Genomic DNA, 133,645 nt, shown 5'->3' with positions numbered 1-133,645 from the left:
ATATTTTCTGTCCTGTAGGTGGGTTCCTGCATTTGACATTGTATACAGCCTTTAAAAACCTTCTTGAAAATACTGTGTGAGTACCCTTTATCAAATTGCAAACAGAATCTGACAGCTAACAGGCAAGAACATTTATACTGTTGAAATGGTTCTTCTGTGGAATACAGTTCTGTGGAATACAACCTTTCGTATGCCTCTTTTATGGTGTGTGTGTGTGTGTGTGTGTGTGTGTGTGTGTGTGTGTGTGTGTGTGTGTGTGTGTGTGTGTGCGCGCGCGCGCGCGTGTGTGTGTGTGTGTGTGTGAGAGAGAGAGAGAGAGAGAGAGAGAGTCTTGTCTCTCCCTAAGCTCTTTGTTCAATTTCACATGTGCCAAAAAAGTGCAGGATAGCTGCAGTACAGCCTTCCAAACTTGCTTTGCGTTTTGAAGCTGCCTAAAGAAAAATATTTTGCTTAAGAGCAAACAAGGGGTCAGCGCAGCTATGGAAATATTTCAAACAGTGAGTCATGTGCTGTACAGAGTTGGCTGCTGCTGCACACCCTTACAGGGAATCCTTTCTAAGTCATGACGACAGTTTTCAGACATCACACTGACCTTATAGCAAAGTGGAGTTAAATCACCCTGTGATATTTCCCTGATGCCATCCATTCATTTGCGATTGCTATTCAGATGCCCTTTCAATCTGGTAGTACTTCAAGGAGGATAAGGCTATACATGGCTGCTAGTCAGTTGTACATTACTCCCTGTAGACAAGGCAGTGTGTCTCCCAATACCAGTTCTTAAGGAACTTGAATGAGAGAGCATTGCTGTGCTTATTAGGCATCCTTCAGTCTCAAGAGACTATGGTAATGTGTTCTGTATGGAGGATTTGGAACAGCACCTAGTGTGGCTGAGAAGGCCAATTCAAGAGTGACAATCCCTTCCACACTGAATACAAATGCAATCTGTCCCCTGTCCAGCTCCCTGGTTTTGCTGGTTTTGTGACTTCCTCTTTGCCTCGGCCTGCTGGACAAGTGTTTCTTCAAAGTGGGAGAGCCCATGCTGCACCGCCTGCCTCCAGGCTGAACGCTCAGATGTCAGGGTTTCCCATCTGTTGAGGTCCATTCCTAAGGCCTTCAGATCCCGCTTGCAGATATCCTTGTATTGCAGCTGTAGTCTCCCTCTAGGGTGATGTCCCTGCACTAATTATCCATACAGGAGATCCTTTGGAATCTGATCTCCAGCCATTCTCACGACGTGCCCAAGCCTATGTAGATGTCGCTGTTTCAGTAATGTATGCATGTTAAAAAATTCCAGCTCGTTCTAGGATTACTCTATTTGAAACCTTGGCTTTGGTTTGATCTAGCAGGGCACTTCGTATGTTCTCACATTTTTACCTGGCAATGAGGACTGTGGCTTGGACAGGAGTGGTCTAGTGGTCTACAAAGAAATAAAGATATGGATCTATGGACAGGCATTATGATACTGGCCCCATCTTTGGTGTCCTTCCACAAGTAGGCAAAGACCTTTCTCTTCAGGAAAGTTTTCACTTAATGACCTGCTCCCTGAGTGGGGACTTTAAATGGATGATTGTGCTTTACTGCTATGAATGCATTTTTTTCTGTTGTTGTTTTTTACTGTCTTTTAGTGTGGCACTTGTTTAATCTTCTTAAGCGCTGCATACTTACTGTTTTTACCTTTAAGTACTGTGTTTTAATAGGGACGTGGTGGCGCTGTGGGCTAAACCGCAGAAGCCTGTGCTGCAGGGTCAGAAGACCAGCAGTCGTAAGATCGAATCCACGTGACGGAGTGAGCGCCCGTCATTTGTCCCAGCTCCCGCCAACCTAGCGGTTCGAAAGCATGCAAATGCAAGTAGATCAATAGGGACCACCTCGGTGGGAAGGTAACGGCGTTCTGTGTCTAAGTCGCACTGGCCATGTGACCACGGAAGATTGTCTTTGGACAAAACACTGGCTCTATGGCTTGGAAACGGGGATGAGCACCGCCCCCTAGAGTCGAACACGACTGGACAAAAATTCTCAAGGGGAACCTTTACCTTTACCTTACTGTGTTTTAATAATATAAACCACCTTGGGTTCTTCTTAAAGAAGAAAGGGTAAAAATATTATTAAAAGGGAATAAAGAAATAAGAAAAAACAGAAACACATCTTGGTGTTTTATCAACTAACCTATCATATATTTATCCCAAGGGCTCTTTATAGATTTCCTCACAGAATTATAATCCAGCCTCAGTCCCACCACCCTCACAGGTGCGCTTCATAGGGACATGGGAGAAGGTCTTCTCTCCCGCTGCTCCCAGTCTCTGGAACTCCCTCCCATGGGAAGACAGGCTGGAACCATCTTTGCTGTCCTTCCTCAAGCTTCAAAGACCTGCCTCTTCAGGCAGGCTTTTCCTTAGTGACTGGTTGTCTGGAAGTGGATTGTGAACAGATTGTTGTGCTCTGTTACTTTTAAATATGGTTCTAGTATTGATTTTATTTACCAGTTTTAATATAATATTTGTTTAATTCTTTTAAAATATTTTTATACTTACTGTCTTTAGCTTTTAAATAGAGCCTTTTTAATAATGCAAGCCACCCTGGGTCCTTTTAAGGAGAAAGGTGGAGCAAAAGTATTTAAACAAACAAGCAGACAAACAAGTAATCCCAGGGTTCCCATTCATTTCATTAAATGAAACTATGGAAATTAGTAACTAATTTAAATCTTTTATCAGAATATTCTGTCTTGTTTAACTCTCAGGATAATACCAGCTACTGCACTATGTTGTGCTGTCAAACTGAGCACAATGTGGACACATGCAAATATTAAAACATTAGACTATTGATGCATAGGAGGGAAATGTGCACAAGTAGAACTGAAGTTTCCAGATTACAGTCACACCTATCTATGGAATGATCTTCTGCAGCCTTATCTAAGAGTGGTAGCTGAGAAACAAGGATGGGGAGAAATCTGTACAGTCTGCAGTTCTATGCAAATCTACCTAGGTCCCACTTCCTGAACCTTTGAGCAAACTGAAATACTCCTATATACTACAATTTATAAGTTCCAGGATATGGACAATAAAGTGGAAAAACGGAGGCAAACTAGTGTACATTAGAGCAGGGGTCCCCAACTCCTGGTCCTCAACCCGGCACAGGTCCGTGCCCTAGGCAGGACTGGGCCACAGACACAGATCTCCTGCCCCCCCACGAGCACACCTCACATATGTGCATGAGTGTGCCATGTCCCTGCGCGAACGCACCATAGCCCCTGCAGATGCACGCAAGTGAGCCACGCCACCACACGCACGGACACGCCCCCCCCACTGGTCCATGGTTGGGAAAAGATTGGGGACCACCGGATTAGAGAATTATACACACAAAACATGTATTTTCATGGAAATTACACACCTTCTTCCAAGAATGAGTATATAAGGAAAATGCATATATTCATATATGGAATATACAAATACAGTAAAAATGCATATGAATGTTCATACAAACTTTGTATGGAATCAGGTGAAAATTAAGATCATATATATTGAGCAAAACTGAAACTGACAGATTCACTCAATCATTAATTAATTAACTATGTGCTGTCAAGTTGATTTTGATTGCTGGCAAACCTTCCCAGGGTTTTCTAGGTAGAAAGTATGATTTCCTTCTTCTTGGGGCATTCTGGAACTGTGTAGCTTGTGCAAGGCTGCATGGTGATAGGGTGCATAACCTCATCAGCCACACAATCCAAGGGATCTGGCTGGAATGCCCTACCAAACAGTGAAAACCCTACCAAACTGTACAATGAAATGTTGATCGATTTTCATGATTAACTTAAAAAATGTACAGAAGCAGACCAAAGTAGCCTAAGGACAAAAGAAAATAACCTGAACAAAATTGAAATTGAATAACTCATCTCAGCCTGACTGAGATAAGCGAGCAAATTGGTGAAATTATCAAAATCTCTTATGGTTTCTGCAGTATGAATTTCTGAACGGATACACCTCTTGGTTGGAATGCAAAGGATGATCCAGCCTACCTATGAAAACAACCATTAATTTACTTCTCATGGACTTCTGAATGTTAGCAGTCAGATTTGTCAGGTAAGATTTTCCTTGTTCCTGAAAAATCTTGCAGACAAAAGGTTGAAGTCAGGGTGAGGGTTGTTATTATTGTATTAAATATATACTTACATTGACACCTCCTGAGGAGAATTCTTCCTCGGAAGCTAACTCTGCATCAAGATGGGAAGGGAAATTATGTTTCTGAGGATGGATCAGGACCACAGCAGGGAAGAAAATAATAAATTCCCCTCTAGATTTCCTAAAACCAAAATAACTATCTGTTGCCTTTCCAAGTGCATATTATTTGCATTTTTAAGCATGATAAATGGAAAGACACATTTGATGTCACATCTAATTTCTACCTTTCCATCCAGATTTCTGCAGAATTCGCCTGTTAATTTCAGCTACAAAGTAAACAAAATGGAGTGTGTGGGATACTTTAAATACACTTCTAGGAAGATGACAAACATTTCCACTCTTTTACATCTTCCTTCTGTCCAACTAATGTAGATCCTCCAAATACCTCCCAGGCCCTTTAGCCTTTAGCACTCAATTCTATCAAAAGCCCAGGAGTTATGTAACAGGATCAATAGGACAAAAATAGTAATTGTCAATGTCTAGGTGTAGACCAATACTGGAGTCAACAAACACATATTTCAAAAATGAACTATACATTTTTAGTCTCAGTTATGGTTTTAGATGTAGGCCTAAATATAAGTAATTATCACATATGGTTAACGAACAGCCTGAATTACGTAAGTAACAAATTTAAGAGCCACAGATAACCTTTTGTACTGTGTTGAAAGGAGAAATGCCTGTATCCGGGTGACATTTAGGAGATGGTCAGCCATGAATTAAGGACACTGATCCTGGTGGAAATTATCATTGTAAAAACCATCAAACATTCCATCAAGGCTGCTAGAATCCACAAACAGGCAGCATTTTCTTTATTTTTCAGTTACATCACTAAAGCTGTAACCCTACTCACAAATGAGTATGTCCCACCGAACCCAGTGGGACTTACTTATGAGTAGATAACTATGGGGTTATGCTGTTAGTCACTGAAAGTTCAACAAATAACTCTGAACTGAGGAAAAGGAAAGTGACCTAACAAACCAACTGTTTCCTTTAATGAGCCTCTCACTCTCTTACCCTACAGGAAACACTGGCCTATATATGTCATTCACAAAGCTATCATCAAAGGCTTTTTTATCACGTAGTTTAGGGTAATGGAGTACACTTGAACTCTGTTCAGTAAAGTGAAACTTCTTACACTGACAGTGAAGGCTTGGCCTGTTGTTCTTGGCAAATTGCCCCAAAGGAAATGACTTGAGGAGAAATGTTTGCTTCTTAGATAAGGAGATGGGGCACCTTTTATGTTCATTTTTTTAAAAAACAGTCCACAGAAAAAAAGGAAGGAGAGGTTAGCTCTCTAACATATTGATTGTCCTGGAGAATAGTTTTCTTTTGCTCTAGAATAAGAGTTTTTAACTCTGCTTTTCACAGTGTTTATTGATGGACTGATAAATATAATCGGTAATACAACAACAGAGGTGAAAGGACATCTGGGGCTAAAGTTTGTACCAGCACTACCTAATAAAACAGTATCAAGCCACATTCATATCCGCATATATTTTACAGACAGATACTAGAAGCAAGCACTAGTTATAGTTATCCCACAGTGAAAAACAGGCAGATGTATATGATCTGCAGTATTTTCCTGTTCACTCAACCTCAGTCTCTTAATTATCTACTCAATCAGACTGTATATAAACCACTTCTGAATATTCTCCACCTGGAGGGTTGCCATAGGTCAGAAGTGACTTGGTGGAACATGATTATTATTATTTATTATTATTAATAACACTAGTCAAACTCTGGATACTTGAAGGCATCTATTCTGCATTTTCCATATTAATTGTGAATCCCAATTCTCACCTCCTTTCCTCACAAAATTTCACTCACTCTCCCTGGGCAAGAGAAATAATGGATATAAATCTGACTTCAGAAATGGCAACATACGTACAAAAAACTCTTTCAAAACATTTGTTTCTGCCCAGACACTCTTGAATGACCTGAAAGTGACTCTCATAGGGAAAGGGGAGTGGGGGGTGGGAACTGCTACAAAACAAGACTTGAAAGGCAGAAAGCTGAGATAAAATATATACGTAGATTAGTGCAGTACAATTTGTCCTTAGACCAGTCATACGGGGGGGGGGGGGGGAGATAGACTTTTACAGTTTCCAAAATTCCAACTTTGTAAAAACATTTGGACTAAAACACAATTTAAAATCTAGTATCTAATTATCTTAAAATTTCCAAAGAAATTCCAAGTACTTCGTAAAAACATTAGGCATTAAAGACAAATTAAAATCTAACATCTAGTTACCTTAACATTTCCAAACTTCCAGGTACTTCATAAAAACATCTGACATTAAAAGAACATTTAAAATCTAGTACTGTATCTAGTTACCATAAAATTTTAGAATTTCAGATACTTTGTAAAAAAAAAAACATTTAGCATTTAAAAGCAATTTAAAATCTAGTATTCTAGTTACGATGAAATTTCCGAGACTGTGTCACCATACAAAAGCTGGCTACTTGATAAGTGATCTTGGAGTCTATATCAGAAGAAGAAATTCAAGTCTATTTTTTTCTGAATGGCCAGGAATTTTTTTGGTCAATGGAATGATGATCTCCTTATGTGCCACCTTGTAACGTGGGCAGATGAAGAACATGTACTCTACAGTCTCAACCTCCCTTAGGGGACAGGTACAAAGCCTGTCAGTGAAAGGAATATTCTTGTACTTCCCTTCCAGTGCAGCGGAAGGGACGGCAGAGCACTTTGCCAAGGTGAAGGCTCTTCAAAACACGTTTACATCCAGAGATCTTAAATAATTTGCTGGTTCCCCAGAGTTTTTTGATGTAGGTCCTCACCATAGTATTTTGTGTGCTAAAGGTCAGTTTGATGTTCTTTATACTTAGTTCTGTGCTTGACTACTTTTTTGTTTTTGTTTTTGCCTGATCTGTTCCATAAGAGCACCTGAGGTGAAAGGCCAATTTTGCACAAGTAGCTCTAGATAGATCTGATCCAGCTGAACTGGAAGTTATCATAAAATATTAGAGGAAATAGACCTTGTGGATTTAGATGTCCGTTAGCCACTTGTACATAGACAGGATGCTGACCCAGGCTTCAACTTTTAGGCAACCTGTCTCCAATCTTATCCTGGCATTTGACACACATTGAGGGACCTGCAAGATAGTTCTTAAGAATTTAGATTAGATTATTTACTGTGGCACAAAGTGGAAGCATGGTAGCCCCAGGAATGAACCATATATCAGTTGGGCACAGTTTTGACATCTGGTCAACAGGATTAAACATCGACCAAGGACTCCTAGGTCATTACCAAGTGTGAGATCCTCTACTGATTACCACAGTTTACCCCTTGTGTCAATAATGCTATCGTTACCTTGCAGACTCTTAGCCATATCCCGGACAACCCAGACAATGTAGTTGCTGACCTTGAGCCAGACATCCTGGAGAGCGAAGTCAAGTGGGCCTTAGAAAGCCTGGCTAACAACAAGGCCAGTGGAGGTGATGGCATTCCAGTTGAACTATTTAAAATCTTGAAAGATGATGCTGTTAAGGTGCTACATTCAATATGCCAGCAAGTTTGGAAAACTCAACAGTGGCCAGAGGATTGGAAAAGATCAGTCTACATCCCAATCCCAAAGAAAGGCAGTGCCAAAGAATGCTCCAACTACCGTACAATTGCACTCATTTCGCACGCTAGCAAGGTTATGCTCAAAATCCTACAAGGTAGGCTTCAGCAGTATGTGGACCGAGAACTCCCAGAAGTACAAGCTGGATTCCGAAGAGGCAGAGGAACTCGAGACCAAATTGCTAACTTGCGCTGGATTATGGAGAAAGCCAGAGAGTTCCAGAAAAATATCTACTTCTGCTTCATTGACTATGCGAAAGCCTTTGACTGTGTGGACCACAGCAAACTATGGCAAGTTCTTAAAGAAATGGGAGTGCCTGACCACTTTATCTGTCTCCTGAGAAACCTATATGTGGGACAGGAAGCAACAGTTAGAACTGGTCATGGAACAACTGAGTGGTTCAAAATTGGGAAAGGAGTACGGCAAGGCTGTATATTGTCCCCCAGCTTATTTAACTTATATGCAGAATACATCATGCGGAAGGCTGGACTGGAAGAAACCCAAGCCGGAATTAAGATTGCCGGAAGAAATATCAACAACCTCCGATATGCAGATGATACCACTCTGATGGCAGAAAGTGAGGAGGAATTAAAGAACCTTGTAATGAGAGTGAAAGAGGAGAGTGCAAAAAACGGTCTGAAACTCAACATCAAAAAAACTAAGATCATGGCCACTGGTCCCATCACCTCCTGGGAAATAGAAGGGGAAGATATGGAGGCAGTGTCAAATTTTATCTTCCTGGGCTCCATGATCACTGCAGATGGAGACAGCAGCCCTGAAATTAAAAGGCGCCTTCTTCTTGGGAGGAAAGCGATGACAAATCTGCACAGCATCTTGAAAAGCAGAGACATCACCTTGCCAGCAAAAGTCCGAATAGTCAAAGCTATGGTTTTTCCTGTTGTGATGTATGGAAGTGAGAGCTGGACCATAAAGAAAGCAGACCGCCGAAGAACTGATGCCTTTGAATTGTGGTGCTGGAGGAGGCTCTTGAGAATCCCCTGGACTGCAAGGAGAACAAACCTATCAGTTCTAAAGGAAATCAACCCTGAGTGCTCACTGGAAGGACAGATCCTGAAGCTGAGGCTCCAGTACTTTGGCCATCTAATGAGAAGAAAAGACTCCCTGGAAAAGACCCTGATGTTGGGAAAGTGTGATGGCAAGAGGAGAAGGGGACGACCGAGGATGAGATGGCTGGACAGTGTCTGCGAAGCAACCAACATGAATTTGACACAACTCCGGGAGGCAGTAGAAGACAGGAGGGCCTGGCGTGCTCTGGTCCATGGGGTCACGAAGAGTCGGACACGACTAAACGACTAAACACACACACCTTGCAGACTCTTAGCCAGTACCTGCTAATTAAAATCATTTGCAGCTTGACAGTCCTACTGTTGTACTAAGGTAGTATTGCCACTTTGCCCTTGTCTGTATCCTGATCTGGTCATGGAGCTATGTATAAATAGGCCAATCATACAGTCTCACTCTGTTGTCTGAGGAAGGGAACTTGATTCATGAAAGCTCACATTGAAATATAGCAGTTAGTTCCTACTCTCCATGAAAGTCACTCTCTTTAGCCTGAACTGCTTCATAGTTTTTTTTTTCTGAGGATAAACTCAGGAGGAAGAGAGGCATACTGAGCTGACTGGAGGAAAGGCCATTATAAACGTAGTAAAATAATAGTCTAATGTTTTTCTGGATGTTCCATCACACTGAGTTCTAGTAAGCTTCACAGAGAAGTGTGTATGGGGTAGGTCTTGTATAAACCAAAGTAAAAACAAACAGTAAGAATTGAAAACAGACTACAATAGTAAATATTCTTCATCCAGCACTTGGCTTGATCTTGATTGAATTTCTTCCCCTCAGCAAAGTGGATGCCAGTTAATTAGAAAGTGTTGTCAACTGAAAAATAAGGTAAATTGCCAGAAAAATAGATTAAACAAAATTAGACACGGTGTCCCAAAGCCAATGCTTTATTAATTAAAAATATTTTTAAAGGATTCAGAAGTGAGGCAAGCCTGTTCTGTTTTTTGTTGTTGTTTTTCACTCAATAGGAAATACAAAATAAACCACACATTGTTATTGCACACAGTGCCTCAGGTTCCTTGCCTACTTAGCATTATAAACACAGCCACCACAAATCAATATGAAGACGGGAGACAGGGTGTGTAGGAACTGTTTGTTAAGCTTACTCTGCAGACAAGCCATAGTAGTAAACAGGCCATGTTAGGTTTTGCCCCAAAGCAAGTTCTTCTTCCTGAAGTTGTGCATCATTTAAGTATTTTGCTCTCAAATCCAAGCGGAAACTTGCAGAAGCAACATCCATGCTTCAGTACTGGGCAGCTGTTATTCCAGGTCAGGCTGTACTGACTGCACCTATGCTGTTCTAGCCTGCACCAACAGGTGATTTTTTTTTCCAATTTGGCCCGGATGATAACTATTGATGGGCAATGTCATGACTCATGCTTTCTTCCACTCCTATGGTTCTTTAGTTTTAAATGAGACTTGGAGTGGACAACACTTCTTACAGAGGACTGCCTTCATTAAAGAAAATCTGTGAATGAACACAACTTGCCTCCATTTTGGATTTTAGTATATATTTTTCAATTCTGAAAAATACATGTAAGCCTGTATGCAAGCAAGTCAGCTTCGGAGGAAAAGCTGAAGGTTAGAGAGTATGCTTAGGTAACACAAAATTCAGCTGACAAGTGAAAACAAAAGTTTAATGTTTAATCAGAATCTTTTTTTCATACTCTGTCCTAAATTTGTGCACCTGACATTTTCTGCCCAAACTAGAACTTTACATTTATCCCTGTTGAAATTAATTTTGTGTGCTTTGGTCCTGTTCTCCATCTAAGATCATCTTGAATTCTTATCCTGATTTCTAGTATATGAAAAACTTCTCCCAGTTTGCTGATTTGATAAATATCCCCTCTAGCAGCATAGAATCCAGGATAAAGCCCATTCCACTTGTCACTTCTCTCTAGGATGAAGGCAAACAGCTAATGAGGACTCTTTGGATATTGTCTGCTAACTAATTACAAATCCAGCTAACAGGAGCATTGTCTAGCCCCCAGTTTTCCAGCTTCTTCACAAGAGAGTCATTTTGCTGAAACCCTTAACAAAATTGATATATTAAATTTACAGCATTCCCTGGATCTACCACTCTTGGAACATTATAAACAAGGAGAAGGGAAAGGGAAAGGGAAAGATGTCCTACTTCTGTAACATCAGAAAGATTTGACCCTGGCCTCAGGTTCCAGCTTAAAACATTTTTAGCAATGAGAATGCTGCAGATCTACAACCATGTAAGTGAAACACTGGATGAGAGAAAGAACAAAAAAAAAAAGAGAGAGAGAGAGACTAGGAGGAAGAAGTCAAAGTTTCTGGGTCCAGAATAGCAATGGAGAGGACTGGGCCGAGGAAAATAAAATGCTGTTTTTGCCAGCGTATAAGACGACTTTTTTGGCCCCAAAAACATGCCTCCAAGTGAGGTTGTCTTATACGCCGGGTGCTCTTTAGTTGGATCAGGAAGGAGCCGCCGCTGCCACCGTTGAGTGAGTGACACAGGGCCACGCCGGCAGGGGAGGAAGGCAGGCAGGCAGGCAGCTGGTCGGTCCAGATGGAGGGAGGGAAGCAGAGCCGGCCATGCCTGAGCGGCCAGAGCCCGCCACTGGGCTGCCCACCGCCCCGCGCCACTGAGCCAGCTGCCTGCTCACCTGCACGCTGCCGGAAAGCCGCTTCCCCTCTTCCTCCTCCTCTGCCTCTGCCCGCCCAGCCGTTTCCCCTCCTTCTCGTCCTCCTCACAGCTGAGTGTCATGAGTGCTTCCGAAGATCTGGACCCAGAAGGGTTAACTGTGGCTGAGGAGAATGTGGAGAGATCAGAAACAGCTGAGCAGCCTCCAGATTCTCCCTCCACAGCAGACAGGCTTCGGGGCAGGCTTCGGAAAAGACTCAGGGCAAGAAGAGCAGAGGATCGCTCTAAGGCTTTCCACAGGGACCTACGTTCGCCTAGTCCTGAGTACTAGCAGAATAGAGAGCTTTCCAACAGCTCAAGGAGCTGTTTTAGTATAAAATAAGCTTCAGTGAAGCCAGAAACTTCGTGGAAGCAAGGAGTCAAAACCTTGGCTGGCATCCACGTGTCTTGTTCCTGAACTCTGGACCTTGACCCTGGACTGCACTGGTATTGGACTTTGGACCTTGGCCCTGGACTACGTACTCTGAACTCTGGACTCTGTGTATCTGACCCTGGACTTTGACTTTGGACTGCACTCTGTAAGTTTGTTTCGGGACTCTGGCTTTGCATTCTTGGTATCTCTGACTTTGGACTGGTTTATCGGACTTCGGCTATTGTAACCCCCGGGAACGTGACACTGAGGCAGCTGCCTGCTCGCCCGCACACTGCCGGAAAGCCGCTTTGCCTCTTCCTCCTCCTCTTCCTCCTCCTCCTCCGCCAACCCGGCTGCTTGCCCTCCTTCTCACCCTCCTCAAAGCATAGCCAGCTGCCTGTTCACCTGCGCACTGCCGGATAGCGGCTTCCCCTCTTCCTCCTCCTCTTCCTCCTCCTCTTCTGCTGCCACCGCCTACCCAACCACTTCCCCTCCTTGCCCTCCTCGTTGCCAGCCAGGAACTTCCAGGGCGGGCCCAGGCAGAGCCCCGGGCAGCCACCGCTGGCACCGCAGAAGGGCCATCAACTCTATATTTTGAGTGGAAATGTTGGGGGGGGGGTCGTCTTATACGCCCAGTCATCTTGGATGCCGGCAAATATGTTATTGGGTTTTATAAGGGACATGGATAAAATTTGACCCAGTTTGGCTAGCTGAATATGTTCCTTACACTGCAGTTGCTTATTCCAAAGATGTTTTAACAATCCTATTGCTTCTCCTGTGGCATGTGTGGACTGAGATTCTAAAACTATAGCATATGGGCATTTTTCTTCAATAAACTTTAAACTTATTTGAGATGCTGGAATCTTCTTTGCTGTTTGGTGACAACCCTTCATCTAAAAACATTCCCACAAACTGTAAGGGTTTACATCGAAATACCCAAGGCCCAGAGAATTTGGATGCTCCTCCTGGCCAATCAGTGGCTGTTTCACCTTGTAGGGATAGAACTATGTTCAGGTCCCCAGCTGACATCGAAGCTAGGCTGTTGTGTCACCAAGTAAATGGAAGGAAATGCTTGTGTAAGAAATTACTGGTTGTGTAACTCCTTTCACTAGCCAAAAGAAAGTACAGTCATTTGTGCTACTGGGAAATGGTATGTGTAGTCCTCCAACGAGCTCACACTCTTAGCATTTTGGTTTTGCATATGGAGCTGTTCCTTTTAAACTGTTATGTGTGCTATATACCATCATGCTGGAACTGATGTATAGCCAAATAGGTTTTTCTAGGTAAGCAAAATATTTAAGAAGCTGTTTTATCAATTCCACCCCCCTCATGGCCAATCAACAGTGGAAAACCTAGGACTCCTCTGTATTGTAGTCCTACTCCATCATCTATCAACCACATTACCAAGTAATGCTTAAATCCTTGGCTAGGAATTCCCTGGCCAGTAAGCCAGGGGAGCTTAATGGTATCAAACCTTAAATTAGTAGCTGATAATAATAATATAATTTATTGTCATTGTAAGTATATACACAGTATACCATACAACGAAATTCACCTGATACCACCTCCCCTTCCTTTAAACATCCAAGATCAGTGTGCTCCTGCTTACTAACACAAGGGAGGAATCCTTTTGATGGTCTGCCCCCTTCCTTGGATATTTTCCTGAGAAGTAAAATAATCAAGAGTAAAAACAAAAGGGCTTCAAGACTCATAGTTGCTTGCCTCTGCCTTTGCTGAGGAATTTCTCAGGTAATGAACCAAGGTTTTAACATGCTGGATTATTTCTAAGAAGGGACTACATTTTATTACATACTAGAATGTGCAACACATTCTAACAAAAGTTATGCAAGGTGGAAAAGCTAGAGACATGTCTTTGGCCACAAACTTAAAAATTACAAAAATAGTACGAGGAACAAAGAAATACTTGTAGGCATTTATGGATAGCCAGCACTGCCAAAGAAAATCGTAATCCCTGATGTGACTAGTTTATTATAGCCCTGATTCTACCCACAACATCTTGTGGTCTCTCATCTCCTAGTGCCATGGGAACCAGCTGCCACTCACGACCAACTGCAGAAAGGAAGGTCCAATACTTAGCTCTTATGCTACAGGCACAATACCTTTCCTGTACGCCCAACAGTTAGCCTAGCACTGCCATCCTTAATATGTTTACCTGGAAGTCAGATCGCATGCAGATTTCCATTCTATCACATATGCTAGCACACAAGAAAAGTTATTTTAGATAAGCTTATAAAAACATAAAAAGAGCCCTGCTGGATCAGGCCAAGGGCCCATCTAGTCCAGATTCCTGTACCTCACAGTGGCCCCACCAGATGCCTCTTGGAGCATACCTGTTTCCTGATGCCCCTCCCCTGCATCTGGCATTTTGAAGTACTTTCCTTTTAAGCCTTGAGATTGTACATCCCCATCATGGATTGTAACCTGTGATGGACTTTCCCTCCAGAAATCTGTCCAATCCCCTTTTAAAGGCATCTAGGCCAGATGCCATCATCACATTCTGTGACAAGGAATTCCACAGACTAACAACATGCTGGATAAAGAAGTATTTTCTTTTGTCTGTTCTCACTCTCCCAACAATCAATTGAAATGGATGTCCCCTGGTTCTGGTATTGCGTGAGAGGGAAAAGAGCTTCCCTCTATCTACTTTATCCATCCCCTGCATAATTTTATATGTCTCAATCATATCCCCCCTCAGGTTCCTTTTCTCTAAAGAGCCCCAAACGCTGTAGCCTTTCCTCATAAGGGAGGTGCCTCAGCCCAGTCATCATTTTATCTCATGGGTCCATCTGTTATCCTATCTCATTTCACACAGTAACCAGCCAATTGCTTATGGGAAGCCCTTAAGGAAGTCACTTAAGGGCTTGCTACTGCTATCTCCTAGCAACCAGTAGTCAGATCTAAACTTTGAAGTAAATTGAACCAGGCATAGACCTATTCTCAAATTCATCCAATTCTCTTTGAAAGGCATGTATGAATCAGAGCTCAGGAATGTTACTTTTTTAAAAGTTTGTTTTTAATACTGTAAGCCATTTGAGGTCCATTCAGGTGAAAGGTGAGGAATAAATATTAAAAGAAAGAAAGAAAGAAAGAAAGAAAGAAAGAAAGAAAGAAAGAAAGAAAGAAAGAAAGAAAGAAAGAAAGAAAGAAAGAAAGAAAGAAAGAACTTTTTCTAAGACCTTACCACCAGCATATCCTTTGGCAGCTGATTCTGTACACTGATTGAACTCTTCCTAACCACTGAGCAGGGCAATACAAATGACTAAACTGTTCAAGGGCGAGAGCAACTTGGTACTTTTTATCAGAACGATGTTTTAATCAATGGGATGTACTGCCAGTAACTATGATCCTTGCATCTCCAACTAACTAAATTAAATTCAGATTATGTTAACACAAATTTATTTAAAAGATTTGCACATACCACAGCAGACTTTTTTTAAAGGTGGGTGAGGGAATAAACTGCACATAAGGCATAGCAAAGCTCACCCACATGCTGGTATAGACATGCAAGTTTATATTTTACAGGCCTCATCTAAACTTTGCTGGGGATTGATTGGTCATAATATTTACACTCTGAAAGAACAATTATAGAGTTGAGAATAGCTAAATGGAACAAAACAAAAGCAGAATGAGATGACTCATGTTATTTCACCAGACATACTGTATTTTTAACAACCCATCAGACCACACAAGAGTTTTCATTTTGTGTAAATTAAGCAGTGACCCTATTATTTCTAATGCTTTGCCAGTTTTCGAAAATTTAACTGAGCCCACATTGAACTGGGCCATGAGAATGTCAAAACTGAATATATACAAACTGATATAAAAGATATTATCTGCATATAATTGTATTTACTTACACTGTCTACCTTAAAAAGATTTTCCCCCCACTTACAAAGTCTTTTCAAAGTCTCCACTGGCAACTCTGCAAACTTACCCAGACTGTGGGTTTAGTCTTTTGTTTTCTTTCACTTAACTCCATCAATCATCTATGTGTTAAGAAGTTTTGTTCCAGCACAGGTTCTCCTTGCTCTTTCGTGCATGTGTCAAATTAAAAACAGAAAGAGAGAACAAAACAGGTCAATATTTTTTCTTGAAAATATTGCCTTTATTTGGAGTTTGGAATAATAAAGAAGAACAGGATAAAAAATCTACTAAATATTTAACAAGTTTCTGGACTAGCTCATTCTAATGGGCTCTTTCTGCCTTTAGTGGCTATGAAACAATGAAATATTCAAAGGCACTGTTTCTTAAAACAAAACTCTATTATTTGAGAATGCGGAAAAGTCTAGCCATCTCATTTATACTGTTACTAGTGTAGTCCCATAAGAACCAAACTAGACAGCTTTACATTTAACATGCATTGTGTATGTGTCTTTGAAAGAGAGTGAGGAAGGGGGAATACTGCACCTTTTTTATCAGCTCAGTATGCAAAACTGCCCCCCCTTTCCAACAGCAGCTATTTGTATTCTTTAAATTTTGACATTAAATCATAGATCCATAGAAATCATAGAAAAGTGAAGTTGGAAGGGTGCTACAAGGCCATCAAGTCCAACCCCCTGCTCAGTGCAGGAATACAATCAAAGCATATCTGCCAGGTGATTATCTGAGTTTTTCTTGAATGCCTCCAGTGTTGCAGCGCTCACCAACTCATGAGATAATTGGTCCCACTGTCGTACTGCTCTAATGAAAATATACATTTAAGAACATACCTAACTGGGAGCCAAATATACTTCCCAGATGATTGCATGGAAAAGAACAAAAAAAGGCACCAGAATTAGCCAAAAGATTTCAATATTCCAAGGAGAATAAAACACACAGAGAGAGACAAAGAAATAGAGAAAGAGACTAAATTACTCTCCTTGGAATTACATATATATAAAGCTGCCATAGGAATAAGTAAAAGTTTAATGGCTTCAAACAAGCTGCTGTTTCACCAGTTGCCAGTTTACTAACAATGGTGCAAAGGAAAACAGTAAGCAAATCCAGACCCCAGACCAGATGATAACAGAGAAGTCAAGTGTTGGCTGGGGAAATCTAGGAGATGCAGCCCAAAAAAATAAATTGGTCCCTGAACATAAAAAACCTTTTGTGCAGTGCTAAAATCCATAGTTAAGAAAGCCATGATAATGGCCAAGTGGCAGAATCAAGATGTACAATCAAGATGTACAAAACACAATATATAAAACTTGAAGGGAAACCTAATAAATACTGGAATATTGGATCAATAAGAGCTAATGCTTGTTGGGAACTGATAGTAGGGTGCCAATTAGATGGTTATAGCACAAGCCCTGTTAGGTTTAGTGGATCTGCATCTTAGTACATCTATGTAGGACTGCAACTGGTGAACCTCTGCAGTTCGTTATCTGCTGGACAGTTTTTGGCTGGATCAAACAGATCAGCTTGTAGAGTCAACATATTCAACATGTTCAGCACAGCTTTTGTTCTTTTACTGTACCCCTTTGGAGTTTTAAGCAGAGGATCGTTGTATTATAAATGGAAGCAAATGCTTGCTGCAGCTCCTGCTGGTTACAGAGATCACATAACGCCCCATTACAGCAGCTCCACCAGCTGCCATACATCGCTGTTGGAAAAACCATAACTTCGACTATGCATACTTTTGTTGGCAAGGTGATATCTCTGCTTTTTAAGATGCTGTCTAAGTTTGTCATCGCTTTCCTCCCAAGAAACAGGTGTCTTTTAATTTCGTGGCTGCTGTCACCATCTGCAGTGATCATGGAGCACAAGAAAGTAAAATCTGTCACTGCCTCCATATCTTCCCCTTCTATTTGCCAGGAGGTGACGGGACCAGTGGCCATGATCTATGAGCTTGCCTCATGTTAAGGTAATAAGGGAGGCCTTTCTCTTGGTCCCACCTCCTTCACAGGTGCATTTGGTGGGGACACAGGAGAGGGCCTTCTCTGTCACTGCTCCCAGCTTCTTGAATTCCCTCTCACAGAAGTCCAAGCTGGCCCCATTTGTGCTGTCCATCCACAAGCGGATGAAAAGCTTTCTCATCAAGACAAGCTCTCTCCTAGTGACTGGCTGTCTGAGAGGGCTTTTAAATGAAGCATTGTGCCTTGTTGCTTTGTTTTTGATGTTGAATTTGTTGACCATTTTAGTGTGGTTTTTATTTAATTCTTTTTATTATCCAAATGCTAACTGTTTTTAGCTGTTAAATATTGTCTTTTAATGATGTAAACCATATTGGGAGCTTTTTAAGGAAAATTGTGGCGTGAAAATGTTTTAAATAAATAAACTCATGGGAGTAAGACAGAAAGTGGTTAGTATTGTGTTTAATGTCCCTTCTTAAGTTTATCTTGTATTTTACTCAGTCCCAGCAAAGGCAGGAAAAAGGGTAAATTGTATGCTGGGCAAAATACCTTCCAGCACTCAAGGCCCTCTAGCATTCACCCCCAACAGTGGACAGGGATCATCCATTTAGCTCTTTCACCCAGCCCCCTGGTCATTGTTGGCCAAGAGCCTACGTAGTGGCAGCAGCTCTCTCTGAAAAACTCTGTGCCATTTGCAATTTCCCCTACAATACTCAAGGGTGACATTACCTCAGATGTTTGAAGAAACTGCAAGAAAACCAAAATGGTGGATAATTTCCCAGCTGCTACCACCATCCAATTGCCAAGGAAATGGGAAGTCAAGCCAAAGAGAAACACAAGCTATCATTCCTTTGTGCTTGGATTCCATTAGCTGCCCAAGGATATTAGATGATGCTGCCAACCCTGAACCAAGTATTCTGGCGTCAGTTCCTCAATAATAATGATGTTTATGATAATGATGCCTGATTACAAAAATTGTTGCTTCATTCTTTGTTTTAAAAGTGTGCTGCTTAAAAGGAATGACTACTATTACATGCCATTCACTTTAAAAAAAAACATATCCTAATCCTGATCTAGCCATACACACTACCGTATTTCCCTGAAAATAATACAGGGACTTATATTAATTTTTGCTCCAAAAATGCAGTAGTGCTTATTTTCAGGGGAAGTTTTAATTTTTTTTTCATGTACAACAATCTACATTTATTCAAATACAGTCGTGTCATCATCATCTGGTTCCTACACAATGGTGGAGGGCAGGGTTTCACTTAACTGGGGCTTATTTTGGGGGTAGGGCTTATATTATGAACATCCTGAAAAAATCATACTAGGGCTTATTTTCAGGTTAGGTCTTATTTTCAGGAAAACAAGATCTACATATAGCAGTAAGCAGTGACACATAAAATTTCTGATAGCCTGAAACCCCTTGAAGTAGCCTGTGTTTGTGTGGTTGCCATCGCTCCACTTACTGGCATAAGCATCAAACACCTTTTTTTTGAGGGAAATGTAATGGAAATAGGATCAATCTTTCTTCTTCTTCCCACATCCCATTCTACAAACAGATGGTCAGTGATAGTGCTGATAGTCTGACTGAGGATGCAGACAGGTACCCCTAGATGTTGGATGGAGTTTTTGAGATACATTGTTCCTTTTTCAGCAAGGGGCTTAAAGCATTTAAAGCATGCATTTGACCAGGAGGCATAAATTCCTGAGAGCTCCCTTTTTACCTGAAGTCTACAGCAAAGATATTTCAAAAGAAACTTAACCAGAGATCATTAAGAGTTCTCTATATCTTTCAGAATAATTAACTATGATGCAACCTAGAGATCTTTGCATAATAGCATACATGCAGGGTAATTATTTCCAGCACTCCATCATGTTCAATGTTGCTTTTTATTTTTAACTTTCACTCTTGCTCCATGTTACACACACACATACACACAGAGAGAGACTTACAAACACATATACAGATGTTCACACAGTCCCCATATTACATAATGAAACAATTTCAATGAGAACCAAATGTTTATTTGTTTCATTTGAGAAATGTACCCAATCATAAACAGCAGCAATATCACTTCCATATATAACTTCAGCTGTCTAGTCAGAAAGTTCTGTCAAACCACACAGGCTATTCTGCATAAAAAGAGAGTGGGAATGAAACTACATTTTTGCTTTCTTTATCTTTTTGTAAAAAAATTAGTGTTGCAATAGCTATAATATACCAGCATTAGCATGGAATGTAAAGGGAAGGAAGAAACTAATTTTAACATGATTTTTCTATCTCTTAGTAGAGCACCTGTTCACTTGGCTACTCAGTTCTTGGGGATTCCTGACCTTTCACTCATCAAGAGATTTATGCTATGATAACATGGATGGAATTAATTATGTTTACACATCCCAAAATACATACTACACGCAGCATGGCTTACATGACATTAGCTCCATTGCTAAGTTTAATAGCGGCTAGAAAATAAATGCATCTCTCTCCAACAGAGAAGAGATATGCCTTGTCTTGTGTCATCAAGTCAGAACTGACTTATAGCAATCCTAATAGGGCTTTCACGGTAAGTGCGCCATTTAAGGAGTGGCTTTACCAATGCCATTCCCCCAGTGAGTTTCCATGGCTGAGCAAGGATTCGATCTCAGGCTTCCTAATAGTCCATTATTCTATCCACTACACCACACTGGGTTTCTATTAGCAAGCACTAAAAAGTGAAATAAATAGCCTCGACATTGCATGCATAAATAGATAAACAGATAGATTTGGAAACAGATACGAACAGAGATACACAAATACACACACATACACATGTGCAGTGCACTAAAGGCTGTTCATTCTTTGACATATATGTAGGAACTGAACTTCCAAATAGCTATACTTGCAAACATAATTCAACCCATAGTGAATTATGTTAATTTCAGCAGCACTCTGTACACAAGTTTATTATCACCATAATATGAATTCTAAATCTACAGAAGATGGACATTTATTAGTCATAAATGTAAATATGGAGGAGCCAGTGTTAACTTCAGAGGCATAGCAAAAGGAATCACTGAGAAACTTTAAAAAGAGGCAGAGAAGCCTTCATATCCTGATGGGCTGTAACTCCCATCATATTACTGGCCATGCTGGTTGGAACTAATGATAGCTTGGCTTGGTTTAGATATGGAAGGCGATAGAGTTCCCATCTCTAGCTTGTAGTTAGGGCAGATGTGCACCATTATATTTGGATTGGGAATACCCCCTTTGTACCAAATTAAATCTCACAGCAAAACAGAGTTCACATAATCTGCACTGGTCCCATAAACCTGTCCATCATATGTATGTAGGGATGGGCTGAGGCCAGACCAGCTCTGAAGCCATGGTCCTATGTCACAGTATCAGCGTTCCAAATAAATGGTATGTGCACAGACACACCCCTAGTTAGTTAGTTTTCTGTTTCCTTTTGTAAAGCCACACTAGTAGAAGAAGTTAAATAGAAGTAGCAGTAGTAGTAAACACTGTTCTCCAGTGCTTATACATTAACAAGCCTGCTTCCATTTCTGTTGGCCATATTCTAACATTCCAGCAACCCACAAATGCTCCCAAGCAGCTGCCATTCATTAAATATGAACTGCCAAAGGCCAGGGTCCTCCCAGAGAAGCGCACTGTTGGCTTTACAAAGAAAATAAATAATTTCCAGGTCTTGCACATTCACCAGCTATGATGCAAAGTGCTTCTACTATGCCAGAACACATTCTGTGTACTGTATTTATCTGGACTAGACTAAAGCAGCCATACTAGGCGAGTCTACAGTTAGACGTTTGTAGTCCTTGTGGTTCCCTGTAACAATATTTAATATACCAGTTTATAGGTATAAAGATAATCAAGAAGACTACCTCCTTCTTAATAAATCATAATTGTGCAATGTTCACTTTGAGCACCACAAGAACCCAAAGCCTTATGTCTGTAGGGCTCTGGAATTCTTTACATAGTTCCTTCCTTGGGGGAATAAGGAACAGTTAGAATTTGTTTCAATTATCCAACCTACATTGGTTGCAGTTATCTAGATCATTACGATATGTTCATAAATGGGAGACTTAAACTACATTAAGGTTAACTGTTAGTGATTTACTATTGAGACAGGTACTGCACTCACTAATAGTTACATTGAAAACTTACCCTTTTCCAGTAACTTTGTCATCTTTGATTATTTTTAAAACAGCTGCAAAATCTTGAGAAGAGTTTATTTTAGCATTTTCTGGATTGTTTTCAAAAGTTATAAAATATACCATAAGTGAGATCCAGGATAAATTACTTCTACTTCAGTCCCATGGAATTTACTGAGACAAGTTAGTTGTGGCCAGAATGAACACTTGCGTATCACCCAAAGTAGGAGACATATCAGCCAAACAGAAGATGAAAGATTATACAGATTTATGTAAAAAAATTCATGTTTATAAAATCTGCATATGCACATTTTAAAAGATGGACTGCAATTGACAACAAACCTCAAGGCACCCCACCCTATTGGTTCCAATGATTTCACTGAGATTAAATCCGAACCTATTTTGTCTGGATCCATCTGTATAATTTCTCTTTATGATTTTATAAGTATAATATTAACTCTCTGACTAGCAGTGGCATAGAATCCTTGATACATAGAAGGTGGTTAAACACTGAATTTGTGCCATGTGCTCTTGCCCCTGGACAACTTTTGGATTTGACCTAGTGGACAATTACATTAAGCTGCCTAGAGTGGTCTTAACCGACCAGATAGGCGGGATATTAAATAAATAAATAAATAAATAAATAAATAAATAGATAGATAGATAGATAGATAGATAGATAGATAGATAGATAGATAGATAGATAGATAGATAGATAGATAGATAGATAGATAGATAGATAGATAGATAGATAGATAGATAGATAGATAGATAGATAGATAAATAAATAACAATGTGGCAAATGCTCTGGGACTGGGATGATCTGATTCATATTATTTTCTATTGACTACATGATGCACAAATCATTGTAAATCATCTTGGGGCTGTCCCCTTTAAGCCATACTTTTTTCCTCTGCTGCTGGAGCTTCTACTTTTCCCCCAATTGAATGCAGCTTTGTAATTCAAGGTGGGAAGAGAGGAAGAAAAGGGGCACTTGTAGGAGTGTCAGTTCCCCTCAACCAAGCACTTCTCTCCAAACCATTTCCTTATTTTTTTTAAAGCATTAGTATAGGCATCAGTGCACAAGGGCAACTGGAGACCAAAGTGGGGAGAGGGGGAGTAAGGAGTTAGCAGTGAGCAAGGAAGAAATTGCTCTTTTAAGATAGCTGCTTATTTGTAGCTTGTTAAGGTAGCTCTGATTACCCATGACTCTTGCAGATCTGGAGGGACACTGCGGAACTAGCTAAACAAGCTGCAAACAAGGTGGATTGTCAATGTCATTCTTTCTCTCTGCTGACTCCTGTGTGGTCAGGATAAGCAAAATCTCCCAGGAAACCTAACTTCCCAGATGTGACTTCATAATGGATCCACTCACATTTTTCCTGCTGTGTAGCTGGCATTCCACACTCAATTTGAAATGTATCAGTTTTCTTCACAATAGACTGTCTTCACTGCTGTAGTTTTAATTAGTGTGTGTGTGTAGCTTTTTACATTTATGGGAATTATTCACTACGTCTAGGTCTTCTTTGCAGGAAAAAAATGGAAACTATCCCAAAATAATATTTATAAATACAGTATGTATGGCGTCCACCCTAAGGTATGCATTATTCATAAGTTATATGTTAATGTGGTTGTGAGGCGGGGCCAAGAGAGGTGCTCAGGAGGCGGAGCCTGGGAGGGAGGAGTTTCGTCTGAGTCAGAGAGAGCTAGAAAAGATAATAGTTTGGGGATTTGAGGCAGAGTGTGTGTGTTGAAGGAGTGTGATTAGTCAGAGTGTGACCTGTATTAATTAATATAGAAGATATTAAAGTAAAATATTGAAGCTTTAAGAATGTGCTTAAGAATTATTCCTGAAACCATGTGTAATGAATAAACCTGTTCCTGTTAAAAAGTCGGTACTGAATGGATCTTAGTCTTTCATAAGAAAAATAAGTTGATAAAGAGATCAACTGGTGGCAGCGTGTCAAGAGGTGTGTTGGGATACCTTAGAGAGCTCTGGGTTTGGTGAAACAAGCAGGGACCACGGGGTAAATGTTACAATATGTAACAGTGGTGTCAGCATTTAGTCGAAACATGAGGCGGCTACTGTAGTGAACCCTCTATCTTAATAAAGACTGAAGTTCAGGACATGATAATATCTTTGTGAAAAGCTTGCTTTTTTCCAAGATGAACATGCAGGTAGTTTTGCATTACCATAATCAATAAAGCCTAGAACTGGATTAATTTCACATCAGGCTCACTGGGACATCAGAATACATACACATCTGTCTCTAAACTTGGACACATCATGATGATGATGATGATGATGATGACGACGACGACGACGACGACGAAAAAATACCAGGCACAGTCAATCAAAATTATAAAAAACATTGAGTGGCAATATATAACAGATATAAGTTTTAACCAAAAACCTAAGTACCGTATCAGTTGTTGCATGCTGGTTACAGATCCTCTTGAGTTATAGTCAAAAAATGTAATATTTCCAAACTTGGGGGGGGGGGAAGACTCATTTATAACAGGTTTCATCCCCCTTGTGCGTTGGAAATCAGAAGCCTTTCTAGCTCTGCTTTCACAATTATTTCAGTTACAGTTGGGTTGCTATCTATTTTTAGCAGCAAATTGTTTTCCCAAGATGAATCTGTTATTATCTGCTCATTAACATTGGAGAGATTCTCTGGCAGAGCATACTGCAATGCTCTTTTAGCTCCTACCTAGACTCATCAACTAAACAGAAATAAACAAACGCAGGGCTTGTCTGCACAGGCTCTTTTGTAGGGTGCTGGCGATGGCTAAATAGGGTCGCTTGGGTTCGGATATAGGTGTGATACACCATGTGTTGCAGTCCTTGCACCCAAATACCGTATTGGAGCTAAAGGAATTCTGTTCGATACACACACACACACACACACACACACACACACACACACACACACACACAAACTTCCAGTGGTTTAATACGACACACTTCAGGACATTGGCAATTTAAACACTTCCTCAGCTCCTTGGTAGAGGGGGCAGAGGAAGTGACTTTTACAAAAAAAACTTCTGTTAGGGCAGTGAAAATGTGTTGCTTTGCTTATAATATATAATTCCTTGCCTTGTCTTAAAGGGCCAGTTGAGAAACTGGCACAGCCAAATCTACTGCCATGGATTTGGCTATGGGCAGTTTCTTGACTGGCTCTTCAATACAAGACAAAGAAAATATTTTTTTAAAAAAATTAATAGATGACGTAGCCCATTGTACTGCCCTAACAGTATTCTTTTTTTTACTTTTTCTGTCCCTCCATCAAGGAGCAGAAGAAGTGTTTAATTTGCCAATATCATGGAGTGACTCTCTTATTAAGTCACTTAATGTTACTAGAAATTCCAACCAGAAGGAGTCTTGACAGGGAGAATGCTCAATTTTGGTTCATTTACAGTGATTTGGTTCACTCCAGCAATTATGCTGTGTGATTGCTGGAACAAGGAGGAAACCAACCTGTCCCTGCAGTGTTACCAAACAGCAGACTAAATGCTCATCTGACTGCATCCTTAATTTTGATCTTCATTCCACAGAAGAGGTGCAGCCAATATGCCAAGATCAATTTCTAGTCCATCCCATCAGAAGAAATTTTTTGCAAACAAGTGTTGAAATATTCCCCACATTCAGAGTGCCATGAAAGTCTCTGGGGTATAAATTACAGTGGTGCCTCGCTAGACAGTTACCCTGCATGACAGTTTTTTTGCTAGATATTGACTTTTTGCAATCATTATAGCAATTTGCAAAACAGTGGTTCCTATGGGGGAATTTCGCTGGACAATGTTTGGTCCCTGCTTTGCAAACCAATTTTCACTAGACAACGATTTTGACAGCTCCCTCCACGCTCGCGAAATGGGTGTTTTTGGGACCTAAGCTTCGCAAGACAGCTATTTAAACAGCTGATTGGCGGTTTGCAAAGTGGCTTTCCTATGGCCGATCTTCGCTAGACAACAACGATTCTTCCCCATTGCAATGCATTAAACAGGTTTTAATGCATTCCAATAGGGAAATGCTTTTCTCTAGACAATGATTTTGCTAAACAGCGATTTCAGTGGAACGGATTATCATCGTCTAGCGAGGCACCACTGTTATAAGAGTGTATGCAGAGGATTAGGGTTGGTGGAGAAAAAGAACGGCTAGCGAGTCGCAGAAGAAAAAGAAGGGAATCCTAACATTCTTCAGTTGTGCTACCACTATTTGTCATGCTAGTAAGCATGGAGTGATGACAGTCTAGCACATTTGACTAAATGGAGAAAGAAGCTCAAATGGAATCTATTATGATGGTAAAAATAATGGTAGGGCTGCCCATGAACTGCTATTTTACTGGGCATTCGAAATGCACCCATTGGCCTCTTCTATGCAACATTTTAAATAGACGAAAGTCATGGGTCTCATTTAGAGAAATGCAAAACAAATTACATCCTTTACGTGGCAACCCAATTTGTTACAATTCAAATTTTCAGTCCTGAAGTTTGTTGGGTTGAAAATCCATAAACAGTGCTGGCCCAAGAATGAACAGTTTCTATTTCTTCTGTGTATAACAATTTGAATGAACTTTAAAAGACTGAGCACTGGAATACTTTGCTAACCACAACAGCAGTTGGTCTGGGTGTTGTTGTTGTCCCCCCACCCCCAGTTAAGGATAAGGCACAATTTGAAGTGGGAAGAAGCTCATTGGGAAAACATCTCACTTGAAAAGGCCAGTTATGGCCACTTTTCTCCCAGCCTGAACAAACATGCATGGTATCCAGGCTTCCCAGCTAGGAGAAAGCAGCATGGAGAGGTTATTAGGAGAAAAGTTGGAGGGCAAGACACAGGTCAAGCCCTCTTCCATGCCCAGACCTCCCCCATTTCAAGCTCTGTGCTCCCACTATCTTCCCCCCCAACAAGTTGCTGGATTGAGGTTGCTTGCAAAATACCTAGTTTGCCCCTTAAGTCAAATGCTCTCTCTGCTATGGCACAGCTCTTCCAGAATGCCTCACTAGATGCAGAATTAATGGTTTACTATTTGTGATTTAGGAAATAGGACACCCCATCCCTATATCCTTTGATTTTGCCTTCCTCCACCTCTGTTCCACTGAAAATGATAGAAACTCTGTATCTCAGAGAAAAGAAAACATCTTATTATCTTCTAGTCTTTCTTTCCAAAAGCAACCCCTTGATTACAGGGCTGAGGGTTTCGGCAAACACTGCCTGCCAGCCTTCCCACTGGCATGAATAACTCAAGGGATTTTATTACATTTCTGGCAATAAGAGGTACTTGTGTAACAAGCCATTAACACAGAGACCAAAGTAAAGAGAGAATCATTTGGGGGGGGGGGGGAATGAGAGGAAAAAACTCTCTACTTCCAATGTACCCAAAGCTTTAAGATTGGAATGCCTTGTGAAAGAACATCACTTAGCTGCTTCTGTTCCGCTTTTTTAAAAAATATATATATACTAGTAAAGTCAGTTTAAAGGAAAGTTACACTGTTTTGAGCCAATGGGGGAAACTGCAGCTCACCTTAAGGGTTTTGGAACCTGTGAATCAAAAAGTGTGCCAAAGTTGACAATTCAATGCCACATTCTATTGAAGTCTCTCTTTCTCCTTCTCCTCCTTTCTTAAGACTTTTTCTTACACTATTTCCCCTCACAGACTCAATCTGGAAGTCAGTGAACGAATTCCAAATGTACTACAGTTTGTACTCTCACAGACTGCTTAAAAGCCAAAGTATCAGATTTCACAGTGTTGTGAAAAAGCTGCAAAGACTTCAAAGCATGTCTGAAACCTCTATGAATTTATTAGATGGGAACAAGCGTTTCTCAAGAGAAAGAGGAAAGGATCCTACTATTCTCAGCTGGATTGGATATTAATCTATGAATATTCACATGCTCTCAGAATCACCACAATGATATCAAACCATACAATACATTACTGGCAAAAATGCAGTCAAAACAGCAGATTTAGTTTGACTCCCAAGGTGGGGGAGACAGAGAAGAAGGACAAAAATTATTAGGAGAATGAGATAGTTGGAGTAACACTAGTCTAACATCTCACCATGTTGAAGAATTCCTAATTGTGGGTTGTCTCTACATTTAGGTTTAGCTAGTTTGCCTGCTATGAGTTTGACACAGTAGTGATCAGGTACATTTCCATGTATATAATAAAATTCGTATTTTAAAAAAATTCTTATTTCCAAAGTGAATACCTACATAAACAATGACCTAAATCCAATTACAGTTAATGTAGACCCAATGAATCAAGGGGAACTTAGTATGTCAACATTTATGTAAGATTCACTGTGTCAATGAATCTACTCCAGTTGGCACTAAAAGTGTATTTACGTTACTGGCTTTATCATTATGAACCCCAGGTGAGAATAATGATTGACAAAGCCATTCCTTACAGCTTATCATTTTTCATTTAGGCACATGTATATAAGCTAAAATGTTTTACTGAGATGCTAAGAAAGATCACTTATTTATTATAACCTGTCATTTCAATAATATCTTATTACACATATTAATTTACAAAATGTATCACATTCACAATAACTCTTATGACATATTTTTTGGTATAATACTTGTATGTAATAAGAGTTTACCTTTCTTTTCCAGTTTATTAGATACCACAACTATATTACTGGTAACTTGGTTTAGCAGCTTATATTATCTATTGGGTCAAGTCATTGTCAAATATTTGGCAAATGGCTTCTGACAATACATTTATATCTCCTCCTCCTCACCCCAGAACTGCAAATTTGGAAGGGAATCGATGGATCATTGAGTCCAGCCTCTATCAAGGAGGCTTCCAACCTCTCGCTCTGCAGCCAGATATCTAAATCACTAAGCTATCTTGTAACAAACCTGGATAAGTTCACACAAACATTTATAAGAACCTATGAAGTTGAAGCAAAGTATTACTGTTTATTTCTGCAACTGAAAATTTAAATTATTTGTGACATGAGACATCCCATCACCTGGCCACCTCATTTGCCTATAAAACACATTCTACATATTCTCTGACCAATGTCTATTGTTATAGCAGACTATGTATCTTAACATTTAGCACAGGGCTTCTTAACATAATTCAGTAATAATATCTGACATAGGTGTATTCTATTGAGTGTGACAGACTTGATTTCTTTACAAAGACCATGGAGAATTTAAACACATTACTGACTCAAGCAATAATGGTGAGTACTGTGCCACACTTCCCCACCACCTCCTGCTTCCCAGGGACCCACATAAAAACATAAGTCTATATATTGGAACAGTACTAGAGATCTCAAACATTGCTGTGCCAAATTGTAATTCCCAAGATTCTTTATATACACTCTCACAATGAAACCAATATGCATTTGTTGTGCATATATGTACACAGGATATTTTATGGAGCTGTTTCCCTTTGAAGGAAGACTGGTTTCTGCATTTTAGGAACATCTGTCTATCCTAAATCACAGAAACCACACACTGAGAGCCACAGCTAATAAAAGTATCACTAAACCCAACTTAATCTATTATTTTTAAGAGGTAGTGTTGACTGCACAGGTTTCTTTTTCTCCACACATACAAAGCTACTGTTTTATGCATTTCGTTCTGGTATGTTCCATAGACAGAGCCTGAAAGAGCAACTTCCTGTCTAGAAGATTTCTCCATAATTTTAGTAACAGTCAGCTGATCAAAGTCAAAAGACAGTTCATTTTCCATTGATACTCTTCAACTCTGGATACAGTCCTCTCATGATTTATTATTAGAAAATTACAGCAGTAAAGCTATATACCATAGAGCCCTGAAAAATTATCTTTGATTTACTGGGAGAATATAAACCAAGATACTGTACTATCAAACATTTAGAAAGAGTTCTTTTTCTCCGATTCTTGATATTTTCTTTCTACTCATCACCTCAAATAAAACATCCAGAGACAGAAAACACCCACAGGGATAGCCAGTGGCAAGAGTTCAAAGGCTTTTTACAAAGGTATTATTTTAACATCTGGACCAGTCCAGCCACTTAGCAACAAATCTATCAGTGAGAACTGAACAGTGCAATCTTAGATATGTTTATTCAGAAGTAACTCCCACTGAGTTCAATGGGGCCTCCCCACCAGAAACATGTTACAGAATTGTAACCGATTTGAGATGGAGGAAGACATTTGCATTTTTCTCATTTTCTAGAGCATTGGAAAATCAAACCAAGTCCTGCTGGGAGTTCAAATATGCGTAACATTTATACTTAGGACAAAGTAAAGCAAGGCCTTTCCAGATCACAAACCCTTTTCTTCCAAAAGTAACAGTAGTACAGTATGCTAGAACAAGTGATAGGCTCACTTATCCCTGCCCTTGTAAATGTGAAGGATTTGTGACTGGCCTGGCAACAAAGGAAAGAGATTTCTTCACAGAGACACATCCTCTGGTGTTAAAGAGAATCAGTGTCCACTACAGCGTGCAAGAAACAGTGGCTTGTCTCTTTGTTTTTAAAGGTAAAAACGCCAGCAGCTTCTGAGAAAGGGGGGAAAAAAGGAAGTACCATCTAACACTATCAAAACTACATTCTGCACAGCATGAGAGCTCGGTTTTACTTACTAAGACCAAGAACTGGTCTTCACTAGCAACTCAGATTAAGTTGCCAAGTGGTGGTAAGCATCCAATGGGAACATTTCTTGGCATCAGATTGTATGGTTGATTAAGTCACAGCTGCCCAGGAAAATCATCATGGTGGAACGGCCCTGAGTCATTCAAATCAAACCACATTTTGTGTGCTGAAAAGCACCATAGAACTGATGACTAATAAACCCATCCAAAGTGAGAACTGCAACAAAGTGTTGCAGTGTGAAATGTGGCTATGCAGAGTTCCACCCACATTAACCCAAACCTCCATCCTCGGCCATTCCACTTTTCCTTGTAACTAACAGTCACTCAACATTCCTTGCCCACTGGGCATGTCATTCCTCGATTAGCTGTTTTGGAAAGGTTCTCTCTATCCGGTGGTGAAGTGGGACTATAGTTTAGCAAACCTCAAGGTTCAAACTTGTGGATACATCCTGCTGTAGGTGGGGGTGGCAGAGTTAGAAAAGTTATTTTTCAAAATGCAGTTTCTAGAGTTCCCCAGATAGAATGGCCAATGGGAACTGTGATTTTTTATATATATTGTACAAGAGCTGTTCCACTACAGCTGACAGAGTTCATACAAGGATGGCATCCAGTAATAGCTTTGTTGTGCAAGTGTCCCCCAGTGAACTGTGCAAACAGTTATACAATTGCTTGCACAATGTCTTGTGCAACAGTACAATCCAGCAGGTCAGCCATAGGGAGGGGTTTTATTCTGCTACATCTTTTCATGCCAATATGCTAGATTTACATCCATGACATTTATTGCAGGATAAGCTTCCATTGACTTGAATCCATTTTATCAGATGTAGGGAAGGTATATGATGAATTGCCAAGAAAAAGTATTATATATTTTTGTAATCATCTCAAGAAGCAGAACATATTTAAAGATTTCCCAAAGAAATATAAGGTAATTCCTATATTTTGAATTTTTGATAAACTGAGTAAATGTGTAAAAGTGATACAATGACTTTTTTGGCTATTTCTTTTTTTATTTAACACTGGCTGAAATCTTGTTGCTTAATATAGTGAGTTGCACTAGATCAGTGGGGATATGGTGACTCAATTTTTCAGTAGGTTCCATTGATTCAAATGGACCAATTCTAGCTGTGACTTGCTTTAGTGTACTAATTTGCAACTAGAGTGGGCCCATTTGAATCAATGGCACATACAGAGGAATTTCATCAAATCCGCACTGATCCAATGGGCCTTTTCTAATGCAATGCACTATTCAAAGCAACAGGATTTCAGCCACTGAATATACATATTGCTAAGACAGAGAAAAACTGGCAGTCTGTATTCCAGTCAACTCTTAACTAGGCCAATATACACAATAAATAAATTTACATCAGCAGTACTATACTATCTTATAGATCATAAGGATGCAGAGCTTAGAAAATTTCCTTTTTTTGGACAGCAGCTCTCAAAATACCTCAACTTTAATGGTCAGGGATTCTGGGAGAAGTAATACAGTGGTGCCTCGCTTAACGGCAATAATCCGTTCCAGGAAAATCGCCGTTAAGCGAAAAGATCGTAAAGCGGAAAAAAAACATTGAAACGCATTGAAACCCCTTCAATGCATTCCAATAGGGTCAAAACTCACAGTCCAGCAAAGATCCTCCATAGGACAGCTGTTTTCGCTGCCTGTCTTGCGAGGAATCCGTCCCAGAAAACAGCGGGGAGCCATTTTGTTTACCCGGTGGCCATTTTGAAACCGTCGATCAGCTGTTTTAAAATCGTCGTTTTGCGAAGAATCAGTTCCCGAATCAGGGAATCGATCATCGCAAAGCGAAAAAAACCCATTTAGACCATCGTTTTGCGATTGCAAAAAGATCGTCATAATACGGTTTTGCCATAATGCGGGGCAATCGTAAAGTGAGGCACAACTGTATATCATAAGTTATTTAAATAAGTAACTCACCCAAGCTCTTGTTTTAAATACATTTCCATGCATCAGGGCAAATGTTAGGCTTCAACCACATGCCACAAACAGAATAAAAACATGTTAGTAAGTTTATCTTCTTATTCAACAAGGAATAAATAAAACTACTGGATATCTTCAGAAATCTCTCCCCATAAAGATGGCTGTTTGAATATGAGGAGGGAAATCCCACATACCTGAATGAGGTGAGGCTTGTCTTGTCAGTTTCCTGGTTCTTGGAACGTTTGCCTCCCAGCAATGGTAAGACTCACATTTTGGAGGAGAGGCCTAAAGATGCTCTATTTATCAAATTGAGCTGCTGCACATGGTACATATAAAAAAGGAAAAGGTTCCCCTTGACAATTTGTCCAGTAGTGTCCGAATCTAGGGGGCAGTGCTAATCTCCGTTGCCAACCCATAGAGTTAGCATTTGTCCAAAGACAATCTTCCATGGTCACGTGGCCAGCATGACTAGACACGGAACACCGTTACCTTCCCACCCTGGTGGTACCTATTTATCTACTCGCATTTTGCATTTTGCGTGCTTTCAAACTGCTAGGTTGCCGAGGAGCTGGGACAAAGCAACGGGAGCTCACTCCGCTGCGTGGATTCGATCTTACAACTACAGGTCTTCTGACCTTGCAGCACACAAAGGTTTCTGCGGTTTAACCCGCAGCACCACCATGTCTCTACTGTACATATAGACTAATATACATTTCAGTTTCTTGGCTGTTGGCATTAGAGAAGAAGAAAACAAAGAGGCTTGCTGGGTCAGATCTAAAGGCCTATTTTTCCAGAATTTTCCTGAACACAACTGTCATCAAGATGTCTCAGCAAACAAAGCATAGAGATGGTAAAAAGATCCACACAGACTGGTATTAAACGGCAGGCTGCCTGTGAACCTGGAAGTCTCATATGGCCATAATCACTAAAAGCCATTTACAGATTAATTCTATATAAGTTTCTTTATTCAGGTAATCAAGGTTTGTTTGTTTGTTTGTTTATTCATTTATTCATTCATTCATTTTATACCACGCCCATCTGGACCGAAGTTTACTCTAGGTGGCTAACAACAGTCCAATAAAATTAAAAAAAAACAACCTCATTAATACAATTGAAGATGGCAATAAATAAATTAGGTATTGACAGGAGGGAAGGCCTGCCTAAAGAGCCAAGTCTTGAGTTTGCTCTTAAAAGCACCTAGCGAGGGAGCCAGATGAATTTCTGGGGGGAGATTGTTCCAGAGACAAGGGCCCACTGCCAAGAAGGACCAATTTCTTGATCTTTCTCTCCGGGCCTCCCTTGGCGTTTGGTCCCTGAGCCACCTATCCTGGCTAGAACGAGTGGTTCAGGTAGATCTAGGTGGGAGAAGGCATTCTGCTAGATATTGAGGTCCTAAACCGTTAAGGGCTTTATATGTCATCATTAATACTTTGAAATCAATGAGGAAACGAATGCAGGGCAGCCAGAGTAGGGGAGATATGTTGATGTTTTCTCACCCAAGTAAGAATTGTGGTCACCGTGTTCTGCACCATTGAAGTTTTCACATCAATATCAAGGTAGCTCCACATAGAGCGCATTACAGTAGTCTTATCTTGAGACTACAAGCAAATTAACCAAAGTGGTGAGCACCCCAACATCAAGATAGGAACGCAGCTGGGCAATCTGTCGAAGATGGAAGTAGGTGGTCCGGACCACTGATGTTATCTGGGTTTCCATGGTAAGCGCCAGATCCAGATGGACCCCAAGCTGTGAACCTCACTCTTCATGGTCAGAATCACCCCCCAAAAAGTGAGGGAGTTTCCCAAACCACCAATGGCAGGGCCACCCACCCTCAGGACCTCCGTCTTCTCCGGGTTCAGCCTCAGACCATTCACCTGCATCCACTGCAATATGGTCTCCAGACAGCGCTGAAGGGATGGAACGGCATCCACTGTGGTTGGAGAAAAGGAGATGGAGAGCTGGGTGTCATCAGCATACTGGTGACACGAAGCCCCACACCCCCTGATGACCTCATGTAGATATTAAACAGCATTGGGGAGATAATCAAGCCCTGCAGAACCACACAATTGAGATTCCATGGAGCCAATATACTCTCCCCAAGCTGTAATCTCTGAGGACAGTCCTCCAAGAAGGATCGGAGCCAGGCAAGTGCCAGATCACCAATTCCCAGCTTGGAAAGCCTCCCCAGGAGGATACCATGGTCGACGGTATCAAAGGCGGTTATGATATTGAGAAGAACAAACAGAGACATTTTGCCCTAGTTGGTCTCCCTCAGCAGGTAATCAAACAGGGCAACCAATACTGTTTCTGTACTGTAGCGCGGCCTGAAGCCTGACTAAAATGGATCCAGGGCATTGGATCCATTTTAGTCGGGCTTCAGGCCGCGCTAATGGATCTAGCCTTCTCCTATTCTGCTTCATAGCTCACAGCTGCTAGTTAAACCAGGGTGCTGGAAGAGCTCTGCAGTGGAGAGGGCGTTTAGGAGCAGTCGTGTCAACAGCCCTGGCAGCAGCGGCAAGCCAGCCATCAACCAGAGCCTCAACAGGAGTGCCAGTCTGATCAGCCAGAATCCCTTTCATGGAGTCCTGGAATCCTACAGGATCCGGTAACCTTTGACGGCGGACCATTAAAATAGGTCCTTGCCCCCTTCAGGGAGGGAGAGCCACTGAAAGGTTGCATTTAATTAGGTTAGTAGCTTACCAGAGCTTGGAAGAGTGACCATGGTGGTGGAGAGAATCCAGGAGTTACAATCCAGAAACAAATTGAAACCCTTTGAGTCATGTTAACAATCACCCACCCTATGGCAGCAAACTGACTAGTACCATGATTGTTAGCGTGATAGCTCCAAGTATGATGTAAATCAGAGGCACAAACTGGTTTCAGCCCTGTAATAATGATCCTGACTTGGAGGCTAAGGGCCATTTATGTGTACACAGGTATGTGTTTCTGCACACACAGCAATCACTTTTCCTCACAGGGAAATAGAGACCTTTCTGTCAATATTACCCCTTCCCCCATGTTATTAAATCAGCAAGTACCATGTTTCCTCGAACATAAGACAGGGTCTTATATAATTTTTGCTCCAAAAAAACTGATTAGGGCCTATTTTCAGGTGATTCTTTTTCATGTACAACAATCTGCATTTATTCAAATACAATAATGTCATCTTCTTCTGGTAGCTGCACAATGGTGGAGGGCGGGGTTTCACTTAACTGGGGCTTATTTTGGGGGTAGCGTTTATATTACGAGCATCCTGAAAAATCATACAAGGGCTTATTTTCAGGTTAGATCTTATTTTTGGGAAAACAGGGTAATTGTCACACTGGGAGGGATATGTGGCACCAGGGCACCTGCAGGGGTGCACCTAAGGCCCTGCATCCAGACCCCAGGCCATGGGTTTCATACTCTGCTCTAAATGAACCAACTATAATCAACAGAAATTTTCAACTGGGCGGATATGGATCATATGGATCAACAGCAATTCATCAGTAGATTACACATCTATTTTAAAATAGCTTTTAGACATTACCTAATGGAAGAATGTTGGGGCCTGTGGTAAAATTCTCCCACAAGAATCATGTAGACATTGTCATCCAACTGATTACTACTATTTTCTATAGTAAAGATATGTCCCCTGACTTAAAGTTAACATACAAAGAAGAGGAATTAAAACCTTCCAGAGATTCACATTCCACAGAACCAATGGTAAACAGAGACAAAGTGACATAAGAATTTGACAGAATGAATGTGACAGCTGAAAGCAGTTTTGTGCCTCCTATTTTTGCTGTACGTTAATTGAGGGAATAAGCCACTTTTGCTTCCTTTTGCTTCTTGAAATACTGTAGATTTGACCATATCCATCTAAATGAACATCTGGGAGTTGTTTAGATGGAGAAAGGATGAGATCACACTAGACTGATGAATTATGCAGGAACTTAAAATCGCTGATACACAATACTAAACACATTTTGGTATGAATTAACAAAAGGAAATGACTTGGAAAAGACTTGTATTAACTTCTGATCATCTAATTGATTATACTCACTCTGGCTGAAATTTAAGAATAGCTAGAAGTATATAATCTGGAGATATTTAAATTCTATGCAAAGTGTTTCAGGTATTCTTTAAACTAATTTACTGATTTTCTAGCATGCAACGCTCGAATCACTGTCCGCTGACTAATATTATGGAACTTTGACAGGTTAGGTTCAGCATATATGCACAATACAACAATTAAGAAATATGAATCTGAGATTGGGGTCATTTCTTTGAGCACAACCTGACATTGATCCAAAGCAGCCATAGTTTATTACTGCTACATCAAGCAACAAAATAACAGAAACAATCTAATAACATAAAATTAAGTGGTTCCTCAACAGTTCGTGAAAACATTGATCAAACTGGTTGGGACCCTAGCTTGGAGCTAAAGCAAGGCTTTAACTTTTGCCCTTTACTACAGGCTTCTTCCATAATGAGCCTCGTGCCTGAGGTATATTGCAAAATTGTGATCTACAGTGGTGCCTCGCACAACGGGCGCCTCGTAGAGCGATGAATTCGCTCTACGAGGCCGTTTTTGAGATCGCAAATGCAATCGCAAAACGATGCCCGTATAGGCGGGAAATCGCAGAACGAAGGTCGGTAAGCTGCTCGCTTACCGACCTTCGCTTTGTGACCCGACAATCAGCTGTTCCGCGGCTTCAAAATGGCCGCCGGAACAGCCAAAAGGGGCCGGGGTGCATTTTCGCGCCCTTGGCAAGCAAGGGGAGCGCACGAAAACGCTGTGGAAGCCCCAAAATGGCTGTGCGCAACCATTTCGTGGCTTCCGGCAGCGTTTTCGCGCGCTCCCCTTGTTTACCAAGGGTGCGAAAACGCTGCGCCCCGGCCCCTTTCGGCTGTTCCAGCGGCCATTTTGGATCCGCCGGACAGCTGATGGCAGCCATTTTGGCGCCCTCGTTGTGCGAGGGAAGGGCGTGAAAATGGCTGCCGGCCCCTGGGAAACATCGCACAACGGTGAGTATTGTATGGCATTGGAACACATTAAACGCTGTTTAATGCGTTCCAATGCCTTTTTGTGTTCCGTAGTGCAATGTTTCCCACAGCGAAGGTTAATCCGGAACGGATTAACCTCGCTGTGCGGGGCACCACTGTATTTGCTTTAGATCAGTATTGCTCTATAACAATGGCAGGCACATACCTCATGGCTTTAAAAGTGTCCACACACACTACTCTTCATCATGTTTGTCCATAAATGCCTATGAGATGCCTCCAAACAAACCTCTGAGAAAGGGGGTCCAAGTTAAAAAGACATCTAGCTTACTGATATGTGAGTTATAACATTTACACTACAGTTATAGAGGTTATTTGATATGTCTTTAATAGTCATGCAATTATAGGAGGGGATTTTCTCCAGGTACTTTCCCCCAACGTGATACTTTATATTCATAAAACCAATGCATGACAGGCAGGTGTGCATGTTTATGCTCATAGCTGTTTCTAGGTTTTTGGATTAAAGTTACCATGGTTGAAAGGGAAATTACAAATGAAAATAACAGGATTTTCTTCATACTGTTTTGACAGCATTATCACTCACTTGTTTGGGATGTGCAATTATTTAATGTATGACTCCAATGAATAAGAAATATTAAGGCACGTAGAGGAAAGATTTGGTGCCTCCACCTGAATGTGATGATTACATTATATAGTAGAGCGGGTAGCTTCATAACTGACCGTGTCATTGTACTGGATGACAGGTGGGAAGCTTGGGGGCAAGTCCAGCTGTTGACTGTTCTGTGCTGAAAAGGGGATTTTATTCAATTCTATTTTAATATTGCAATCCCCAGGAAATTTTTTTTTCCTTTTCAAATATGGGCAGTATATTTGAACAGGATACAGTGGTGCCTCGCATAGCGACGTTAATCCATGCAGCAAAAATTGCTGCTAAGCGATTTCATTGCTATGCAATTTTAAAAAGCCCATAGAAACGCATTAAAACCTTGTTTAATGCATTCCTATGGGCTTAAAACTCACCTTAAAGCAAAGATCCTTCACACGGTGGCCATTTTTGCTGCCTCTTAAGTGAGGAATCTGTCCCTACACACAGCGGGTGGCCATTTTTTTTATCCAGCGGCCATTTTGGAACCGCCAATCAGCTGTTAAAAAAAAATAATCGCTTTGTGATGATCGGTAAGCGAAACAGGGAACCGATCATCACAAAGTGAAAAAAACCCATTTAAAACATCGCAAAAACTTAATCGCTATGCGGTTTTGTCGCTAAATGGAGCGCCCGTTAAGCGAGGTACCACTGTACAGTGGTACCTTGACTTATGGACATCCCTACTTATGAACATTTCAACTTACGAACAGCTCCGGTTGCAGCTTTTGCTTCGACTTGCGAACGGAACTTCCACTTACGAACAGAAACAGGCAGGAAAAAAAGACGGGCAATTCAAGGTTCTAACTGTAGGTGGCAACAAGGCTGCTTCTTCGTGCTGTAGCTCTTTTGGCAGTTATAGGGTGTGTTGCAGTTGGAGGCTTGGGAGAGCCTCCTGCTTTGGAGTTAGCCTGTGTGTGTGTCTGCAGGGAGGGTTTGTTTCTGTGCTCTGCTTTGGAGTGACTCTGTGTGTGTGCGTGTGTGTGTGTGTCTGTCTGTCTGTATTTTTGGAGGGTTTTTTCCCCTTAAACCTCAGCAACGGAGGTGGCTCTAGTGTCTGTTTTTTGCATTTTTTTCCCTTAAAGCCTCAGCAATGGAGCAACTTCCAACTGGGCTTGCTGTGCTCTTTTAATTTTTTTATTTGTTTGGTTATTTTTTCTGACCAGAGTGAGGGAAGCTCCGGAGGAGCAGGAGGAGGTGGGCAGACAGGCAGGCGAGCACTTCCCGGCCAGGTCTCTGGCCCTGGCCCCGTTCACTTCGGCCAGCCTTGGAGGCTCCCTTTCTCTACAGCGTTTTAAATTTATTTTTTATTTTATTTTATTGCAGCCCCGGTGTGTTCCTATGGGGCTTGCAGTGTTTTGTGTTTTTTGGGTTTTTTTTCCTTTGGCCGGAATGGATTAATTGTTTTTCAGTGCATTCCTATGGGAAATGGTGCTTCGATTTACAAACATTTCGAGTTATGGACACTGTTCCAATACAGATTAAGTTCATAAGTCAATGTACCACTGTATCTTGCAGAAACGCTGGTATTATCCAATGTATTTCTTCAGTTTTCAAAGATATAACAGCAACTGCTAGAAATCTTATTTTGGTGACTTGGCAATATCCACTAATGTATGGTTGAAATTTCACAAAGTTTGTGTGCAAATGTGAGGTTTCCACACTTTGAATTCAGTGCTACAGAGAAAGTGCTGTGGGGTAGAGTATCAAGATACACAGTTTTGTTGTCTGAACTTTACTTGAACTTAATCACCGATACTGATTCCTCCATTCCTACTCATGGTACTAGTGAGAATCTCAGCAGTCACAGTCCTATCCACACCACACAAAACTTACTGTGTCCAGTGGGATTTACACCCATAATAGGTGTATTGCAGTCTTAAATTTGAACTGAGAAAATTATCAAACTATTTGTACAGTAACATGTTTTGCTATCTTGATGCTACCAATACTAGTTCTGAAGTTAGAGCCAAGTTGTAATAATATAGTTAAGGCTCAAATAGGTTACCCTTTCCTTTTTAGGAATAAAACTGGCTACTCATTAAAAAAATTACATACTGTATTCTTGTCCTATGTTTCATCATGATTTTATGATCTATTATTGTTTAAATAAGCAGATGTAAGTCCAATTTTCAGTTCCAGCTAGAGTAGATGCATTGAATTAGTGGGACCTGTTAGAGAACACAATACAGATCCTAATGATTAGACTACCTTGTTGATATTAAAGTCCATATATCTTACAATTCTTCTATATTTCTCCTCAACCAAATCTTATGAGTTCCACTTAAGCTCCAACAACACTTACCAAGTAGCATGAGCAGGACCATAACTGTAATTCCTGCTCCAGATCAAAATGAATCCCATAAAAATCTACCCATGAAAATTTACCTACCTAGCAGTGAATGCCTGAACTAAATGTATCCTCCAATGAAACAGGCAGGATATGCAAGAAACTACATCCGCTGAATTATCCTGCCTCCCAGATGACATATGCTGGTGCCATTCTACCCTGTTAAAATATATAAGGCAAAATAAAAAAGAAAACTCACATTAAAATATAATAGTCTTTAAGGTGTCACAAATTTTTGTCTTGTTTTGTTCCTTTGGATTTTGCCTTATATGCTTGCAGAGGTTAACATGGTTAACTCTTCTACAGCTAGCCTTTTAAATGTGAGAAGACATCTTCCTAATACTGTACTGAATAACTTTGAAATTATTGTTTGTTCGTTCGTTTAGTCGTGCCCAACTCTTCGTGACCCCATGAACCAGAGCACGCCAGGCTCTCCTATCTTCCACTTCCTCCCGGAGTTGTGTCAAATTCATTCTGGTAGCTTCAATGACATTGTCCAACCATCTCATCCTCTGTTGTCCCCGTCTCCTCTTGCCTTCACACTTTCCTAACATCAAGGTCTTTTCCAAGGAGTCTTCTCTTCTCATGAGATGGCCAAAGTATTGGAGCCTCAGCTTCAGGATCTGTCCTTCCAGTGAGCATTCAGGGTTGATTTCCTTATAATGGATAGGTTTGTTCTCCTTGCAGTCCTGGGGACTCTCAAGAGCCTCCTCCAGCACCACAATTCAAAAGCATCAATTCTTCAGCAGTCAGCTTTCTTTATGGTCCAGCTCTCACTTCTATACATCACAACAGGAAAAACCATAGCTTTAACTATGCGGACTTTTGTTGGCAAGGTGATGTCTCTGCTTTTTAGGATGCTGTCAAGGTTTGTCATCGCTTTCTACCCAAGAAGCAGGAGTCTTTTAATTTCGGGGCTGCTATCTCCATCTGCAGTGATCATGGAGCCCAAGAAAGTAAAATCTGTCACTGCCTCCATATCTTCCCCTTCTATTTCCCAGGAGGTGATGGGACCAGTGGCTATGATCTTAGTTTTTTGATGTTGAGCTTCAGACCGTTTTTTGCACTTTCCTCCTTCACCATTACCAGGTTCCTTAATTCCTCCTCACTTTCTGCCATCAGAGTGGTATCATCTGCATATCGGAGGTTGTTGATATTTCTTCCGGCAATCTTGATTCCAGCTTGGGATTCATCCAGTCCAGCCTTTCGCATGATGTATTCTGCATATAAGGTGAATAAGGAGGGGGACAATATACAACCTTGTCATACTCCTTTCCCCATTTTGAACCAATCAGTTGTTCCATATCCAGTTCTAACTGTTGCTTCTTGTCCCACGTATAGGTTTCTCAGGAGATAGATAAGGTGGTAAGGCACTCCCATTTCTTTCAGGACTTGCCATAGTTTGCTGTGGTCCACACAGTCAAAGGCTTTTGCATAGTCAATGAAGCAGAAGTAGATATTTTTCTGGAACTCTCTGGCTTTCTCTATAATCCAGCACATGTTACAATTTGGTCCCTAGTTCCTCTGCCCCTTTGGAATCCAGCTTGCACCTCTTGGAGTTCTCGGTCCACATACTGTTGAAACCTACCTTGTAGGATTTTGAGCATAACCTTGCTAGTGTGTGAAATTAGTGCAATTGTACGGTAGTTGGAGTATTCTTTGACACTGCCCTTCTTTGGGATTGGGATGTAGACTGATCTTTTCCCGTCCTCTGGCCACTGTTGAGTTTTCCAAACTTGCTGGCATATTGAATGTAGCACCTTAACAATGTCATCTTTTAAGATTTTAAAATAGTTCAACTGGAATGCCATCACCTCCACTGGCCTTCTTGTTAGACAAGCTTTCTAAGGCCCACTTGACTTCACTCTCCAGGATGTCTGGCTCAAGGTCAGCAACCACATTATCTGGGTTGTCTGGGATATCCAAATCTTTCTGGTATAACTCCTCTGTGTATTCTTGCCACCTCTTCCTGAAATTACTGTATTAGTATTCTAATGTGAGGGAGAAGGGGTCTAATTTTAACAAGCTGGGAGAAAACAAGGTTTTAAGGTTTCACTGAGCTCCTATAGAGTTGTTTTTTTTTTTCATTACGCCATTACAATTCAAGTATTAATTCTAAAGTAAAAATTTGGAACACATGTAAAGGGACAATTTAAAAAAAACATGATACAATAATTGAAATAGAAGAAATAAAGATAAAACAGTATCTAGTTTATTATGTATAGAAAGAGATTTCAGAATTTACAAACACCCACATATTTCATTCCAGGGATTTTTCTGATTTGAAGACTTTGTCCTTTTTCTTCTGCATCTCTCTTCTGCTTCTTCCTACTTTTTTTCAAATATATATATACAATGGAAGACTTAGATTTTTTTTTCTGATTTTTAAAAAGTTCCTGTGCAACCAACAATTTCAAATTCACACTTGCAAATACCATGCACAGTTAAGTTTGCCTTTAAGCCTAAAGTTTTACAGGAAGAGTACAAAAAATTATTTTCTTTTTGAAAGAACTCAGCTCAACTGCAAGGTTTTCTTACAAATGATGGTATCAGTAAAGATGACTGTACAATCCAGATCCATGGGCCACTGATCCATATTATATTATATTCTGAATTACAATCTTAAAAAAGAATAGTACCCTACTCTATTCTTAAACCAACTTGTTTTAAAAGCAGTTTCCCCCACCCTAACCCTCTCTGTTTACAACAGAATATAGTATACCTCAGTTCCACATCAAAAAAGATGTGTTGTAGGAAATGTTACATTTTTAATTAAAAAAGTACATGTATAAATCAAAAACCTATGTTAAATATTTAATACTCTTCAACCAATATTGACAGTTTGTATGTAATAATTTACACTGATGATTTGTCATACATGTCTTTCAGCAGCAAATTAAATTTTTTTAAAAAAAATTATGTAAATGAGCTAGTAGTACGCCCACTTTCACCATCTTACAGTGGTGGGCAATGAGTTCACTGTAGCCAGCTAAGTCTTTATGGTAGAGGAGGAAGTAATTGTAGACTTGCCGTCCAGGGGTCACAGTGCTTTTGCTTGGCACAAAAAAAATTGGGGAAAAAAAGAATGTGCAGTTCAGTCAACTAACTCCTGAGGTTTGTGTAAAGTAAACAAATTGAATTGGATGCATCGTACCCATCTACTAGGGAAGAAAAAGTGAAGTCCTAGCTTTGACACACAAAGCAGTCTGGATACCCATAAGTTCAAAGTAGGCTTTTTCTGAGGTTGTGTAGGTCATCATTCTGAGAAGAGAAGAAAACAGAAAAATGAATAAATACAAATCTGTTATATACAGTAATTTACTGTATAAAAGTAAAACTATACGTATCTATTTATAATTCCTGCAAAAATGATATGCATGGTAGAAATGAGTATTCTTAGTGTGGTGAATGAAATCTGGATAGATACAATTCAAACCACATAGATATACTTTCAGCGCCATAACAACACACTGTCAATACAAGTTGTCCCAATATTAATACACATTTTTATGCGCTTAGATACTTGCAACAATGATTCTAGTGAAGAAATGAGGATCAACCTGTTACTATTATTCTAGTATTCTTTGTCCTGTGGGCTGTTTGATCAGCTAAAACAGATGAGGCCAGCTGCAAATTGAGCAGAAGACTGGCAGTAGAAGCTATTTAGCAAACCCCAAACAAATGACAGGAGAGGAGCTGTTCTGGTTATAAATAGCCAGCTTTGCATCTTACAGCTTTTATCTATTGTCAAGAGCCGTACTCCAGGGGATGCCAGAGTTGAAAATAAAGAATTGGAAAAACTAACAATGTACAAAGACCTGACCACTGAAACATCTCACTTGCAGTAAATATTGGATCTTTGGGAACAATATCAAGAAATTTCACACAGTATTATAAGCAGTTGCAAACTTCAGAAATAATACCATCAGAGGTACTAAAAACGGCAATATTAGGAACAGCATAATACTGTGCCAATATTTAACAGATACTTAGGTTCTTGGTTAAAACTTGTATCTGTTATACCAGACAATGTTTTTATAATCTCGATTGACTGTGTCTGGTGTTTTTGAACAACAACAACAGCTTGGAAGGGGTGATTTTGAGGAAACAAATTGCTGGGAAAGAAAGATGTCAATATCCCCTTTGTCTTCTCTGTCTACTCCCACTAGTCCTCTACTCAGCCCAAGGTTTAAGCAATATGTAGCACTCAGCTACTCTTTAATGTGAAGTCTGCTCTTCTTTGGACATTTGCATGTACAGTACCCAACTGTAGCATATGTTTAAATTCTCAAACCAGAATCCTGTTGGTTAGCATAGTAAATTGCACTATACTAGGCCCGCTAAATCAACGGAGATTTGTTGAGTCCACTCAGCCCTATATTCCATCAAGTCAAATGGGTGCACTGTACCAATGACTTAATTTAGTATAGTAAGTCACAGTGACAGTAGCCCATTAGAATCAATGGAACCTATGGAAAAGCTCATTCACTAAATTCCCATTGATTCAATAGGCCGACTCTGATGTAGTTTTCTGCATGAAGCAACAGGGTTTTGATCTCTGGGTTATGAATACCATCTTCAACTGGTTAGATGTTTTATCACTTCTGACTTTTTGTTACCCTACAGCATAGCACATACAGTTTATTTAAACAATGTGAAACCGCAATTAAGAGAAGACCTTTTTGCTTAGTAAGTTTCAAAGCCAAAGACTGTGCATAAATTTTGTAACATTCTTACTACTAAAAAGTGCAAGAAAAATCAGCATTATAATGAAATTACAAGTTTGTGTGTCTGTTGGGTATATTTAAATGGTTCGCTGAAATGATAATTGTCAATTAAATTAAACTGCTTACAAATTTTGATATCTAAGAGAACCTGAATATATTTTTCACATTTGAGATGGTTTGCTCCTACAAGATAATTAAATACTATAATATTTTTCCTTTAATAAATTACTGAGACTTTTCTCAGAGACATAAAAAAACTGAAAAGCCTGCCTACCAAAATGTGTGCTCCTTCATGTGATGAGGAAGCCTATCCTAACAAATATGTGGTACAGTGGTGCCCTGCATAGCGAGCGCCTCGGTTAACGACGAATCCGCATAGCAATGCGCTTTTGCGATCGCAAAAGCGATCGCATTACGATGTTCTCAATGGCTAAAAATCGCTTTGTGATGATCGGTAAGCGTTTCGCTTACCGATTTTTGCATAGCGATGTTTTGGGAACAGCTGATCGGCGGTTCCAAAATGGCCACCGGAAAAAATGGCCACCCGCAGCGTTTTTGCACCCTTTACTTGCTTACCGGGCAGCGAAAATGGTGGCCGCATGGAGGATTTCCGCATAGTGGTGAGTTTACAGCCCACAGGAACGCATTAAACGTGTTTTAATGAGTTCCTATGGGGTTTTTTGCCCCGCATAGCGACGAATGTGGATAGCAATGATTTTTTTGGAATGGATTATCATCGCTATGCGGGACACCACTGTATATGGTGTCAATTCCCCAAAGTAGCCTGTCTTTTAAACACTCTTCAACCTCTGAACATATTTAGCTAATCTACAGGAACATTCGGAACATTCTAATCAGAATTGCTAGTGAAAATTAACATAGATACACAGATTTAAAATGTCTTGGGCCTAAAATTACACAGCAGTGCTGTAACTTATTAATAGGGCTAGTGACAATGAAAAAACAAGCCTCATTTAAATCATGAAGGACTGAGGCATACAGGATTTGCTTTGGTTTTTATATTTGGCTCTCTTCCAACATGGCCTAACAAACTCCTCACTGCAGGAACAAACTGAAACACTCAGAAGGGTCACATGCTCTAAGCTGGGAAGCATATACAATCAAAGAAACAGAGGAAAACGTACATTCTTGCTGCATACGTCAAAGCTTGTTGATCTGAGATAACTGGAATAGATGAAAGCAATTTTCCGGTGTCAAGGGGAGCTATCACACTTTAGTTTATGTTTTTGTCATTCATCTTTGCTACTCCAGCAACACTGGGTGAGGAGTGAATGAACTGAGGAAAAGGCAACATCCCTTTAAAACTCTAAATAAAGTTAATATGTTTTTTATTTAGATTTTTTTTTTAAAAAAAGTAGTAATGAAGTGTAAGCAGCCATGTGGCAAGCAAGCAAGTCAGTAAATAAATGAACAAACAATGTTTTAAAATTGTAATAATTTATCTCTAGATTTGTCTCTTTTAATACTGTAAACCACCTTGGATACTTTAGGAGAAAGGCGGCATATAAATGAATGTATGAATAAAACAAGTCTACAATCATTTCTTTAAAAATGTGTCCATTACTCCCTATTCTATTTGAGTTAAATTTTCTTTTGTAGGTAAAAGGGTGGGAGGAGGAAGCAAAAACGTATGACTTTTAGGGTTAATTGTGTTTTATACCATAAATACTCTTCATTGGAAAAAAAAATGATGCAAATAACAATCCTTATGCTAAGAAACTGATGCCAAGTTTATTTCTGCATAAGCATGGGTCCTTTTTAAGAAGAAAGATAGGGTAAAATATTTTAAATCAAAGACATTTTCCTACTGGCAATATAGAATGTTACATGTGAAACCATCATGAACCATCATGCTCTAATCACCATCTGAAACAGTTTACACAGCCCTCTAGAAACCATTAGGAACTAAAGAAAGTATTATTTGAGTAAGATGCTCTCACAATTCACTGCCTTAAAAAGAAGCATAAAACTCAATACTGTTATATTCTCCACACATCATCCCTCAAAATACTGTTATATCCAATACTGTTATATTCTCCACACATCATCCCTCTCTTGCTTTTCCAGGAAGAGACAAAGTGAAAAGTGATACATGTAAGCATACATGTCACAGTAGTCTTCAGATGATGGCCAAAATTCTGTTTCATAAAGTATGCTGGCATAAGGGAGATTATGTCACTAAGAGAGGAAGATTGTCACTAATTATAAAGTTCCTGTTCCAATAATTGGGTTTAGATGCCTTGGTGTGCAATCAGTCTAATTGTGCACAAGTAATCCAAATCCTGGGACAGAAACAGGAAACCTTTAATTAGCCACAATGAGATTTTGGCCAATATATACAATCACATTTTGAACGTGGTGGCACTGTGGGCTAAACCGCAGAAGCCTGTGCTGCAGGGACAGAAGACCAAGCAGTCGTAAGATCGAATCCACGCGACAGAGTGAGCGCCTGTCGCTTGTCCCAGCTCCTGCCAACCTAGCGGTTCGAAAGCATGCAAATGCGAGTAGATAAACAGGGACCACCTCGGTGGGAAGGTAACAGCGTTCCGTGTCTAAGTCGCACTGGCCATGTGACCATGGAAGATTGTCTTCGGACAAAACGCTGGCTCTATGGCTTGGAAACGGGGATGAGCACCGCCCCCTAGAGTCGAACACAACTGGATAAAAATTGTCAAGGGGTACCTTTACCCTTTACCTAGTGCCCCGACTTACAAACGCCCCTACCTACAAACATATCAACTTACGAACAGCTCTGGTCACAAAATTTTGCTTCAACTTGCGACCGGAGCTTCCACTTACGGACACAAAAAGGCAGGGGAAAAGGGCGGGAAATCCAAATAGCTAACTAGGTGGTGACGAGGCTGCTTCTTTGTAGCTCTTTCACCATGGCAGTTAGAGAGTGTGCGGTCCGAGGAGGCTGCCTGCTAAGGTAAGGTGCTGCTTTATACTTTTAAAAAACTGTTCTGGGTATTTTTGCAGTGTTGTTTTCGGCTAGGGGGGTTATGTTTCTGTGCTGTGATGGGTCTTGGGGGATTGTTTGTTTTTTGGTTCCCCTCCTATTTCTGATGGGGGAAGTTGATTGCTTTTTGGAGTGTTTTTCCCCATTTCTGATGGGTCTTGGGGGCTTTGTTTGTTTTTTGGTTTCTACCCCATTTCCGATAGGTCTTGGGGGGTTTGGTTGCTTTTTGGGGTTCTTTTCCCCATTTTCAATGTGTCTTGCATGCTTCCCTTGCTTTTTGCTTTGTTCTCTCTGCATTTCTGATCTGCTCCGTTTGGTTTTTTGTGCTTTTGCAATGGTTCCTGCATGCTTCCCTTGCTTTTTCCTTTGATTACTGGGCATTTCTTACCTTGTCCCTTTGCTCTCTGTGCATTTCTGATCTGCTCCGTTTGTTTTTTGTACAGGGTTTTTGCAGCTTGAATTTGGACTAGGTGTGTGGGGGGGTTATGTTTCTGTGCTCTGATGGGTCTTGCAGACCCTTTCTGCAAGGGTCTGTGTTGGCCAGTTTGCTCTAAAATGGAGTTTAGTCTTTTGATTATAAAATCAGAAATGTTTCTGCAAAGGTCTGTGCTGGCTGGTGGGCTCTAAAATGTTGCTTGGTTTGGTTTAAAATGTGTTGGTGTAAAATGTGTGGGTTTAGCATGTGTGGGTTTAAAATGTGTTTTAGACTCCAAAATCTCTCTCTCCCCCCATTGTCTTCTCTCTCTGTGTCATTTCTCTTTTTGTGCTTTAAAGCAAAAACCTTTGTCTCAGGGGTCTGTGTGGCCCAGTGATGACCTTATTTCTTTCCTCTTTCCTCTTTTCCCCATTGTTCCCTCCTTCCTTTCCTGCCCTACATACAAACAAAAAACAGGCGGAATGGATTAATCGGGTTTCAATGCATTTCAGTGGGAAATGCTGATTCGACTTACGAACATTTCGACTTACGAACATCTTCTGGGACAGATTAAGTTTGTAAATCGAGGCACCACTGTACACAGAAGATGTGTATGCCACCAACAATTTCAGTACTATGTCGTGCGAAATAAAGCAATGCTCTTTTTTTCACATTAAAAATCACAGAATTTATGCAATTAGGAGCAGACCTCTCCGTCTACTGCTAAATATGGAAATTCCCCCTTTGAGCAGTATTTTAACTTGAGCCTGTCAAAACTGCTAGACAGCATAATTTAAGTAACATGTCTGATTCACAGGCAGAATACCATATTCAATTAGTACAATCATGCCTTATGAGTGTTTGATATGATATTGACATGTAGGGTATGCAAGGAAATTTAATATGAGATGATTGCAAGTCCTCCATCTTCCTAAATTTTCTTTCCTCTTTAACAGTAATTATCAGGATAAAAACAAATTGTATTGTAAAACATGGAACAATTTTGGAGACATTTCACAGTTTTAAAGTCAGCATTTGGATACCCCATTGTTTCTTATCAACAAACATCAGTGTGTCCTTAGCAACACATGAAACTGTGCAGAAGAGTTTTAAGAGAGGGTTCTCTGACTTCAGTGTGTTGTGGTAAGGGTCGTTACCATTAATGACATGACTGTTGGCAGCTTCAAAATAGGGAAAACCTAGGTTTAATACATTTCCTACTCACCACAGGCTTCAAGTTCGGTTCCCCAATAATGTGGCTTTGTGGTGATTTTATGGAAGTTACTGGTAATGCAAGAAAAATGTACTTGAACAAAAAATAAAAAGAAATAAAATAAAAGACATCCAACACACTTCTCATGCAAGGTACCTTAAGAAAAATAATCTATGTGAAACATCTGCTCAGACTAAATATGGATAACACTAACGTATGATTCAAGTTGGCAAACCATCTCTATGTTTCAAAGGAGTTCAGAAAAAATGATATAAGGCTTTTATACCACAATTCACACTAATATTGAAAGACTTCAATAGTTAACGTTTGCCAGTATTCCTCTATAAAGACATCACAGGCATCACAACAAAAAATGTATCTGAAATCAATAGAATTCTTTTTTCATAATGGCTGAAAATGTGCTGCCATTTTATTCATCCGTAACTTTTTTTCTATAAATGGTATATTAAAGATACCTGAAATGTAACATTATTTTAATCAAAAATCTGAAAATATAATTCTAATTTTAAAAATATTTATCTGTCCCATCTTCCTTGGAATAAAAAGGAAATATTTCTAGTTATAAGGGACAGAAGACGGAACAACAACAAACTTGCAATAATATGGAATATCCATATAAAAGCAGCTACTGACTGCATTTTCAGCCTCACAGAAGAGATTAGGAAATATTCAATAATAAGTCAAGTGATATTTGCAAAGTGTATAAATGGGCGGAATGCTACTTATAAAAATGGAGGCTGAATAAGACAATTGCTTCTACCAGTAGGGAGAATGAGATGGCTGCCTCAGGTAGCAGATTTTGAGTGTCATGACAGCAAGACATATCACTAGTTATTTACTTTGTTGTACTGTATTTTCACTGCCAGGAAAGCAAAGAGATGCTTGTGGGATCTTTTGTCTCATGTATCAAAAGAATTTGGCTGGTTTGGGGTGCCATGTACCTTGACTTGGGTGGGTGAAGCCCACTATTTTCTCTGCACCAAGCTACAAATTGTTCTTGTTTGTCCTTGACAGGAAACTGTACTGCCAAGAAAGGGGATGGGAAAAATACTGCAGTATGGATTCACATACTGTAGTATAGTCACACAAACACAGAATTATAGAGCTGTAAGTGACATAAACGATCATCAAGTCCCAATCCTGTCAATGCACTAAACCTGCACTTATAGGATCTTTGAGAGATGGCCACTAGAGATGGCGGTATTCGTATTTGTATATGAACATCTCCCCACAGGTGCAGATAACAATGATCCGGCCCCCTGGAGCCAGACCGACCACTCACCATTCCGCCGCTACCGCAGGCTCTACGCTCCCTTCCTATTGCTCCGGAGCTCGCGGTGGATTAGCCATTCCTGGCAGAAGGCAGGATGATGAGCCTCTCTGCCAAGTCAAAGAGTGGCTAATCCACCTCGAGCTCCAGAGCGACAGGAAGGGAATGTGGACCCCCACGGCAGTGGCGGAATGGTGAGTGGTTACCTTCACCTGTGGGGGGGGGGGATATTTGTATTCGTATATGAATACCCCCCCCTCTAATGGCCACCCAACCTTACTTTAAAAATTTCCAATGAAGCAGAGTCTAATAATTTTCAAAGCAGTCCTGTCAAACAAGTTTTGTTTTCAGGAAAGTCTTCCTAATGTTTACTCGAAACCTGCCTTTTCATAATTCGAATCCACTGGTTTGAATCCTATCCTCTGGAAAGAACAAGGAAAAGGCTGTATTGGTCCCAAGACTGAACAAATGTAAGAGTGGGTGATATCTTTTATTGGACTACTAAAACGTTAAATGAATTGCAAGCTTTCATGGAAAAATTCTACTTCATCAGGCTGGGCACCATCCCCTTCATGGATAGTGAAGAAAAATTGCAGACAGGAGTCCAAAAATTGATGGTAGATATCTATGAGAGGTGATCTTAGACTTCAAATGTCTTCTGGAGGTTCTGATCTCAATCTCTATTCCTTGCAGCATGGTTGGAATTTTTAAACACCGTTCTTGAGATCAAAAGGTTGCCAATTATTCTGTGATTCCATGCATGCACACACAAATACTCACAAAGGCTGCTTTGAAATACAAAGTTTCTCTTTGGGCTGGGGGAAAAACAATGCAATATCCTCTGGAGTTTTCAACTACTCTAGAGCTGCTGAAAACAAACTGTTTCCATCTTCCACATGACAGGTCTTCAAATATATGAAGATTTTAAACATAAATCTATTCACCAAGTCTTCTCTTCTCAGGGTGAAACAACACTATTTTCCTTTAATCATTCCACACAAGGGCTTGGTTTCCATACCATTCTGCTTGCCCTCCTCTGGACACCCTACACATCAATATTCTTCGTATGGTGTGAGGTAAACACAGACTGACATTAAGAGCCCTTGGTTCAGCACTTTGGACATGTTACTTATGAACACAGCATGAGAGAGAGACTGGGGGGGGGGAATAAAGGGGCTGAAAATTTCAGGCCTTGTTGCTTCCTGTTAAAAAAAGTCTCAAAAGCCCTATTAGTCAATTGCATTATCTGCAACTGGCCACTGCGTACAGCAGGGCTGTACTGGTATTAAAGGACAAAAACTAAGAGGAAAGGTTCCCCATCTAATGTGATGTAACAATCAGAGTCATTTAATAGGACTCAGGAGACTTGAGTTCAAACGTCCAACAAACACTAAGCTCATTGCCTGACCTTGAGCCATTGCATGACCATGGTCGCAAACTACATCACAGGTTTATAGTGAGGAGGGCATGTGTAGAATCTTTGACAGAAAGGTGAGCTAAAAATGTAATAATTAACATCACTGATAATGCTGTGGCCAAGATCCATCCATATAAGAAATCAAGTGATATAAGTAATCAGGTGAACCTAAGGTTATCCATAGCAGTTTCATTACCCCCGTCTGAGTAAAACAGTCACCTGCGCTCTGCTATCCTCCATCTCATAGAAACATCTCAGTATATCTGTTGCTCTGTAATTGTATTCTCAATGGTCTTGCAACCCCAAACCTTTTCTTCAGACTCCCTGACAGACAAGCTTACATCATGGTATATTGATGAGAACGTTATAGGTCTTAATAAATTGAAAAGAAAATATAAAACAAAAGAAAAGGGCCTGGGTTTCTTTCTTCTGAAACTGGATGAGAGAGAAAACAAACTAAAAATTATTCCCATGAGGGGAAGCTATGTTAGCAGATGAATACTAGCATATGTGTTGGGCAAGACAGTAGGAAGTGTCTGAAAACATAGTGGAGTAGCATAAAAAGGCAGAAAAGTGACAAAAGAACAACTGTGGAGCAACAATCCATCTGCTATTAGGATGGGAATCAATACATATGATGGTTTTAATCAGCTCACTACTAATAACAAGAAAAAGTAAGCAAATACTAGTTTACAAACAAGATGAGTAGCTTCTTTCTGACTTAAGTAAAAAAGCTCTTATGTATAAGCATACTGTCCTCGTGATTTAGCTATCAAGATATTTTAGACTATTTGGGATTAACCTCAAAAGCAGCATAGAATTACTTAATCAGCTCACACAGCAAGGGGTGATCTGGAAGCTGCTTGTTTAGGCTTGTAATTGTATACTTCACTATCTGTTTCTGGATTATTTTATATTTTGAAGTAAACCTAATAGCAAGATAGAAAACACTTTTGTTAATGAATAAATGCAATGAAGTTCCATTTTGCTCAAAAATAAAAACAAAAAGGTTCAATGCATTTTAAATAAAACAGACTATCAGATAGAAAAAAACTAAATATGCGCATAGGCATAGACAAAATTAATATATTTTTTAAATTCTTTATAATTCTGCTCGGTGAAATTCAGTACGTTAAAACTATACAGTTGCCATATCATTCAAAAGCATGAGGACTATAATAAAAATGATATTAATGAGATACAGTGGAACCTCTACTTATGAACGTCCCTACTACGAACAATCCAATGTACGAACAGCTCCATTTGCAAAATTTTGCTCCTACTCCCGAACAGATCTTCAACATATGAATGAAAAAAGGAAGAGGTAAAGGGCGGAAAACTTAAATTTGCTAACCATTGGTGGCAAAGAGGCTGCTTCTTTGTAGCTCTTTTGCCCCAACGGTTAGGAAAAGGGGGGCTCAGCCTCCTGGCTTCCACCGCTGCTGTTACTGCCGCTGGGAGGCGAGCTGCCAGACCATCCTGGCTGGGCTTAGCCTCCTGGACTTTCAGCACTGTCGCCGCAGGCTCTCCCGGAGTTCGCCGCAAGTGCCGCCTTTCTCCGCCACCATCTACTGCACGGCTTCTCCACCGCCATGAGAGGCTTTCCCGGGGTAGACTGGGCCTACCAGGGGAAGGTAGGCGGAGGAAAGCCTGTGTCAGCAGTGTGGAAACCCTGGCCCGGCAGCGGATGGTGGCAGAGAAAGGCAGCACTTGCAGCAAGCCTCGAGAAAGCCTCCCATGCCGGCAGAGAAAGCGTGCAGCAGAGGAGAAAGGCAGTGCTTGCTGCGAACCCCGGGAAAGCCTGCGGTAGTGGCAGAGAAGCCCTGGCCCGGTAGCGGCGGCTGGAGCCTGGGAGGCCTGGCAGCAGTGGTCGTGGCAATGGAGGTAAGGTGCTGGTTTTTGCTTTTTAAAAACTTTTTTTGTCATTTGCAGGGTGGGATTGCGCTGGTGGGTTTATGCTTATGTTTATTTTTGGATTATTATTTTTTTTGCAGCCCCAGAGGCTTGCAGTGTTTTATTTCGGGGAGGGGGGGTTATTTTTTTCTTTGGCTGGAATGAATTAATCAGTTTTCAATGCATTCTTATGGGAAATCGAGCTTCTACTTACGAACGTTTCAACTAACAAACATTGTCTGGGACGGATTAAGTTCGTAAGTAGAGGTTCCACTGTACTTCACTTTTGGTGCACATCAATTCTAAAGATTTGGTGGAAAACTTAAGCTGCAGAATTCATACTTCATTGTCATCTCAAAAGTATTCATTTAATATATTGTCATTTCTCTTTGTCTTTCATTATTTCAGTAGAAGCAAATTATGAATTCTGATATGAAATCTCAAAAACTACACTGAGTTCCCTGATATTTTAAAATGATGCTGATACAATACACAGATTTAAATTATAACATACATACACTATAAAACTAGTCATCAAATATTTCAAACAATTATAAAGTTGATGCATACAACTTACCAATCACAAAAATGTAGCATTTTCCTGCCTTCATCTATATTTTGAACTTCTGAAGAGCTATTACGTAGCGAATGCCATTAATGATTTGTGGACTGAGAACTCCCAGAAGTACAAGCTGAATTTCGAAGGGGCAGAGGAACTAGCGACCAAACTGCTAACATGTGATGGATTATGGAGAAAGCCAGAGAGTTCAAGAAAAACATCTACTTCTACTTCATTGACTATGCAAAAACCTTTGACTATGTGGACCACAGCAAACTATGCCAAGTCCTTAAAGAAATGAGAGTACCTGACCACCTTATCTATCTCCTGAGAAACCTATATGTGGGACAGGAAGCAACAGTTACAACCGGATATGGAACAACTGATTGGTTCAAAATTGGGAAAGGAGTATGACAAGGTTGTATATTGTCCGCTGGCTTATTTAACATATGCAGAATACATCATGCGAAAGGCCAAACTGGAAGAATCCCAAGCCGGAATTAAGATTGCTGAAAGAAATATCAACAACTCCGATATGCAGATGATACCAGTCTGATGGCAGAAAGTGAGGAGGAATTAAAGAACCTCTTAATCAGGGTGAAGGAGGAGAGTGCAAAAAATGGTCTGAAGATCAACATAAAAAAACCCCAAGATCATAGCCACTGGTCCCATCACCTCCTGGGAAATAGAAGGGAGGCAGTGACAGATTTTACTTTCTTGGGCTCCATGATCACTGCAGATGGAGATAGCAGCCCCGAAATTAAAAGACTCCTGCTTCTTGGGTGGAAAGCGATGACAAACCTTGACAGCATCCTAAAAAGCAGAGACATCACCTTGCCAACAAAAGTCTGCATAGTTAAAGCTATGTTTTTTCCTGTTGTGATGTATAGAAGTGAGAGCTGCACCATAAAGAAAGCTGACTGCTGAAGAATTGATGTTTTGGAATTGTGGTGTTGGAGGAGGCCCTTGAGAATCCCCTGAACTGCAAGGAGAACAAACCTATCCATTCTAAAGGAAATCAACCCTGAGTGCTCATTGGAAGGACAGATCCTGAAGTGGAGGCTACAATACTTCGGCCATCTCACAAGAAGAGAAGACTCCCTGGAAAAGACCCTGATGTTGGGAAAGTGTGAAGGCAAGAGGAAAAGGGACAACAGAGGATGATATGGCTGGACTGTGTCATTGAAGCTACCAACATGAATTTGACCCAGCTCCGGGTGGCAGTGGAAGACAGGAGGGCCTGGCGTGCTCTGGTCCATGGGATCACAAAGAGTCGGACATGACTGAACGACTAAACAACAACAAACGACTAAACAACAGCAGTTAAAAGTTAAATGGTTAATAAATTTGTGGCCCTAGTTTTACCCCATATTACTGTATCTCATCTTGTTATTTTGGGTTGGGTGAGCAAAGGGCAATCAAAAGCTGAATTTAATCAGTTCTTCTTCAACTACATCACTTTTAGTCACATTATCAATATCTTCAGGCATGAGACAACAAGTGGACTTTCATGGTGTTCGGATATACTAATTTACCAACCTAGATGGCCACATTGAGACAGATTTTAAATTACAAGCAGCTAGTATCAAAATGTAGTCTGATACTAAATTTGTAATTTCACAAAAATTCTCATTTTAAAATCTGTCATATATTTCAAATTTGTGAAACTGCCGTGGTTAGTGACCCCTGTATGTTACTAGTAGCACTTCAGATATAAAACCTAAAACCCCACACTTCTGTATATATTATTGGCCATCACTATATATGAGTAGGCAAGAATGTGTGAACTATCCTTTAGAAAAATGTAAATATAAAATGACCACAAAAGAACAGACGTGAAGGAGAGATAGGTAATACTATTATTAACATATAGATGCCATCTCATTCATAATCTTGGTATGCATCATGCGTCTGAAGGGGCTCACTGAGTATAAGAGAGCTCACCAAAGGGCACATTGCCTCCACCATATTTGAATATTTTGTCTGTTGCATTCAACAGTTTCATGTGGACACAGACAGAGAAGAACCTTAAATGGAAAGCTTAGAGAAACTGAAGACAAGTCATCAGGCTGTTACCCAGCATGCTGCAGTTTCTACCACATTATCTGGTGAGTGCTGCATACCACTTAAAAATACATTGTAGTGGTGTTCAAGCAGATTCAGAAATACAGCTACTGTCTCTGCCACTGTTTTGTAACTTGAGGGGAAAGCCTATCTCTTGTACTTCCACTTAAGCATTACATTAAAAAATATTTGACTTGGGGTGTGATAACACAGTGGGGAAAATAGGAATTGATATGCTGTAAAGTTCCACCCAGAAGTCAAGTTTCACCAGTGTTAATCTGCTTCAGCTGACATCACAGGAGTCACACAGAGGGGAGGAAATTAACACTCAGCCTTGTTTGCAGCTTGTTAAGGTAACTGCTCTGGCCATTCATATTTGCATTACCTTAACCACCTGGAAACAAGGCTAATAACTTATTCTCCTCTCCTTCCAGATTCTTCTCTCTCTCTCTCTTCCCTTTCCTTTCTCTTTGGTCACCTTGCTGCTCTAGCACAAGAAAAGGATAACCAGTTTTCCCCACTGCCCCGTCTGTCTCACTCCTGCTATAGCTGGCTGGAATGCCTTCAAATAAAATGGTTATAAACCCTTCTACATTAAGTCAAGTGATCATATTGCCCAAACTGATGCAAATGCATTCAGTTCCAAAAAAGTAGGATCCCCAGCAGTGGGGGAAAAAAGCTATAAATGGGGTGTGTGAATTCCAGGCTGATCCACATTGACTTGTACTCATGTGTTCAACATTTTCCACATCATTTCTTAATGTAGTCAGACACACAGTGGTAACATGCAGTTTGTGCTGATAAAAATAGCTTAGGATACAAGCCAGTACATAAAATGGTGAAAGAACGTTGTTTAAGCAATTGCAGGTTTTTTACAAAGTATTATCTACTTTCAAGTCGCATGCATGATCTTGAATTGTGCCCAATATAGAGGCCAGCTTCTGTGTGTCCTGAAATGAAAACCAGTCTCCCTGGGCACTAGCCGAGGTTCCAGAACTTCAAAATCAGTTTTAATCAAGACTGCTGTATAACAAGATAACCTTCATAATGTTAAGCATTAAATATGACTCCACCAGTTGTTAAAAAGGCAAGCTGTGTTTTCATGGAAAGAGCTGTGACCTTCTATCAGAGTATTTATTCCAGACTCACCACTATGGTATCTGACTTTGAGAGGACAAGGGATTCCTTTACCCCTATTGTAATTATCACAAATTCATTCTGTTTGAGTCATTCCCTCTTGAGTCACATGCCGTCCATGTCAATGCTGCCCTGCCCTACTAATCCATCAGGAAACTACAGTATAAGTGAGACCTTCAGCATAAACTAAGAATTAATTTGATTATTACTAACAATTATTCTTGAAAATCTAAAGCTTTGGGACAAATAACTCTATTTTTACCTGTAATTAATATTGGTCCCATTAAGAGCATACAGTGGACACACATAGGAAAAAAATAGAGATGATCAAATTCCAATTCACTCACAGCTGTAGCCTTCAAAATAGAGTGCTCCTGGCATATTACTCTTTTATCAAGCGAGTTAAACCAAGAGAAGTGGCCAATTCCTGACACAGCTAGGAATGTACATGGCAAAAAAAATTTGTATCTCTTTCATTTTGGGTTCTTCCGCGGCCATTTCTTTTGTGTTCAAATTTGTTGTTCATTTTATGCAAAAGGGAAAGCCTTTGGGGGGGCTTTGTATTTGTTTGAGGTTTCTCCATTCACATTTCCTAGCACTCCAGAAGCCCTAAATAACACTTTAAACTTGCTTCAAAAAGAAAAGGCAAGGTAATAAAGAATCGTCCTACTTCAAAAGCAGGCAACAGTACATGAGAAAAGGGGGGTGGGACAATATAGTGGCACCCACCAGCACAACAGCCTCTCTGGGCCTGGGTAACACAACAACAGCAAAGGCAAAGAAGCAACATCTAGGCACATAGAGATACCCACTGACCAAAACAACCAACAACACCACAACATCAAGAACAAAAGAGAAATGTCCAAGCAGTGCCCAATGAACAGCAACAGCCATTCACGCAGCCCAGTGGCACACTAGCACAGTCACAAAGTCCACTCCCAGCCCATACACACCAGGAAAGCAAACAAAACAAAAGCAGCTGTAAAAATGAGCCAGAAAAATAGGGAAAAACTGACTTTGGTATAAATATATAAATTTAGGGTATAAATATTTCAAATAAATAAATAATAATTTGAAATATTACCCAAAAAGTCAAGAGGAAACAAGTAAAAAAGAAACAAGATCCAAGGCAGAGGCACATCACGTGGGCAGTAATCCAAAATGGAAGGCACCAGGAGCTTTGCACAGAATAATGAAGGAAGGAAGCAAAGAGCGCTCCTCATTGGGTTCCAGATCCCTGTACAGATTTTCAATATTCCCATTCCTCCCCAGATGTTTTGATTGGCTCCTGATGCTAACAGGCCTCACAAACGCTATTGGATGAAACATATTTCAGTCAATTTTATAGGACCATAAAATAACAGAGTTGGAAGAGTCCTGCAAGGCCACTGAGCAACTCCCTGATCAGTGCATTAATCCAAATCAAAGCATATTTGACAGATGATGTATATTTTTCTCTTGGGCACCTTGAGCTTTGGAGCACTCACCACGTACCAGGGTAATTGGTCTGTGTCTTACTGTTTTTCAGGACATTCAAGAAAATCTGGCTTCCTATAACATGAGCCCATTATTATGTGCCCTGCATTCTGGAATGATAGAGAACAGATCCTGTCCTTCCCCTGTATCACAATTTTAAAATATTTGAAAAGCGCTATCTATCGCATCTCTCCTCAGTCTTCTCTTCTCGAGGTTAAACATGTCTAGCTCTTTCAGTCTTTCCTCATAGGGCTTGGTTTCCAGTCCTCTAATCATTCTTGTTGCCCTCCTCTGAATTTGCTCCAGTTGGTCAGTGTGGTGTCCAGAACTGGACACAGTACTCAACACAAGGCCTAACCAGTGCTGCATAGACGGGAAGGGATACTTCACAGGATCTGGAGGCTATACTTCTGTTAACGCAGAATAAAACAGCATCTGCCTTGTTTGCAGCCACATTGCACTTTTGGCTCATATGCAGCTTGTGATCTACAAACATACCAAGATCCTTCTTGCTCATAGTATTATTGAGCCATATATCCCCCATCTTGTAACTTTGTGCTTGTTTGTTTTTCTCCCTGGGTGTAGAATTTTGCACTTATCCCTGGTTAATCTCCTTTTCTTGCTTTCAGCCCAGTGCTTGAGCCTATCATGATAATTTTCAATTTTATTTCTGTCTTCTAGCTATTAGCTTATTCCACCCAAATTTGTGTCATCTGCACATTTAATAAGTATTCCCTACACCCACTCATCCAAGTCATTAATAAAAATGTTGAATAACACTGGGCCATGACTGAGCCTTATGGCACTCCACCTCTTACCTCCTCCCAGTTTGGGAAGGAGCCATTGATAAACACTTTCTGAGTACGATTCTGTAAACCAACTGTATATCTACCTGACACTTGTGCTATCCCACCCACATATAGCTAGCTTGCGCATTAGAATACTATGGCACACTTTGTAAAAAGCTTTGCTGAAGTCAAGATATATTACATCTAAAACATTACCACCATCTACTAGGGACACAACCTGATCAGAAAATGAGATAAAATTCGTCTGACTGGATTTATTCTTGACAAATCCATGTTGGGATCTAGTGATTATCGCATTGTTTTTAAGGTGCTTGCAGAGTGACTGCTTTATAATCTGCCCCAGACTTTTCCCAGGAATTGAGGTCAGTCTGTAGTTCCCCGGTTCCTCCTTTTTGAAGATAAGGACATTAGCCTTCCTCCAATCATATGACACTCCACACATCCTTCATGATTTAAATAAAATAATAGAAAGTAGTTCTGAGAGTTTTTCAGCCAGTTCCTTCAATATGCTTGGATAGAGTTCAACTGGCCCTGGAGATCTGAACTTATGCCTTTTCTTTGTCCTCACATAAAAGTTACAGCAATTGTTATTTCTGAACTGTTTATGTGTCTAGACTACTGGTGTGAGAAGAAAAAAGAAATAAGTGATATAAAATGCTGTGTGTAAATCTTTAAATTCCATTTGACTTTTCTTTCTTTTTTTACCGCACCATATTCACATCAGCAGCATATTATAACCTTGAGAACAGACCAAGATTTCAAAATCTGTTGTATTTTCCTTTGGTACTTCCAGCTGATGATTTCTTGGCGAGAGAATGTTTATTATTACTCCCCAATGATAGGCCATTACACTTTGTACTAGTAAATGTCATCCTACTTCTATTTCTCTAGTCCACAGACTTACATTTTCCAACCTAGAGTTTCTTGTCAGACTTTATCAGTTGACAACAAATCTTGAATGACTCTACAAACTGATTCTTTCAGAATGTAGCACAACACTGCTTTCCAACCTGAACTTTCTACATGATCCTTCATCATTTTAATTGTTACATATGGACTTTTTAGTTGTAAAATATATGTCACTAACTCAAAATGTATTATGTGCTAATGCATGTTCAGTATAAGGAGACCTCTGACAATTTTTTTGAAACTCAATTTGATTTTATTCACACATGTTGGTGCGAACTCAGCAGTAATCTATTTGTTGCATTTATATTCCTTTTTTCCCTCCAAGGAACTCAGAACAATTTGTATATCTGCCCTCCATTCTACTCTCAAAACAACCCTGTCAGTTTGTAGGCTGGAACGGAATTGTAGTTTGTACCCAGGATTTTCTGGTTCAGGTCAAAGCGATGCTGCCCTTGTATAAGTGAATCCACCTTAATTGTTGTTTTGCCAATCTAAACATCTAGATCAGTGATGGCAAACCTATGGCACACATGCCACAGCTGGCACGCGGAGACCTCTCCCTCGGCATGCGAGCGTAAAACCATGAGAAAAGGAACCTTTCAAAGTGTTTGTGTGTGTGTATGTGTGTGAGAGAGAAAGACAGACACAGAGAGACTTGACTCAGAAAACCAGAATTAAAAAGGTATCAAAAGCTAATCACAATTGGTGGATTGCATTGCATTCAAAAGTACCCAGTAAAGAATTTTGGTAAGATTGTATTATGGTACACACTTGATTTTTTCTTGCCAGCCTTACAAATTGCTTACTGATCGACAGAGTGGGAGGCAGAAGTAATTTTAAGGCATTTTCCACATAGTTCTATTTTTAACCCAAAATATGGCCCTGCAATGTCTTTCTCTGGTAAGTAGGGAAATTAAGGGGACGCTGCGGGTTAAACTGCAGAAGCCTCTGTGCTGCAACGTCAGAAGACCAGCAGTCATAAGATCAAACCCACGCAATGGAGTGAGCTCCCGTTGCTTGTCCCAATTCCTGCCAACCTAGCAGTTTGAAAGCATGTGAAAATGCGAGTAGATAAATAGGTACCACCTCGGTGGGAAGGTAACAGTGTTCCATGTCTAGTCGCGCTGGCCAGGTGACCATGGAAACTGTCTTCTGACAAACGCTGGCTCTATGGCTTGGAAACGGGGATGAGCACCATGCCCTAGAGTCGGACACAACTGGACTAAATGTCAAAGGGAACCTTTACCTTTAGGGAAATTAACAAAAGAAGCCTAAACATGTTTGTCTTAAAACAGCCTTTGATGAAAAGATTTTTCTGCCCTCTGCACCATTTGATATATTTAAATATCTAATATTTTATTACGTGATTATTTAATTGTCATTATATTTTATGTTGTTTTATATGTTGAATTTATTTTATACTTGTGATTATGTTTTTTGTTTGGTTGTGTTGTGAACCACCCAAAATAGCCTGGCTAGATGGGTAGCATAAGAAAGAAAAGAAAAGAAAGAAACTTTTAACTTGGCAGAAATAGGTCAAAGTTTGAAAAATTATAGTACTATAGAAATATATCAGAAATATATCATTAGACCTTTACCATATGTTATGGGATGGAGCTCGGCAATCCTGGGATGTCACACTTCTAAAATGCAATGCTATCCATGTTTATAAAAGCGTAAGTCCCTTGTAGTCAATGGTCCTTATTCCCAGGGTGTTTACAGGAAGACAGGCTTGATAAATGATTATTCATTAATCTTTCTGGATTTTTAAAGGATGAAGCAACAGTATGAGTACTTAATCCATTCATTGGTTACGTATAACATGCAGAATGCCTCCACCTATCTTTAATTAAATTCAGTTATGCCATTTATCAGGTTCCTTCGTTAAGATACTGGTTAGATCCCGTCATCTGAGGCCTCAGCAAAGTCCCCAGACTCTGTTTTTGATTCCCAAGGTCCCCAAACTGGGAACACTGCGAAACGATGCCAAATAGATGTGGCCAGTCACGGGATACTCTGCAAAACAAACTGGTAAAATGAAAACAAAAGCAGCTTTTCTAAGAAAAGCATACAACAGAGATGGGAGTTGAGCTTTAAAAAACACTACTCTTCAGGGAGGCTTTTCAGTCCAACCCTGTCTGAGTGCCTCCCATCTGGTCCTATTTATTGTGAAAATTGGTTGCTGCCATTGGCTTTTATGGTTTTGATTTGTCATTGTTGTTTCTGTTACATTTTAGTGTCCATAGTTTGTTTGTCCTGATTTGTAATTGTCTGTAAGCTGCCCAGAATGGTGCCTTGGGACTAATGGGGTGGTATATAGATTAAATATAAATAAATATAAATAAAACCTTCCAAATTTCATCTCCACTGCATTTAGCTCTGCAATTTTTGCTGATAACAGCAAGTACAGTATTTCAAGATTCTGTTTAGACTCTAAATTGAACTGGTCAGAACTGGAATATTTAGCAGAGTCTCACTAACAGCAGACACCTAGTAAAAGACAACCAACACACCTGGTACTAGATTTCTGAAGTGTGTAGCAATAAGGTTTCTCTTTTTCTCATCCCCAAAGCAGGCAAAAGTATTATAGTTTATTCCCCAAATCTGAATCCCAGTCTCTCTGCTCCTGGTCCTACTTTGACTGTAACACCAAACAAGAGGTCTTACAAACCAAAGACCGTGGCTTTTATGTATTGAGTCAATCCATCTCATGTGCAGTCTTCCTCTTTTCCTACTGCACTGCATTTTTCCTGAATTGCTGCCTTTTCCTGTAAGCTTGTCTTCTCATGATGCCACTGTAGTGCAATACCCTTTGCTTGGTTATTTTAGCTTCTAGTGAGAGTCCACACTTAATTTGCTTTACTTAACTTTCTGACAAGTCATGATATTTGTAAATCTCTTTTCCAACACTACATTTCAAATAAGTGAAATGTGTATATGTATTTTATGTAGTGTATAAAATATAGGTATACACTTTAAAAATCTGCACTCCTATATATAGCTGCTTTTCTGAGGGTAGCTTACTTTGGAGGAAACAAGTTCAGGATTTCAATGTACTTAATAAGCTTCATAAATAGAGTGCATTTAATTCAGTGTAGCATTTTGCACTTGATTTTTTTCTAAAAGAGCTGTCAGTTGGAGGAATCAATAAGGAACCAGACAGACATAATATGTAAATGACATGAGTTGTTTTTTCTAAACTAAAACCTCAGTATTCAGGTTTAATTGCAGTGTTGGCACTTTGAAATAAATCATTTGGTTTTGTGTTGCCGTTTGGGCACTCGGGCTCAGAAAGGTTCACCATCACTGATTTAGATCCTGTCTGCAAGCCATCATCCCAGACCATACAGTGGATCCTCGACTTACAGACGGCTCGACTTACAGACATTTTGAGTTACAGACTTCTCTGGCCACAAAATTTAGGTTCGACTTGCAGCCGGAGAATCGACCTACAGACCAGAAAAAAAAACGAAATGGAACAAAAACAGAACAAAAACAGCCGGTTACGGGATTAATCGGTTTTCAATGCATTGTAGGTCAATGGAGACTCGACCTACAGACTTTTTGATGTGCAGCCACTGTTTCAATACGAATTAATTCTGTAAGTAGAGGGTCCACTGTACTGCATAAACTCAAGTATTAGCTCAAAAGCCTGTCTTCATTCATACTGTGTCTAACCAGCAGAAATAGACAAGTAGGACGAAAATGCAACAACCCTCCCATACTTGTTGCCTATGGTAAGTGGGACGTACTATTGGTAGCACTGGAAAGAATATGTTCATCCACTATTACCCAGCACTTACAGACCAATCCTCCATTAATTTCTCCAGTTCTCATTCAGATCCATCCACACTGGTGGCCACCCTACAGCATGACCACCTTCATGCCCACGAGTTTCTACCTTCCAGAAGGACTGGCTGGAACCATAGTCTGGACAGAATCTCAATTCTGAAATACTTTCAGCTCACCACAAATGAAATACTGTAATGGTTGTTCTGTGTTTTTTGGGCTCTTTGGCCGTGTTCTGAAGGTTGTTCTTCCTCTGTTCTGAAGGTTCTTCTTCCTCTGAAGATGCCGGCCACAGAGACTGGCGAAACGTCAGAAAGAACAAGCTTCAGAACACGGCCAAAGAGCCTGAAAAACACAGAACAACCATTAGATCCTGGCCGTGAAAGCCTTCGCGAATATATTGAAATACTGTAATGTTTTGAATGCTTAAAGATGCAGAAATAGTATGGTAACTGATGTTCACAATAAAGCCTTTATTTTTTTATTTGGACATTTGCTGATATTAGCACAATTTTCTAGACTTCCGTTTAATTTATTCCCCTCACTCCACATTTGTGTTTTTACCTATTTAAATTATAAAGAACTTAGCAAAGGCACAATATCTTCATTTATATGTGGAGCAAAGCACACTGCTGGCATCTGAGCAAGTCACAAATGCTCCTTAGGCATGTACCAATTTGAGATACACAGATGCACAATGTGGTCATACATCTAGGTAGTTACCTAATTCTGCTATCTCCAAACGTGTTCTTTAACCCAAAAGAATTTAACAACAATAGCAACAACAAAACATTCATGCAAAACATGAGGTACAAATCATAATCATAGTAGTAGAATAAACTTAAAAACCATCTTCAGGATGGTTAATTTTGGCATATACAACTTTTAAAATGTGTATCGACTTTACCCTGAAGCTTACCCAGTTGGAAGTTGAAAGATCTGTCATATGTAACCTGTGGTTTCTTTTTTAAAGTGATATATATCCTTTATAAGGCAATGAGCTGGCTGGATAGCTCAGTGAGTCATGTCTAGCTGCAGAGCCAGAACTTGGGACCCATGCATGTAGGGTCCTTCACTTTAATTGCTGCTCCAGCACTCTTTCAAGCAGGTCAACAGTAGAGTTCTATTGAGCTGCCACATGTTGGATTAGGTGTTGCAATGGCAATTTCAATTTTTCTTGACTCTGCTCTAACAGTTCTCTGCCCTGGACACTGTGATGAAAATGCCCTGCCAGCTTTCCGGCTCAACCAGTTATATTAGGTGCATACAGTATCTGTCTTCCATATCTCATCACATATACCTTTCCAAGCTAGTGTACACTGGGAAATCTGAGTCAGTCACTCCCTCTATGGGATCACTCATCCACATAGACTGTCCCTAGGCCAAGTGATTTCCATACTTCTCTGTTTATGTGGTTCTTCACTCTACAATCTGAGCAAAGGTACTTTTGCAACAATCCTTTTATCCTTACCAAAATAATCTTATTTGTTAAAGATGGGAGATTCTAGAATGCGAAATAGTTCTCCCAAATCTGAAATGCAAACTGGGGAGACAGAGAATACCAAAACACAATGTATTTAGATGGACATCTTATGGTCTTTCCAGGTAGTCCTTCCTATAACAATTAAACCAGAGATTGAGAGAGGTATGCAAATAGATTATTTATTAATTTAAAATATTCCCATCATTCCTTTTCATCACAGAATATCTATGGGGACTAATAAAATCAAAATACTAAAATAAAACAACAAACGTTACATAAATCTTTAAAATAAACTAAAATGAAAATGTTTCAAAATGAAAACAAAATTGCAAATAATTGCAAGAGACACATTATATACTTTCTGATAATGGAAGGCTTTTTGTCATTTTTACTACCTACCAGAAGGCTGGGTGGATAGCTCACTGGCATGGGAGTTCAATTCCCCACTGTGTTTCCTGGGAGAAGAGCCAGTCTGTGTAGTCCTGGGCAAGCTGCACAGCCCCAGGGCAAACCCAGAAGAAGGGAGTACTAAACCACTTCTGAATATTCTCTACCTGGAAAACCCTGAATAGGGTCGTGAAAAAGTAGAATTGACTTAACGACACATGATTATTATTCTTATATCAGAAGGCTATGATGGAGCAAAAAAAACCTATTGCTCAGAGAAGAGAATTCCACAAGTCTAGAACAATTAAAATGAAGGATCCTACATGCATGGGTACCTGATACAGGGACAATACAGAGGATTTTTTGATTAGAAGTTGCTACAAATTATACCCAGCATGATGATTGCTAGGCCAGCTATCATATTCGAAGAGTCCTGAACCTTCGGGCAGTGTGGACGGCATATGATAGATAGATAGATAGATAGATAGATAGATAGATAGATAGATAGATAGATAGATAGATAGATAGATAGATAGAGAGAGAGAGAGAGAGAGAGAGAGAGAGAGAGAGAGAGAGAGAGAGAGAGAGAGACAGAGACAGAGACAGAGACAGAGACAGAGACAGAGACAGACAGACAAAAAAATAGTAACTTTTCCAAGCCTTGCTTTAATTATCTAAGTGCTCAGAAAGGTTCAAACTGAAGGAAATTGCAGTTTGAAATGAATACAGAAAGGAATGGGAAGTCAAAAATGATGGAACACTGGAACAATCCACTCCGTGCAGTAGATCTCTCAGTGAGGATCTTCGCTGCAAATCCAGTATCCCATCTCTTCTAAAATTCAAACAAGCTGATGGGAATAACAAATAAGGAGGAAACCCTACATCCCTGCTGTGTTCTGTTTACCACAAATTGTCAGAGGAGGAGATAAGTTACTTCCTCATTCTTTATGAGCCCTACAAATATGGGGCATAGTAGAAGTTTTGGGGAATATAGCAATATTTGGCACACCACACCCCAATTTTCTTCAACATCTCAACTTTGGAAGGAGGAAGAGAATGACATTATTGGTTAATTCCTATGTATAGAACATAGTTGAAATTCTCCATCTTCCCAAAGGATTTACATTTTGCTATTAAGCTACTACAGAATCATATGCCCATAAACAAAAATAATATAGCATTATTGATGTCATCAACCACTTTTGTTTATTTATTACACAGGAAATAGCCATGATTACAATACGTATTTGGTCTTCTAGCTGGGGCTTTAAGACATATTGTAAATGAATTCATTACAAGCTCTGATCCATATCAAATGTCCTGTTTTGCAGATCGTGTTATAGGATACTTTATGTAAATGATGTCATAGACCACTTGTGTCATCCCAACTGAAAAAGAAACTCCTACACCTGCTCTCTCATCATCAGGGTCAATAAGATATTTCACTATGAAGCTGTAATACGATACTACACACAACATTCACTTTTTAATCTCTGCTAATACTGTTTTCAATCATTAACCACTGACATAAATTATGCTTAAAATTCTGACACAAGCTTATTGGAGGTGTGCAAAGTTGTGTTTTTAGACTACAATTCCCAGAATTCCCATTAAACTTTCTGAGGAGGTTAATGCTTAAAGTTTATGGTTATTTTTGTGCTATTTCCCATGAGTGCCAAAAAAAGAACAGCAGTGTCACCAGTGCTTCCAATCAAAACACAGAACCATGGCCACTACAGTTGAGAGAGATTACCCAGTCTAAAGCACTAGCAATACTAACGCTGGACTTCCGTCAGCCCTTTTATAACCTGACTGGTCTAGTGTTCAACTGACTCGAAACACTGACTCCCTATTGTTGCTCTAGGTCTACAGTGAAAGAGGAAAGAAATAGATGACCACTATAATACCATGACATGGCCTCTCCAAACAATCAAGTTGTCAGAACAACTTCAAGTGAAGCATGTTAACAAACAGGAGTGTTCTCCCAAGGAGAAAAGAGGATAAGGAGAGATATGATAGCCCACAAGAAACAGCTCAGTTTAAAATGGACATAAAAATTTAATGGCTATGCCAGAGTTATAGTTTTTAATGATACAGGTGGAAATATTTAGTTCCATAAACTTGTATGCGTATTTGAATTACTGTATTCAGAAATGTTTGCAACAAAGTTTCTGTCCTGAATGAAATACTGACTGAAATCTGGTTTTCAGAACTAGAGTAGGCCCTCTTGAATCCATGGAACTCACCAAATCCTCACTGATTCAATAAGCCTATTCTACGCTGACTTGTGCTAATTGTATAGAATTTAAGATGGTCAGATTATTATTAGGACAAATGAGGACACATTTTGCAGGAAGCACATGGTTTTCTTTATTTTAAGAGCAAATCCATGTTGGGGGGAATAGTATATATTGTCAGCTCTGCTAAAAAAAAAACTTTAATGGATGTTTTAATTTTTACTGTATGCTGTTGAAGTACTAACATTTCTGAATTAACTGACACACTGTATTGCGCACCAAGGAAATCTTGGATAATGTTGTCGTACTGACATACGTAGTTAGACTTCAAGGCTAAATGTTCAATTGACACATTAGATGTGCAGAGAAACTTTTTATTTTTTAATTCAAACTAGCAGTTCACAAATAAATTTTGCTATCACGTGTTGCAGAAAGTATAAATGAGCAATTTTTCTGAGACCAGTAAAAACCCAGTCATGAAGACCTTGCTGAGGGACAGATTGAGGCCCCGTTAGAGTAACCTAATCTAAGAAACAGATTAATTATTTCCAGAGTCAATGTAAGTAATGTTTTTCCCCTCCAATATATAAATGTTACACCAATGTTACATAGCAGGCTGATTTAAGGGTTTCCATATTGCTGGGGTCTAACCCATGATCGTCGTTTAGTCTTGTCCGACTCTTCGTGACCCCATGGATCAGTCTTACTTTAATACTGGAATAATTGTTTCTTTTAAGAAGGAGAACAAATTAACTAATAATACCTTCATTTTAATTAAAGTCATTCCACAAAACTTTCATGGACCATGGGCCATAATCTGTTTTTTTCCTGCCTATCTTCAGTTAACCACTCCCACAACTTGCTTACTATTACTTCATCTAAGCTTTTCTGTCCTCTGCTTTGAATCAGAAAATAAGGCTTCTTGGTAGACTGGTAATCTGTACATAGAATGTTCTATTCTAGTGTGACTTACCAGATAACCACTGCACGGCCCCAGCAGTCTCATTATATCTGTCAGCTATCTGGTCTTTTAAATCGTTAGGAGTGAGAAAAAGCCTATACCTTCACCTCCCATCTCAAAAGAGCATGCAATACCCACAGAATTCCTATTATTGGAAGTTGCACTTTATACTAGAAGCTTGGTTATCCATCACTCATCTTGCATTGCTCCTTTTCCTCCTCTTGCGGAAAACCTGAACTTTCATTTCTTGCATTAAACTATGTATTATGAGTTCCTTCAAACTAAAACATGCTTAGTAAGAGCCTCTTCATCCATTTCTACATGTTCATGTCTGCACATTCTCAAGACTTGTTTATTTACTATTTGATCCCTTTATTGCTGAATGAATTTAGTTCTTGCACTACAAAGCATTTTTTTCTTGGGAGATTTTGAAGTTCCAAATGTATGATGGCCCATTCACACATGCAAGTGTTCACTTGATCTGCCAGTCATTAGTTGTTGAACTTCAGCTAATTCAAAATGAGACAGAATCAGGTTTTTAAGAGGCCACATAATACTGAAACAATTCCACTGGCATCCCATTTGTTTTCAAGCTCCATTCAGGACTTCAGTTTTGATCTGTAAAACCCTAAATAGCTGGAGGCCAGAATTGCTGAGAATTGCTTCTTCCCTTACATACCTTCTGGGCACCTGAGACACTCAAAAAGCATCTAAGGCATCCCACCATCCAGAAAAGCTACAATGGGAGATACATAAGAAGCAGCAGTTCTTTCTAAGGGAAGTTAGGTTGATTTCATCCCTGTTGGGTGTCCAGCAGGCAGCTTAAACTGTATTGGAAATCATTGTAAACCATTTTCAAATGCACCACCAAATCTACTGGGCTGCTTTCCCCCAGTCAGTGTCAAGCATGGGGTGAAAACACCTCTCATCTTTTTTTTTCAGTGAACCAAAATGATAGAATCAAAGTAATCTGCTTGTAAGTCATTTGCTTCTGCATGAGAAAAAGCTGGCTGGAAAACTGAGTGCTATAGCTATTTGGCTGCTGAACCAAAAATTTGGAATTTGTGATGATTTGAAGGAAACTGGGATTCCCCTCTGTGCCTCCTGGGAGAAGAGTCAGCTTGTGCAGGCTTGGGCAAGCTGCACAGTCCCAAGGAACTCCCAGAAGAAGGGAATGGTAACCCACTTCTGAGCACTCTATACCTACAAAGCCCTAAAAAGGGTCACCATGAGTCAGAAGTGACTGGACAACAGTTTTTTTTTACTTAAGAAAAACTGGAATGTCTTCCAGTGGGAGACACCAGGATTCCCTGAAGTCTGAGAATACAGTAGTGCCTCGCTTAACGATTGCCCCATATTATGACGAATCCGCTTTATGACAAACTTTTTGCGATCGCAATGGCGATCGCAAAACGATGGTCTAAATGGGGGAATTTTGCTTAGCAATTATCGGTCCCCTGCTTCAGGAACCGATTTTTGCTTTACGACTATCAAAAACAGCTGATCATTGGGTTTTCAAAATGGCCACCAGGTGCTTAAAATGGCTCCCTGCTGTGCTTAGGGATGGATTCCTCGCTATACAGGCAGTGAAAATGGACACCTTATGGAAGATCTTTGCTGGACGGTGAGTTTTTACCCCATTGGAACGCACTGAACGGGTTTCAATGCGTTTCAATGGGGTTTTTAATTTCGCTTTACAATGTTTTCGCTTAAAGGCGATTTTCCTGGAACAGATTATCGTCGTTAAAGCGAGGTACCACTGTATCCCAGAAGACAACAATAATGCATTTTAATCTGTTATTATTTTTCCTTTATTTTACCTTCTGGATGTAGTTACACTTGTTTTGTAAATGAAAGCACTACTTTGGAAATGGTGTCCTTTTTTCCCTATATGCTAAAAGCCATCAAGTCAGAACAGAGTTACAGAAACCCTAGTAGGTTTCAAGGTAAGTGAGATGTTTTAGCAGTGGTTTTCCCAGTTCCACATATCCTGCTAGTGAGTTTCCATGGCTAAGCAGGGATTCAAACCTAAGTCTCCTCAATCCTAGTCTGTTCCTCTATCTGCTAAACCTTATTGGCTATCTTTTTCCCATGCAATATGTTCAATTTACCACTGGGATCAGAAAATGACCTGCTACTCCTCCTATGCAAGCTTGTTAATTGCAGTGCATGTAGGTTAAACATATTTTCTATCAAATTAAAAAAAATTCTTTCAAAATAAATTCCAGAATTTTCTAGCATTCATGTTGGCATCCATTAATTTTCCATTGAACTGGTAAAGGATGGGGAACAGAAGCTGGTATCATTTTGTCCCTTATACCCCAAGTGCCTAACAATAATTTCTACAGATATGAATTCAAATGAAGCTTTGAGTAAGGCCATACAGTATCTGTAACTACATTTTATATTCACTGAACAGAAATATTGTCAAGTATATGTTTTTATTGTGCAGATCACCAAAACCATGAAATATATAAACTGATTTCTGTACGCTTTCAGATTTCTGATTTGTGTATGCTTTCAGAATTAACTGCAAGCAACCATAATTTATTTATCGCTAAATTGCACTAATGTCAATTAAGGTCATACTCATAAACATGGCTTCAGTTGTATTGCTAAACTGGCAATGCTTTTAAAGCACAGTCATTGTTTAGCACTTATCCAGGCACAGCATGTTTTGATCTGTATAGGGAATATTTTACAAAGTGGAGGCCTCAGATGAAACATAAACAATCAGGAAGAGAAAGATCAGCTGTTTTCTATTAGTTTTTAATCTTCTATGTCCTCTACTGTCAAGGGATATTTTAGCTGCATATGAGAGACCACAGCTTCCACCATTACAAATATAATGGTAATACCTCCCTCGCCACTTTTTTTAAACAAAAATTACAATGGGTTGGATCCAGACCAGGGTGGAAAACATCAATGATTTTTGTAAATATAAAATTTATTCAAATCATGATTTAAATTTTAAAAAATATTTTTGTTTAAATTGCAAAAAAAAAAAACCTGATTTAATAAATGATCGATTTGATTTAAATCAAATATGCCCTGATCTAAGCTCTACTGTCTTGGACAGAAGTGCTCTACTCATAAAAGATACGTCTTCCTAATTTTTTAGGAAATCACTCCTGCATCATACAGTATGTCACTCCGGATTAACCTTCGCTATACGAAATCTTCGCTAAGCGGGAAGTAAAAAGCCATTGGAACGCATTAAACTTCATTTAATGCGTTCCAAATCGGCCCTAAACTTCCCACTTAGAGAAGTTTCCTGGCCCCGGGCAGCCATTTTCGCGCCTTCCCCTTGCTTGCCGAGGGTGCGAAAACGCCGCGGGGGGCCATTTCGGGTCGTTTTGAAGCCGCAAAACAGCTGTTTTGCGGCTTCAAAACGGACCCGAAATGGCCCCCCGCGGCGTTTTCGCGCCCTTGGCAAGCGAGGGGAGGGCGCGAAAACGCCGCGCGGGGCCATTTCGGGTTGCCCGCGGCCGTTTTGAAGCCGCAAAACAGCTGTTTTGCGGCTTCAAAACGGCCGCGGGCAACCCGAAATGGCCCCGCGCGGCGTTTTCGCGCCCTTGGCAAGCGAGGGGAGGGCGCGAAAACGCGGCGCAGGGCCATTTCGGGTCGTCCGCGGCCATTTTGAAGCCGCCGATCAGCTGATCGGCGGCTTCAAAACGGACCCGAAATGGCCCCGCGCCGCGTTTTCGCGCCCTCCCCTCGCTTGCCGAGGGCGCGAAAACACAGCGCGGGGCCATTTCGGGTCCTCCAGCGCCCATTTTGGAGCCGCCGATCAGCTGATCGGCGGCTCCAAAATGGCCGCGGGACACCCAATCGTCGCAAAGCGAGGTGCGGCGATTGGGTGCTCCGTATAGCGATCCCGAAAAAGGGGATCGCTATACGGATTCGTCGTTGTACGGTGCGCTCGCTAAGCGAGGCACCACTGTACTCTCTGCATAGACCAATGGGAATGTTGGAGGGGCGGAGTCACAAGATATAAGAGACTCAGCAGGAGGGGGGAGTTTAGATAGAGAGAGGGATAGAGAGATAGGGAGTTAAGAGTTGAAGAGAGAGTTTTGGAATTTGTGCAGGAGAGTGGTGGTTGAGAGGGATAAAGGAGAATGTTTGTTTAAGAGTTAACAACATTGCTTATTCTGTCAACACCCATTTCAATAAAACATTTCAATCTGGTTCTTTTAAAATGACATATGGCCTGGACCTCGATTATTAATATTAGGTATTGCAGATGAAATCAACTGGTGGCAGCTGAGGGGCACATAGCGTGCGCTTCTAGTCTGGTGAAAGAAACAGGGGCCACGTGGGAATCGTGACAGTGGCCTTTGTGTTCAGACAGAAGCTTTTATACATTTAATCTCTGAAGAAGCCCTATAAACTCTGGGGCCAGAATTTTATTCAGTAGCTGAACAGGACTCACTAATTTCCCTGATGCTGGGGCTAGGATCTTGACCACTGCACTAGCTGTCTGATTAAACAGGGTCTGACCTGGGACTCTTAACACTGTTACTCAGCTAACATGCCAGAAGTCCAAGTGTGGGAATTTGGACTTTCTTGATTATTACTTTAGTGTCACAGGAAAGTGTCTCCCTGTAGCTCTCCCAAACCTCCCATGACAGTGGAAAAAACTAAAATCTTGCTGATCTGTGACCATAATAAAGAATGATGATGATGATGATGATAAAACTTGAAGGAGATCTGAAAGGAAATATAGGTGCAACACATATATTTTGGGCTGTAGCCTGGAAAAGCTGTGCAAGCAGGACTGTTGCAACTGATGCCAGGTTATCACAGGCATCTGCTGTAAAATGTTCATGACAACTAAAAAACTTCTACTTTTGCTTCGTCCAAAGGTATTCACATTGTTTTGAATTTATTTTTATTGTTTCACAAAAAGAAAACAAAGACAGAAGCATTCATATATCCTCTTCCATTTTTAGTAACCACATCTGTTCTTTCTGTATTTTGCTTTCACTATTTCAAGGACATTTTCTTTTTTTCTTCAGTTAGCACATGGCTACACTTCTGCAAACATCTTTCTGTTTAAAGCCAAGGCTTCCCATCTCTTTCATTGTACATTTCAAGCCACAGAAGCAAGACTGGATATTTTTTTTATTAGGTGAACCACATTTAGGTGTTTGTAAGGTTTGTGTAAATCAGGTGGAACTCCCAGAATGAGGAATTATGGAATTTGTAGTCCAAAAATCCTATCCATCCAGGAGTGATACACAATAGCAGAGTTCCCACTTGGAACTGTTTTGTGAGGGAGTTGCTCAAGCACCCCAGCAGGCTGTCTGATCCCACCCAACAAGCCCAGGGGAGGCCAGGAGAGTGAGATTTCCAGGTGGAAGAGAATGTGATGGCAGGAATAAGAGGGCTGGAGTTGCTGGGCTGAGGGCCGTCATCAACCACATTAGATAAGGGGGAAATCTGGAGAAAGACAGTTGAGAACTGAGACCGCATCTTCTGTGTCCCCAGAGAAGCGCAAACAGTGACAGAGGACAATTAACCGTCTTCTCTTGCCCAGTCTGTTTAGCCAGGGAAAGAGTTGGGGACCTGAGGCTTTGGCCACACACCTCCAGGGCCATCCCAGCCTTGGCATCCTTGCTGCCTGACAGGAGTCACGGCACCTGCCCCAATCCAGATGCAGCTCTGGAGACTCAAGAAGCACAAAGTGTGGCAAAAGGGACTATGGAAGGAGGAGAACTATGCAGTATGGTTCTCATCACCCAGCTTTACCAACCCTTCCTAAAAGGACTGTGGTTCTGGATCGAGACTCATACTTCCCTCCCACTTTTCCAGACCTGGACTTTCAGGGACACTAGTGGAAGTCGACAGGGGCCCCAGCTGGATGGACTGTGCCCTGGAAACCCAACCCCTTGGGAATTCAAGGAAGGGGCAGTTTTGACTTGCAAAGATCAAACATCCTCTTGAACTATCAAACAGATCATTTCCATTAAATGCAGACAGATAGGAGCAGGATTCAGAATGTTTACAGAACCCTTCATACTTTCATTCATGTTGAGCCCCCATAACGGTATAATGGAAAAGCAACACAAGCTTTGGCAGATCATCCCATGGTCCTACCACGTGGAGATCAGGGGAATACTCCATAAACTGAATCTCTCTGCAGTGGGCATTCAATAGAGGGACTGGCTCACAGAACTATCTGGTTTGTCCAAAGGTTGGATTAGGCTCTTCCTCTGCCATCCCAGTACAATGCTGTCCCACAGTGAAATTAGAAATCACAGTAAATGAAAGTGGTGGCAATGCCAGAAATCCAGTCCCAGTTATAATTGGGATGAGCTGCACTGACATTGAACACTGGCAGCAATGCATGGAGCCCCAATGAAAATCTAATACAGAGGAATAAGCTTCAAACCAGTGTTAAATGACACAATTCTTCCCAGCAACTAGGGTGGTTGACATGAAACAATATGCATGATTTCACAGACATCAACACTGCTGCAGCACAAATGCACACTTTTATTCAACTAATCCCACCCTGCAGCCTCTAAAGAGGAAAAACAAAACAAAAAACACCCCAAAACCCAATACTTAAATCCCCACAATCAAACCAAACACCTTCCCACAGGGCTCACTCAGACAACTTCACTTTCCACGTCCTTGGAAAGCTTAAGCTCTTTTATGCTTAATAAAACATCCTTGACAAAGACTAAACAAAGCCACCCCCTTTTTTTGCATGAAAGAATCATAAGCACCCAGAAATGGTTATATGATATTATTCCATATATTTACAACAACCAAGGCAACGGATTGAACAAAGTAGCTTTGCATGACAACACACATTAGTTTTAACATCTAAAGACACAGAGCTGTTCACAACAAGAATCAAGTTTATTTTCAAATCCAAATGAAAGCACTTGGCTATTTTTGAGACTATAGACGAGAGAGGGGGGGAGTGGTGAATGTCTTGTAGCATTAACCACAGCAGAACTGCTGTAGCAAATCATGTTAGGAAACACTGCTGCACCTCCTCTAATATAACACATTATGGGATATTATATTATATATATTATATCAACATGTTTGATTATCTATGACAATATACCATGCTACCAGCACTAAACAGAGATATTATGCCATCTACAGAAAGCAATGAAACTGGGTAATGGATAAAAATATACAAAAAAGGACATAAATTCTACCTCCCAATAGAACTATTGTTGTTGTTTTTTATATGCCACCTTTCTTCCAATAAGGGGATTCAAGACAGCTCACGATATTAAACGGAATAATAATTTAAAGGTTTAAAAACAATCAAGCAATATGCGAACTATAATAAATAGAATAATTAAAAGCAAGTAAATGTTAAAAACTATCTTAACTCTAAGAAGACATTCAGGGATTGAAATATGATTGTTAAAAGCCTGCCTGAAGAGATGGGTCTTCAGCTGTTTGCAGTAGGATAAAAGGGAGGGGGTCAGCCTGATCTCCCAAGGGAGAGTGTTCCATAATCTGGGAGCAGTCACAGAGAAAGCCCTCTCCCGTGTCCCCATCAGCTGTGCCTGCACTGGCAACTTCAAACATCCTACCGGAATCCTTTTCCCCCACCATCGCAATCTGCACTTTGCTTTTTCCCCTAGGTCTGTAGCATGCATGTCACAGGAGTGGGGTTCTGCCTGCCATGCTCTAGCAACATTGAGGCGCCACTGGACCTGTGGAAATAGGTAACCATGGCAAACTTGGTAATGCTGGGAGAAGCTGCAACAAGTGGCCTGGGGCTTCTCATATTATCCATTCTGCACAGAAAGCGTGACCCTGCAGCATTTCCCAGGCTGCAAACATAATGCAAGTAAAGAGAGAGAAAAATAGCAAGGGCAGCAACAGTCACTAAAATATGGCACAATATGTCACCCTTCTTTTAACTGTTGCAAAAAAAAAAAAAAGATATGATTTGGGTCCATTAGCATTGGAGACTTAACTCATGCAAATAATATACCAAATGATGGTATGTGACTGAGCAATAATACATCAAATTAACACTACTCACATCTGATGAAAACTTGACACCTGCTTAAATACGAAAAGAAAACAAATAACTAACATGAACAACAAAAAGATTCCAGCCAGATGTCATTCTTTTGCACAATAATCAGTGTGGAGCTGATGCAAACTTTTTTCAGTATGCATACGTAATAACTGAAGAATATATAACCAGGCAAAGAAGCTAATACACATAAAGTGACTATTATTATTTTTTGTGACAATAATTTTTGATTTTAAAGTCCTCCTCTGTCAAAATAAGAAGAATCACTATCTCACTGAGCAAACTCTCTTTTTCTCTGAAAAAAACAGCAGAGAAACATTATCAATATGGTTAAATTGTTGTTGTTTAGTTAAGTCGTGTCCGACTCTCTGTGACCCCATGGACCAGAGCATGCCAGGCCCTCCTGTCTTCCACTACCTCCTGGAGTTGGTTATACACCTACATTAAATTACATTGGGACTTCATGGCAACTTTATGTGGGTGGAAGGGCTTTTGAAAGAAATAATCTCTCTTTCTCTCCCCCCCCCCCCGCCACACACTTTGATCCTTTGTATAGTTTATACATGCCTATTTCTGCCAAGCTGCATAAGCTGCTGAGGTTTTCCTCACTGGCTCAAGGAAAACTGATACTGCTAAAGTTTAACTGCTTTCTATTTATGTGAACCCAAACTTGGAAAACAGACTGAAGATCATAAAGAAAAAGGCAAATGTGCATAAGCATGACTATAACATACGGAACGACAGTTGATGTTGCAAGTAATGTACACAAAGGTAAACAGCACTGCCCACCCACCTCTTCCCTGCCCACCCACCTCTGAAAATTAGGTGTGTTATATAGACCTAATGTATCAGCAGGAACCTCTGCTCTTCAGACATGTTCTTCTCTAGTGTAGAGGAAGCAGTAACAAAGAAAGAAAGGACTATATGCAGCTTTATTCACATGTTAGAGATGACTACATATCTAATGTGTGAATAGATCTCCAGTTTCAACTTGCATACTATATAAATCCAGTTGGAAATTTTCACAATTACTAATGGCCTCTTTAAAGACTATATTACTTCCCTTAAAATAATGAGGCATGGATGACTAATACTGTACATAGTTGGAACCAATAAATGGTAGATAGGTTTTGGGGGGTGAGGGTAGCAATCACAATCACAAAAGAACAGTAAACCCAGAATGAGGATTATTTTAATAGCTTAATCTTACAGTTAGCTGATATTACTCACAAAGTATTTATGCAACCAGATTTCAATGTACCTATTTCACAAGTGCTTTGAAACACTGAAGATACTTTGTAGACTAATAGAAAAAATATCATGGGACTCCTTCTGTTCTTGTATTTGAAATAAATTCTGTCTTTACTCTGCTGGACAAGTGTGAAATTAAAGTTAGTCCAAAACATATTTGGTACAAAAAAATGCAACAAGTCTCTGCCACATTTTGGTCTATTTTCCTAAAAATATTTATATTAGTAAGACACTTCATTTTTTGCAGTTTTTTCTCACAAGTGATTTAGTCATTTAAACATGCAAAAATGTATTCAGCAATGAACAGCACAAACAGTTGAGGTTTCAAAAGTGCTATTTGTCTAATTATGGGGACCACTTCCTGCCGCATATAAATCCAGATGTTTGCTTACTTCAATCAAAACAAATAGACAAAACTAAACCATTCAATAAAACATCAAAATTTCACTTCAGGCTGTTAAATGACAGTTCTTTGTACAGCTTGCACACATTTAATAAAAGTGTAGTGAAACATAAAATTGGAAGATCAAGTCACCAAAACTTGCCAGTGTATTAAGCTTATTCCATTTATCTTAGCCTCGACCCTTCGTATGAACAGCACAAATTTAACTATGTTTGGGGCCTTTCAATTCTCTTAAACCTTAGTGCTAAGTAGAATTGATGGCCATGAGCCAGTTGATCTGATCCTAGACAAGGTGAAGTTGTGCTGAATCCAAGCCTCCTCCAGCCGAAAGATCCTAGAAATTACTTAGGATTAACTTCACTCGAGGATACCAAGTGTGGTATAGTGCAGTGGTCCCCAGCCTTGGGCCTCCAGATGTTCTTGAACTGCAACTCCCAGAAGCCTTCACCACCATATCTGTTGGCCAGGATTTCTGGGAGTTGAAGTCCAAGAACATCTGGAGGCCCAAGGTTGGGGACCACTGGTATAGTGGACAGAGTGACAGATTAGGATTTAGGAAGTATGGGTTTGAATCCCCACTCAGCCACGGAAACTCACCGGGTATATGTGGAACTGGTATCGTCATTTCTTAAATATTTCGCTTGCCTTAAGAGCCCTATTAGGGTCACTACACATCAGTTCTGACTTGCGCATAACAATGACCCTCTCTAGAGAAAGTAATTTTCTGGGCTGGAGCATGTGGCTCTTCAGGTGGACAGAAGTTGGAATCTATATTGTGCTTTTAACCCAGATCATTCAGAGCATGTTTGCCTGATGAGGTTACATGCTCTGCCACCAGTGCGGCCTTGGGCAACCTGCATGGTTTCAAACCGCACCAGAAAGAGGGTCTAGTGATACTCTTCTGAGTTTTTTTATAACTAGAAAACCCTGGAAAGATAATCATTAAGTCAGAATTGACTTGACAACACAAAATTACTACTGTATTATACCCTCAACCTGACCTTAGTGCCAGCATTATGGATGTGTCTCTGGGCTGGAAGAGATTTAGATCTGGGGTGACTCAGCTCTTTCATAACCCCACCCCTCTTTTGTTCCTTCTGTTGATCTTCTGCTCATAAACCAATCAGTTTTATTCACATACTGCTCTATTGGCAAATTAGTTAAAAGTGTAACTTTCTAATAGCATGCTTCCAAGCTCTGCTTCTGTGTAGATACGTACAGCTTTGCACTGCTAATTCCTGAAAGAATGTTTCATAATTTTTTAACTCCCAGGACTGAAGCATCTGTACTAAAAGGCTAGTTCACTGGTGCACAGTCATCACTTCTTCAACGGTTAAATCACTACACAATGCACAAACAAAAGAATGTGCGAATTACAGATCACTGACTAATCTGTAAAAACAAATAATTGTTTTATGCCATTTTAATGAATTCTTTATGACCTAAGTGCTCATGGATGTGAATCCAACCTGAATTAGATTCTAGCCCACAAAAATCTTTGGCATAATAATTTTGTCTTCATAATCCCATGTTTCTGGAGATGGACATCTTTTATGTAATTTGGAATTCATTATTCAGTGGAAATATCTGAGAGTCATTACATATTAACTGTTTCATTTATTCAGTTGTTTAAATTTTATCCCAACCGTTATAGTCTCAAAGTGGCGTACATAAATATCAACAAAATAGTATGTAGCTATTGTTGTTACACGCTGTCAAGATTGAACCAAACTATAGCGACCCTAACAGGTCTTTCAAAGTAAGTATGTGCTCTGTATGGAGGACTTGGAACAGCGTCTAGTGTTTTGATGCTGTACGCAAAGTTGGAGTATCCTCTCCAGGGCACAAAGCCTGGGTGAAATAATATGGAGGATAGGCAATGTTACACAACCAGCAAATCCATTAACAGTTAAAAACACTAATGTAATACACAGCTTCACTAAATGCAGAAAAGACAATATCATCTCCCATCCATTTTCAAAGACTTCAATATAAAGATGTATCTGGATTTGCCAATAAAAAACATACGAGTGCACTGGACACACCTTAACAGAAACCAGTTTCACCACCTGAAATGAAACACAAGTCTATGATAGTGTAAACATCTTTGAGAACATAGTCCTATCCACAATAACATAGCTTTGACCACTGCAGTCCAAGCGATCCATATTTGTGGGAAAGAAGTCTAACTGTGTTTACTGGGCTTAGTCCTAGACAAGTACTGTAGAGGTCTTTCCTCATAGGGAATCAAAGACCAGATTTCAACTCTTCTACTTACTTGGGGTGGATGTTAAGATTTAAAAACGATGCATGAGTGTGCTCATGTTTTGAGTGAAAATGATTGATCTTTGTTCTGTTCTTTCTATTGGGTGTGGGGTATAACTTCCATCATAACATTTCACTTTAACTAAATTTGTTTTTCTCTTTGGGAATTTTCCTGCTTTTTTAAATGTAGAAATACATCAGTTTAAAAATTGGTGAAAGAAAGGCTCTCTTTACTGAACAACTTAAGGTAAGAGAATGGTGGTCTTTTTTTCCCCCAAAGCCTTTGCATGAATAAGTTGTCAATAGCAACATTACATCTCAGTCTCACCACAGAGAACAAACCAACTCCTCCAAGCCAGTTTTATCTAGAGTATAAGGAAACACAAGGACTCAAAAAGAGATGGAGTTACTATTTAAGCCTGTTTCTTAAAAAGGCAAGTGTTGCCTTTTGTTGTGTACTGGTCATAATTTTCTTGGGAGTTGGTGAGTGCTCCAACACCAGGGGCATTCAAGAAAAACTTAGATAATTACCTGGCCAATATGCTTTGATTGTATTCCTCCACTGAGCAGGAGGTTGGACGTGATGGCCTTGTAGAACCTTTCCAACTTCACTTTTCTATGATTCTATGATTCTTTTCAGAAATACATTTCAAGATCAGATGTGTTACACAGATGTGTTACTAAAAACTAGCCGCCTAGAGTGGTCCTGAGTTGGCTAGATAGGCGGGATATAAATAAAATAAATAAAATAAATAAATAAAAACTAGTTCTAAGCAAGGAAGGAATATTTTTTAAAATCACATTTTTACCCCATAACTGTAACTGTATGAGTAAAAGACACAAGTAGGGACCCACAGCGTTAGCCTGAGGGGCCTAATACTAAGGGAGGCCCAGAAAGAAAGAACGAGGAACTGGGCCTTCTCGGCAGCGGCCCCTCACCTCTGGAACAACTTGCCCGTGGAGATCCGCCTGGCTCCCTGTCTGGGTGTCTTCAAGAGTAAAGTTAAGAGCTAGTTATTTGGGCAGGCTTCCCTCCTGCTGTATCTTAACTTCTAAATTTTTGCCATCTTGGATTTATAGTATATGTTTATTGGTCTAACTGTTTTTTAAATTTGTAATGCCACCAAAAATAGGCCTTTGGTCTAGATAGGCCGGGTAGAAGTCTAATAAAATAAAATAAATAAAATAAAAACAATAAATGCATCAGGACTAAAAACCAGAATTGCAGCATAAGTGAATAAGGACTATAATAAAAAGGTTGACAAAAAGCAAAGAAAACACATGGTCTCCAACCTTTCATTTCTATGGAGAGAATAACATGGCATACAGTGGCTACTACAGACAGGCATGGACTGCTGGTTCAGCGCAGTTCCACTCAGTACACTGTCCCACCTCCTCTGGGCCCTGCCTCCCGGAAATGGACTGCAACAAACTGCCAAACTAGCAGTTTCATCACATCTCTAGTGGCTACAGTTACCGTATAATTCACCAATCAGGCCTCCACAAATTTATTCACCAGTGCATTTGGTGGTCTGGTCTCTTCTTGCCCCATCAAAGCACTCCTGTAGTGCACACGGATTCCTTCCTCTGAATTATCTATGGACTGCAGTGGATTCATAGGGGATTTCTTACGTAATACTGTTCTTTGGATAAGCAGAAAATCACAGGAACCTCAGTCTCCTATCATGTGCAAGGGCCCTAGGAGATACACAGCAGAGGTCTTGTGCCATACAGAACTTTATAAAACATGCAGTGCAAGGCTCATTCTCTTTCTGATTAAATCTGCTCCAGACTCCAGAACAGGAGAAGAGATCTTCCTTGAATTTTATGGCATACAAAAAAAGATTGAAAGGCTGAAAGAACCCAAATCCTATGAATCTGCTAGAGCTGATGGCAACCACAAATGAAGTCCTAGCCACTGAAACAAACCAAAATGTGTGGCTCTCTGGGCCCAATAACTTCTTAATGTTATTATCTTGAAGTTTACAGAAATACAAAGTGCACATCCATACACATTTTGAAAATAGTCCTCTGCACTTGGACAAATTAACATATGCACTGCTTTCTACAGAACATATTTCCAAATAGTCTGAAACTTCTTGATCTGAAATTTTACACCATAAATTTAAAGGTTGGAAAGTAACAGTGCAATTCTCCACTTCGTGAAACACAAATACATTTCTGATGTTTAAAATGTTCTGCCATGATTTCTTCCATCATTCATGAGAGATCACATTTGAGGACCTCTCTGAAATTGATAATCTGTCCTTTGGTACTTGTAGCTAATGAGATGATACAGACCACCAACACACAAGTTCAGAACAACCTCTGTTTGCAAACACAGAAAATTTGGTAAGCACACAAACTAGTTGACGTCTACTTTAAAAATTTTCTACATAGAAACATCACATATGAAAAGTAAGAATACAGTACAGTATTACTTCCAAAATTATTAGAGTGGCTGTTGATCTTTTAACTTTTCCACAAACATAGGTGGTTCTGCTTTTTCCCCTCTCTCCCAAACTATGTTTATATTAATTAGTTTATCAAATTAAACTATATTTGTTTAGTTTAATCATAGCCTGTAATTCCAGTGCACAGAAGAAGGAAGGAAGGAAGGAAGGAAGGAAGGAAGGAAGGAAGGAAGGAAGGAAGGAAGGAAGGAAGGAAGGAAGGAAGGGAGGGAGGGAGGGAGGGAGGGAGGGAGGAAGGAAGGAAGGGAGGGAGGGAGGGAGGGAGGGAGGGAGATAAAAAAAATTTACCTTTCCCTCAGTACATTATCACTTGCTGCTTAGTGAAACTTTGAAATACGATTATCTGAAATCTTTGTGGATGTTGACAGATTCAGAACTTCTTAAGGATTGCTGCTATTGGATTTTATTTTGAGACAAATGTAATATGATTATAAATTATATCATTCCTTTCTTCTTCATAGTCCCTAAAGAGGGGCACAGGATAATCATTTTTACACCTTAAGACTACTGGGGATGTGGAACTGGTGCCAGAAGATCCTACCACTAAATGGTTTGTATTAGTTCTCAGGGAAGGGGTATAATAAGAATTCCTCTATCCCAAATTGAGACTATGCTGTTGTTATTACAAGGTTCTAGTATTTTAGCCATATCACCTGTTGCAGAGGAAATGCACAAAATGTGGCATATGTCTCCTTTTCTTAGCCAAGGTGCAATATGAGGAGAAATGGCTCCTTTTGGTGGAGCAAAATGGCTGAACTTGCTAAGACTGTTTTGGTACTCTGTTTCTAATTTCTGTTTTCCACAGCACTGCTAATAATAAACTGCCAGATGGCAAATGAAAGGAAGAGTGTGCTATGTGACCTTCACTTGCTAAGGCAGAATGAACTTAAGGGAATCCTGTCATAGAGTGACACAGAGAGATTAGAAGGTGCCAAAATAGTTGACACAGCCAGAGTCACATAAGGTAGACGAAAACTACTGCCCAATATGAATCCACTTGCTTCATTCAATTATTTTCAAGCTAACAAGATGAAAAGTTTATAGGCACCCCTCCAAAAGGCTATGTAAAATAAGAATTTTTGAACACTTGTTTCTCAATGTTCACAATTGAAACAATCTGCCAACCCAATAATTATTTCAGCCCTTCTACCAGAACCCGTTTACAGCAAGTGTGGGAAAACATCTTAATAGTTCCACAAATGAAGACATGGAGTCTTCCAATGTTTAGTCTTTCTGTACCAATTAAACCGTGACTCTGATCCCTTTAAGACGAACAATCCCAAATTCTGCCTAGCAATTTCAACAATAACCTCTAATATATTATGTACTGCTGTTGCAACTCTAATCACTTGCACTGCTACAATATTGTTCAAGTAATAATAACATCAAGCAATGTAAAATACACAAGTAATGATGACTACATTCCAATTCTCAGGGTGCACCAATCTTCTTCAAGTGACAAAGTACACTCCACCGCCTACCCACTGTCATTCTGCTTCTCCTGCAGCTCCAGCTGGTGCTTTCCTTGTGCTACCTGAAAGAAAAAGAGCAACCCCTCGGAAAAAAAAACTCAAAGCAAGAGGAGCTAGGCAACAAAGAAAATGTTTGCATTCTAGTTTAGTTGCCATTGCATTTCACTTTACAACTGACAATATTAGGCTCCATTTACACTATCAGTTACTCTGGGTTAATAGCTAATGAAATACATTTTAGAGGTGCGTACATGACATGAGAGAGTGTCAATAACCCCTACTGAGAGCATTTTTCTTCTATTCTAAATGGCCACACAAACGGCACTAGTAATTTGCTTGTTTTTAACCTGCAAAAAATGGAGTTTATATTGCCACAAAGAAGCACAATGACCTCACCTAGCTAAAGGAAGTTAAGGAGGGAGTAGCAAGCTTGGCTGAAATAACCTGGAATCCCCTCTGTTATGCAGAAAGGAGTGTCAATCTGAGAAACCTGCCTGTTTAAACACACCCAGTTGCATATAAAACCAACTAAGCTAGGTGATTCCAAGAGATGTATTTTGAAAAAGAGCTCTTTGCTAGGGAGTGTGAAGGGCTATCACAAACTTCAAGACATCCCAGGAAATTGAGGCGGGGGGGGCGAAACATGTGTTTGTCCTCCTAAGAAAAGCCTATATAAGGCTTCTAGCCATATGCATGCTAGAAGAGATGATAAAAGGTACTCTACCTGAAAACCACATACTGTGTACTTTAGACTCCCAGAATTGAACACAGCTACTGAATTCCCACTGACTTCACCACAGCCCAAGTGTGCACACTGTAGTGGTATTAAAAAAAAAACCCTCCCAACTTCTTCAAAGATCCTAACAGTCTTAAGGATCAACAAATCTAAGACAAGGTGAAAATATAAGTTCAGAACCAGGAAACTAACCTTTCATTAGTGCTCAATCCATTAAGTATAACATGGATAAAGTAAAGGTTCCCTTTGCATTTAGTCCAGTTGTGTCCGGCTCTAGGGCATGGTGCTCATCCCCTCCAAGCCATAGAGCCAGCGTTTGTCTGTAGACAGTTTTTGTGGTCATGTGGCCAGAGTGACTAGACACCGAACACTGTTACCTTCCCACTAAGGTGATACCTATTTATCTACAGTGGTGCCTAGCTTAACGACAAAATCCATTCCAGGAAAATCACCTTTAAGCAAAAACATCGTAAAGCAAAATTAAAAACCCCATTGAAACACATTGAAACCCGTTCAATGCATTCCAATGGGCTAAAAACTCACTGTCCAGCAAAGATCCTCCATACGGCGGCCATGTTCGCTGCCTGTATAGCGAGGAATCCGTCCCTAAGCACAGCAAGGAGCCATTTTAAGCACCCGGTGGCCATTTTGAAAACCCGACTGTCAGCTGTTTTTGATCGCCGTAAAGCGAAAATCGGTTCCCGAAGCAGGGAACCGATAATCGCTAAGCGAAATTCCCCCATTTAGACCATCATTTTGCGATCGCAATTGCGATCACAAAAAGATTGTTGTAAAGCGGATTCATCGTAATGCGGGGCAATAGTTAAGCGAGGCACCACTGTACTCGCATTTACATGCTTTCGAACTGCTAGGTTGGCAGGAGCTGGGACAAGCGTGGATTCGATCTTACGACTGCTGGTCTTCCAACCCTGCAGCACAGAGGCTTCTGCGGTTTAACCCACAGCACCACCACGTCCCTTATAACACGTATACTACCGACCTATATGCAATTGTTATAACATACATCTGAAAGGGACAATTAACTGTACAACAGGTCTTCAGAAGCAAAATAGAACTTGACAAGATATTGTAGCAACTGAAACTACAGTAAAAAATGTACATCAAAACAAAGCTGAGGCCATGCCACTCTTTGAGTGTGTGATTTTTGGGGGAAAAGAACATGTAAGTAGGTATTAGTTGGGCAATTAAAATGTAACCAGAATCTAGTATTAGTATTAAGTTACATAAATGTTCAGTTCATATTCCTAGAACGTGCTATGGGATTCTGAAATGAAAGCACAGCTTAAACCACATTCATAGGAAAGTTAAGATTTCATGAGCCTTCAAATTACATATCCCAGTTGATTACTAATGGAAGCAGAAGGCAGAGAAGGCATATAGGACGACCAGCAAAAGATCAGGAATAAGCAATTATAGCAGATCCAGAAGACACTGCCCATCACTGCTCAGATCAACTTGGCTGCACCAACCCTTTCATTTTTGAGAAACGGAGTAGTTTTCAAATTTTATTATATTTTTTGCTAAAAAGGGGTGTACTCCTCACACAATTTTAGAGATGAATCACACACACTGGAGATGCAATTTTCCCAATTTTGGGAGGAATGTCTCCTGATTGGGATACATACAGTCTGTAGGCCGCTTGATTCTCACCTATGCCATAGATGGCCATTCCTTTCTGCCTCTATCCTGCAAGATGGCTAGGACTTGTTCTGCTATCCACACAGTACCGGATTTTAATAATAGAAATCATTAATTTCTGTCAGCAGAATATTCCATCAATTGACTATCCACTGGTCAGTCCTCTCACGTTTTCAAGTTACTGTAGATTCTTAATCTGTTACATCTTATATCCCACTAATTACAGTACTTAACAAAGAATCCAAGTCCGTCAAAACAGAATTTTTTTTAAAAAACTTCCTTTTTTTGAGAAGCACATTTATGTTTCCAGTAAGCTTTCAGAATATTAAACACACTGTAGTAGTAGTTATGTCTACACAAAAAAACAGAAAAAACAATTTCATCAGTGTTTGAAAATTAAAATAAATACTGTTGAATATTTACTACTATGGTAACAGGAAAACAAAATTACTTTTAAAAAATACATTTGTGTTACTGTTGGTAACTTTTATTAGTGTGATTAAACAAAAACAAAGTCAATTCCTTAATTTCATGTTATGAGCATGCCACATCTTGCCAAGACTAGTTCTACATCCCACCATTATTACACAAACCACTACCTTAAAGTTTGGTATTGTTCCCCCTCAATTACTAAACAGCATGGAATAACAATCCACTGCCTTTCTCTGCCATCTCAGGGTGTTAAATTTTGGAGCAGGATTGCACTGGATTAAAGAGGGAATAATTTAACTGGACACTTGCAAATGAGAGAAACATCGCCCTCATTAAGAGTGATACAGAGGAGATGTGCGTTCCACCACTGACAACAACAGACTGATTTATCTGATCTTGATTATGTAGCCTTACCTCAAATATTTCTGACAACTAAATAACCAAGTAAAAGAATGAAATCAGTTTACTGTGTCCTATCACAATTTGCCCATTGCTGACATTCTTTTTACTCACCATTGAATGGAAGCACTTCAGATCTCCCTCTCTTTCTCATTGTTACTGCAGAGCACTTGATCATAACAAAGACTCTATCCAAGATCTTGCCCAACAAAGACTTGTGTGAAACAGGCTTTGAATGCATAACATTCCTCTTGTGAGTTTCAAGCCCTCAGGCAAAGGCATCATCCAACTATTCATTCTTCCTTGAGAAACATTCCTTACTTAGTTCAAAGGCCTGAGAAACTACATACCCCAGCTACTTGCCCGCACACCTTCCCCCTTGTACAAACTTGCCAAACACAAGAATGGGAGGAAGAAAATATTTATTACAAGTATTTACAGAGAGTTAATTAAGCAAACTTATTATCTAAACATCTTATTTAGATAAACAACTATACTAATTTAATTCACAGGATTACACTATATCAACTTCCACGCATTTGCCAAATGCACCACATAATAGCATTAAGTGATCAGAACCTAAACCTGAAAAGGAGATACAGTACAGGGAATAACTGGAATGCCTGGGGACAGGAGTCTTTCCTGTTCATTACAGTACCGACATATACAAACAGCTTTCCCAAAAAACACAATGCAATGGGAAAATGTCTACACACATGCACACTAAAGCCCGTGTATTAATCTGATTTCTATAATGTCCGCAGCTAAGGGGCAGAAACATTTCTGAATTACGTGTTCAAAACATATGCACCTACAGTTGCTACAGAAGCATTAAAGCCTAATTTAATTTCTTCCACACCTATTCACATTCATTTCTGCTTCCACTGTTGCAACTGTTTGCACATCCACTCCACGCAGCAGTAGCTGCATCACGTAGTATCATAATAATAATGTTCATATGGTGTGAAGTTATTTTCACTATCTTCCAACAAGTATAAATGTGAGAGGAGTGGCGTGTAATGCAAAATATAGTACAGTAGACTTTTTTTTCACCATTGCAAATAAACAAATGTAGGCAGCAGTCTTGCCTGAGGTGGTCTCTACCAAACTACATCATAACTGTAATTATTCTGCCTCCATTCCAGCACAATATGAACACTCTTTTTAAAAAAAGCTAAATTCCCATCAATCAGATGTTTGATGGAGATGGCTGACAGGCAGGACAAAGTCTTTTTTTAAAAGGATGCTGAACATGCCACTAGCTACTGGATCAACAGGGCACCTGCACAGATAGGGCTTGTTCATGTTTATTCTTCAACCAGTTACATGTGAAGAAGCCTTTAGCTAAGCAAGCACCATGTCACTTTTATGTTCTATCAAAATTTACCCAAGAAATAAAATTAAATATTAAATAATTTCCAGAACAGTGGCTGTAGCATGACTGAAGGAAGGAGAGGGGAGGAAGGGCAACACCCTTTTTTATGTCTGCTGTAATCAGAAAGAAGTGTGAACCAAGCAGCCCTTACTAGGGTTGGGTGGGATATTCTTTAAGCATTTAGGGTTAAACATTAACAACAACTTCCACACTCCTCCTTCGTCCAGGATCATTATCTTGCTCTTTAAACCCAAATAACAACATTTGGTAGTTTGTCATTCCCTGTCCCAGCAATCAGTGAAGCTATTAAAAAAATACTGCAAAGTGGATTTCCTCTACAATCTTTTCATGTTCTTTTTAGTGACCTAATATATGCTCTGGGGGCAGCAGCCAAACCGCACTTCATGATCAACTGCTACAGCCAATGCAAACAAACCATCTTTCACCTACCTCACTTTTCATGCCAAACTGATATGGCACAACCCTACACAAGGCGCAACAAGCTATGCATATGTTGATAAGAAATACATTAATAAGCCTACAGTATTGACTTTAATTTTAAAATACAACTGGGTGGGTCAAAAATATGCCATTCATGCATAGATAGGGATGACTGCAAAATGTCCTCTCACTACAGTAGTCACAACTGCATCTCCATACATGTAACTAAAGCTATTACTCATAGTCTCCTAACTCTGGAACTTTTTTCAGGGATGGGCCTAGAATAGTGGTTCCTAACCTTGGGTCCCCAGATGTTTTTGGACTAAAACTCCAAGAAACCTTGACCACTAGCTATGCTGGCCAGGATTTCTGGGAGGTGAAGTCTAAGAATCTATGGGGAGCCAAGGTTGGGAACCACTGCTTTAGAAGATATAGAGAAAACTTAGTTTTTGCTAAACTACGCTGTTAAAAATTCTGGAGTCTTTAAAAAAAATCTTGGTAATGACAAAAGTATTGTTTACCTAACATTTCTGATAAGTGAGAATGACGTAAGTGGTGGTTATTTTTTCCTAAGTCTTACATCAACTCACTTTTTCTTTAACACCCATCAATTACTAAACACTCCAGAAGAAGAGGTGAATTAAACATATTTATGATACTTAAAATACAAGATATTCCAGACAAATAACTTGCTACATATTTCCTCTTCCTACAGAAAACTTAAAAGTTGCTACAGTACTACTTTTTAAGCAGCACGCTTTGCTTTTACTATACTGTATGTAAGATGTTAATAAGGTAAAACTGATGGGAGAAGATATCTGGAAGTTGAGTCATGGCAACTGGACTTCTTTCTTGCTAGTCTGAAACATTTTGCTACTTATCCAACCAGCTTCTTCAGTCTTTATCTTTGTCTTGCTCTTTAAATCCAAATACCTGTAACAATATTTGGTAGTTTGTCATTCCCTGTATCGGCAGTGCTTGGATGAGTAGCAAAATGTTTCAGCCTAACAAGAAAGAATTCCAGTTGCCGTGACTCAGCCTCCAGATAACCACACCTGGATGACTGAGAATTTTCACAGATATATGATGGGAGAAGAGAAACAGACTCAAATACTGGACAAAACATGTGTCTAAGCAAAATAGATACAGAAACATACATTACATAGTGATACAATAAAGTTTCATGTCATAAGAACTTTCAGTTTCAAAAGAGTGTATCTCCTTTTAAGGTTAATGGAAAGCGAGCAAAAAAATTCTTTGTGCTTACAGTAGCCAATCTGGTTTTTGGATTTTCTTTTTAACCAAAATAAATAAATTGTTACAGAATGTACAAAACGTTACTAGCAATTAGGTCGGTATGAGACTGTAAACTTTACTATCTGAAACCCCAGCATTTGCCAAGCTGAGTATTTTAGAACCTTTTCCTACCCCTGAACACAACTCTGGAAAAGTTGTGAATAATGCAGATAACTGCCACCAAATAAAATCACTCTGAAGGTCATCTATTCACTTCTCTCTTGTTATGAATCTCTTTATTTTAAATTTAAATTCCAGAAGCTATTTAATTGTTGTTAATATTAATTAGAACTGGTACTTGGTGAAGTATCTGAAAATTATTCTCTTTTCTATTTCTTGGGTGTTTTTTTTTTAATTTTACAAAGTATGCTGAGGAAGACACATGCCTGATACCTCCACCAACGTGAAACGAAAGTGCCAAAGTTTTATGTGATGAGCAAAAGCTTGAAATGTTTTCCCTTATCATATCATTTTAATCTCTCTTTCCTTCGGTCTGCTATGACTTAAAAGACTAATGTCATAAGGCATCCTTTGGCTACTCAACTATCGAAGGAATCAAAATTAAAGAACCCTGGAGAATGAATAATATCAAAATACTCTAAGATTGGAACATTAACAGGGTTTGGGGGGGGAGCATATCATAATGCCATTAAGTAAAAAAAAACTGGGTGGACTTTGTTTAGAAATTCAGAAAGCTTCTTTATACCAAAGTAGAATGTTTTGTTTTTGTCCAGTCAGTGCCACCTAATCTGACTGTCAGAAACCCAATCATGAACAGATATATTTTACATCAACTTCTGGATTGCCTTATAAGTGGAATGTTGGTTACTGGATCTGGGACTTCTAATCTCCTTGTGAGTACCAGAAGCTAAAGACAAAGACAACAGAACAGCTTTATCCCCTATGTGTGATGTATGTTGGTAAGAGAATTGTTGGTCCAGTCAGACCCTGGACTGGCCGAGAAAAATATTGGAGGCACCAGGACTGCCATAGACATACATCTGAAAGCCTGAAGAACTGAGCTTGGAAAGTTACCTTTTTAGTAATTTTAGTGTCAACAACAAAAAAAATAATCTCAGTTTGTTGCTATAATTACAATTTTTGAAAGGAACCTTTCCTCATTATTCAAAAGTAACTAAATGATTTACTTTTCAGTTTTTAAAAACTCATCTGAACGCAGCTGCATGAGCCACTACATCATCCAGGACTTGAAACACTTGAATTTATTCTCTATCATTTAGTGAGGGTACCTCCCACAACTATAACAGTAATGTGAGTTACACTGCAAAAAAGTGAACATCTCTTGCTGAGTTAAAATGATAATGTAACTTAGTTACAGTTTCATTACTGAGAGAAGAAACTAATGACAATGAACATATATGTGACTAATTGCTTCTAAGCTCTGCTTAGAGACTGAACCATGACACAGGCTGATTATTAGTTGACCCTGGCAGCACTCAGAGCCGAAACAGACATGACACCATGCACACAATTTGCAGTTACATAAATTAGTGGGTTTTGTTTCTTCAGATAAATAGCAGGCACATCAGGTCTGAACCAGATCAATCCCTGTGCATCTGCTGTTTGTAAACCAAAAAAAAAAAGAAGAAGAAGCTTTCACTGGTTTTCTTTCTAACAGAAATAGCAGGAAGAGGGGCCCAATCCAAGTCAAAATGGAAGCAAGAAGGCAAATGATAAAAGCCACCTATTCTTCCCACCATTTACTTCTTGGAACTCCTATTTACTTCTTTATGCAGTTATGGATCACATGAATATTACCAACTTTAATTCTGTTCTGCAGTTATCAGCCAGCTCATTTTTCTCCAACATTTGGATTTCCATTTATTTTGGAAAGTGAAAAAAAGGGACCATAACTTGATTAAGAACAGCTCTGCATGGGAACACTGGTTAAACCCAGATCTTCTAAGCTTCAGCAAGGCTGCTGCATCATGTGCTTGTCTTTCATCGTGTCAGAAGACTCAACTTCATGCATCGCCACCAACAAAACAATGGAGAAATTTTACCCCAGGAAGAAATTTTACCCCCAGGAGAAATTTTACCGTCAGGTCACAAAAATGTCTGGGATGAGATGAAATATGGAATGTATACAGGCTTCAGGACTTTGTTGCACCTTCCAGATATGCTTGACTACAACTCCCATCATCCTCAAATAAATGCCACTGGACATCCTGGGTGAGGATTATGAGAACTGCAGTGCTACATCTCTGGAAGCAAGTCAGTTGGTGAAAACTGAGCTAAACCGAGATGTGTGCTGGGTGACCAGCACTGGACAAATCTATTTGCATGATCTGAGGTCCATTTAAATGTGGCAAGAAGCACAGTTTTTTTTAATGAAATCCTAAAAATCACCTTCACAATGCTGCAATCAATAAAGGCAAGTATCCCTAACATGAATACAAACTTAGATGTTAAAGGCAGACACTTTTACTGTTAGCGGGGGTTCCCCCATCTGCAGATAGTGGGAATGGTTGAGAGTCTCTTTTTTAATGTGTAAAAGAGTAAAATTCTCATCCATTTTACCCTTCCACTGTTCACTGGCTCAAGGCCTTCTCTTCCAGCCTAGCTTTAACACCAGAAGTGAACCAGACCAAGAAAAAGCTCCAAGAACAGGATTACAAGAAGGAGAAAAAGGTATTTCTGTTTCTTCATCTGCATTTTACAATAAGGCCACTGGCCTTGTTTTACTGGTCAATGTGGCAGAGGTATAAAAGAAAGGCAACTGCCTGCCCTTTCATATTATTCATTTTGGCCCTCAGAGATGCTGCAATCTGGAATGTAGAGTGAAGGGGGGGGGAGGAAGAATGACCTTCATTTTAAATCAGAGATTATGCAAATTTGCTGAGATCCCAAGTTTACCTTTCACCTTCCAAATACACTAGGAATATGCAAAAGAACAGAAGAATGTGCTAGCTTATCCCAGTTAACAGAGGTCTCATTTTCAATCATAAAACTTTCTGTTTTCAGCATTTTACACACAGCTGAACTTCCCAGGTCAATATGAAAGATGGCTGAATATCTACAGCCACACTCCAAACATTCTGACAGCATCTTGGCAGGGTTTTTTTTTTGGGGGGGGGAACCATAAATTCTGAATGGGAAAAATGAGGAAGAAAAAAAAGCCCTTATAATGTATCTGAGAGAGGACTTCAGAATTAAAACTACTATTTGGGTAGTAAAGCAACAGTTTAGAATCTAATCTGTGATATGACACATACAAAGCAAACTACACATTTTTCCCTATCTTCCATCTGCATTGTAAAGTTTTATGAAGAAATGAGCAAACAGTTCATTTACAGGTTAAATGTGACCTAGATATGTCAACTGTGATCACAGAGGTACACTTCAAGCCATTTTTAAGTTGTTTTCTTAAACTGTTATATATCTTTGAATCCCCTTTAACTATTTACACTCTGCATCAGTTAAAATCTGTCACACTGGTACATGAGTAAGTAATGAGGTTTACACGAGTATTCCCAACAGAATTTGCACTTGCTGCAGAATTCCCCACATGTTTATAATCCATATCCTATTCTGAATTGACTAAACCCAACCTGAGTTAAGCAAAGGTGTAAATACAGAACACTCCTGAATCAAGATTGCCATTTTAGAACCCTGGCAAACTGGGTGCTGTTGTATTTCAACATGTTCCATAAAATTAGTTCAAAATGAGAGCAACTGGCAATAGTTTTACTTATGTTCCTTATCAATGTTTTCCATTTAAACTTACTACAGTATTCTGTACTCTTCTTAATTCTTCAGCTTAAACATAACTGCTCTTCCTACCCATTCTGAAAAGGTCTTTCAGAATTTATCTTCAAATTGCACAATATACTGTACAAAGATGTCCAGTAACTCATTAGCTTTCACATTTTAAAAATGAATGTCTATTTAATGCAGAGAAGGGTAATCAGTTAAGAGGATGAACTCTCCTCTTTCTCTGCACTACCTTTTTGTGTTCCACTGCTACAGGCACTTTTAGCACAGCCATGGTTTAATGCCAGAAATATGCCAAACTCAGAGATAAGATGATAGCAGAAAACAGGATGTTTTAAGGAGAACGTTTCCAACAGTTTAGTACAGAAGATGCAGTCAGTTTAGCACATGATCAGTTGGGGGGGGGGCAGGAATCAGCTGCACAGAGTTGGTGGCATAGGGTAAAATCCAACAGCTAGACCCAAATAGAGCAGAATTACTGAATTAAAGGGACATTACATAAGTAATGACTTAACAGGTTCCGTTCATGCAATGGTTATATTCTAGCTGGGACTCTCTGCATTTTTCCCGTACTGCTTTGGACATCTACTGCTACAATCATAAGGCCTGTGTATCTATTCACCTCACTGGCAGGTCAAACCCACAAACCTCCTTTCTTGGTGATACTTCACTTTAAATATATATATTGGTTGGTTTACCTGTACTTACACAAGTGTTTTGAAGCTGCATTACAAAATATTAGAAACACCAGTATTGTGCCCACATTGCCAGCAGGAAAAAGGATGCTTTACATAGCAACGGCCAATGTTGGCAACATCAATGACATCAGTCAAGATGATCTAGGTCAGATACCCTCCTGTGTTCACTACCATTCACATTTGCTGAAAAGGAGTCGTGACAGTTACTTTGTGCTTGGGTGAGAAGTGGTTAACTGATGATAAAAGAAGTCAGCTTCTGGGACCTTTCCTTGCTTCGTGTCGTTTTGTGAATGGTGCACACTGGTTCCCATAATGAACAAGCAGGTAGGTACAATACACCATCATCTGGTACCTTTACCAACTAGAAATCATTCTTTTGTTCCAACAATGGTCTTTTGTTCCAACAATGTCCAGAATGCAGGTTATGTATCAGGACAGTCAAAGTTGTGACACACCCTCACTACATATCTTCTTCACAGTCCTTCAGTATATCAGATAATATATGTCTTTGTAGATCCTAACTATAATCCAAACCTTAGTTCTGGTTTAAATTTTCCTTTGATTTCTTGAATCTTATGGAACATATCTCTTTTTTTCTTTTCTTTTCTTTTCTTTTCTTTTCTTTTCTTTTCTTTTCTTTTCTTTCTTTGCAACAATTACAGTAACACTTGTCTTTTCACTATGTACCAGTTACTACATTTTCAAAGTACAGTAAATGAAGATAAACAGCTTCATTTATCAAGCGAGGGGGTATAAGAAGAGAGGAAGACCTAACACAAGGCAGTTTGTCTTAATAAAGGAAGCCACAAATGTTAGTTTGGAGCAGAACATATTGGAAAAGACAATATTGCTGGGGGTGGGGCAGCAGGGAGAAAAAAACCACCTAACACAAGATGCTATTGGTTTGCAAGATCTGAGGAAAGCTGTTAATGATAGGATATGTTGGAAGTCATTAACTCGTATAGTCACCACACATGAGAAGTTACTTGATGGCACAGAACATCTCTGCAGTTTTGTTTTGTAATTGCCAAACAACTGTATAGGGACAAGTGGAAAGGTTGAGACTATGACAGAATATAGGCATCAACACTGTTGATATCAAGTAAGACCATCCTCACCCATAACGCAAAAAAAAAAAAAGTAATTTCAGAGCTTAAATGAGTAAGCTCCTAAATATTTGCTCTCTATTCTTTGTATATATCCTTTTAAATATGTTTACAACAAGACACAGAATTCCTTTGCCAGAATGAATATCTGATTTGGCCACGAAGGAGTTAAAAAGTTCTTTTCTTCAGAGTCAGCTAATTGGGTCCTGACTGACAGGGTCAAAAGTTCAGATTTTTTCCAGACCTGGAGCTGATTGCCCTCTGAGAACTTGTGTCAGGATCCTGGTCTTAGAAATCCTGATACAGTAGAATGTTTACTGAAAGCATTCAGGTAGGACAAATACAACTGCTCTGTGATTTTGTAATGCAGAAACACCTTGAATATACATGGCGAAATGCCCCCTTTCCTGGAAGTCTGTCTCTTCATTACTTTCTTTAAAGCAAGCGTGTGATGTTTTTGACTCCTTTTTTAAAAACTATTCCTGTGATCTTTCATTGCCCTTCAAGGATCTCCCTTCCTGTGCCACAAAGCTACAATAATGTATCTACTTTGGAAAGCTCTTGCTGGTATATCTGCTCCATGCATGCTCAGTTTATAACGCAGCCACTGTTTTCCCCTTTTGAAAAGCCTTTCCTTAAGGATAAATATTTCAGCCCCTGAAACCTGCTTTCTTTCCAAATTTTAAAAAAAGTGGGGCAACCATTCCCTTTTCATATAATCAAGATTTGTCTTTTCAATTTATATGAGTTATTTTAAATATGGGGGACATTTAGGGTTGCCTATTTCTGCACCGGAGTGATCTGAGTTATACATTTTAAAAAATCGTAACTTAAAAAGCCTTTGCCCAAACTTCCCCAAATGTGGCACAATTCAAGAGCACACTGTCTGCTACAATTGTGATGATCTGAAGCCCAGTTTCAAAATAATACTTTTTTCGTTTGGACAATCCCCATTTTTAGAATTGCCTTGTAAAATGTTTATTTGCTCTGCTGCACAATAACATGGCTGCACAGACTATAATACTGTGCATTGTTTCAGGTGAGTATCTCAAAAAACAACAGAAGAAATAAATGGTCACTCATAAAATGTAAAACCCAGGTTATATCAATCATTTTCAAAACAGTGAGCTGCAATCTCATCAGTGCAATTATGATTCACTGGAGTTGGTGCTATGGAAAAGTACTACTTCCAGTGTGGTGTAGTGGACACAGTGATGTACTGGGAATATGGAGAACAGGATTTGAACTCCCACTTGGCCATGGAAACTAACTCTCCTTAAATATCTCACCTTGAAAGCCCTATTAGGATCACTGTAAGTCAGTTCTGACTTGACAGCACAGAACACACACACACACACACACAGCATTTACAGGTCACTAGCTAGCAAATCTTGAGTGGAGACTAATTCTATTGGCTATGTAATGAAATGTTTGGGTGATGTTATGTGTATTTGATTTGTTCGCTGATATCAATAAAATACTTCTTATCAGTAACTGAGAAGCTGAGAAGCAAACTCATGCCTTGGCTCAAAAAACTGACCTTTTATTCTTATAGGCAAAGCAAGCTAACACTACACTACACACAAAAGACCAGCTAATGACACCCATCAATCACAGTGACAGATGATCTCTCCTCCTTATCACAACAATACACCCACAACAAGACACACGAATCACCAATTGCCTGAAAAGGACAAAAGCCTATCTCACAGCCATAAATACTCCACTCCCAAGCAAACTACACCAGAGCACAGAATGCTGTCCTCTGAAGATGCCAGCCACAGAGACTGGCGAAATGTTAGGAAGAACAACCTTCAGAACATGGCCAAAGAGCCCGAAAAACACACAACAACCACAAGCTAACACTCTTACCTATCTAGTAAAAAAAAGCTTCCACCTTCACAGGTTCTTCAATCCATAGTTTGGAAGTTCAAGAACAAGTCATGTGCTTTTACATCTCAAATAGTTTGCAATCCTGATTCAAAGGGATAATTCAAACAACAGTTTGGTGGGATTTGATGCTGAGGCAAATGGTGCTTTGACAAACAAGAAAGGTTCTATTACACTTGGTACAATAGGAAGAAAGGAACAGAAGAGCATACATTACATACACAACAACAACAACAACAGCAGCAGCAGCAGCAGCAGCAAGTCAATTCTAACTTTTCTAGGATTTCCCATGTACAGAGTACTCAGAATGGGTTTTCCATTCCCTTCCTCTGAGAATGTCCTGGAAAAGTGCAGCCTAAGGCTACACTGGTTGGCTCTTCTCCTGGAAGGCAAATTCCCACCCTCTGGCTCACAGAAGTATTAAAGACCACCCTATTAATTATTTGCTGAAACATTTTCTCATGTGAACACGAAAGAAGTGGCCTTTAGTCTTTATTTTTCCCAAGTAATATGTTCATGGCCAGTAAATACGACTATATGCACCAGAGAAACCAGAGCCAAATATTTTGGGACAGCAACACGTGATTCCACTGATCAAGATTTTCCTTGGGAATAAGAGCAGCATGTGAATGCGGAAAGAAAAAAAAGCATGAGCATGGCTTCCTGTACAACTCATACAGAATTATTTCTGTATGCATTCCTGTGAACACTTGAAAAGTGGTCTTTTCCCAGTTCCAATTAAAGCTGCAATGAAAGCCAAAGGGTCCAGTAACAGCTGTTAATGCTTGTGTCAAGGAAACTATATTGGTAAGAAAATTTTACTCCCATTACGGCCAGTACAAAACCTGCTTTTTATCTATGCATGAATGTGGTCAACACACAGAAGTGTGCAATGAGAAATCAAACTTTTTAAAGGATCAGGAGGATTCAAACACAACAGTTTGCAAAGGCCTGACAAAGGTTCATGCTTCAGACAATATCTCCATAATTCCTATTGCTAATATATAGTATATTTCATCATGCATTGGCAGCATAACAGATCCTCTGAAAAAAGAGAAGAGCAATGTAAGAGAAATGAAAAACAAAAATACTCTTGGCTTCAAGCCTTACAAACTCCACTTTTCAGCCCATGGAAGCAGAGGAAAAAGCTACTGAAGAACCACCAAGGCAGTTCAAGCTTCACCATATGCACATGCAAGGGTGGCTCACCTCTGAATTTCAGGGGAAGATATGTTCCTCTACTCCAGTTAAGAAGTCACTGATGCTACATGGCAAGGGGCACTGCTGAAGTCTGTGTCCTTCCCTGGGAGTTATTAATTATTCCCTACAGAAGTCACTTATATCTCTTGCATTTCAATTAACACATTTGTTATAGTAGATGATTTTCATATGTTACCAGCTGATATTGACCCATATTATGGAGCTGCTTTGTTTCATTACACCAGGAGAATGGTGGCACAGAAATAAAATAAACAAAATAAAGAATAAAATATACTATTAAGACTGCAGACTAGGTAGAACAGCTTGCTGGTTGGAAGGGAAGGATTTACAAAAAATGGGACTAATGCAAGTTCTGTATGTTGTTACGATTTTTAATTTGTTAGTCACTTTAGAGTCTAACACAGTATATTACTTTGTATTCATCCATTGTGTTTTGTAGATGGGTATTCATTAGAGTTAGACATATTGACTGAGGCTTGTCTCAACTTACAGTAGTAATTTCTTAGCTTTCTAACAACCTAAACTCAATGCTCAATGTCACTCTCCCTTACTAAACAGAGCATTCTGAATACAAAGATGCTTAGTAAAGAAGAATAGTATAGATGTCCTTTTAAGGCATAGAGAAATGCTCGTTGGCTTTTTTTAAAGGATGCCAAGATCACTAGGACACACGCTCACAAGCTTCCATTCACACTAGAAGGAGGTCTGTAGAACATACTCTCTAGTCCTTATCCTATTCTGAACAATGAGACAGAGACTAACATGAAGATTATAGAAAGCTAAGGCTGGGAGTTACAGTGGGGTCTTGACTTGAGAACTTAATCCGTATTGGAAGGCGGTTCTCAAGTCAAAAAGTTCTCAAGTCAAATCTGCATTTCCCATAGGAATGCATTGAAAACCATTTAATCCGTATCTGCTCTTTTCCGTCCATAGAAACTAATGGGAAGCTGCTATTCCGCCTTCGACCACTAGAGGGGGATATTTTGTTTCTTTTTTTCTTAAGTCAAGAAAGGTTCAGGGAAGGCAGGGAAAATACAGTCCAGGCAGTACAGTACCAGGCAGTCTGAAGACTGTCTCCCAATCCACTCTCTAAACGCTGGGAGGAGTGAGGAAGCAGACAGGCACCCTTTTCACTGGCCAACAGTTAACTGAAAGTTCACATTTTGCACTTTCCCTGCCTCCCACGTGGGTTTTTTTCAGTTCTTAACTCAAATCTAAGTACTTAAGTCAAGTCAATATTTTCCTATGAGAGCAGTTCTTAAGTCAAAATGTTCTTAACTCAAGCCGTTCTTAAGTCAAGACCCCACTGTAACTTCAAAAAATGCCTATAGGAGGGAGAAATCAAACTCGCTCAAGATTTAATTTCCCCACTCTGATTCTCCAAAGGATGTAAATAATGGTTAGTATAAGGAAGAAGCATTTTTCCCTTCTGATGTGGGAAGTTGCATAATAAACTTCCAACGTATTATTTGTTTGGTATTTTACTTGATCCTCTTACAATGACTACAGTGAAACAATCATAAATGATAGTTCACTGCCCACTGCTTCAGAAAAGCATGGCTGATTTGTTAAATACGCACAAGTCTAATGCAACAATAGCTTAGTGAGACCATCAAGGAACAGAGTTGCCTCAGCATCAACAACATTACCAGTCAAACATCCCTACTGATGACTGTACTTCCATGAATAGTTATATAGTCCTATTAACTGTTCTTAAAATCTGTGGTAGCATGAAATAATCTACTAAAAAAAGCAGGAAGACTGAGGACCCTAGTATAGATTCTGCAGTAACAATGCTACAACACTGTTGGCACTGCAGTATCTCCAGAAAGTGTCTCCGATTAAGACCAAACATAAACTGAGACAAGCCTCTTGTTCTTGGTAAAATGGAATCTAGAGAATGGTGCTAGAACAGTATTTAGACTATTCTGACTGGGCAAGGAACCAATGAGACTAGTTACACCAATTCATAGCTGTGTCCTAGACATCATCACTAGGACAAAATTGGTTGTCCAGACTGCATCTGTAAAAAAACATTACATTCATTTTAATAATAACCACCATAAGTAGGATTTGCAGTCATCCGCTCCTTACTATTTAAACTTCTCATGCTAAAGTGTTTTTTTAAATGGCCTGGTACATATACAGAAAAACAACAAACAACTTTTAATATTCCTCATGATAGCTTATGTCTAACTACATATCCGAAAGGAGTAATAAGGTACTTGGTTTGTTTTTCACAGCTTCTGTCATTGCTGTTGCTGATTCAGAATAATCACAGTTTTCTTTCTTAATTCTTACAAGTTAAACTATTCATGGATTTCACACCCACCTTTCAACACTGTTATAGCGCTTGCACCTAGCAAATAAGCAATTAAAACATGCCACAGAAGAAGTGTTTGTTATGACATTTTCAAATCAAAAAGTGTGTTGCTGGATTTGCCTCCATCTGTGCCAATATAAACATATTCTACATCTCCCCAGTGATTACTATGGATCAAAGATAAGGAAAGGGGGTAGGAAGAGGTCAGCTCAGATCATTAGGATCGTGATAATACAAAATGTGGAGGAGGGGCACAGTGTTACAGAATATAAACATTTTGGAAAACGTAACTGATGGAAAAAGAAACACTCTGTAAGAGTGGCAGCCATATTCACATCTGTAGTGCTTACACTTCAGGGGGGAAAGTAGTGGTAAGAAAGCCTATCCAATCACTTTACACTTCCTGATATAGAATGAAACTATAAACAAGCCCCAAACACTCTCTTTGCTACCACACTTATCACAACAACTGTAATGTGACAAATTTACAGAAATTATGCCTAGCCTACAATAGAAGAACTGCTAATTCATCAAGTTTTGCTCATCTTAACACAACAGCAGGAAAGCTTTCTTAATAGTTCCAAGAAAATCCACATACACTACTATGTCAGTAATGTGTTACGTATTTGTTTTGTGCACAGAATGCTTTGTAAACATGATCTAATTAATCCCCATAGCAACCCTCTGAGGCATTATTCTGCATATATTTTACACACAGGAAAACTTCCCCAGGGCCACTAAACCTGTCACAGGCTCTTTCAGGATTAGACTAGAGAGGTCTCCAGTTTCAGCTCCCATATTCTAAATGTAAGATCAAGCCTTTTTCTCATATATACACCCTTGAGCAGGCACACAGAGAGGATTCCTTTCTTTCAATCTGCAGTTTTCTGAAGCTTAGAGAGTATATGATAGTAAAGCATTCACAAAGATCCTTCCCAAACTCAAAAACAAAAAGTAAATTTAAAAAAAATTCATAGAAGGAAACACCATCAGCAGTAATAATGCCTTGCCTGGACATGTTTACCATCTGTAAAGATGGTACTGTACTGTGCTGCAGAGCTGCTTTGTTATACACTATCTTGCTTCCAAAGGAACTGTTCAATCACAAAACCAAATCAGACACAAAGAAACCTATTTAACTTTCCACTATCTGGACTTCAAGCGACTGCAACATTTTGCAGTTTCCCCCCCTTCATGCAACAGTCTCTCTTTCCAAGATAAAATGGCAGTGAAAGGGATACTAAACAGAAAAACATGAAGCAAAACACAGAAATGTTGTTATTACACAGATATTTTCTCTGCCATTAACGGGCTTCAAAAGCAATCACAGCAATCACAGTAATTTTATTTTATGCTGCATCTACCAATGGCAATTTCTGTCTCCACCATTAACAACCCTCTCACAGCACTTTCCTCAACCTTGTGATTATATCTAAAAACAACACCACCACAATCCTAAACCTACTTAACTAGAATTAACATACGCATCAACCCCCATTTAAAAGGCAACACAAAACCCTTATTCTAGGCCTAATCCAACCAATAAGGTAAGAATCCACCAGCACCCTTGAAAAAAAGGTAGTGGTGAGCAGGAGTGCGAACAGAAAGGGAGCTACTGGAATATATAAATAACTGAACAGAACAAAATTATTATATAATCCATAGTAAAATCTTACCTAACTGTACATCGAGATCCTGTTTGTAAGCAATTGCAGAGAAATTATGAAAATCAACCTTTGCAATGATACAAAACAGTTTCCTATCATCTTTGCTAACAGTCACCGGACTCCTGTAGGGAAAAAATATCTTAATTTACAGCATACTCACCTTGCCTCTGGCTCCTGTCCAGCTACTGGATGTCCTCCGGCTTGTGGAAGCTAATGCTGGCATATGCACTTAATTCATCACTCAAATGGCTACTCCCACAATTTTGATTTGGAGATTTAGGTGGCTGATGCTGCTGTGTTGCAGACTGCTTGACCCCGAGCAGAGAAGTACTCTCCTGAGGATGAAGGCGGTGGTGATGTTGGCGGTGATTAAGATCCTTCACCAAGTCCAGGTCGATGTAATTGAGCCCATTTTCAACACCTCCCCCAGCCTGCTCTTTCCTGACACCATGGCTGGAGGTGGCCCCCACCTCCCCAGATGCAGGCTTCAGCCAAACGTTTTCAAAAGAGGCTGAGCTGTGGCGCTTTGCATCCTCAGGAGCCCCTCCTGGTCCATGGGGTAGAGCTGAGGCTCCAAGGCTGCTGCTTGGGGTGGTTGAGGAAGAAAATGTTTCAGAACTGTGACGACGTCGGCCTCCCTGTGGATCAGCTCGGATCACTTTGGCACTCTGGGTGCTATGGCTAGGGCTGAGGCTGATGTGGGTAAAAGCGCTGCTCATCCCTGGGCCCCCAATCATGGAAGAAGAGCAGGAGTGGGGTAAGACTGCGGCCAGTTCACCCAGCTGAGGCTGAGGGTGGGCGGAAGGCAGACCCATAGGTGGTGGGCTTTTCTCTTGTCTCCCACGTCCCATCCTCAAGTCACCATAGCTGAGCAGGACGGCTGGAGGGGAAGGAGAGGGAGTGTGGCCACAGACGACATACTGCCCCTCACTGCCCAGCTGCATGCTCATGTAGTCTCTGCCACCGGTGGGGGCAATCCTGCCCCGGCTCTGCTGCATCGATGCCAAACTAGCCGGGCAGACAGCCCTCCAATCCATATTCATATACTCCTCTGAACCAGAGCCAACATCTCCATGGGGCAACGGGGAAGTTGGTTGCCTAAATTCAATGTTCACGTACTCACCAGGGCTTTTAGGCTCTGGGAGCTGTTCCCGAGCACGAGGCAAGGTGCTGGCTTTTGGGCCACCCAAAGACAGACGGGTCGGTCTGGCCAGATGGCTCTTAGTCCTCACAGATGTGTCCACAGAAGAGGGAGTGGGCTGCAACGGCTGTGTTTGGGTGGGAACTGGATACCCGCTACCCTCTTGTACCCCTGGTCCGCCCAGGCTATCACTGCTAGTAGAGGAAGAAGAGTCCTCGGCGGCAGCATACAGTAAACGGCCAGAGCTGAAGGACATGCGCATCTGGGCATTTCCCTCCTCCCCCCTCCTGCGGTGCATGTGTTTGAAGGAACGGGGCAGGGAAAAATAGGAGTAGATGGGCTTGTGGTATGACTGGCTGGGACCCTGCACAGATGTCTCTTCCGGGCCTGGGGGTCCTGAGCTGGTGAAATAGCAATCTGGAGGGGTGCTGGTAGCAGAACCACTGGCTGGAGACATGTTGATGTAATCACTGCCACCACTTGGCAGCTTCCCCTCATTGCTCTCCACTGAGAGTTTGGGATGATGATTAGCACCATTCATCCATAGCTTGCTGTACCCAGTGGGACCGCTGTCTGGAGAGCAACTGCCACTTGGAGACATCATCATGTAGCCGTTGGAGTCAACCATGGCTTGCACGTGCCGCCCTCCTCTCCCAGGGTTGATGATCTGCTGTGGGGCAGACACACTCTTAGGACTCATGGGCATATAATCCCCACCTTTAGGAGTACTGCCACCACTGGGGACAGGTGCCACTCCTGGCAACATTGGCATATAGCCATCATCCGTGTGTGGGGTAGAGTTGGTCCGGTGGTGGTTGCCCTCTGCCCGCTGCATCTCTAGACATTCCTCAGGGTATGAATGTGTTGGCACAAAAGCAGAATGTCGATAAGAAGAGAGCCTGCCACCACCACCACCACCACCACCACCACAGGAATACGAGGGGAGCATTTCGGTATACTCTTCAATGGAAGCCACTGAGGACTGCGAGGGAGTCTTCTGGTGGGAGATGGTAGGGGAGGTACCTGCTGAATGTGTCCGCTTCCTGAAGCCTTTCTCCAGATCACCCAGATCCTCACTACCAAGCCGGGAGCAGCACGAGGCACCAGGATAGCGGTTTTGCTGCTGAGGATGGCAAGCGCGGGGAGTGAAATGACCATTAGGAGCTGTGATACTGCAGCAGGACGAGGCTGTCTTGCCTCCCATACATATGTAGTTGCTGAGTTCCTCTTCCCCCCGGGCAGGTGGGGTGTGTCCCAGGGAATCAGGGGTAACACTGCGAAAGGAGTTGCGGAAGTCGCAGGGGCTAGATCCATATTCATCAGAGGAGATGAAGCCCCCATCACTTGGAGAGCCAGAGACTGAAGCACTGGAGCGACGTGGAAAGAGGCAGTCAGAGGTGGAGCCATGCCCACTGGTACTACTGGATGACAGGCTGACAGGGCTTGTAGCAGATGGAGAACAGCGGGAGGAAGGCATTGGGATGGAGCGGCTATGGTTGAGAGGAGGATGAAGCCTGGAACTGCCACGATGCCGGTGCAAATGGGTCCGGCTGGCACTTGGACTCACTGGACTGCCATCCACTGAAGCTGGCCTGGACATGGTTCCTTCTCCATCACTGGAGGCTCTGACCCGGAAAGAACTGGGCTTGCCCCCTGTCCCTCCTCCACCTCCCACTCCACTACCAGCAGGCGATGTGGCAGTCACGCTTTCAGTCCTGGACCTACGGCTGAGCCCCACCTGACTGGGTGGTGGGTTGTTAATGTGATGCCTGCTGCGGAGAGGCACAGATATGGGATTGGAGCAGTTGGAAGAAGACTGGCTTTTGCTCCGGGGCCGAAACTCCTCACTCATGGCCCGCATGGCCTCCAAAATAGTCTCATGCATATTCTGTGCTACTACTGAGTCATCTACCTGCATCCAGAACTCACCTGGCCCAGTGACTGCAGAGCGGCCCACCTCAATGAAGAAGAAGTTCTCTGAGTGGCCACATCGCCGGATGTTGAGCAGCTGCAACACGACAGCTGCTGCATCGGAGTTCAGCTTGACAAAACTGATGGTCTTGTTGGTTAGGCACAGGCGGTATATGCCAATCAGGTTCTTAGTCTGGCCCAGACCCTTGGGTTTCAGGATCACTTGCCAAACTTCTTTGAATGCTGGACCAGGAGCCACGTCTCCATAGTTATCCTCCCCTGCCTCTCCCATTCCAAGACTCCCACCTCCCACCATGACATCCCCATGGTGGTGGTGGTGGTGGTGGTGCTGATGGTGATGACTCTTGGCCCGGTTGTGCAGCTGTAGCAGCGCCTGGTACCAGCTCTCTTGCTCAGGCTCACTGTCAGCAGCGACAGCAAAGTGCTCATCCTTGGTATAGAGAGCCACCAGATGCTTATTTTTGGAGTCTGCCCTCTTGTTGATGTTGAAGCAGCTCTCCAGCGGGATAGAGCGTTTGGGGGCTCCCGACTTGTGTCTCCATTTCTTTTCATTCTCGTAGTACTCCAGCCGGGCGGGCCCCGACTCGCTGGCTGCCCTCAGCACGAAGAAGCGCTTATGCATGCTTTTGGGTTTGCGCAAGTAACCCACCTTCCTGACATCCGAGAAGAAGCCCTCGTTATGATCCGTGGGGCTCGCCATGCTGGAAAAAAGAGAGGCGTTGATGCAGCTCCTCTTTTGCAAAGGGGGGGCAGCTTCCAAATCAGCAGAACGGAGCAGCAAAACAAATGGAGCAAAAAGAACCAACTTAGCAGTCCACAATACAATTCATGCAGCAGCAACCAAACACAAACAACCCCACCCCCCAAAAAAATAAATTAAGTTAAAAACAACCCCTTAAAACAGCTCTGGGTTACTTTTCCAAAATGGGAAAGGAGAAGGGGGGAAAGCGGCAGGCAGAGAACAGCTGTTCAGCCACCAGAGCTTTCTTCCAGCTACAGAAGCAGGAGTTTGGGTCGCTGTTTTATTTCCAAATCACCCTCGGTAGGAGAAACGTGGCTTTCAAAAGTCCAGTACCCATGAAGCCCCAGGAAAGCCTGGTAGGAGCAGCAGCCGCTGGGCAGCAGGAGTAGAAGGGCATCATTTCATCCATACGGGGTGGAAATTCCTCTCGCGAGGGGAGCAGGATGGGGTTCCCCCGCCGCTGCTCTCCAAAACGGATCGCCACCTCCCCTTCTCACGTTACCCCTCCAGCAAGGAGCCAATTTCAGACGCCGACGAAATTATCCTCTCGGGAGGGAGGCACGCAGCGGGTGGGTCGGTGAGAGGGGAGGATTTATTTTGCAGGGGGAAAAAAAAAACAGAAGAAGTCTTCGCCGATCGCAGGCCACCCTTTCGGAACATCACAAGAACAACAATAATAATAATCCGGTGGTGGGGAGGAGGATGATGATGATGAGAAAGCCAGTCCGCTCGCGCGACACAAACTACTTTTGTTTTCTTCCCCGCCAAATATATATATAAAAAAAGTCAATGCAAAGATCCTTGGCGTGGGGATGGCGGGCTGCAGGGAGAACCCGAACCCAAACACGCACGCACGCACGCACACGCCAACCAGGAGATTCCCCCAAATGAGCCGCGCGGGGGCTGCCGCTCGTGCCAGGCGGAGACTCCTTCGGAGACCCCCGTCAGTCCCGTCTGGTTAAGGAGAGGGCAGGGGCCTCTTTTCCACAGCGGCGAAGGGAAGCGGGCGGCCGCCGAGGCGAGAGCAGGGCGAGCGAGGGGAAGCGGCTGCCCGAGGGGAGGCGGACGGAGAAGAGGCACATCCTCGCGGCGACGACGGCGGCGGCGGCTTCCACCTTCTTCGCCTCTTCTTCATTCCACTCGCCAAAGTCCGGGAGGGCAGCAGCGGCGGCGGCGGCGGCAGGAGCGCCCCTTCCTCCTGCACCGCCCACCCCTACGCCGCCTCCTCGGGCACCCCAGAATGAAGACGCCGCGAGTGGGACCCGGGAGGCGCGGGCGACCGAGGGGAGCCTCCTCGTCGAGCGGCGGCTGCTGGTAGTAGTGGCGCCGCTGGTGGTGTTGCAGGAGCTGCAGCGCCACAGACTTTTCTTTTTTTTTCCTCCCGCTCTCGCTCGTTCTCCTTCTCCTCCTCCTCCTCCTCCCTTCTTCCCGCCCGTGAAAAGCCCCGAACCAAAACAAACGGCTCTGTCTATGTTTATGAGACCAGCCCCCTCCTCCTCCTCCTCCTCCAACAGCAGCAGCAGCAGCAACAAGAGCCGCCGCCGCCGCCACTTCGTCTCACTCCAAGGAGAAAAACACGTGACGGCGCCACTGCGTGGACCATCCCCATCTCCAGCCCCAGCAGCAGCAGCGGCGGCGACAGAGAGAGAGAGAGAGAGAGAGAGAGAGAGGAGGAGAGAAACGCTCTCCAGCACCCTAACTTAGTAGTGCGGCATTCCAACCCGCCCTTCCCTCGCCCGTCTGCCGCCGCTTTCATTCAGCACCGAAGCGAGCGCGTTTACCTTTGGGCGCCCGTCCCTTCGCAGCCTCGGGGGGGTCGCCCTCCGATTGGAGCACCTGCCTGTCCTTCAAAACCATCTAAGGTCTAGGGAAAGCCAGACGGGGAGGCACCCAGGTTTGGTTGAGGAGCACGGCGTAGTATTTCTCTCTCCCCCCCCCCCGCGCCGCCTTTTTTTTCTTCCCCCCTCTCTCTTTTTTTTTTTAATGAGAAAGAGGGAGGGAAAGAGTAGACGCCATTCAGTGGCATGTTATTTATAAACCGAGCGGGTTGTGAATCTCTCTCGCTCTCTACTGTGCGGTTGCTGTGATTTGAGCAAAAGGCCGCTGCTGTGCTTTTTAATAGTTCTTATTATTTAGTCGTATTATACATATAAAAACAAGGTCTTCCTTCTTTATGGGCACCAGGGTGGTGGGGCAAGATTTCATGCAAGCCAAAATAAAAGCCAATGAAAACAAAACCACCGAGTAAAACGAATTTCACAATAGACCTGCTAATAGCCTATCCTATTGCCCTTTGGAAGAAAGAAAAATCATGCTGACTTCGGTCTCAAACCTCTTTCTCAACACATTGTGAAGAATCACAAGCTTGAGAGCAGGCTTACCTCTGAGCAAACCCCCAATGAAATCTGTGAGAATTGAGGGGAAATGTTCACAACATAGGTCCCTGAAGTGGGAAACAAGAAATAAGGAACAAGCAGTGTGCCTTATTTAAAAGGTCAATAGCATATATATGGATTCTCTGGAAAAGGCAATGATCCTGGGAAAGGTGGAAGGCATCAGGAAAAGAGGAAGACCAAATATGAGATGGACTGACTCCCTAAAGCAGGGTCCCCTCATGTTCTTGGACATGAGGACTCCCAGAAATCCTGGCCAGCACAGCTAATGGCGAAGGCTTCTGGGAGTGTTAGTCCAGGAACATCTGGGGATTCAAGGTTTGGAACCAGTGCCCTACCTAAAGGAAGCCAGAGGCCTTTCAAAAGTTGAGCAGGGCAATTGAGAGGACATTTTGGATATTGATCATTTATAGCATCATCTACTCTCTCTCTCTCTCTCTCTCTCTCTCTCTCTCTCTCTCTCTCTCTCTCTCTGGAAGTTTCAACATGCTGCAGACTTTCAGACTTTCAAGGTTATTCAGATATATGGTAATCAGACATAAACAAAGTAAAAGAAACTGGAAGCTGTTTGTACAACTATTCATATTGTGTTGTTGATCTCCAGGGATCCTCTGAAATCAAAGGTGTATCTGATCCTTAGACTGACATTGTTTTGCTAGATTCATTATAAATTCATTTGACTTTCTATATTAAATATGTAATAGTTGAAATACGGTAGTTAGTCACAACTAGAGTAGGCCCATTGAATCAATGGAGACTTGGTGATTCAACTTCCATTAAGTTCCACTGCTTCCATTACTGTACACTACTTGCAACTTACTATTTGATTTCAGCCAGCAATTTTAATCTTATTTTTTTGGGGATAGAATATCAGATGAGAATAACAATGTTAGAGGAATTATTCCCCTCTCCTATTGTCATGCATATACACCTACTGTACATTACATATAATTTGTAGCCTGTAACATTTCACCAAAATATTTTTTTATACCAGTATAAATGCCATGAACTGGATACAAGGACTGTGTTTCTTCTTCATGTAACAAGATGAAAAACAGAACACTGACATATTTATTCTCATGTTGTAAATCATACACATATTTATATTTATGAGTGTTGATGTCTGTACAAAACTATGTATAATGTGCTACTTCCCCCCCCCCCAGATTAGGTGGGCATGTGGATAAATTAGAATTGCTTATATATTTATTTATCTTTTGTTACATTTGCCCCCAGGAATTATTGGGAAGAAAAAGCAGAAACAGAGCACTTAACACAGCCATGTTGCCCATTAATATAGGTTTCAACATCATATTTCATGTACTGTCAAAAAAATTAAATGATTTCTAAACTTCGATATTGTGGTGATTTTGAGTAATTTAGCTAATCAAGATGCTTGATACTTGGAATTAATCTAGAATAAAAGCATTGCTCTCCGGATAACAATGAGGCAGTATGCTAGTAATGGAAACGTGAAGAAGTACCACCCGGTAACGTTTGATTTATTTTAGTATGGAAACTATAAAAAAGACTAACAGTCATCTGAAAGTTCAAGCTGTTAGGATGATCTCTCTTTTCACTTTTTTTGGAGTTGTGTGCATTTATTTGTTTTAATGACTTAGGCCTAGATCTAAGACTGTCATCCAAAAGTCATTTTCTTCAAACTTTGGGATTTTCTCTCCTGTTCTCCTTCCTGTAGCCCCCAGCACCAAAAACTGGTCTGGAATCTCTTAGTCTTGTGCAGAATAGCAAGTTTTGGGGGTACAAAGAGAACTACTAGCTCATCATTTGATGCATGTTTTCTTAACATTGAGTACCACAGAATATAGTTAGCCTCCTGAAATGCTTAGCATTGTAGCCTTATGTTTTATTTTACTATTTGTTTATTTTATTTATATCCTACTTTTCTCCATATATGGGTGCAAAAGCTGGACAGTGAGGAAAACTGACAGGAAAGCAAATGGGTTCATTTTTAATGCTGTGCTTTGTGGATACCCTGGACTGGCAGAAAGACAAACAAGTGGGTCCTAGATCAAACCAAACCTGAACAATCTCTGGAGGCAAAAATGCTGAAACTGAAGTGGTCCTACTTTGGCACATCATGAGAAGCCATGATTCTCTTGGAAAAGACAATAATTCTGAGACTGGTGGAAGGCAGCAGGAAAAGAGGAAGACCAAATGCAAGATGGACAGACTTCCTAAAAGAAGCCATAGGCTTGAGATTGGAAGAGCTGAACAGGGTAGCTGATGATAGGACTTTTTCAAGATTGCTCATTCATAGGGCTGTCATAGGTTGGAGGCGAGTTGATGGCACATAACAACCACCACCTTTCTCCAAATACAGAAGCTGAAAACGATTAAAAACTGATAGATCTAAAAATACAATGGCCAAAATCCTGTTTGTGTAGATGGCACAAACTGAATTACATCATCATCTAGCACAAGTACTAGATTTGAATATAGAATTCAAACTAATTACAAGCTTCATATTTCCCTTCCCACCCACCCACCTTTAAAGATTCTGAGGATCTCAAGGGCTCCCTTTTGCCCTGGACAAGCTTTTGGGGACACCAGGATGGGTAGTAGTAGTGGGAGATTTTAGTTGTCAAACTTTGCTGCTGGGTTACCAGCAGCACTGCCGATCATGTTATATTAAAACTACAGTATGAGTAGGCTTCCCACTTCCATATGAAAGTGATACATACTCCTTTCATTCAACAGCTTATAACAGTACAGCCTATCTCCTCTTATTTTTGTGTGTGTGTGTGTGTGTGTGTGTGTGTGTGTGTGTGTGTGTGTGTGTGTGTGTGTGTGTGTGTGTGTTCCCAGCTAGTTCTGCTCATGGACGCATAGAGGTTAGGGTAACAGCATACCAGCAGTATGCATCCATTAAAGTACCCTTTTCCCCCCAAAATAAGCCCTAACCTTAAATTAAGCCTTAGTATGATTTTTCAGGATGCTCATAATATAAGCCCTACCCCCAAAATAAGCCCCAGTTAAGTGAAACCCTGCCCTCCACCATTGTGCAGCATTGCGCAGCAACCGGAAGATGACATGACTGTATTTGAATAAATGTTGATTGTTGTACATGAAAAAAATAAAACATCCCCTGAAAATAAGCCCTAATGTGTTTTCTGGAGCAAAAATTAATATAAGACCCTGTCTTATTTTTGGGGAAACACGGTACTTCTAGTCCCACCTCTTTGCTGATGTATTTGTGACAGAACAGGCTGCCTTTTATTTTTAGAGATGTGTGAGCTGTTTGTTATTTGAGCTCAAGTAGCAAATAGTGGATCCTGGTCCAGGTGCCAAATACCTCAAACCAGGCTAGGTATTGGCACACAAGGCAGAAAATCCTAAAAACATCTGTTTCCATGCCTTGTAGTCGAACTACAATAATCTCTGAAAAATTAACTGTTTGCTGTCCTTTTATGACACAAACATATCCTGTCTGAGGCGGCTACATAGCTCTACCTAATGACAGGGCCGGCTCTGCTCATTAACCAAAATGAACATTATGGAAGGGGATAATTTGATCAGGAATCTTGTTTATGCCTTTTTTCCCTGCAGTGTTCACAACCACTGTCTTCCAGGGCCACCTGTATTCTCACACTGCTAACTTCTTTCTATAGCGATAGCCAATCACGGATTGTGTAATAAGTGGCATGATATCATAGAAGGCGAGTGCAACTGAGTCTGAATAAGGGCAGTGCTAAGAAAGGGCAAGGTTCATACCATGAATCACTTCAGTTGCTAGTTTAAAGTAGGCAGTAGGCAGAGTTATCAACAGTTCAGCCTCAGCCCCAGAAAGAGAGGGATCAATGTGCATATCACCTTCCTGTAACAAGCAAAATAATTGCAAAATGACTTAAAAGTAGAAAGAATTATGCTGCAAAGGTAGATGTTCTTTCTTCTGCTGAAGCACCACTGAAAGGGAGGGTGTTTTTCATATCTTATTACAATGTTTGTGAAACTCTGCCCCTCCCCCATGGTTCAAACCTAATTAATCTGCTAATGTAGTGCTAACTGTACTTTCCAAGATCATTATATGCTAAGTTAGACTAAACAGGCAACATAGTCTGCACTTTACAACACCAAACTGGATTCAATATGTAAGTTTTCTTTCTGCCACAATATTTTTAAAAAAGAAAAACATTTGAACTATCCAATATTGAGAAATATATTGCTCAATGCTGCCATCTGTAGGTCAGCCATATTTCTTTAAAATGAGTTTTGAATACCACTTTGTCCATTATCCATTATGGTCGTATTTATGGGCATAATGTGATACATGCTAATTGAGTCTGAACTTTCAGTTATAAATTACTGGAATCAAGAAGGATATTTCTAAAATTAAAATGTTGTCTGCTTCTTCTGGAGTTTAAATATTTAACCAAAAATACAAGAATAACAACAGAATCATATACAGAATGTGGTTTGGATCCATTTCCTGCCATTTGTGAATGTAAGAACTCCTCTCACCTAACAGATTTTCAGAGATCGTCTGTTCTCTTGTCCTGCACTGCAGCTTACTTCATTCAAGCTGGCCCCAGGGTAACTAGCAGTCTCGATAAGGCATGCCTTTGGCATATACACCACAGGCAGTTTTGTAGGGCTATATAAAGGATTTACAGAGCCTAGGGGCAGGTATGATGTTGTGGGCTCTGCTATCACCAACAAAGAAATAGGTATCTTTGCCTTGTATTTAAGCAGAATAAATAGACTTGCTTCATTTTTCTTTTTCTTACATGCAGTCAAAGGAATGGGGGATTCTCCTGAGTCTTTCCTCCAAATTCCAGAGCCCTTTTGACAGAGCTTCCTCCTATCCTCTTGGCCTTAATCTCACAGGTCTTCTGCTTGTGGCTTGTTGCAGGTCTTCCCTCAGTAAGGATTCTTCTCTTAGGGGCTGGTATGATGCTATTCCCTTCCCTGTAGTAACTGCTACCAAATATTTTACCCTTTTTTGGCAAGTTGCCTGAAAATCTTTGGTGGCATATCCTCTCTCCTTCCTTGAATTTTTTCCCCAAATGAGGCTAGCAGTCTTTCTGTGACAAGACCAAGCTGCTTCCTCTACTGTAGATCCCTTCCCTAAAGCCTTCCTTTTTCCTTTTCTCCTCACAACAAAATTTCCAACTGGGGCTATTTGGACGAGACCAATCATAAGCATGTCTGACCAATTTTTTTCTGTATTGACAGACATAAAGATCTGGCCTTACTCTGCTAGTTTACATTTCCTTACAGCTGGGCGGCAACACCTGGCTAGCAAGCAGTTCATTCCTTTCCATGTTCCCAATCATACATTTTACCACCAGCTGAAGTTGTTGGCTGCAAAGTTCAGCTGTAAAGTTCAGGTGCAAAAAGGGGGCTCCTCGTTGAGCCCTATTTTGGTGTTACAACCTGAAGTTGTGGGTGTTGACTTACAAAAATTATCTTCCCTCAGTCTGGTTCAAAGTATATTGCTTTCTCAACTTCCAGTTTCATGTTCATTAAGTAAGTACCAGAGGAACACAGCTTAGCTTTGAAGCAATGTGGTAGGAGTGGTAGTGGACAAAGGAGAGATACAGCTTGCCTTAAATGGGCAGTTATCAAACATATTCTGTAGTCTCCCAAGATGTGATCTACTCCTTCTTCGCTCTTGTTCCCTTCCTGTATCTTTTTACCTTTAAAAATTACCATTGTCCCCAAAATAGAGAGCTGTAATAACTTGGTAGGACCATGCCTAGTAACCATGTTATATGCCAAATACTTTTGTAGCACAGATGAAGTTGATGCCACTATACCACTTGCGTAGTAGGATATATGCAAGTGTTTCAACAAGCATAATTGAGCTGTTGAAGTCTTCTAAAATGTTTTCTTTGGACATTAACAGTTTTAATGCTTATAGGAATCAAAGGCACCATTCCTGATTTTGACATATTTTGTATCTCCTTTGTTAAATTGACAAGATGGTTTTATTTTTAAAAATAATAAATCAATGTTATGAGTAAAAAAGGGCAGTTAACCAGCTTGCATCTGAATTTTATTTCAATTTATATAGTGCTTAAAGGGCTTGATAACATTGCCTCAAAGTAAAGCAGTGCTTCATTGATTTTACCTAGTGCAAATTGACATGAAACTAGAAATTGAGAAAGAAATATACTTTAAAGCTAATTGAAGGAAAATAACTTTTGTAGTTAGTGCCCAAACAATCTGTAGAACCTTGAAAAAATATTACAAATATTATGCTCTTTGACACCATAGCTCCCTACAGCCAGTACATTAAAAAAAAAACAACCCACACCTATTTTAACTCAGCTTGAAGCCCCATCTCAGCATTTTCTTTAGCTCAGCTCCGCACCCTGGGCAACAGCCAGCTTGTGCATCTCAGACTTTGGCACTATCCGTGATCTTCTGCAATATTTTCAGGGGAGGAGGACAGAATAAAGAATGCCTATATCCATTCCAGTTCTAAGCTCCTAAAACTGGATCTAACCCTATAACTTTTTCTGAATATATGTATATATAACATTCATATCTTCCATGTTATTCCATACATTGCATTCATTTCCTCCTTCACTATGAAAAACTAGATAAGAATTCTTTTTGTGATTAATCCAACAAGTCATTTAAAAATTATTTCTGGAGAGCACCCAAGCTGATGGCCCTGAAGTACTATAATGATTATCCTTAGCACTTCCTTGGAATATTAGTGTCTGAAAATAAACATTCTCTCATATTTTTGAATTCCAAGGTCCTTCTCCCATATAATATTACTGAGCCTGGTATCATCCATCTTGTAACCAACTGTATATCCACCTGACATTTGTTCCATCCAGCCCACACCTACACCTAGGCTATCTTGCTCTTCAGAATATCATGGGGCACTCTGTCAAAAGGCTGGATGTCAGTGGAGAGGCTAAGAATTAAAACAGAGCCACAGAAGACGACCAAATGCAGACCTGGGAACTGCTGCTACTGGTAAACCCAGAACCAAAAATATATCGTATACCAAAGGGGAAGAGTCGAGATATTGTCACATCTAAAGGAAGATGTCACCCTGGTAAAGTGGGTGCCCAACCATTAGTAGTATTTCCAATTCTCTGTATCCGGTCTCATGTTTTCATCCTTGTAAAGTTCCAGATAACAAAGAACTGGCTTCTGTAGCTGAATCAAATGAAAAGCAGTTGTGTGCCATCAACACATTGGTAACACTGCACTCCAGATTAGTAAACAATTCTTCCCTGTGGTTGGATAGCTTATGTAAGTTAGAAAACATTAGCACATATAAATTGTTAACATTAACATATATTTAAAATAGAGATAGCATGAAAGTAAGTACTTCCTTCTTTTGTTTTGATCACTAGCTGCTGTGTGTTACCTGTGCTAATAAAGATCAGATCGAAGCACTCTAAAAATTTAAATGCATTCCAAACAACTCAATGGTAATTGGCACTTCTTTTTCTGAGATAACACAAATATTTTCTTAGCTCAATTTCTCCTCTTCTGTTTTCACGTACATTATTCTATGGTTCCTGTAAAAGTTTTTAACATCCCACCAATCAAGTTTGGCTGAAGTATCTTTAAAGTGCAGGACTTCCTGGGATAAAATCTCTGTACAAAACAGTTTTAATTAAACCAGTTTGAAAGATGAATGGTTTGGGTGTGGTTTAAACCATAAAAATGGGAGTCCTGTTCTAAGTGACTTGTTTAAAGTTGAGACATGCTTCAGAAATCAAAAGTGAAGAATGGTTAACCAGCATCTTATGGAAGTAGCTGTTCATTCAGCACTTCCTAACTTAGGGAGCATATTATACAGCCATGTCTGTCTGTGCTCAACTTTGCATCATTTCACTTTAAAGAAATGCTCGCTTGCATTTCTTAGTATGCACTTGAGACTGAGGTATCTGAACTTTTTTGCTGTGATAATATAAATATATTTCAAGGCCATATATAAATATATTTCAATATTATTTGGGTACAAGAGCAAAGGTAATTGAGCTATCTCACCAAAATCTTTGTTCTCAGAATCAGAGCTTGGAAATGTTACACTGGCCACACTTATTAGTAAATTGTAATCCAAAAGTACAATTTCTGCCCCTAGGCAAAGCACGTCTGAAATTAGGCTGAGCCTTATTATATCACGATCAAGCTCATATGCCACTCTGGGGCCATACATTGTCCCTCACTGAGCTAAAATGCCCAGAAAAGTACAGGATGGTCTGCAAAGAAGTGAAGTCAAACATTTGATTTTACATTAGCCATCTAGACTTTTTTAAAAAAAGAACAACAATAAATCCCACAAATATTAGTTGATTATATTTCAGTGTAATCAGGTATTCTCTATGGATCAGAATACTGGGTCAGTCACTGGTTAGGATGTGGAGGTATGGTTGTGGCATGCCATTTCAATGAAACTAAAGACTTGGAGAATGTTTGGGTGTGGTTGTGTATTTGTTCAAATCCCCCAAGGGGATTATGATTATTAATCTTAAAAAAGAAAAGAACTGAAAGGGATATAAAGTCTAGGATTCCGTTGGTCTCTCTCCTCAACCTTCCCAGTTAACATTGAGAAGCTTGAGAGTTACCTATCAAGTTGGCAAAGGGATAGCCCCATTAGCCTGCTTAGGCAAAAAAGCAACCACAACTTGCACAACCTTAACAACTAACAAGTTTTATCATTCATGGTTCTGAAGAAGTGGGTGACAGTCCACAAAAGCTGATGGCAAATGAAACTTTTTTATCTTTAGGGTGCCATAACATTCTTTGTGGCTGATGCAATCAGATTTGAAGGAGGGGGAGAGAGAAGAAGAAGAAATCCTAGATCTAATAATTCTGGGAGGAACGCCTTGCTTACATGACTCTGAACTTCTACTGTAACATCCAGGGCCTGTACAAATGGTCAAATTACATGTCCATGCCCACCCTTGGGTCTTCTTTGGCTTCAGGTGAATAACGTACCACAAAATAGGATGGCTTACTCCTCTGAGATTCTCAGATCTTCGTATCTGTGGAGTGTAAATAATGGTTGAAATCCTGTCATGCAGCTCCATGTGCACAACAGTGGTGTCATCATAAGCAGCAGCAAATCACCGACTAAATGTTTTCTCCAGGGATTTCAGGCTGCATGTAATTTTTTTGCATTCCATAATTGCCTTTAATCTGTGGTGATTTGCTGATGAGACATTATTTCTGTTGCACACATGGAGCTGTGCAACAGGATTTCAGCCAATGACAAACCAATCTAAGATGCATACATTTTATTCATGCATAGCATGATCTTTTGCTGCCCATAAACTATCCCATTAAAACAAAGAGTATCCAAAATGCTACTTTTGTTTGTCATGATGAACACTAGCATTCTAAGGCATTTCATTACCAGATATAATAATACTGTATCAGAAGTAAAATATTTAAGTTAATTGTAGGTTCTTCGGTTCTCAAATGTTCAGACCTGAAGCCTGCTGTGGGTCTTAAACTGATGACTTAGGGCAGGGGTGGATAACGTGCAGCCACATGTTTCTGATACCTGGAAATTTCAATAGGCAGAACATGTGCTCTGCTACTGAGCAAATATGCCCCCTCTCCCTGATAGGAAGGGGGGCATATTTGCTGCTCTGCTCAAAGAAGCAAAATGTCTTGGCCAAGCCCTGGGTGTAAATGAACTTCTGTTACTGACTATTAATCATAAGAATATAGGAAGCTGCCTTATACTAAATGAGACACCTCTCCCAGTATTGTTGCAACCAGCTGGCATCTCCTTTCCAGAGTTTCAGGCTGGAGTTTTTTCAAGCTTCGTAGAAGATTCTGATGATTGAACCCAGGAACTTAGGTATGTGCTCTACCACTGAACTTCAAACCTTCCTCTAGGATTGCCCTGCAAGAAGTCACTTGTGAGCTAAAGATTGCCTTACCTGCCTCACCATCCATCATTTGCTCCCACTGCCCTTAACTGCATAGAAGCCCCAGGCTATCCAGAGGTCATTTGCCATGTACAGGATACCAAACATGATGCGGGCATGATTTACCTTGAAAAGGTCCAAACATTATAGGTGTGGAGTTAAGAGCTGGTGACTCCAAATTGTTTGTATGTGACAGATGATAAAGGAGAAGAAGCAGTTTGATATGAGTGGTATCACACACATGAGCACTACCTGAATAAGAATGATCTGCAGCTTGAATGTCAGTTTACATTACTTGGTGTCAAGAGCCTTACGAATGCTTCTGAATTGCAAATGTAGAGGCACTGCTTAGTGTCAAAGTTTGCAAAATTAAACAGATACCACAGCTGTTACCTTGCACGAAGAGCAGTATATGTCAGAATGACTCTTCTTAATCTAAAGGTGAATCAAATAATGTTATGCTGAGTTGCATTCTAGTAAGCTTATGGCTAAGGGTCGGACCCTCTAGGCCCCAATGTGATGCCAGCAGCTGACCTTCCAATGACCTCATCCAACCAAGCACAGCACTGGATACTATGCCATCCCATGTTGCTGACTTGTCTTCTTGGTGATAAATTTAATGTCATTTCACCTTTGCAACGCAGATTCAGAGTTCCATGCTCTGTTCCATGGGGTCACGAAGAGTCAGACACGACTTAACGACTAAACAACAAAAAGCATAAATTATGTTATAGTTTAGACAGAATTACAGTGATTCTCACTCATGTGGGAAGACTGTGACCAGATGACCAGTCTGGCTGATGAGACTGCCATTAAAGTGCTAGCCATGAACAGGCAATTTCTATATCTGTACATCATACTTTGATTAGACAGATGAAGGACTCCTCCAAATTTCATTCATTCATTCATTCATTCATTCATTCATTCATTCATTCATTCATTCATTCATTCATTCATTCATTCATTCGCTGTATTTATATCCTACCCTTTTGCAAATGAAGGGACTTAACTGTGGGTGATCACGGAACAAAGGAATTGCCTTAGAAAAAAGGAGTAGACAGCATGGATGTCCGAACCAGCCGAACCTAAAGGCAACACCCTGAGAGCTCTTTTTATTGACTTAGCATGAGTTACATAGTATGTTGTTAGAATTCAGATAGGATACTAGTTACCTAATCGTAACTAGGATTGGCTGAAATAACTCTTTGATCTTATGCTCTACCTCTAAGCGAAAGGGCAGAATAAGGGGTTACACCGCCTGCTGGCAGCTGCCACTTCCTGCCAAGAGCGTATGCACATCACTGGAACAGAATGCAGCTACAACCTTTAAGCAAAAGTTTCCCACACTTTACAGCTAAAATATACATTTGCTAAAATCACAATAAGAGAGGACTGTCCTCCTTAGAAGAGGACATGTGGCCACCCTATTTTCAAGATATTTCAGTCATTAAAAATTGGCTGACGTCCTCTTGCTTAACACAGTAAGTTACATTAGAGTAGTTCCATTGATCACTGGGATTTGGTGTATTACCTCCTCTGTAAACTTCCACTGACTTAAATAGGTGTACTCTTACAATAAGTGAGTTGCAACTGGAGTAGGACCATTTGAATCAATGGAATTTATAGAGGAGTTGACTCACCAAATCCCCACTGATTCAGTGAGCCTACTCTAGTGCAACTCACTACACTAAGCAACAGTATTTCAGCTAGTGTATTATTTGTGTCTCAGTAAAAGAATCATCATATATTCCTCAGTGATGGTTCATAACTAGTCTACACACACAGACTGACATGTTTGGTCCCCAATGCAAATGTGCGGATAAAAAACAGGAAACAATGCTGACATGGTTGAGGAAATCATTTTTGTACTGGCTGAAGTTTCTTGTTTACGATAACATTTTTTTCCATCTTAGTGTATTCATTTCCCTGAATCAAAAATGATAGTGCCCTATTTTTTATTCATAATCTGAGAAGTATACACACCCTTGTGTAAAGAGATCAAAATCTGGCACACAAAATGAGGACAAAGTCTATAGAAAAGCTGCGTCTTTTCATGTATTAAAAACAATGAGGTGAGTAATGAGAGGCAAAGCTCAGCAAGTAACTGCTTGGGACAGAGGGTAGCACAGTGTTTAAGGCACTGAGTTTGAAAATGAAAAATATATTCAGAAGCGGGTTCAGGACCCCATGCTATTCCCAAGTTAGGCCTGCTGGGTGGAAATTATTGTGATTTTTAGGATATCTGGAAGAAATCATAAATGGAACTGATCTGGAGCAGATGATGTATATGTTGAACAAAGTGAACATTACAATATACTTTGTTTGGAAAAACAGAAAAGCCAGCATAGCATGCTTAACATGTCTGATTTCAAAAGCTAGGTGGGCCTCGGCCTGTTTGTACTTGGATGGAAAACCAAGAGTGAATATTGACAATCTCCAGGTAGGGCTAGGAATTAGTGCTGCCTAAAAGAGAAGAGAGCAGAGAACAGCTGCTAGCCCAAGTTGATAATACTGGACGAGAGGGACAATAGTCTGATTCAGGCAGTATCGTATGTTCCTGTTTAATAATCCTATCCAAACAAGTATACCAACTGCAATGGAAGTGTATATTTAGGGTTCATTGCATGAGCAAGTGTTAGACACATGCAAGATTATTAATTATTATTCACACATCTTGGGACCCTGCAAAGCACCTAGGAACCATTAGGCAAACAACTGAAGACACATAGATTAGAATTTTGCTTCCAAGTCTTTGCATATTCACATATACAGTTACAGCACCTAAGCAGTTTCATAAATTATGTACCACTGTAATTATGAAAATATCATACTACCATGTTTCACTGAAAATAAGATAGGGTCTTATATTAATTTTTGCTCCAAAAAACACCTTAGGGCTTCTTTTCCAGGGCATGATTTATTTTTTCCATGTACAACGATCTAAATTTATTCAAATACAGTCATGTCATCTTTTTCTGGTTGTTGCACAATGGTGGAAGGCAGGGTTTCACTTAAGTGGGGCTTATTTTTGGGGTAGGGCTTATAATAGGAGCATCCTGAAAAATCATACTAGGGCTTATTTTCAAGTTAGGTCTTATTTTTGGAGAAACAGGGTATGCACAGCTGTAGGAATAATGCTAATTTCAAAGTCATTTGGTAGAGCATTAGTCCCTGTTCATTGGCCAAAATCCTGTTACTTAGCATAAATAACACCTGCACACTGTTACAATTGACTTTAATTGGCCTACTCTAATTGTCATTTGCTGTGCTGAAGTAAGATGCAGCTAGAGTAAGCCCACTGAAGTCAATGGCACTTACAGCAAAGCAGAGTCAAATCCCTAATGATTCAGTGCACCCGATCTAGTGAAATTTAATACACTAAGCAACAGGGTTTTGGCCATCATATTTGTTGTTGTTTAGTCATTAAGTCGTGTCCGACTCTTCGTGACCCCATGTACCAGAGCACTCTAGGCCCTCCTGTCTTCCACTGCCTCCCGGAGTTGGGTCAAATTCATGTTGGTAGCTTCAGTGACACTGTCCAACTATCTCATCCTCTGTCGTCCCCTTCTCCTCTTGCCTTCACACTTTCCCAACATCAGGGTCTTCTCCAGGGAGTCTTCTCTTCTCATGAGAAGGTCAAAGTATTGGAGCCTCAGCTTCAGGATCTGTCTTTCCAGTGAGCACTCAGGGTTGATTTCCTTCATAATGGATAGGTTTGTTCTCTTTGCAATCCAGGGGACTCTCAAGAGTCTCCTCCAGCACCACAATTCAAAAGCATCAATCCTTTGGCGGTCAGCTTTCTTTATGGCCCAGCTCTCACTTCCATACATCGCTACTGGGAAAACCATAGCTTTGACTATACGGACTTTTGTCAGCAAGGTGATGTCTCTGCTTTTTAAGATGCTGTCAATGGTTGTCATCACTTTCCTCCCAAGAAGCAGAAGTCTTTTAATTTCAGGGCTGCTGTCACCATCTGCAGTGATCATGGAGCCCAAGAAAGTAAAATATGTCACTGCCTCCATATCTTCCCCTTCAGTTTGCCAGGAGCTGATGGGACCAGTAGCCATGATCTTAGTTTTTTTTTTGTTGAGCTTCAGACCATTTTTTGCACTCTCCTCTTTCACTCTCATTAAGAGGTTCATTAATTCCTCCTCACTTTCTGCCATCAGAGTAGTATCATCTGCATATCTGAGATTGTTGATATTTCTTCTGGCAATCTTAATTCCAGTTTGGGATTCATCCAGTCCTGCCTTTCACATGATGTATTCTGCATATAAGTTAAGTAAGCATGGAGCCTTATCATACTCCTTTCCCAATTTTGAACCAATCAGTTGTTCCATATCCAGTTCTAACTGTTGCTTCCAGTCCTACATATAGATTTCTCAGGAGATAGATAAGGTGGTCAGGCACTCCCATTTCTTTAAGGACTGGCCATAGTTTGTTGTGGTCCACACAGTCAAAGGCTTTTGCATAGTCAATGAAGCAGAAGTAGATGTTTTACTGGAACTCTCTGGCTTTTTCCATAATCCAGCACATATTAGCAATTTGGTCTCTAGTTCCTCTGCCCCTTTGAATACTAGGTCAAAAAGTTTCACAATTCTATGGATTATCATGTTAATGGATAACTTTACATTTTAATAATCCTCTTACTACTCTCCTGTTAGTCTCTTAAAACTGTGGGAAATTTCATAGCCTTTTATATTAAAGGCATGTGTTTACTTCAAATTTAACCCTGCCTTCTCCAATCTGTTTCTAGTACAAGTGTCAGCATTTCAGAGTGATCTCTCAGAGAATGAGCTGGTAGCTCAACTCATCATTCTCTATGACAGAATGCTGCAAGAGGGACATATTATGTCAATAGTGTAATGCACAAAAAAGTTCACAGTTTAGTCCTTGAGACTTTAAGCTAAAAGGATGTTATGTAACAGGGCTGGAAAAGATATGAGACTCTGGAGAGCTTCCTCTAACCAGAGTAGATGAGGAACCTTTGCCCCTCTGAATATTTTGGGCTACAACTCTCATGATCCCTTATCCACATGACTTACTGTTGGCCTCATTGGCTTGGATTATTGAGAGGTGAGGTTCAAAAACATCTGAAGAGTCAAAGGTTTTCCATCCCAAGAGTACACTCACTATGCTACATATGGAGCTACCTTGTACCAAGGCAGATATTGGTCATTCCACCTCTTAATGAGACAACACTGGCTAGAAAACTAAATATCTCAATGTAAGGTAGTTTCACATGTACGGAGCCTCACTCATTTGTGTACGGCGACTAGATCAAAAGTGTATGTGATTATTACTGAAAACACGGTATTCTACATAAACCTTTCATTTCTCAGATGCCATTTTTGAGGAAAACTTAAAAATTGCAATTGTGTTAAGCAGATATGAATGGGTATAATGTTGAGTTTGTTTTCTTTAACTTTCTTTTTCTAAATTCTTTGCAGTCTTCATATATTGTTTCTATACTTGTACCAACCACTGCTTAAGACAACAAAGATTTGCAGGGTGACTGCCCAAGCAAAGAAATTTCTGAAGCTGTGGGTGGTTATAGGTTATACACATCGACATATTTGCTGATTATTTCCAATCTTGATCAATAAGGTAATGCTGCACATACAGAAAACATTTAAAATGAAGTGCAGTTAACCATTAAACATGATATGCTTAATAGTATTCTGCAGGGAGAAATAATTCAATAGAATTAATGGCCACATATGTATGGCCCTAACTAATGATAGTGAGAAATACATTTGGTTCAAAAAGCTTGATAGCAAAGCATGCTAGTTTTGTTCTTCTTAGAGGCTAATAATAGTTTTGAAGAGTAGCTAGATTATAAAACTTCCTCCTTTACTTAACGCTTTTTGTAGAAAACACCATCAGAGACTGCAAGCAGGAACGTGTTTGATACATAGAAAAATAAATTATGTTTATTTACAGAGATATTTTCCCCTCTAAATAATTATCTGCTGAACATTATTATTAGGCTTTACTGTAAATGCCTACAAAGTCCTGGGTATTTCTATTTCCTTAACTCCTTGTTGTTGGAATTTTTTTCAGGGAGCAGACATTTTATTATTTCAAGATTTAAAAGTTTAAATTGTCCCCAGGAACTTTCTTTCCTTCCATCACCTCAAGAAGCAAAAACAGACACCCCTTGCTCTGATTTTTAAGTAAGTACAATATCAACTTGCATTTAGCTGCTACTATTACCACCACTGGCATGACAGCAACTAAACAAAAATGTTATAAAGGCTTTTTACAAAAATACAGGTGTAGCATGACCTCAATCTTGAGGCTTTTCACACCCTGTTTAGGTAAAATACTAAACTAGGTCTTGTTTTACATAGCTAGGATTAAACGCTACAAATTATATTTGTAAGCCATGGTCAAGAAATGGCTGAAGACTGATTTTACTAGACTTAAGCATTACATCTTCAACAAGCAAAGCATAAGTTAATACAGTTTTTTTGACTCCCACTTGCTGACTTGCAAAACAATAGAAGGTAAACATACACTTTCAAGCAAAACAAAAAACAAAATAAAAGAACACTTTTGCAAGCTAAACCATGTTTTTACTGTAAAATTGAAAACTCAACCAGGATTACAGCAACAAATCCTGATTACAATTAACATTGTCCTTATAAAGTCAGCATTACAGGTTGGTAGGTAGGAAAATTGCCCTTGACCTGCCCCACACGTCTAACAGGATCACCCAAAAGAGGTGAAAAGACACTCTAGTGAATAATTGTCGTAGTTTAGTCATTTAATCGTGTCTGTCTCTTCATGACCCCATGGACCAGAGCACGCCAGGCCCTCCTATCTTCCACTGCCTCCTGAGTTGTGTCAAATTCATATTGGTTGCTTCGATGACACTGTCCAACCATCTCATTCTCTGTCATCCGCTTCTCCTCTTGCCCTCATACTTTCCTAACATCAAGGTCTTTTCCAAGGAGTCTTCTCTTCTCATGAGATGGCCAAAGTATTGGAGCCTCAGCTTCAGGATCTGTCCTTCCAGTGAATAATAGTGGGTGTTAAAAATATGAAATAGAACATGACTGAAGGCTACTTGGGGCAAGATGAGAGAGAACTTTCCTTCCACTTACTTCTTGATGTTAGTATAAGATCTAAATCTAGCTTGAAGCAATTCTTCCCTCCTGTATCCCACATTATTCTAGAGAGTTTCCCAAACCTCTTAAGTGGAACTCCCAGTAATCCTGGCCACAGCTAATAGTGAAAGCTTCTGGGAGTTTTGGTGCAAGAACACCTGGAGACCTAAGGTTGGGAACCACTGTTCTAGAGAAGCCTGGGTAATGAACAGGGTGAAGGAAGGGATGTGGAATGTTCCTTCCATGTACTTCCTTAAATTAACATTTTAAGAGCTAATCTGGAAGAATTGTCAAGTTGCCAGAGGGCAGAATGTACACAGGTATATCACTCTGATAACGGTACCATTTTTGTTGTCATGGCTCACCATATGGAATCTTAGCATCCATAGGTTGGTGAGGTGCCTGGAATTTTTCTCTAATAAACTCATGTGCAATCCCAAGAAGTACAGTACTAGAGTTCACTAACAAAGATGTTCTAATTTTAGAAAAGGTAGTCATGTTATTCTTAAAGATTTTTAAAGTATATGAGGTCACCAGATTGCAGATCCAGGCATTCCATAGGGTACAACCTTGGCAGTTAAAGAGGTATTAAACTGTTGCACTTATGTAATGTACAGTAAATGAACTCCAGCAATTCTATTTATACTTACTTAGAAGTAAGTCCCACTCAGTCAGTCCCAGCTATAGAGGGTTAGAAAACTCTCAAACAGTGTTATGGTACCACAAAGGACTGCAGTGGGAAGGAAAGAAGCTCCCAGTTCCCAGCATTGGACACCATTGGAGCTTGGCCTGTATGTTTGTAGCTAAACCTAGTCCTTCTACAAACAGAATTGGTGCTCCAGTTTTACCAAGCCAGCGGAATATACATGGATAAAACTTTCATGCCAGTGATTTCTTTTTTCCTTAGGGCAAAAGGAGGCAGGTTACAACATGGATCGTAGTGCTCATGTTCTGCTGCTCTCATTGTGGTTCTTTAAAATATACAATAATTAATGCAGATTGCCTAAAGCGGTTCCCCTTATAAACAGTTGTCTCTACTCAGAACTATATCAGTACATAGTTTGGTGCCATCTCAAAAAATAACACGTTTTATTTTGCATAGAGTTTTATGGAACATAGCCCACTTCTTCAGATATCTAAAGAAGTGAGCAACAGTTCACCAAAACATATGCCAAATAAAACTTGCCTGTCTTTAAGGCACTCCAAGATTCTGTTGTTTTTGCCACAACAGATTGTGCGATTACCTGGAAATTTCAACAGCTTATGAAATCACCTGAATGTAAACACCCTGATCAAAGTAAACAGAACATATTTACCACACTCTCATCTAAGTAATGGTTTTTCACAGCAGCAAGAAGTTGACTACTAGTCCACCAATTATGTGTTAGACTAGTAGTTCACTAATTATGTATCTGAATCCTCCCAATTGAGGACAGACACCAAAATGCTGTTGGGAATTATTTTTTTTGTTCCTACATTGTTACCCATCCATCTATATATCTGCATTCACTTTTTCATTGAGCTCTTCTACAGTTGGGCGGGGTGGTTGGGTTCACTGATAAAAACATCTTCTGAAAATGTTGCCTGGCATTCCAAGGTCTATGATGAAAGTGCTACTTTTTCATTACCATTCATGTAACTGTTAAATTAATTATAAGTTGGACTAAGCCCTTGTTTGAAGTTTATTACAACAAATAAACTATATAATTATGTTCCATGAATTGTGATATTTTGAAGTGAAAAAATAGTTGAGCAGGAACGTACCTAGAGACAAACTTGCCAAACCACCTTAATGAGAAAGGGGTTCACAATACAAGAATAAGTCTAGAACTAGCCTACACACTCATAAGGCATTGATCCCAAATGAATTTGCTCTAAAATAACCTCACTTACTACTCTGACAAGTTGCCTGCTTTGAAGCCAGAAGCTCAGTGGCTACATTCCAAGTGCTCCTAAATACAGTATGACTTGTTCAAAATACTGTGATTGTTTCACTTACATATAAAGGTCTTACAATAGCTTTGAAAGATCCTTTGGCTGGAACTGTAGTCTGTCTACAGGAAAAGAGGTGGGGCCCTAATTGAGAAAGAGTGGGATGCGTTAGTTCTCTGCCTCCTGGCACAATGAAAAATACACACTGAGAAGGGATAGGAAGGAATGTATGTCTCTCCCTGGCAACTAGTTCTGTTTCCCTTAGGGGACCTCACAGTTTGAAAAGCACTGGAACAGCAAGAGAAAAGTTGCTTGTGCTCAGTTTAAAAAAAAAATCTCTGTGATTCTGTATACCCTACTGTAGTTGCTAACTGAAGATAGCATAAATTTACTGTTTTCCCAACTTCTTATTCTACAGAAGTGTTGTTTACATCTTGAACAAAAGTAATTTGAGACACAGAGATTAGATTATTTAGCCTAAAGCATGCAAAAAAAAGTTTGTAATGATGGTTCCAAAAGAGCAACCCAGATTTCTGAATCTGTTAACCACAAGAGTTTTCATTTTCCCTTGAGTATAACGTAAACATCAAAGACAAAGGTTATGATGTGGGCATGTCAAACCTCAGTTAGAAATGTACAGTCAGGGGTAATTGGATTGTGGTGCAGAAAACTTCCCATTCGTTCATGAATAGCAAGAAGATGAATTATGTAATTACATGAAAGAGTTGCAAAAGTTATAATCATAAGGGAAATGCTTCCAGTGTAGCCATCTGTACTTTCATCATAATCTTTTATTTCTGGAACTAATATGTTTCCTATTAATAGATGTGACAGCTAGAAAAAAATTCAGTGAATTAAGCACTGTTTGAATGGAACTTTTATAAACAATGCTTTTACCTGAGAATATATACTGAAGCTACTCAGCTTCTTTGGCAAATACTGATTTTTCAATAAAGGAGGATATACCAAGGTTGCTTGCTTTGGCAAATTCACCTCTATTCATTCTGTCTCCACCCCATTTCTAGGAATGAAGCCTCTTGTATTCTGAACTGTATGATGTTTTTGGAGAGGTGAAATACATTTTTCATACAAATTCCATTACACATTTGGGTAAATGACTAGCGTTTTCTACAAATGCCTGAGCTGTATCACACAAGAGGCTTTTATACACACAATTCTGGTTGTACATTATATGATTCATATTATACCTTGATGATGGAGGGCATATCATTCTTTTAACTAAGTCTTAGGAGACAATACTGCTATTCACACATTTCTTTAAAAGAATACTTGTTAGTATTATAATCATGTAAAAGCATGTAACAGCTATGCAGAATGTTCAGTTAGGGACTGACCAGTGGAGCCTACAAGAAAATGTTGCAGTGTAATTAGGAGGGCTTCTTTTCTGGGATTTAGCCTCCATTCTAGTTCCCCAGAATTCCATGGACAGATAATGCATATATTCAGGTCCCCCCCCATGTGTGTAAAGTAAATTTGTATATATACTACTGTATGTATATTTATATAGATACTAAAAAGTGGGTTGATATATCTGCACTAACTTTATCTGCATAGTACCCTACTTTGTCTTTCATATTGTGCAGAAAACATTTATCCAAACCAATACCAAATAAATGTTAAATTGGTTGTCCTTGCATAAGCATTTGAACAAGTATGTCCCACCCCTTTTGATCATATGAATTCCTGTCCCACCTTGTTGTTTTTAAACAAGGCTTTTAATTTTTATCTTTTAAATATCAAAATTGTGTGCAATTTTATTTTATTTACACAAAAAGAAAACAATTTCAACACTATTTGTCTTTCCCATATCTATTTTTTAACTCAGCACAACTGTATTTTCAAGGTTTCCTCATTGTTCTGTTACAACTTCCTTTGAAGTTTTTACAAACTCAGCAAATGTAACTGTGTCCAAGCCTGGTGTAGCACTGCAAAATATGCTATTAAGAACAATCTTAAGGTATTCTCCAATTCAGCAAACACTCCAATACAGTGGTGCCTCGCAAGACGAACGTCTCGCGGGACAAAAACCCGCAAGATGAATGAATTTTGTGATCGCTGTGGTGCCTCGCAAGACAGCTTCTTCTATGGCCATGCTTCGCAAGACAAATGTTTTTCCCAAGACTGATGCCTCACAAGACGAATGAATTATTTTCGTCTTGCAAGGTTCCAATAGGAAAGCATTGCAATGCATTCCTATGGGAAATAGTTTTTCGCAAGACAAAAATTTCGCAAGACAGCACTACTCGCAGAATGAATTACATTTGTCTTGCGAGGCACCACTGTAATTAGAACAGGAGCAGGCATGGCTGTTCTTTGAATAGCATACAACATGAAGCATGTGGCAAAGAGGCAGCTAGGAAAAATGCACTAGGAAAGAAAACAAGACTAGGAATCAAAATAAAATGAAGTTACAAAGGAACATCAATAGAGATTCAGAATGAGGTTTAATTGCTTAGCTGACCAGAAAAGATGAGGTATCCAGGACATCTTTTTAAAAAGGATGAGAAAACATTGCAAAACTACCAGCCTGTATTTAGCTGCATTTCCTAAGAACTACCACAGCCATGGTTTTAATTAAAATCAGGAAAGGGAGAACAATTTCTTGCCAGGTGGTCTGGCAATAAGTAGCCTATTAATGGAGGAAAATGTAAAAGACAATTGTATCTATTTTCAACAAGAAGTAATAGAAGTGAGTAATTAAGTCTTTCTGAAACAATATCTAACATACAAGTCTAAATTACAATATAGAACAGCACCTATCACAAACATATAGTATTATTTCTTTTTTAAAAGACTATAGCAAACTAGTAGAATCTGCAGCAACTGCCTTAATGTGCAACTGCCAATGCAAAGAGTTTTGCAAATACTGTAGTAATTAAAGAGCATTGCTTAAGGTCTATCACTTATATAAATGTTACTGCCAACTGCAGTGATTTCTGTCATATGTATGTAGGAAGTTAGAAACACAGCTGCACATATTCAAAATTAGTAGTGTTACTTTGCCTCAGAAGATATCATTTCTACATCGGCATTTCCTTTGTTTCTTTGCTTTTCAGTTGCACATTAATAATGTAAGGTTTCTTGCTGATTGTAAGGATTAGAACCCCTGTTTAGTGCCAGAGTTGTTAGGGGCTCAATCGATCATCTACTTCAGGGGAGTCGGAAACTTGGTCCTCCAGATGGCTTTGCACTGCAGCTCCCACAGTCTTTTATTGTTGGTTATACTAACCACAGAGCATGAGAACTGGAAGCCACAAAGCATCTGGAGAGGTGCAGTTGCTCACTCCTAATCCTGGGCAGAGCCTTGAAAAAGGGAGGAACACACACTTGAGTGTGCATGTACACACACATACAGCCACTGACCACCCCAACCAACATTAGCTGCAGTTTTCAGCCTAAGAAGGTTACTGACCCTTCCTTAGTATAATCTACTAGTTCTTTCCGATCTACTAATTCAATCTTCCTTTGACTATACTCCA

The 133,645-nt window shown here is 40.3% G+C and overlaps 1 protein-coding gene and 1 long non-coding RNA gene across 2 annotated transcripts; both read right to left on the bottom strand.

Moving 5' to 3' along the window:
- Positions 1-7,127: 7,127 nt before the first annotated feature.
- Positions 7,128-11,103, bottom strand: LOC144587817 (uncharacterized). Its single transcript, XR_013542981.1, has 2 exons — positions 9,088-11,103; positions 7,128-7,507 (listed from the first exon to the last, which is right to left on the bottom strand). It is a non-coding gene; the product is annotated as an uncharacterized LOC144587817 (long non-coding RNA).
- Positions 11,104-42,592: 31,489 nt separating this feature from the next.
- IRS1 (insulin receptor substrate 1) lies at positions 42,593-109,706 on the bottom strand. Its single transcript, XM_020792635.3, has 2 exons — positions 105,176-109,706; positions 42,593-43,663 (listed from the first exon to the last, which is right to left on the bottom strand). Exon 1 carries the CDS (start codon positions 108,786-108,788, stop codon positions 105,198-105,200), a length of 3,591 nt encoding a protein of 1,196 aa, XP_020648294.3. The 5' UTR covers positions 108,789-109,706; the 3' UTR covers positions 42,593-43,663; positions 105,176-105,197.
- Positions 109,707-133,645: the final 23,939 nt, after the last annotated feature.

Source organism: Pogona vitticeps, chromosome 3 (assembly GCF_051106095.1).
Source record: "Pogona vitticeps strain Pit_001003342236 chromosome 3, PviZW2.1, whole genome shotgun sequence".
Lineage (NCBI taxonomy): Eukaryota > Metazoa > Chordata > Lepidosauria > Squamata > Agamidae > Pogona > Pogona vitticeps.
This window is presented reverse-complemented; position numbering and strand designations above follow the sequence as displayed.

Coding starts and splice junctions, on each gene's coding strand:
- IRS1 (XM_020792635.3), bottom strand. CDS start 108,788: ATGGCGAGCCCCACGGATCATAACGAGGGCTTCTTCTCGGATGTCAGG.